General features: G+C 37.9%; 1 protein-coding gene and 1 non-coding gene across 2 annotated transcripts; both read left to right on the forward strand.

Annotated features, from left to right (window-relative positions):
• The first annotated feature begins 12,904 nt into the window (after window positions 1-12,904).
• LOC110914303 (protein FAR1-RELATED SEQUENCE 5-like) lies at window positions 12,905-59,745 on the forward strand. The gene is made up of 5 exons (XM_035980161.1): window positions 12,905-13,578; window positions 13,674-13,935; window positions 14,109-14,260; window positions 59,187-59,478; window positions 59,563-59,745. Exons 1-5 carry the CDS (start codon window positions 12,905-12,907, stop codon window positions 59,743-59,745), a joined length of 1,563 nt encoding a protein of 520 aa, XP_035836054.1.
• Window positions 56,239-56,348, forward strand: LOC118484472. Its single transcript, XR_004873583.1, has one exon. It is a non-coding gene; the product is annotated as a small nucleolar RNA R71 (small nucleolar RNA).
• Window positions 59,746-144,179: the final 84,434 nt, after the last annotated feature.

The following is a 144,179-nucleotide window of genomic DNA, read 5'->3' on the forward strand; positions in this document are numbered from 1 at the left end:
GGAGCGCTACAGAGGTTATCCTTAAGCCTCTGAAAAGCAGATTCCTGCGCTGCATTCCACTTGTAGGCGACGCCTTTCTGAGTGAGTGTTGTGAGAGGTTGTGCAATCTTGGAGAATCCCTGAATAAATCTGCGGTAGTAGCCTGCCAAACCCAAGAATTGGCGAACTTCCGTGGGAGTCTTAGGCGTAGGCCAGTTCTTTATCGATTCGATCTTAGCGGGGTCGACGTGAATTCCGTTCTTATTAACTACATGGCCGAGGAAATGGACTTCTCGAAGCCAGAAATCACATTTGGAGAATTTGGCGTACAGTTGCTCGTTGCGAAGGAGTTCCAGAATAAGACGTAGGTGCTGTTCATGCTCTTCTCGACTCTTCGAGTAAATCAAGATGTCGTCGATAAACACAATCACGAATTTATCGAGGTAAGGCTTACATACGCGGTTCATAAGATCCATGAACACTGCAGGTGCGTTGGTCATTCCAAAAGGCATGACGAGAAATTCATAGTGACCATAACGGGTCCTGAACGCAGTCTTAGAGATGTCTTCGTCACGTACTCTCAACTGATGGTAGCCTGATCGCAGGTCAATCTTAGAATAGTAACTCGATCCTTGCAATTGATCAAACAAATCGTCGATGCGCGGGAGAGGGTAACGATTCTTAATGGTAACCTTGTTCAACTCACGATAGTCGATGCACATTCGGAATGTGCCGTCCTTCTTCTTGACAAAGAGTACTGGGGCTCCCCAGGGTGATGAACTAGGACGGATAAACCCTTTATCCAATAGTTCTTGTAGTTGCGTAGAGAGTTCCTTCAGTTCTGCAGGGGCTAAACGGTACGGTGCACGAGCTATAGGTGCTGCTCCGGGAGCTAGCTCGATTTGGAATTCGACCTGACGGTGAGGAGGGAGTCCAGGTAGTTCCTCAGGAAATACCTCGGGATAATCGCGTACTACAGGAAAATCTTCAATCCTCTTTTCCTTTTCGGGAGTGTTGGTGACAAGTGCTAGGATAGCGGTGTGCCCTTTCTGTAAACACTTCTGGGCCTTTAAAAGCGAGATAATGCCTGTGACTTCTCCACCTTTGTTGCCTTTGACGATGAGGGGTTGACCAGAACGACGAGGTATACGGACTGCTTTCTCTTGAGAGAGAATCTCAGCGCGGTGTTTGGATAACCAATCCATACCAATGACGACGTCGAAGCTTCCAAGTTTGACAGGGAAAAGATCGATACTAAACGTGTGGCCAGACAATTCTAGGGTGCAGTCGTGGATCATGTGCGTGGCCTCGATGTTCTTACCATTAGCTATTTCGACGGTATGCTTAGAACTTAATGATGCAGGCGAGTGCTTAAGTTTCTTACTAATGCGAAGGGATACATAACTGGCATCGGCACCGGAATCAAATAACACAGAAACATAACGATCATCAAGTAGGAACTTACCCGCCACGACGTTGGGATCGTTCCTCGCTTCACCAGCTCCAATCACGAAAGCTCTGCCCCTCGCATTCCCAGCATTGTTGTTTTGCTCATTGTTCCCAGCTCCCTGATTGTTGTTGCGATTCTGATTCAGTTCAGGGCAATCTCTTCGCATGTGCCCTGTTGCCCCGCATTTAAAACATGCCCTGTTGTTTCCCTGCTGCTGTTGCTGTTGAGGTTGTTGCTGATTCTGTCTCGCCGGAAACTGACTTCTACAATCCTTTGCTTCGTGCCCCATCTTGTGACATCGCTGACACTGACCCTTGTTGCATGCCCCATTGTGGTGCCTGTTACACTTGTTGCACTTAGGGTAGTTTCCCCGGTAGCCACCCTGTTGCTGAGTGCCTTTGTTGTTGTCAGTCTTCCTTTGCTGAGCTGGGGCTTGAGTAGGGTTAGCATCCTTGCCCTGATTTCCATCCCACTTTCGTTTACCATCACTAGAACTTCCTTCCGCAGCACTGATCCTTTTGGGCAACCTGCCCTCTTCCACAGCCTGATCAGTGAGTTTGTGAGCAAGTCGTACGATCGGTTGAATGGTAGTGTGGTTGGCTGAAGTTACATGGCTTCGGATTTCTGGAGCCAGACCCTTGATGTACAGTTCGATCCTTCGATACATAGGTCGAGACATGTTTGGACAAAGAGCAGCATAGTCGTTGGACAGCTTGGTGTAGGTCTCAATCTCTGACCCAACCATCTTGAGTTCATAGTACTCATTTTCCAGCTTGTGGATGTCATCCCTGTGACAGTACTCTTCCTTGATCATATCCTTGAAATCTTCCCACGCAGTAGCGTTTGCAGTCTCCAAACCAAGCATTTGAATTTGCGCTTTCCACCATGAAAGTGCGCTTCCCTCCAGAGTACCAGTAGCAAACTTCACCCAATTAGCAGGGGGACACTCGCAGACAGCGAAAACAGCTTCGACCTTCTCGATCCAGTGCAGGAGTCCTATGGCACCCTCAGTGCCACTGAACGGAAGAGGCTTGCAATCCATGAAGGTCTTGAAGGTACAGACACGTGGTTGCACAGGTGCAGGCTGACCTATAGGGTGAGCTGCGAAAGCTGCAGCCACAGTGTTGAGCAGGCTAGTGAACTGAGCCTGAGTCATGTTGATGTTTCCTCGTCCGCGTCCACTCATTGTCTTCATAACCAGAAAACATAGTATGAGTGCGTGATAGCGAGAATAAGATAGGAGAGAGAAGGTGTATCTATCTAATCAGGCAAACTAGTACGTATAGCAAAACGGAAAGCATAAGACAGTTAAGCAAGTAATTATGGGTCCGAGCTATGAGGTCAGATAAGTCGAGCCTTGTACTTGGAGTGTAGTGTCGTCACGAGTCACGGGTTATAGTCTGGTTTTTCTCAAAAAGATTTTTTTTTCCCCTTTTTAAAACCAAGTTCACTATAACCAATGGCTCTGATACCAATCTGTCACACCCCCAAATTCCACCCGCGGATAACACCCGCTTCGAGGGCGTGACTGACCAGGATCCAGCCACCAATTATACTAAGCATTGGTTAATATTAAAGTAATACTTACTAACCATAAGATTAGCAAATATCAAGTTCAGAGTTTTAAGTTCAGAGTAAATGTAGCGGAAGCATAATTAACAGTTTTAAACATTGTTCACAAGGTAAGCATGATAAATGCCCAACACACGGGCAGACGACCACTACACATCCCAAGCAGCTGCTCCAGTCACTGGCCACCTGCAAAGCATGCAGTAAGGGGTCAACAATAATGCTGAGTGAGTTCACTAGTTGTCCAGTTTTAATTACCAAAAACTTGTTTCACCAGTTAATTTATCCGTTTATACATGCCATGGGGAGCTACCCCAAAAGTTAGCGACTAAACTGTTTTTTTTCCAATACCGAACACTAGGTAACCGAATGCGTTTCCGCAGGATGCCCCGATGTCAATGTTCTATCATCATTGACGGATGCCTGAGTACATTAGTTCACGACCGATCCCATACCATGGCACGGTGTGAGGCTGGTAAGACCTAAATAGCGCTATCAACTAATAACCCGTTCGCCTGGCACCGGCGACTAATCGGTATTATGTAGTAGGGACTTGAGTGATAGAGTTGCGTTTAGTGCCGTTAGTTGCATTCCGTATAAACAGTAATCAACTAAAAAGGGTTTCCCAATACTAGGGAAGATAAAGTAAGTTTGTTTCCCAATAACTAGGGAAGGAATGTAGACGGTATCCCCTTTACAAGGGGATAGGGTTGTTTCAGTCTCGTGTCCCAAACCACCGGGACGCATGCTTTTAAGTTGTGAACTCACCTTGGGTTGCTCGGTATGATACGTTACTTGGTTAAGTATGTTGGTCACCACGTCCTAGCATGGTTACCAAGTATGGGTCAAGTTGGGTACAAGTAAACACGTATAAAACACCCTTAACATAAATACAATTAACCACAGTAGCAGGTATATATATACAGCCCAGTCGACAGAAAGTCCGACACACAACAGTGGGGTTATTGGGCCTAAACAGTTACACAAGCAATCCAGATAGCAGACAATCCAACAAGTACATTGGCCCAATAACAGCCCAGTCGAGACAGAGGTGACTCGCAACCAAGGTTGCGACTCGCAACCGAGGTCTCGGTTCGTCATGCTTTGGTTGCGACTCGCAATCAGAGATTCCGACTCGCAACCGGCGGTTCCGACAAAGCAGCTGTGGTTACGACTCGCAATCGGATCGATACGCGTTGATTACGACTCGCAACCGGCGGTTCCGACAAATCCTGCTGTGGTTTCGAGTAGCAACCAAAGGTTGCGACTCGCAACCGTGATTACGTGTGCATGAAGACCTTCTAGAACCTGTCATTTTGTACGAACCAATAGAAATGCATTTTCATGAAAATTATGTACCATTTCCACTAAAACATGTTTGTTTGTCTGATCATTAGCCAAAACAGATCAAATATACTCATTTCAAAAATATTTCAAAGGCATTCAAAGTGTTCTTCATGTTCATCAAGCAATATTCAACTACATTCATTATCATCATTTAACAGAACATTCAAGCAATAAACTGAAAATCATTCAAACAAAGACATACTATTAAAAACCCAAAACCGTGCACTTAACACCTCATAATCAAGCCCTTGATATGATCATTCAAGCAATTAGCACATATCCGAAACATACATTTATAATGACCACAATCTATCTAAACTTCCTAACAAACTGAGATGCACACAAACCGGAATCACAATAATTTGCAAAACAACAAGCATCTAGCATTATCCGAATATCAAAACCATTTAACACAAAACCGGATTATTTTTCATTAAGACATATAATCATTTCGAGAGTCACTTTTATCATCAAACGAGTCTTTTATAGCAATAACATCAACAATCAAGCATTAACAAGCATAGAACCATAAATATCAATAACCATGAGCATATAAACACTAACCGGTTACTCGGGGTTGAGAGAAAAGGGGTGTTCGGGTGGTCTCTTGGTTCGGCCGATCTTCCTTGTTGATAGCTCACTTGATCCGAGAGATATGGAGGAATGGGGAGATGATTTTGGTTGCTAGAAATTTAGGGTTTAGTGAAGAAGATGAGAGGAGAGTGTGATGAGTGTGTAAAATGGATAAGGGAGGTGGGGTTGGGTTTATATAATGTACCGAGTTGGGCTAGGGGTTTCCGGGTTGGGTTTCTCGGCTACAAGGCCTTAACCGGCCCAAGTGCTTCACTGTTCACTCGAGACCGTGGTCTCGTGTCGGGTCTCGGGTTTGGTTCACATATATATAACACTTATATATATATATATACATACACATAAGTAAAACGGCACATAACACATAATAACAAATAGTTTTTCATAATAACACATAATTACTGTTAGTCGATTACGTACACGTTTGTTACATCGAAAGGTTATCCGGAAAGATCCGAGGTGTCACAAAAACAGTGAGGGGTATAAAACCGTGTCAAATAGCATCAATGTCATACCATCGCTAGCGACCACCAACATTGAATTTGCGACGAAAAATTAGACTGAAACGTAAAACATAGAAAATAATAACTAAGTGTATTTAGGACCCTCACGTTATGACGAACTTGTCAAACAGGAAAAAAATAGATGACGTAAAAACGTTGAACTACACACGTACATTGCATCTTATTAACTCGCAAAACTTAGAACGAAGCGTAAAACGGGACGTAAAAATGTTGAATCACACACGCACGTTACGCCGTGTTAACTTGCAAAATTTAGAATGAAACGTAAAATGAAAAATTTGCGGAATATGAAAAGTACAGGAGACCAGAGTTGAAAGTACAAAAGTTATTAAGCTAAACTGAAAAGATAAAAGTTTTGGGTTAAAAGATATAACCCAAATAGTTTTGGGTTAAAAATAATACATCAAATGCTTTTGGACTAAAAGTACAAAATCAACTTTTTTTTTTTTTTTTGAAAAACTCCCCAAACATGATGTACAACTCTTAATGCATAAAAAAGTTGATAATTTATGGTGTATAATACGCATGTCAATTCTCTCCTTAAATTACCAGACTAATAAGATATTGGAAAGTCATTGCATCCACAACTAGAGAATGTGTCTCTTTATAATCAAACATGGGTTTTTGTAAAATTCCTTGTGCCACCAATTTTGCCTTGTCTCATTTAATTTGATTTTCACAAGATTTGCATAAAAGACCCATTTGTATCCAACATACTTTACGAATTCAGTTGTATGGACTGTTCGTTCGAAAACTTTCCATTTCATTAGAGAATTCAACCCTCCCTTATTTGCGTCTTTTCACTTTTTGGCCAATCATTTCTCCTAGGCAGATCTTAAATTTTGATCCTCATCATTTCAAGCACTATATTATATACAAAAGTATGACGACGTCGATTTTGTTTTGATTCCATATATTTCATAGACATGATACTATATAATGAGATCTCTTTATTTTCAGGTACCTGAGGTTCTTCTAGAACCATCATGTCTAATGTCTCTTCAGGAGACCCTATTAATATAACCCCGACTTGACCATCTTAATTACTTGCTCCAACTTTCAAGGAATTTTATTATTGTAATCTATTAGTCTACCATGCATTAGACGTTCAATAGACCCATCACAAATATGTGGTTGTCCTTCTCGGACACATCTTAACTGGAGCATTAGGCAATTGGCATATGTGATATAAATCACCTCTTTAAGTTTAGTTAATATGTCTGGTAATAGATTCGCTAATCTTTGTAAATGAGTTATTATCTGAACTTCTGGTTCATACTTTTAGTTTTTGAGGATCAATGATAATTCATACCAACTCATTTCTTTACCAACTGCTTTCTATCTTCCCCTAATGTTGGGAATGTAAATCCATTGATATGGATATCAAATAATTGAGCCATAATTAAATATCCCGTTAATGGCTCTATTCATTATCATATATTCCCAACCACTTTTTAAGGTCTCATCTTTGTGCATAGTGGTGGATCAATTTCAATATATGTCGCACAACCAAATTCTTTGATGTGACATCTTCGGTTCCTGAAGAAAAATCAACGATACGGGGAGAAAGTATTATGACTTGTTGGCTTGATGTGAATTAATGTTGCATGTAAAATAACATGTCCATAACATATGAACTTCTACTCTCATGATCATAGGTTTTGTAACCAATCATAGACGTTTAGCGATCGACTCAACAAAACATGTATTCCAATAATGATTAATTAACATGGGAATCTAATTTACTATTACAACCAGAATAAATATGTCAATCTAGAATAATATATTTGTGCTCACATTAGCTAAGCCATAATCACACAAACTTTATGTTTGTGGATTTGATAACCATTTAGACGATGCATCGATTTAAAACACTAAATGGTATCAGGTTTGGATATACATATCCTTTAATCATTCCCGAATATTCAGGGATTCCCACCCTACTTTGGTTGGTAAATAACTAATTTCCATTGCGAGCGAACATGACATATTTAATTATTAGCTTGAAGAATCTTCTAGTTCTTCGTTATATTTCACATCATCATTGACTCAATGTGGTGTAACCGGTCATGCTAACCAATTAAATAATTATGATCCATAAACTACTGGTTTATGATCGTATATGTATTACTTGCATGTATGTAATACAAAACATAAGATATAGGATATTGTATTATAACTTCAAAGTTTAAACCATCATGGTATATAATCACAAGTTCAAAGTTCAAACCATCATGGTATATAATCACTCCTTTGTGTGTCACCTTTAGTGGTCCATCTTATGATCATCGTTGCATTTCTGATGGTCGATCTCGTTATTAATATGACCATCATTACAATTTTATCAAATGATGTCCATGATCACAATCATCAATACATATATTCACTTCATGGATCAGAGTTAAACCAAACAAGTTTTATGGTTTTTTTTGTTATTATTTTCTTGGACATACAAATATAGAGTCACTTCAAACCTTTCGTTTCCTTTAAATGACATTGCTAATTCGGGAACACATTTGAAGGTTGACAAATAAAGTTTGCATTATCCACTCTTCCCGTACAAATAAACTTCTCCTCACATAACAACAATTGAGGAGTAATTATATAGCAGAGCAATATAATATTACTGATCTAACATCTTACGACCTTTTATAACTTAGTAATGCGATGAGAGAGTATGACACTTCGAGTGCCTTATCTAAAAATATTTCTAGTCTTTCATGATAAGTGATAATACATAACTTTGTTTTAGTTGTTCTCTCAATATTATTCACGTGAATTAATTAATGATAACATGTAGAATGTAATGTATACCATACTAAAATTATAACATGTCACTAGATAAAGCAATTTATAATATAAACTCTGTAAAATAAGATATTCTTTTTATCCATTATAACCAAATATATATAGTATATGTATTAAGCTATTACGACATGACCAATTACATATACATCCTACATAAGATATTTTTCAGTCAAATTTGAAACTTTAACATGTATTTCCATCCTTTTCATATATCAAATATTAAATAAGTGTAGAAAGCTATTTAATCAACTTTAATTAATATGCAACCATATGTATGTACACAACATGTAGGTATACTGCAAAGACTAGACATGTGGTTATCACCAATTTACAAATGCATACCCTTATTGTAGTAGCACATAAACATATACAGAATAAACCACTTGACCACTTAATAATATTAGTATCATTTATATCACCTTCGGTTATAATGTTATAATGATTTGATTTCATATTGTGTAAACTAAAACGAATTTTTTTAGCATATCCTATTAAAGTAAGAGCTAAGAGAAACAAACCATCCATTGTTTTAATAATTAACAGGAACTAGAAATCAACAAATAGTTTTATTTTTCTTTGTGATGTTGTAATAAACAACCCTTCTCTTTTATTATAAACACAAAGGTTTAATTAGTATTTTCAAAGAAATCAATAAATTAAAAAAATATATAATTTTTAATCACAAAGTATGATATTCAAATTGAATATATACGATTAAATACATTAGATTTAAAATCAAAGTATAAAAAGGTTATTCAATGAAATAACGAACAAAAATATAAATTAATATAAATAGTTTTCATTTAAGTGGTTTTATTGGTTAGAATAAGTAAATAAATAATACCTATTCATTTATATATTGAGATAAAAATTTCTGTAATAAAAGGCTATTTAAGAATGAAAATAAAATTAAATAAAGGTTTGAATAAAGTAAGCATATCAATTTATATCCTAGTGTAACCGAATTTCAGAAATACCGTTTAGTCAACGATCAATTAAGTCATCATAGTAAACTCAACGTTTTTTTCATAGTTGCAAGTTACGACCCATGGACCGAACCACGCTAAATTTTTGTGTTGTTAATTACTTTTTTGAATGCGTGATTAATCGCTTGTGTGTGTTGATTTTCTTCCGCATACCGCTTTGATCCTAACAAATCATACCAAATTTGCTTATAAGTTTTGAAAATAAATATACATAGTTAAATTTCGTTAGTATGAGAGCATTAGAGCTGATTGTTTTATTTATCATAATATTAGCATAAGAATGGTGACTTTAGGGCTGATTGTTTTATTTATCGTAGCATAAGAATGGTGACTTATTTGGTGCTTTATTATGCCTGGTGCTACTGTTTGTATTTCATCTATGTGGTAGTAACATAATATCTTTCATATTGCTAGCAAACTATAGACGATTTATTGTGCTAATGATACACGACTTTTAATTTTTTTTTCATTTTCTTTACTTAGTTTCTAATTTAGATACTCTTCAATTATAGGAAACCAAAACATATTTATAAATCCATATCGAATAATCTATATAAAGTATATCTACATAGTGTGCATATTATTGACAAAAGAGGGTTAGGTTCTTTTTACCTCAATTGACTAAGACAGCTCGGACGGAAATAAAGTGACTTTAAAATTGGACACCTGTTGCCTTGGTGTTTCCGGTGGCTAATGTTCTAGTGGTTTTATGAAACCTCTTACATTGAGAAATCACAAAAGCAAGGAAGGGGATTAGGGGTTTTGGTGAGATAACTTTCGTGCTGATAACGTGTTGTAAAACTAGCCTAATAGCAAAGAATATAAGAGAACAATAGGGAGAAAGAAATTGATTTTATTGATTGGGGTGTCTAAAGAAGATGTACAAGAGGGTATATATAATATAGGAAAACTTGTGGAATAAGCCTAATCTATTTGAAGTGTTGATAACCATAATAATAATAAATATATTCATAACACTTATAGTATTTCTAATCATTTTTGTCGTGTTCTTCGGTCCGTACATGAAGGCCGAAATTATCAGTTGAAGCTGTTATGTAACAAAGATTACCCGGAGAAGCCTCCTACTCTCCATTTTCATTCTCGGGTCAACATGACTTTTGTCCGGTGGCGGATCCAGGATTTTTATCCACTGGGTTCACTTTTTTAGGTGCTCGAATTTCGGTCGACTCGACGTTAGAATTTTGGGTTGAGTCGGGTAGCTTTATCACCTTTTTTTTCTATGACGATTCGTAGCATTCCTATCCCAAATAACCTAAAGATGCGTTGTGCCAGATTCATTGTTTGTTAACATGCTAACTGAGCAACACACAAACAACACAAGCAAAGAATAAAACACGTTCGACTTCCGTATGACTGATGCCTGCTACTAACCCTAATTTCTCAAATCATTGTAATTATTAATTATTACCAATCATTAGTTCAAATAAGCACACACCCTCCTAAACATATCAAATTCAGTAACTTTAGTTCTACTTTAATTAAATAATAAGTGACAACTTGATCATGCAACCAAGCGAAAAAGAAAAACCCGATCTCACCTACATTCAACAAGATTCCATATCAACCACATTTGTCACCACAAACTATTAATGACCAAAAGGGGCATAACTAGCACACTTAAGTTCCTCTAACATAACCAACAATAACCTAACTTCCAAACAGATATGATTCACAAACATTCATCATCTAAAACACATTCAGGGTATTATTAAACCAAACAACACCATCAAAACCCCACCAACATACACCACTACTTACACGGTTAAACCCCCCATGCAAAAACCCCCATTACGAATAATCAAGATTCCTCAAATATCGACATGAAAAAACCAAAAGGGTATAAGAAAAATCAAATCTTTTTTTTTCTGATTAAAAACAGCAACTGGGCCAACAAGCAAATCATGGGTCTCGCGATCCTATCTATAGATGAATCTATAATCCATAAAAACAGAAAAAATCCTAACAATTGAGGTGTTTAACGCGGCAGTTACAATATCAAAAGAAAGACTTATCAGAGTGTAAAGTGTAGGAAACTGGAGGAGGACGGCTGTCGGTGGAGGACGGGATGAGGACGGCCGGAGCAAGCGGAGGTGGTCGCTGAAGGTGGAGTTGTTGTTTTTTTGTTATGGGTTTGTTTTGTTGTAACCCTAAATGGGTTTTACGTTAAAGAAAATAAAAATAAAAATAGAAATAAAAAACAGAACAAAAAGATTAATTAATAATTGCCTCATACGCGATTCGAACCCGGGTATCATGGGAAGAATAACGCGGATTAACCAGTGGAGAACCAATGTTTTTTTGTTTATGGGTTCCCTTTATATTTTACATATGGGTTTCTTTTCAGTTTGTTTTATATATATATATATATATATATATATATATATATATATATATATATATATATATATATATATATATATAGGATTAGGTTCAAACGTGAACATTTTCTCCAGCGTGAACTGCGTGAACTCTTTTGAACCATTGATTTCATATCCATTTGATAAGGGTAAGATTGTAACTTCATATAAATATTGATTTTTAATTATTAACTTATTAATTTCAAATTCATAATATCATTTCAGTTACAAATGTCCGTGAATAATGAAAATTATAGATTCTTAAAATTTTAAATTTTATTAAAGATTATCTTAACATATTTTATATTTATCAAAAATATATTTCATAATCTTTTGATATCATAATCTTCAGTTACGAGATTTCTTCCATAAAATATATCTTCACGATCAACGTTTCTACATGATAAATATCATCTACAATTCGAGATTTTTAGTATTTTGTGGCCGGACATCGTCTTCTTCAGTAAACTGAAATCGTGCCGGACATTAACCTTTTCAAGAACCTGAAAATATCGCCGGATTTTTTGATTTTTGCTGAGTAAGTCTTCTCTAATCGCTGGATATCGTCAGTAACATTCGTCTTTTTTTTTTTGCTTAATTCGCCGTCAGATGCCGGAAATCACTAATTATGCCGGAATAAATCTCCGGCGAATATGTTCCAATTACGTATTGAAATATTGACCGACAACTTGACTGTTTATTTATGTATTTCACTTGATGTCGTTTTGAAATAAATTGCTCAACGTATTCGCATTTTTTTCCGGCAGGTGCTGTTGTATCAAGATCATTCATGGCCGACCCAGAAATCGACAATATCAATTCTAACCAAAACGATGGCGATAATATATTTGTTACAACAATGGACCATCCAGGTAACAATATACTTGATGAACATATTTGAATCTTTTTCCCGCAGGTACTGGTATGTTTTATTTAATCCATAACGATAGTACAGATGTGCATAACACACGGTTCTTTCCATGTCAATAGTGTATAACATGATAGTACACATGTGTATAATACACGGTCTAGTGCATAATACATGGTATTTACATGTCGATAGTGTATGACATGAGCTCTTTGGGCTTGGAACCCCAAACCATTTGTTGTCTTTGTTTTTTTGAATTAATTTTTTTACTGTAATTTGGCAGAGTCGGTTGCTAGCAATGTTTACGAAACGCCAAATGGGACTAGGTACTGGACACCCATTGTCCCCCATGGAGCCAACCGTTTTTGAAAGCTAGATTTAATACGATTGAACAAGCAATTGCAATGTATGAGGCGTACGCACAACTTGCCGGATTTGGAACCCGTTTGGGTACTTCGAAAAAAGTAAAAATAGGCAACGAGATAATTACGACTCGGCGATACGTTTTATGCTCAAGGGCGCCAGTGAACAAACATAAACATAAAGAAACTAACCCTGATGATATTGACTCACCTTCACCATCGCGCCGTTCCAATGTTAAAGTTACAGATTGTAAGGCATGTGTGAAGTTTCGTCGTATTAAAAAGTCAACTGATTATGAAATCTATGGTTTTGTTGAACAACACAACCATGGGTTTACCTCTCCCGAGAATCTTGACTTATCACTAAAGCGAAGAAAGCTCGATTTTTCTACACAAGAGTTCATAGCTAAGTGCCGCAATGCTAATCTTGGCCCTACCAAATCCCACAAGTTACATGTTGCAATAAAAGGTGGTCACCATAATGTTCACGGTACTGTTGTGGACTACAAAAATTGTGGCCGTGACATTCGAGATTTTATTGGCGATAGAGACGCCCAAATGATAATTGACAAGTTCAAAGCTCGAAGCGAAAATAGAGTTAATTACAGTTTTGATACCCATATTGATGATATGGAACTTCAGTTAATATTTTGGTGCGATGGCGTTTCTAAACTAAACTACGAAGCGTTCGGTGATGTTTTGGCGTTCGACGCAACGTATCATACAAATATGTGAGTTTTAATAATTTCATTTATGAATTTCTAACACTTGATAGTTATCAGTTACAGTTGATAAGTTTTTTTCCAAACAGGTACGATATGATTTTTGTGCCTTTCACTGGAGTTGACCATCATAAAAAGTGCACAATTTTTGGGGCTGGGTTGTTACATAATGAGACTATTGAATCATACACATGGCTACTCCAAAAATTTCTTCAAGCACACAATGGAAAACAGCCACTCTTGATATTAACTGATCAGGATTGTGCTATGAAACAAGCTGTCGCCAACGTATTTGACAAGTCCATCCACAGACTATGTATGTGGCACATTATTCAAAAGTTGCCAGCAAAGGTATTCGCTACAAACATGTCTACAGCATAATGACCCTACTTTGTACACATAGTTTTAAATATGGCATTGTTAACTACATGTACACATGTGTATTATTAACTATAACTCTTATGTACACGTGTGTACATCGGATTTTTACAATACTGATATCTTTTTTTTCCTTCATTTTCTAGATCAAGGGTAACGACAAAAGGAATGCGGAAATCAAGAAAAAATTCCACAAACTAGTATGGAATGTTTACATCAAACCAGAAACATTTGAAAAGAGATGGCATTTACTTATTGCTGAGTACGGTTTGCAAGAGCATTCTTGGTTGACTGAGATGTATTTGATTCGTGAACAGTGGATCCCAGGATATTTTCGCGAAATACCTATGTGTACGTTAATGAAGACTACTTCTAGGTGCGAAAGCGCCAACCATTTGTTCAAATCAAACTCTAGTCCACACAATACGTTGGTACAGTTTATGTTGTGCTACGATACGTCCGTCGATGGGTTACGAAATGACCAACGTGAACTCTCTTATCAAACAGACACCACTAATCCAGAATACAAAACTAAATGGCCGATCGAACGTCATGCAAACGCAATTTATACTAGAAAAGTATTCTTTGATGTCCAAAAGGAAATTGTCAAGGGTAAGGAGAATAGTTACATTGCTGAACGATCAATCTATTCGTGAGATCTTTCAAAATATTTAAAACTTACGTCTTCTCATTGTTAAGTTTCGAACCTACAAATGTAAACACAAATGAAATTAATCATAATAAGGAACCAATGCACATAATAGGCAAAACATATCGCTTCTCAACTCATCTTTATATCATACCCTACAAATGTGTACACATTCATATAACTACACATGTGAACTATGAAATCTTACTACTACATAACTCAACAAACACACAAGCCTAAAATCACTTAAAAACATGGCACAAACCCCTATTTATGATAAACAAAACTATGTAGCCATCAAAATAAACAAACAAAACAGATATAACAATATAAACACTATGTACACCGGTGTACATCACGAAGTAAACAACATACACATGTGTACTTATCGTCTATATATACTGTTATACTCACCGGACCCTGAACTACACAAGTGTCGCAACAAAACTTTCATGCCCTAATTCCGATTAGTGTTCTTAGTTGAATAATAAAAGGATCTTAACATGCAACTACTTTTTGAAGCAATTAAAGATAAGGGATTTCAATATGTACCTTCGATTGTTGAAGACGAAGCTTACTTCCCGTCGATTATCGAAACTCCGGCGCCGATTACCTTTACCTTTTGTCGACGCCGTAGAATATAAAAAGTGAGGGAGAAAGATACGATGTTGATTATATTAAAATAGGGGATTAATTGATATTATTCCCATAACTAAATACTAGAAAATCTCGGGATTTCATATTTAATTAGGCAAATATCTTGCAAAATGACCAAATAATCTAATTACATAATTACCCTTTTGCTTTTCCTAAAATAATAAAAAGTAACCTATTAATTACAAACATGCCACTAACTAAGATTATCAAGATCATATTAATCAACGGTCTATATAAGTTCACGCAGTTCACGTCTGGGATGTTGTTCACGCTGGAACCTCACCCTATATATATATATATATATATATATATATATATATATATATATATATTTGCACTAAAAATTAAAAACCGAATGGGTTCCTGTGAACCCGATGTTTGTTTATAGGTCCACCCCTGCTTTTGTTAACCATGAGGCTTGAGTGGTACATGAATTTTTAAACTTGCAGCTTATTTCTTTTTTATTCTATGGGAATAATAACTATGTAGTCCACACTGTTTGCTGTTATCCTCAAAAATTCTTTCATGGGTTTTACGTTGCACCTGTTCCATGTTCGAGCGGTCCATAAAAGGATGATGTAGTCTTGATTGAATGTATAAATTGATCTAGTTGACCCTTGAGCCCATTCATCACTTCCTTTCGTTGCGGATGTATTGATGTATCCGGTGCTTTACCGTGTCGTCATTTTCACGATTTAGCGTCTCCTTTTGTTTTATGCCCCTCCTTGCCTTCGACTGAGCCTCCTTTGCCCTTTGCTCCATTGAACGAGGCAACCCGTGCAACTCGTTTGGGGTATCATTATCAACCCCGAGATTGACATTAAAACCCTGAATCTTGGTTAGGAGATCATTGTCATCCAAGTCAACCACATCGAAAACAAACAATGTATACACTCACAAAACCAATGTCTTTGACACCACTGGCAACGGTTCATGCCATTTAGGATCGTGAAAGTTTTTCACGATGTAAAAAAACATGCTCGTAGTTGAAATGAACTCCGTATTGGCTTTCATACTTTTCATTGCCCGATTCATGCACAGGTCAGTAACTGTTGTGGCTATTTATGTTTTTGTTGTAAATTCCACAAAAAAAAATATTTGTTGGAGTGCTCATATAATGTCAATGAGACTTCAAGTTATCACTCGTTGGGTTATGCATATTAGTGATTTCTTCAAAAAAATACTTACGGATACCCTCCCAATAGTCTGTACTGTTTTGGTTTTTTTCCGACTACCGCGCAAGTTGATACGTGAAGTAAGCTCGTGTAAGAGCTTCTTCTTCTTCGACCAACCATTTATGTATTATAACTCCCGGTCTCGAACTAACAACTTTTTTGCCTTTGTTTATTCGGCAAGTAGACGAAGATGGGATTGAACTCGACACCCGGTTGGGAATTCAGACTGTGAGGCAAAGCGTTGTCAAATTTGTACTTCAATTGTGAAGTTTTTATAAAACATAGAAAATTGTGAAATATTGTGTTTCTACCTATTTCTGATGCATATGTCTATCGCCTACGCCATGATGTAATAGGGCTAGATAGCGTCATATATGAGTTGTGTTTGTAAACCAAGCTCATCCGTATGGAAGTAGCACATCCGCACGGATGTAGCTCATCCTCACGGATAAGCTGGCTAGTTCGCATGAAGATGCATGTTAGGTTCGCACGAATGTAAGTGTGTAAGTCTGTACGAATGTAAGTCTTAGTCCGCACGGATGTAGAACGTCTAAAAATAGACATGCAGACCGAGTATTCGGTAACAAGTGTGACGGACTATGAGGCGAAGCGCTGTCACATTTGTACTAGAACTGTGAATTGTTTATAAAACATAGAAAATTGTCAAATCTTGTGTTTCTAACCATTTCTGATGGATTCGGCACATCAAACTTAGGTTTAGATTTGACCGTGACATAATCGAACGATCCATAACACGAACCTACAAGTGGTATCAGAGCAAGAGGCTGATACCTACTGAGACCAAGATTGAACAATTAGAACATACTTTATACACATTTTCTGGTTTTTTATAATTTTCATGGTTAAACTAGACTGATTTTTCCAGGATTGTGAAAAACTCAGTTTTGAACAACATATTGAAAAATCAGCTTAAAATTTAAACGTTTTCACGCCAAAATTCTCAAAAACGAGAAAAACCAAATTTTTCACCTCCATACGGAAGTACTCGTTCACACGGACTAGAGCTCGTCCGCACAAACAAGTACGTTCGCACGGAAGTAAAATTGTTTTCTGAAAATTTTCATTCGCACGAATCAATGACATTCGCACGAAAATTTTCATTCACATGAATCAATGCATATCTCTGTCGCCTACGTCTTGATGTAATATGGCTAGATAGCGTTATATATGAGTTGTGCTTGTAAACCAAACTTTTCCATACGGATCATGGATGAGATGGCTAGTGCCACGAAGATGTATGTTAGGTTCGCATGAATGTAAGTGCGTAAGTCCATACAAACGTAAGTCTTAGTCCCCACAGATGTAAAACGTGTATAAATAGAAGTGCGGACTGAGTGTTCGGTAACAGGTGTGACGGACTGTGAGGCGAAGCGTTGTCAAATTTGTACCAGAACTGTGAATTATTTATAAAACATAGAAAATTATGAAATCTTGTGTTTCTACCTATTTCTGATGGATTCCGCACATCAAACTTAGGTTTAGATATCACAGTGACATAATCGAACGATCCGTAACATGGACCTACAATAAAACATCCTTCTAGAAACTTTAAAGGTTATTTCTATATTCCCATCAATCATTTCATTCTTATAGGTACAATCTATGGTTTTTATAAGTACCTCTTATTAATTTATAGAACTTATGATCTACAAATCTCTTATCAGCTCCAAGTTTAAACAAGACTCTTGCAAAAACATTACCAACAGAAAGCACATTCATTATGACATTTGCACTTTTACCGCTTCCCTAGTGGTCAAATTAAAGTTCAGGCATTGCCCTTATTGGTGTTGCCGGCTTTGGTATTTTCATTAGTGGTGAGATTAGGATTACTGGTCCTGAAATGGCTAATATCTCTATGTTGAGAGCGATTTTTATTCTTAATCTTCTTACATTCGTGGGTCTTATGGCCAACTCTTTCTGCATATCACAACACTTTTTATAAAAGCATTTTCCCAAAATGCACTTTTTCCACAAACCTTACACTCTGGTTTGTCTTTACTGTGTCTTGAATGATTTTTCTAAAACCAGTTCTTCCACTTGGGCTCTAACTCAGCCCTAGCCTCTATTAACCAAATCTCATCCTCGGTTAGGGCAAAGGCCATATCTATTTCTGACCGGGAAGTCACGAGATTGGATAATTCCGTCATCTCTAAATTTCAGGTGTTAATCCCATATGCTTTGCAAATATTCCTAGACTTAAGGTAATCAGGAATGGTACTATCTCAGACATAGAATCTATGGTTGGAAGTATACTCCTTATAGTCTAAGTTATCATAACAACTCTCCGAAAAATCCTTAAAACACCCCTATATGTCCTAAAATACATCCCGTATACGAAAAGTGGGTCCGAAATACATTTATTTTTACAAAAAATAAATAAAAATGAAAATATATAGCTCTCGCGGGGCGCGACATAGACATACAAGTCTGTTGCGGGCCGCGACCCCATGACACCAGGTGCAACCCGGGGTTGCCACGTGTCCTAGTCGTGTCGAAGCTAGTCCTTGAGTCAGCAAGGCTAGGGCCTACTCTATAAGCCTCGCAAGCCGTGAAGCCTTGTCTTAATTCCCTCGCGGGGCGCGAAACGCCCTTGATCTGGTCCTATAAATTGAGAGTTCGAGCTTTCAGTTGAAATCTTTCAAATCTCGAATTTCTCTCTCGAATCTCTAATAGTAAAATAATTCTCGGGTATAATACCCACTAAAAAGCGAAGCTCTGCCTCGTTGTAAATATTATAACCCCCGGTTATGCATTAATTACTCTGCCCGATTGATCTAGAGCTCCGTAACGCATGTCAAGGCTCTGCCTGACTCAGCCGTTGGAGTTCTGTCTCGGGGGGAGGGTATAGCTAATGTAAATTGGATTATTATACTAACGAATTGTTTAATTTAATAGATTATAACCAGGAAGTCACCAGGAAATATCTAAAATAGCAATGTGAGTTTATCCTCTTTTTGTATACCTTTTGTGAGTTATTCCCCTTTTTGCAAACTGTCTTTACAAAACCTCAATTGTTTTAAGTTATATTTAACACTGATTGAGTATTTGTGATTCTACAATTACTGTCGGTATGTTGGGGTTTTGTATACATTACTTGTTACTACACTGTGAGTAGTAGCATGACCACAAGTCAGGATTGACAGTACCGTGGGTGGTAATTAAAGTTGATGTAAACAAATGTAATTGCTGGATTACCCTCAATACTGTAAAATGATAAAACTTGTTTTGATTAAACTGGGATTCACTCACCAGTATTTCTTTTCTTGCTGACAAAATTTTTTAAAAGCGTTTCAGGTAACAAAATGTGAAAGTCAAAAATAGAAGCTAGCTGGAGAGCACTGAAGGCTTGGAAAAGTGGCTATAAAAAGTACCTAAATAATGAAGAAGTTTTATTTCAATAAAATAGGGTTTATCCCTATAAACATGTTGTAATGGAAACTTGGATTTTTCCCATGTATTTATTATTATAAAAGTGTGGTGTTTTAACTCTGATAAACTATTTCCTAACTACGGTTCTGATGTAATTTCCGCTGCCAAATAAATAAACACCGATACCACTGATACTTGTTCGCGGTCGCGGTCGCCTGCTCCCGGAATAGGGGTCGGGGTTGCGCTAGAAGGTGGTATCCGAGTTACAATCACTGATATCAGCCACAGAAGTGTTCTACTTACACCATGATCAATCCTGTTAGGAAATAATCTATGTGATTATGTACACATCTGTATATTATTGTTTTGTGTTATTTGACAATCTGTTAGTTTACAGTATGAGTGATCAAGATTCTTCTGATGCCTATCATCACCTATCTAGCTCTCCTAAAGATGAAGGAACTTCCTCACAGCCTACTCCTTCGGGGTATTCTTCTGACACTGAAGAGGGAATCTTCATATTTAAGGCGCAATCCGAAGAACCATTCCCTACGAAAAAGTGAGGATGGTTCAGTCGGGGAGCACATGAGCGCAGGAAGCGAATGAGAAAACTTCAGCAACAAAGGACTTTAGGAGCAGCCAATAGGGATATGAATGCCCAAACCCAAGACATAGTCAATAGGCGATTGGCCAACTTTCACATACTAGCCACCACTGCAGTAGACTCAAACTTAGAATAGATAATTGCCCCACAACCACTGCCACTATTCCCAACTCAACCAATGGAAATAGAACCTAACCAAGAAGACCAGGTTCCCATACCCGCATTCGACCCAAACGAAATCCCTAGAACCCCAGCACCCAATCCTTTAGCATATGACCCTTGGAATGATGAACATAGGGATTATCGAGAACTCTATCCACATGAAGAACCAATACCAAACCCCATAGCACAATATACCAACCTTAACCCTCTAGACCCATATTGGGATGATGATCAGTATGTCCAGGAGATACTAAACAACACGTACCCATATGGACAACCTGTACCTCAGTACCCTGACCCAGTACCAGCCCCACTGCCAATCATGAACGAGGAAAATGTGCAGGAACTCCACACATATGGTGAGGAGTTAGTTGAGGAAGGAGAGAGGATAAAACAGATAGGGGAAACGCTCGTGTGGAAATACGACGAGCGAGAAATGCATTTCTGGAACAATCCCTACTGATAACAATAATAATAATATAGTGTATATATATATATATATAAATGCGTGTAGTTTGAAAAAAAAACAGTTAGCCTAATACCTAGTGATGCATAACTAGTGGTGTGTTTTAAATTCCAGTTACAGCTTGTAATATATATATATATATATATATATATATATATATATATATATATATATACGAGAAAGAGTATATGTCGCAATACTCGATGATTTTGATCAATGTGTTTGTTGTGTGATTGTTTACATTAAATTTCATTCTGTGATACTAATACCTGATAAATATTTATAATTCAGATGGAAAACGAAGTAAATAAGGAAAACCAGAATAATGAGAATAATGGAAACCAAATAGATAACACTGCCATCCAACATATCGTAGCACAAGGAATTATAGATGCTTTGCCTTATATCATCAAAACTGTTAAAGAAGTAGAAAATAATAAAAGTAATAGTGAAAGTAAACGACCACCTACTGAACCCAGTCACAGCGTGAATAATGGACCGCTACTTCAATTGCCTATTCCAAAAAGAAGAAGAACCATGTCATATGGTCTTCTTACAAAGAATTCTGGTCTTGCAAACCAATAGAATTCTCTGGCAATGAAGGAGCCATTGCAGCTCTACGTTGGATAGAAAAAACAGAGGTTGTCTTAAAAATAAGCAAATGTGCAGATGAGGATAAAATCATGTTTACTTCTAGTATTTTTAAGAATACAGCCTTAGAGTGGCGGAATACTATTCTCCAGTCTAGAGGAGTGATAAAGTCCATAATATGGAATGGACTGACTTTAAGAACATGGCTGAAAGAAAATTCCGTCCTCCCAATGAAAAGGAACAAATTGTTAATAAGTTCTTAAACCTTAGAATGACTGGAGTAGACTGCAAGGGTTACACTACCTTATTCTTCGAATATGCTAGAATAGTACCAACCCTAGCTTCACCAGAAGCAGTATTAATCTCCCGTCACATCTGGGGATTAATTAGTGAAATAAGACATGTAGTCAAGGCAGCTAGACCACCAACCATAGAAGAAGTTGTAGAACTAGCCAATACCTTGACTGATGAATTGGTACATACACAAGAAGAGAACCAGAGGAAGAACCTAGTCCAAAAACTTACCCGAGAATTTCGCTACGGTAATTCCAACTGTGGGAAAAATATAGGTTCTACTTCTGCACCTTACTGCAAGTACTGCAAGAAGAAGCATTAAGGAAGATGTTCCATATAATGGAACTTCTGCAAATACCGGGACACAAGGATGAAGACTGTAGGAAGAAACCCAGTAATGGAATATGCTTCAATTGTGGAGAAAAGGGGCATATCGAACCAAACTGTCCAAAACTAGCTCCAGCCATGAACAACAAAACTACTAAGAATGCTAGAGCATTTGTTCTGACTGCTGAAGAAGCCAAAATGATTCCGGACGTGATTGCCGATACATTTTTAGTTAATGATATCTTTGCTAAAGTATTATTTGACTCTGGTGCAAATCAAAGTTTTATTAATACTTCGTTCTGTAAACTTCTCAATCAACCATTAACTAAACTTCAACAAGAATGTCTGTTAGAAATGGAAAATGAAGAATCCATTAAGATCACTGAAATCTTGTAGGGAGCAAGAGTAGAAATTTAAACCATAATTTTATTGCTGACGTTTACCCAATGAATTTGGTTGGATTTGATATCGTATTAGGAATGGATGGGTTAGTAGCGAACCATGCCAGTATTCTATGTGATCAAAAGTCAATCCAAGTAAATTCACCAAAGGGTGAAAAGATCACAATTAAAGGCGATAAGCCAACCAGGTCCACAAAATTCATCTCTGTGATGAAAACAACAAGTTATGCAATGAAAAGATCATTAGTGTATATGATTTCTATAATCATTAACACTAAAGGAAAAGAATTGAAAGATATTCACGTAGTATCTCAATTCTCAGATGTTTTCCCAGAAAACATACCTGGATTAACGCCAGATAGAGAGGTTGAATTCAGAATTCACCTACTACCAGGGACAACACCGATTGCCAAGGCACCTTACCGTTTAGCACCAGCAGAGATGCAAGAACTGAAGAAACAGTTTGACGAACTTCTAGAGATAGGTTTCATACAGCCTAGTTCATCACCATGTGGAGCACCAATCTTGTTCGTCAAGAAGAAGGACGGATCAATGCGTATGTGCATTGATTACCGAGAATTAAACAAGGTCACGATTAAAAGTTGGTACCCACTACCGAGAATCGATGATCTGTTTAATCAACTTCAAGGAGCTCGATTCTTTTCTAAGATTGATTTACGCTCAGGATATCATCAACTGAGAGTACAGGAAGAGGATATTCCTAAAATTGCTTTCAGAACAAGGTATGGTCATTATGAATTTACAGTCATGCCATTTGGTTTAACCAATGCCCCAGTCGCATTTATAGACATGATGAACAGAATATGTAAACCATATCTGGATAAATTCATAATTGTCTTTATAGATGATATTCTCATTTACTCTAAGAGTAAAGAGGAACATGTAGCGCATCTGCATACACTTCAAAATTTGTTGAGAAAAGAAAAGCTTTATGCTAAATTTTCAAAATGCGAATTTTGGTTAGAGGAAGTGCAATTCCTTAGACATTTAGTTAATCATGAAGGAATTCATTTGGATCCCACAAAGATCGAGGCGATTACAAAATGGAAAGTCCCTGAATCACCAACGTAAGTGAGAAGTTTTCTAGGACTGGCATGTTATTATAGACGGTTTATTCGGGATTTTTATAAGATAGCCATCCCATTAACAAAGCTAACCTGTAAATCAGTTAAGTTTGAATGGAGACCAAAACAGGAAGAAGCCTTTAGAATTCTTAAGCAAAGATTAACCAACGCACCCATACTTGCGTTACCAGAAGGAACTGAAGACTTTGTAGTCTATTGTGATGCGTCTAAATTAGGTTATGGATGTGTGTTGATGCAACGTCAAAAGGTTATAGCCTATGCTTCTAGACAACTTAAGAATCATGAAGAGAATTAGACAACCCATGATCTAGAGTTAGGAGCCATAAATTTTGCCCTTAGAATTTGGAGGCATTATCTTTATGGTAGTAAGTTTACCATTTTCACCGATCATAAGAGTTTAAGATATGTTTTCGAGCAAAAAAGAGTTAAATATGAGACAGAGACGCTGGATGGAAATTCTTAGTGATTATGATTGTAATATCCAGTATCATGCAGGAAAGGCAATGTAGTAGGTGATGCTTTAAGTCGAAAGTGTCATGAAAACCCCAAACGGGTACGTTCTCTCAATTTAAATCTTTAGATAGATTTAAATGAGCAAATTAGAAAAATACATGAATTAGTAATCAAGGACGATACTGAAAAATTAAAAGGGATGATTAAGGAATTAGAACAAGGAACAAATGGAATTTGGAGATTCCATAAGAAAAGAATCAGGATACCCATACAAGGAAACCTACGCCACCAAATTCTATAAGAAGCCCATAAGTCTAAATATACGATACATCCTGGTAGTGATAAAATGTATCAAGACTTGAGAAACAATTTCTGGTGGATAGGAATGAAAAAGGATATAGCCACCTATGTTGCCATGTGTGTAACCTGTTCACAGGTTAAAGCTGAACATCAGAAACCCTCAGGTTTATTGCCGCAACTAGAAATGCCAATATGGAAATGAGAATTGATAACAACGGACATTGTTACCAAATTACCCAAGACAAGGAAAGAAAATGATACAATCTGGGTGATTGTAGACAGATTAACTAAGTCTGCTCATTTCTTACCGATGAAGGAAACTTTTAGTATGGAACAATTAGCCAAATTGTATGTAAATGAAATAGTTTCATTACATGGAATTCCTTTATCCATTGTTTCTGATAGAGATAGCCGTTTTACTTATCATTTTTAGACTAGTTTCCAAAAAGCAATGAGAACCAAGTTAAATCTAAGCATCGCTTATCATCCTCAAACGGACGGACAAAGCGAAAGGACGAATCAGACAATGGAGGATATGCTTAGAGCTTGTGTAATTGATTTCGGAGGAAATTGGGACAATCATTTACCATTAATAGAATTTTACTACAATAACTGCTATCATACCAGTATCAATGCTGCACCATTTGAAGCACTTTATGGACGAAAGTGCCGAACTCTAGTCTGTTGGGCAGAGATTGGAGAAAAGCAATTGTCTGGACCAGAGATAGTACAAGAAACAACAAACAAGATTATCCAAGTCAAGGAAAGACTAAAAGCAGCACGCGATCGTCAAAAGAGTTATGCTGATAACAGACGAAAGCCATTGGAATTTCAAGTAGGAGATAAAGTATTATTAAAAGTTTCTCCATGGAAAGGAATAGTTAGATTCATCAAAAGGGGAAAGCTAAGCCCCAGGTATGTTGGACCTTTTGAGATTATTAGAAGAATAGGACCACTAGCCTATCGGCTACAACTGCCAGAGGAAATGGCAGGAATACATGATGTATTTCATGTATGTAATCTCAAGAAATACTTAGCAGATGAATCATTAGTGGTACCTCTTAAGGACATAGAGGTAAATGAGAAACTTAAGTTTGTAGAGAAGCCGCTACAGATTGATGAAAGAAATATCAAGAATCTCAAACACAAGTAATTAGTTCTAGTTAAAGTAAAATGAGACTCCAAGAGAGAACGAGAATATACTTGGGAGCTTGAATCAGAGATGCAAAGAAAATATCCATACCTGTTCCAGTAGACCTCGAGGATGAGTTCTAAAACAAGGTGGGGAGGATATAACAACTCTCCTAAAAATCCTTAAAACACCCCTATATGTTCAAAAACACATCCCGTATACGAAAAGTGGGCCCGAAATACCTTTATTTTTACAAAAATTAAATAAAAATGAAAATATATAGCTCTCGCGGGGCGCGACACAGACAAACAAGTCTGTCGCGGGCTGCGACCCCATGACACCATGCGTAACTCGGGGTTGCCACATGTCCCAGTCGTGTCGAAGCTAGTCCTTGAGTCAGCAAGGCTAGGGCCTACTCTATAAGCCTCGCGGGCCGTGAAGCCCTGTCTTAATTCCCTCGCAGGGCGTGAGCCGCCCCTGATCTGCCCTAATAAATTGAGAGTTCGAGCTTTCAGTTGAAATCGTTCAAATCTCGAATTTTTCTCTTGAATCTCTAATAGTAAAAATAATTCTCGGGTATTATACCCACTAAAAAGCGAAGCTCTGCCTCGTTGTAAGTATTATAACCCCCGATTACGTATTAGTTACTCTGCCCGATTGATCTAGAGCTCCGTAACGCATGTCAAGGCTCTGCCTGACTCAGCCGTTGGAGTTCTGTCTCGGGGGAGGGTATAACTAATGTAAATTGGGTTATTATACTAACGCATTGTTTAATTTAATAGATTATAACTAGGAAGTCACAAGGAAATATCTAAAATAGCAATGTGAGTTTATCCTCTTTTTGTAAACCTTTTGTGAGTTATTCCTTTTTTTGCAAACTGTCTTTAGAAAACCTCAATTGTTTTAAATTAAATTTAACAACGATTGACTATTTGTGATTCTACAATTACTGTCAGTATGTTGGGGTTTTGTATACACTACTTGTTACTACACTATGAGTAGTAGCATGACCACAAGTCAGGATTGACAGTACCGTGGGTGGTAATTAAACTATATGTAAACAAATGTAATTGCTGGATTGCCCTCAATACTGTAAAATGATAAAACTTGTTTTGAGTAAACTGGGATTCACTCACCAGTATTTCTTGCTTGCTGATAAAATTTTTTAAAACGCGTTTCAGGTAACAAAATGTGAAAGCCAAATAGAAGCAAACTGGAGAGCACTGAAGGCTTGGAAAAGTGGCTATAAAAGTTACCTAAATAATGAAGAAGTTTTATTTCAATAAAATAGGGTTTATCCCTATAAACATGTTGTAATGGAAACTTGGGTTTTTCCCATGTATTTATTATTATAAAAGCGTGGTGTTTTAACTCTGATAAACTATTTCCTAACTACGGTCCTGATGTAATTTCCACTGCCATATAAATAAACACCGATACCACTGATACTGGTTCGCGGTCGCCTGCTTCCGGAATAGGGGTTGGGGGTTGCGGCAGTTATTCATGGTCAGTTCTAATAAGTCTGACTCTATTTTCTCAACCTCGTGAGGTGAGCAATAAATTTTCTTTCTTAATTCAATTAAACTTTCCCAGTCTTATATAATATAGGGTTACTCTCCTAATAGATTAAATCTTGGTCTTCCACCATATTAAAGCGTCCATTTAAACAGATTGCGACACATATTTGATCACGTCTCTATAATGATCTCCATATCATTGAGCCTTTCTATGGCATCAATGGATCCTTATTTTTCCCATGATGTTTTGGGGTTTATTTGAGACAATATGTTTAAACGAACACCTCTTCCTTAGGATTTTGAGGTTTCTTCCTAGTGACACGGTCTTACTTACTAGTCTTACGCCCACATGTGGATTTGTAAGAACTTAATGAAATACATAAGCTGATTAGATTCAAGGGCTTTGATTTATAATTGCCTATGCAATTTGTCAATGCTCTAGAGACGTTTATTTTGGCTTTTCTTGCATTTTCAAGTCATTAAAACAATTTTAAATATTATGGTGTGAGGGAGATTTTCCCATTCTCATCACCTTTTCAAATACTTCCATTGGTGGGAGTATGTGCTTTAGCCATAGTCTTTAACAAATTAAGTTAATGCCTAAATAATTAAAATTTATAAATTGGCATTTAATAAAAAAACATTCAGTTTTAAATCTTTAACATTTTTATTTGAAATTTATAAAGAAATGAAGTTTTACATAGTTTATTAAGTTTTAATATAAAGTTAAATAAGACATAAGTTAAATTCCAAATCCATTTTGTAAATAACTATAACTGTAGGGACCATTTGTGTGAATCACCAAAACTTGCAAAATAAAAAAATAAAAAAAAAGCCACTATTCTGTTTGTCTTCTTCGGCGGTTTGGTCGGAATTCCGGCAACCTCAGAAATCTCTTTAATCCACTCGTTTTAACCATTTTTTATGATAACACTTATCTCCATCTTCATCTTAACTAACATTCGAGTTTATTCCCATAAAACGCTAAGAATCATACTCAATCCAATAACCCATAACACCCGAAGAGGCATACTCCGGCCAAACCTCCAATCGCATCACTTCAAGGATGTTTGGTAAAATGTGCCCTTCCGAATCTCGAGCCCTAGCCAGTGGTCCTCCCCGCACACCCCCTGTCTCACCCCGATTTCTGGTGGGCCCGGTCAGTGTGTTGATGCGTGACGATTGATAACATTATCACAATTTGTAGTGGAAGATCGAATTATAAAATTTTAAATATAAAAGCTTGAAATTTATTTAATAAAATTATACAAGTTGTTCGATACAATTCCCACAAGGTAGTATCGGATATAAAATGAGCTTAGGACATCATATGCCTTTAAGCAGTGGGGTCCCAATTTCCAAAGCTTTTTCTTTGAACGGACCATTTCCAGCCTATGATCAAGGTTCGTTACCCGCGGTTTAATCTTTTGAAAATACGTCAGCTTTCGCTGATAAATACAATTAATCGACTCCTTTTAAAATCATTTTATAAATAATTTGATATATAAATCATAATAACCCTTGGGTTAATCATTTAATATTTCTTAGCATATATTTTTATTGTCACCAGTTGTACATGCTTGTCAATACAGTTGTGTACCAGAAATCTATGCTGGTATGTGATCATGGTACACACCATCTTTAATATAATGCCTTCCCGGTGTATGCCTACTACCCTGCGCGTATTTTATATGCTCATTCCTAATTGATGAGTTAGGACGTCCGGACACCGTACCATTAACCCCCCGAGTGTCTAATGTTATTCAAGCAATACGGATTAACCGGGTTCTTACATTTATGAAAACATTTTCCCATTTATACAATACCCGCTCTAAGTGGCTAATGTCATATCCCAAATTTTAAATAGGCTAAGAGTATTTACCTTTGCTTGGAAAATTAATTGTTAATTATGTTCTTTGAAGCAAAGCTGTAATTCAAGTTGTTATTCCTAGGCACGATCACCTAGAGGGTTTTATAGTCTTGAATGAAACAGATTTATAAATCTGTCAGAGTGTTCACAAGTCGTTAGTAAGTTCTATGACTTGACCATTTACTTAGAGTTTTGTTCGGTTTCGCTAGATTAAGCGTTAACTGGGTAGAATGTGGTTTAAAGCATTACGAGTGCGGAGTCTCGTTGGATATGGGTTATTTAACCAAACATTCTGATTTGGAATGATTTTGAAAGGTTTAAACCCAATTCTACTAGTTTATATATAAAAGTCTTATGCGTAATTATGACATCGGGTGGTCGAATAGTTCTATGATGAGTCCGTAATGTCAAAACACTTTTTAAAATATTGTATGATCAGTTTTGAGGTCAAATTATATGCCTCTTAGGTTTTAAAACCATTTTTATGCCATAAGGGCATTTTTGATATTTCTAAAAGTATATATTGTTAACTCATCAATTTACCCTTCAAATACTATGACCAGAAGGTATAACCTCTGAGGGTTATTTCTATAATATCATAGTCACATAACATGCCATGATTGGTTTCTAAGGTACACCAAATGGGTAAGAATCAAAAGTCAAAGCAAAATTTAACTGCTTGACTTCCGACATGGAATTGAAGGCTAAACTGAAAATTTCAAGTTGAACATGCCAAAATAAGTTTTATAATGTTATATAAACTGTTATGATGTCAAACTTATTTTATATACATAAAATGTGACAACCCAAACTTTCAAGGTCTTTCTTCGACATGTTACTTGTTTCACACCGGTGTCTTCATAAATTGTTTGCATTGTAATTGTTTGCTTTGTACTGTGCACGTTTGACATATGATTGACAAACTTGTTATTATTTGGTTAGTTTTAGAAACATTTGAATTGTTTAAGTGTATAAACTTGACCCCGAACCTCACTCGACGAAAATGGTCTTTCGTCATCACCATCACCCGACGAAAATAGTGTTTCATCATCACCTCCGTCTGACGAAACACTGGGTCTTCATCATGATTCGCCATGTGGATTTGTGGGCCAGGTCAGGCCCAAGTGGGAGTCGGTTATATTGACCTGGTAACTGCATGATTGCACGACAGAGTAATAACTTACAAACCCTAATTCTCTCTTAGTAAAACCGACGGCAACACTCTCCATCTTCCTTGAATCCTCTTGCACTGTTGTGAACACCCCATCATTCGGTTAGCGTTCTATCACACTTCACAGTTGTTTGATGTTTGTTTGTGATGCATGTAATCCATTGTGAATATAGGGTTTTGCTAGAAACTGTACATTCATATTGTGTTGATTAGGGTTCGAATGTTCATTGTTTAAGCATAGAGATGGTTTGCACTCTCATGATCACCACACGGTTCCGTAATTCTGATTTCTGAACTTTGTTATGCTATATGGTGTATTTGATAGTCGGAGTCTTCATATGTTTCTGTTAAATCAATAAGATTGGAATATGCATGATAGGATTTAGTGATTTGTATTCGTTTTATGTTCACCATACGGTTCGATAGTTGTACCGGTCGAGTTCATGTTATGTTACTTGTGATGAACGGATATTGGATGTTCAAGATTGTAGGATGATTAGCATGATAGTTAGGGTTGTTTATGAATAGAGAATATGGACATTAAGAAAACTGTGGTATGCTACGGTTACGGGACTATGATAAACATGAATGATAACTGATGAAATCATAACCTTTGATCCGTTTTGGGGTTGATTGAGCGTGTTTACGGGAATTTCGGTGAGTAGTTAAAGCCATTAATTAAAACTGTCAGCACCTCGATGAAACACTTACTGTTTCGTCACTTACATTCTCGGCGAAACTCTCAATGTTTCGTCACTCACAACCTCGGCGAAACTCTTAATTATTCGTCGCTCACATGGACGACGAAATACCTGATATTTCGTCATTAGCACACAATGGACTGTAGCTGGAAATGAATGACTTCTTGTTGATGAAACCCTATCAAATGCATGTCGAGAATGATTAATTATGATTGAGGAGATGCGATTTGATCGTATAGCACCCTTAACTATTAAGTACTGTTACGAAACATGTGAATTTCGGATTCGTACGCGTTGAATAACTGTTTATGTGTTACTTGGTGATCATTGCTTGAACACACACTATGATTGTAAATTATACGTGAACCATGCGAATGTAAACTAATCACGTAAACATGAATACCATAGGCTGTGACTGTTTAAGTGCGAGCAAGTAGCTAGTCATACCAAGCAAACCAAGGTGAGTTCACTTCTCTCAAAACAAGCATGCGTCCGGTGGGGACAATCAAACTGACAAAACTTGTAAATGGATTTTCGTAAACCTATATCCTTGTAGGGGATATGAGGCGGTTTTCAAATACCCACATCCTTGTAGGGGATGTGAGGCGGATTTCACAACCCTATCCTTGCAGGGGATATGCATCGGTTTTCAGTAAATGTTGATGTTGGATAATACACTCACTTCTATCACTTAAGTCCCATCATACTACCGGGTTGTTGCTTGTAGGGCAACATGGTTATTAGTTGATAGCGCTATTAGGTTTGGCACCCTCACGACGTACCTGGATAGGACGGGCGTGAACTAATAACTTTAAATCATGACCAATGTTTGATAGAGCATTGGGGAAGGGCAAAAAGGGTCGTCTGCGGTATCGAGTTATTATCAACATAACAGTCATAACAAATCATAATTCACTACTTGGTACTAAACGGTAAAGCAAACTGTGAACTCACCAGCCTGTCTGATACACTTTTTCTGCATGCTTGAAGGACCTTAGGTACACGGTTATGGAACTTGCTGTCTGGGAAGCTGGAGTGATCATGGGTCGTGGCATTTGGATAGCTTCTTAATCTTGCATTGTTAATCACGTTATTTAAACAAACTATTATGCTTCCGCTGAGCATGTTGGTTTTATCAAATGGTGTTTGAATGATACATTTACATTTAATGAAAGGTTTTATTTTATCTTATAAGTATATGGTTCAATGTGATACATGGCTAGATCCTGGTATGTCACACGCCTCCCAGGGGTTTCCGCTTGTGGTATTTTTGGGGGTGTGACAGTTTGGTATCAGAGCCACGGGTTATAGTGAACTACGTTTTAAAAACGTTTTCATAAAACTAGACTATAACCAAACAGTATCGAAAACGACCATGACACTCAGCTCCAGATTGCAAGGTTCGTCTTCTGTTTACTTTATGCATTACTTGTTTAGTAATCACACACTCACGACTTGCATGAAACTACATACTAGATACTACGACGTGATTAGCTGTGCGGCATGTTTTAGTGAAGCTCGATAGTGCGCCACTACTCTTCGACTTTTGTGATTTTAATCCTGCGATGCCTTTTGTTTTGCTATTTGAATGTGGGGGAAACTTTTAGCGCAAGTTAAGAGGCACTGAGATAAGCATGCAAATTGCCTTATTATTATGGGTGCACACATAATAATAATGTGGGGTGCATGTGAGTCCCAATGAGGCTTAACGAGTGTGAGAAGGGTTCCGCCCTGTTGTTTGGTGTAAACTTTGTAGTTGTAGGTGTCAACGTGAGATTTGATTCCTACCTTATCACGATTCTTAAATTTGTTCCCTCTCCTTATATAGAATCATGAGTGGACGAGGCCATGGACGTGGACACATCGCTATGACTCAGGCTGAGTTGACGAATCTGATTAACACCCGTGTAGCTGAGGCATTAGCAGCCTACCAAGCTGGTACGATATGTGCCAATTACTCTTTATTCTTGTGTCACGTGCACAACTCTTACCCGTGTGCTGTGTTTATTTTCTCCTTTAGGTCAGCAAGCTAAACCGAATCAAAAGAACCCGCCTGCGTGTACGTTTAAGACGTTCATGGACTATAAGCCACAGACCTTCAGTGGGACTGAAGGGGCTGTAGGACTCATGCGTTGGTTCGAGAAGGCAGAATCGGTGTTTGCGATGTGTAACTGTCCTGCTGGGGACAGAGTGAAGTATGCTACAGGCTTTCTCGAGGATGGTGCCCTGACATGGTGGAATGCCCATGTTCAGATGTTGGGCATTGAGATGGAAAATGCCACTACTTGGGATGATTTCAAAGAATTAATGCGGGAGGAGTACTGTCCTCGTGACGAGATTCAGAAACTGGAGAATGAGTATTAGATCTGAAGATGTTGGGTTCGGAGATTGAAGCTTTCACGAAACGATCTCATGAATTAGCAATTTTGTGCCCTTACCTGTCTCGACCTCCACATCGACGAATTGAGTTGTATCTCAAGGCCCTAGCACCAGCTGTAAAGGGTTATGTCACTGCTACAAACCTTAACAATCTGCCCTAGATCATCCGATTGGCACATAAGATTACTGACCAAGAGGTCAAACGTGGCTCATTGCCGCCACGTGTTTCTGCTACTACCTCTACCGCTACAGCTACCACACCTGCTAGTGATAACAAGCGTAAGTTGTAACAACTGTCACTAAAATCCATAATTAGGATGGTAATTAGCTATTAAGGAAACCCTAATTAAGAAACCCAAGTAATTCTGCACTAACCCTAAAATTTCCAGAACAATCGGAATCAGGATCAGGGCCCCTAAAACTCAGGGGGGGATAAACCCTAGCCAACGATTATCCTCATAACTAATTGTAAAATTCGAAAATTGAAAAACTGTCGACACAGCAAGCCTACATGCACGAAGGGCTACTCTATGAAAGTAGGGTGACCACTCGCGTAGCGCGACGCCTATAAGGGTACCCCCTCGCGCTACGCGACGGTGTCAAATTTTCAGTATAAATAGAGGGGGTTAGGACTTGAATTTTGGCACTTGAACGACGAAGAAACTCGCTGTATACGCTGAGTTATAGCAGAATTCGTTCAACACACACACAATTATCGAAACGCTGCCGCAATCAGGGTAATAACTCGATCGCTATTACGATTCAACGTCCGATCGATTATAACTATCCAACGATAGTCCAGGTGCTGCTCAATTGAGCTTGTACTTTGATTATTCGTCGTGATTTCGACTTGAATATTAGAGTGCTGTTCGAATTCGGACTATGCTCTGTTATTCGTTGTGAATCCGATTGAATTATCGAGTATTGCACTGATTAATCGTTGTGAAGGTTTAATCTCGTGAATTGACGTAATTGTTGTATTAGTTACTAACCTGTGTGTGTGCATTGTGTTAAATTAGGTTTAAGCAAGGCTAATCAGTAGGCTTATATCTATTGCTCGTTAATCTGCAATGTGAGTCATTCTTCTTTTTAAATTGTTTTCTCACAGTTTGTGAGTAAGTATTACAATACCTCAAATTATTTTCAAGGTTATAATTACAGGGATTAAGTCTTTGTAATCACCAAATTACAGCTGGTATGTGGGGTATTGTGCACATTACTGTTATCATCACTCTATGTGAGTGAATATTACTCTATGTGAGTTATTATTACTCTGTGTGAGTACACCGTCACTATTTGGGCAACGGGACCCAATAGTGGTATGACCACAGTCACAGAAATGAATCGAGTGACAAATACTCATTCTTGATAATTGGTTGATAGAAACATTGTAATCGCTCTTAATACTGTAAATTATAACTAACGGGTCATTTTAGAAAACAGAATGATTCACTCAGTATTTCCCCGCTGACAAAACCTTTTTCAAACATGTTTCAGGTGATCTGTGTGATCCAGAAAAAAAGTGCAGTAAAGCACTATCAAGCTCAGAGAAGTGGCTCAGTGTAAATAAACAAATAAAACGTGTTTTGAAAAATAAAGATTTCTGTGTGAAATCAACTTATTATAAATTATGGGATTTATCCCTTAAACTTTGTGTAATATATTAAACGAGCATTTTACGGTGAAAAGATCCTGTTGTAAAAAGACTTCCGCTGCCGCATAAATTAAATACCACGGGAACTGCCTCGCGGGCCCCGACTCTGTCCAGGGTGGGTCGGGGGCCGTGACAGCGAAGGTGGTATCAGAGCTAATAATTAAATTGAGCCACTGATCGAGCCACTGATTAAGCCTAAATTAAGTATTGTGTCCAAAATGCTTAATTTTATTAATTATTATTCGGTGATTATATGTTTTATTAACTGGCTATTTTTAGTTACAGTATGGGTAAACAAAAGCTGTCTGCTATCTACCACAAACTAGATGTGGCATCTTCTTCTAGAAACCCAGTAAACCTAGAAGAAGGAATCTTTGTCCGCAAGGCAAACTATGAGAATCCACTTTCTCCAGAGAAAAGGGATTCGATACTTAAAAAGAGTCAAGAGACAAAGAAACCCCGAACCAAGAGAGTTAGGTTTAACCCAGAAGTCCAAGAGTTGGGTAATAGTACACCTTGGGAAGATAAAATAGACGGGAAATGGGCAAATCTCTATATGCTAGCTACTGTAGCAGAAAATGCTAATCTCTAAATATCCGTTGGGTCTAGTAAGAGAAATCACAATCCCGTAAATAAATAAAGTCCTAAGTGTGTTTATTTCTGTTGTTCTTTGTATAAATTAGTATGCAATAAAACTTCAGTGTTTTGTTTGTTAAACTTTGTTCCAAAGTTTTAACATTGCATTTTGCATATATGCTATGCAGCATGAATGAGATGTCGGAAACATTCCAGAATCTCAACTTATATCCAGTGCCTATTGAAGTCTCTCACGACTTTACTGGTTACATTGCTGACATAGAAGAACCTGTGGAATTCAAAGCTCCACCGCTGGAAAAAGCCAAACCTAAAAAGAAGAGAAGATATGTAGGGTGGAGGAAAGTGCGCCGTAGGAAACCTGCCACTAGGAAACTCCCTAAAATAGAAAATCCTGTGAGTATGAGCAAGGGAAAGGAAATAGTAACTGGAGAAAGTTCAAAACCACCTGAAAAGGAAATAGGAATAGATCTGAAACAAAAGGGAATAGAGATTGGCGAAAGCTCTAAACAATCTGAGGAATTCACGTTCCAAGACGAAATAGATCGCCTACTGGAGAATTGTGATGTTTTAGAGCCTATCAACGATAATCTCTTTTCTTACCCGGCTACAGTTCAATTCCCACTAAACCTAGGACCAGCTATTCCAGACCCACTAGTTCATACCAGACCATTAGGCCAAATGGAGGAATGGTGGACCAATGACTGGCAATTCCAAAACATAGTTAACAGTCCTTATAGTTTCCTTCCACAATTTGACCCAGAACCACTCCCAAATCCTCCCATGAGTAATGAAAACCTAGCTGAACTCCGTCAGTTCGGTGAAGAACTGATAGGTACAGGCAATAGGATCAGGGAAATGGGGGAGCATCTAACTTGGAAGTACGATGAGAGGGAGCATCGTTACTAGAACCGTCAGTTAAACCACAGAAAGCCGTATTGTATGATAGTAACTTAAAATTCGGTAAAATGGGCAATAAAACTCTGTAAAATATGGTGTGTATGGATGCATATACAATTTACCATAACAAAGTAAAAGTCGAGAAATCGACAATTTTGGTTATATTCGTATGTTGTGATAATCTATGTGTATCTATGTGAATTTTGTCATTGATAAGTTAGACACTAATAATTTTACCAATTAGCAGATGGAAAACGCTAACAATGAACCAATTAATGAAGTAAATCAATCTGAGCAAGAACAGGAAGATCAATATATAACTCGACAAGATATCGAGCATTTTATCGCCCAAGGGATAGCTCATGCTATTCCAGAAATTGTAGCTGCTGTTCAAAAACCTGCCGAACCACAATTAATTCCTAGTAAACGTATTCCAGAAGATAACGGCAGTAACAGCATAAATGGAGGCGGTAATCATGACGATCATGATCCGCAACAGGCCCCACTCCCTAAAAGAATGAAAGCTGCAACGCCTGGTTGCACTTATAAAGAATTTCTTGCTTGCAAACCCGCTGAATTTGCAGGTAATGAAGGGGCAACTGCAACACTGCGTTGGTTAGAGAAAACCGAAGCAGTAATCGCAATAAGCAAATGTGCCAAAGAGGATCAGGTGATGTATGCATCAAATCTGTTCAAAGAAGGAGCACTCGAATGGTGGAACACGGTCCTCCAGGCAAAAGGAAGAAGGATAGCCTACGCCATAAGTTGGGAAGAATTTAAGAGTTTGGTAGAAAGAAAATTCTGTCCCGAATACGAGAAGGAACAAATGGCAAACAAGTTCCTAAGTCATCGTATGCTAGGAGTAGATTGTCGGGGATATACTTCGGCATTCTTTGAATACGCAAGGGTAGTGCCATCACTGGCTTTGCCAGAACCGGTACTTATCTTTCGTTACATCTGGGGGTTAATTAGTGAAATCCGAAACATCGTGAAAGCTGCGAGACCTCGTACTATTGACGATGCTGTAGAATTAGCTAATACCCTAACCGATGAATTGATACGCACAAGAGAGGAAGATCGCAAGAAGGAATTAGCTCACAAGATTACCCAAGGATTTCGTGTGGGTAATGCCAAGAAGAAAGGAACCGGACAATCCTCATCATCTCCTTTCAGTAAAATTTGCAAAAAGAAGCATTATGGACAATGCAACATGGTTTGCAATTTTTGCAAAATGAAAGGACATCGGGAAGAAGACTGCAGGAAGAAAACAAAAGTTTGTTATAATTGCAGAGAGAGGGGACACTTTCAATCTGAATGTCCTAAGTTAGCTAAACCTATAGTTAACCAAGCCAAACCCACGGAAGGAACAACCAAGAAAAATGCTCGTGCATTCCAGCTGACCACTCAAGAGGCCGAACTCATTCCAGATGTGATAGCTGGTACGTTCTTAGTTCACAACGTATTTGCAAAAGTATTATTTGACTCTGGTGCGAACCAAAGTTTTATAAATACTTTATTTTGCCAAGATCTTAAGTTACCATTAACCACTCTTAGGCAAAACTTCACCGTAGAAACCGCAGAAGGAAATTCTGTAAAAATAGATAAAATCTGGCAAGAAGGAAAAATAGAATTATTAGGCCATAAGTTTTCTGCAAATTTGTTACCAATGAATTTAGCAGGATTCGATGTAGTATTAGGAATGGATTGGTTAATAGCCAACCATGCACGGATCCTATGTGACAAAAATGCAGTAGAAATTCAAACACCTACAGGAGAAGTAATTTTAATTACCGGAGATAGACCTCGAAAACCACTAAAATTCATCTCAGTAATGAAGTTGGCTAGTTATTCAAGAAAACAGGAAATGGTGTATGTGATTTCAGTAATCATTAACACTAAGGATAAGGAACTTCAGGACATCCCGGTAGTGTCAGAATACCCAGACATTTTTCTAGAAGAATTACCTGGATTACCACCTGATAGAGAAGTAGAGTTTAGAATTCATTTAATTCCAGGTACTGCACCAATAGCTAAAGCACCATATAGATTAGCACCTACCGAAATGTTAGAATTGAAAAAGCAATTAGATGAATTATTAAGCAAAGGATTCATACAACCTAGTTCATCCCCTTGGGGTGCACCAGTATTGTTTGTGAAAAAGAAAGATGGATCGATGAGAATGTGTATCGATTATAGAGAATTGAATAAGGTTACGATTAAGAATCGATACCCACTACCTAGGATTGATGATCTTTTTGATCAATTGCAAGGAGCTAGGTATTTCTCTAAGATAGATTTAAGATCCGGATACCATCAGTTGAAAGTACAAGAAGAGGACATACCTAAAACTGCTTTCAGAACTAGGTATGGTCATTATGAGTTTACAGTCATGCCCTTTGGATTAACGAATGCCCCAGCAGCATTCATGGACATGATGAATCGAATCTGTAAACCATACTTGGATAAATTTGTGATCGTTTTCATCGACGATATACTTATTTACTCCAAAAGCCAAAAAGAACATTGTGAGCATTTACATGTTCTCTTAACTTTGTTAAGAAAAGAAAGGCTTTATGCCAAATTCTCGAAATGTGAATTTTGGCTACAAGAAGTACAATTCTTAGGTCATGTGGTAAATCACAAAGGTATCCATGTAGATCCTGCTAAGATAGACGCAATTACGAAGTGGAAAGTTCCACAAACAGCTATGGAGATAAGAAGTTTTCTAGGCTTAGCTGGATACTATAGACAATTTATCAAAGATTTTTCCAAGATAGTCGTACCATTAACTAAGTTAACCTGTAAAGCTACTAAGTTTGCATGGGGACCTAGACAAGAAGAAGCCTTTAAGATTTTAAAGCATAGGTTGACGAATGCGCCAATCTTAGCTTTACCCGAAGGAACAGAAGATTTTGAAGTATATTGTGATGCTTCAAAATTAGGATATGGATGTGTGTTAATGCAACGCAAGAAGGTAATTGCATATGCTTCTAGACAATTGAAAAAGCACGAAGAAAATTATACGACTCATGATCTAGAATTAGGAGCCATAATCTTTGCCCTTAAGATATGGAGACATTATCTGTATGGAAGTAAGTTTACTGTTTATACAGATCATAAAAGTTTAAGATATATATTTGGGCAAAAAGAATTAAACATGAGGCAAAGAAGATGGATGGAGATGCTAAGCGATTATGACTGTGATATCCAATATCACGAAGGAAAGGCAAATGTAGTTGCAGATGCCTTAAGTCGTAAGTACCATGAGAAACAGAAACGAGTCCGTGCTCTGAGGTTAAATCTACAAGTACATTTAATGGCACAAATTAAAGAAGTCCAGAAAACAGCAATCCAAGACGATGCTGAAGGAATGAAAGGTTACCTAAAAGAATTAGAACAAGGAAATGATGGAGTTTGGAAATTCCATAAGAAACTAATTTGGGTACCTAAGCAAGGAGAGTTAAGGAATAAGATTTTAGAAGAAGCTCATAAATCTAGGTATACCATACACCCAGGAAACAATAAGATGTACCAAGATTTAAGGAATAATTTCTGGTGGATAGGAATGAAAAAGGATATAGCCGAATACGTATCCAAGTGCTTAACTTGTTCACAAGTTAAAGCTGAACACCAGAAACCTTCAGGACTACTACAACAGTTAGAAATGCCTGTATGGAAATGGGAACTTATAACAATGGACTTTGTTACAAAGTTACCCAAAACCAAAAGAGGTAATGATGCAATTTGGGTAATCATAGACCGATTAACCAAATCAGCTCATTTCCTACCAATGAAAGAAACCTTTAGTATGGAAAGGTTAGCACAACTCTACGTGGACGAGGTAGTATCCCTACATGGAGTCCCGCTCTCCATTGTATCAGATAGAGATAGTCGATTTACTTCGCATTTCTGGAAAAGTTTTCAGAAAGCAATGGGAACTCGACTAAATCTAAGTACTTCTTATCATCCACAAACAGACGGACAGAGTGAAAGGACAATACAAACGCTAGAAGACATGCTCCGAGCATGTGTAATTGACTTTGGTGGTAATTGGGATAGCCATTTGCCATTAATTGAATTCTCCTATAACAATAGTTATCATTCAAGCATCGAAGCTGCACCATTTGAAGCACTGTATGGACGTAAGTGCAGAACTCCAGTATGTTGGGCAGAAATCGGAGAAAGTCAATTATCAGGTCCTGAAATTGTACAAGAAACTACTGACAAGATAACTCAGATCAAGGAAAGACTGAAAACAGCTCGAGATCGTCAGAAGAGCTATGCAGACAATCGTCGTAAGCCTTTAGAATTTCAAGTAGGAGATAAGGTACTTTTAAAAGTCTCTCCTTGGAAAGGAGTAGTACGATTCGGTAAGAAAGGAAAGCTAAGTCCAAGATACGTTGGACCATTCCCCGTGATTCAACGAATAGGACCAGTTGCTTATCGTCTACAACTACCAGAAGAATTGGCTGGAGTACATGATGTATTTCATGTATCCAATCTTAAGAAATGTTTAGCAGACGAATCCCTGGTAGTACCTCTTCAAGATGTAGAGGTGAACGAAAAGTTGAAGTTTATAGAGAACCCACTACAGATTGAAGATAGAAAAGTCAAGTTTCTCAAACACAAACGACTGGTGTTGGTCAAAGTCAAATGGAATTCAAGAAGAGGACCAGAATACACTTGGGAACTGGAATCGGAAATGAAGCAAAAGTACCCTCATCTATTCCAGTAAATCTCGAGGACGAGATTTTTCTTAAGGTGGGGAGGATGTAACAACTGTCACTAAAATCCATAATTAGGATGGTAATTAGCTATTAAGGAAACCCTAATTAAGAAACCCAAGTAATTCTGCACTAACCCTAAAATTTCCAGAACAATCGGAATCAGGATCAGGGCCCCTAAAACTCAGGGGGGATAAACCCTAGCCAACGATTATCCTCATAACTAATTGTAAAATTCGAAAATTGAAAAACTGTCGACACAGCAAGCCTACATGCACGAAGGGCTACTCTATGAAAGTAGGGTGACCACTCGCGTAGCGCGACGCCTATAAGGGTACCCCCTCCCGCTACGCGACGGTGTCAAATTTTCAGTATAAATAGAGGGGGTTAGGACTTGAATTTTGGCACTTGAACGACGAAGAAACTCGCTGTATACGCTGAGTTATAGCAGAATTCGTTCAACACACACACAATTATCGAAACGCTGCCGCAATCAGGGTAATAACTCGATCGCTATTACGATTCAACGTCCGATCGATTATAACTATCCAACGATAGTCCAGGTGCTGCTCAATTGAGCTTGTACTTTGATTATTCGTCGTGATTTTGACTTGAATATTAGAGTGCTGTTCGAATTCGGACTATGCTCTGTTATTCGTTGTGAATCCGATTGAATTATCGAGTATTGCACTGATTAATCGTTGTGAAGGTCTAATCTCGTGAATTGACGTAATTGTTGTATTAGTTACTAACCTGTGTGTATGCATTGTGTTAAATTAGGTTTAAGCAAGGCTAATCAGTTGGCTTATATCTATTGCTCGTTAATCTGCAATGTGAGTCATTCTTCTTTTTAAATTGTTTTCTCACAGTTTGTGAGTAAGTATTACAATACCTCAAATTATTTTCAAGGTTATAATTACAGGGATTAAGTCTTTGTAATTACCAAATTACAGCTGGTATGTGGGTATTGTGCACATTACTGTTATTATCACTCTATGTGAGTGAATATTACTCTATGTGAGTTATTATTACTCTGTGTGAGTACACCGTCACTATTTGGGCAACGGGACCCAATAGTGGTATGACCACTGTCACAGAAATGAATCGAGTGACAAATACCCATTCTTGATAATTGGTTGATAGAAACATTGTAATCGCTCTTAATACTGTAAATTATAACTAACGGGTCATTTTAGAAAACAAAATGATTCACTCAGTATTTCCCCGCTGACAAAACCTTTTTCAAACATGTTTCAGGTGATCTGTGTGATCCAGAAAAAAAGTGCAGTAAAGCACTATCAAGCTCAGAGAAGTGGCTCAGTGTAAATAAACAAATAAAACGTGTTTTGAAAAATAATGATTTCTGTGTGAAATCAACTTATTGTAAATTATGGGATTTATCCCTTAAACTTTGTGTAATATATTAAACGAGCATTTTACGGTGAAAAGATCCTGTTGTAAAAAGACTTCCGCTGCCGCATAAATTAAATACCACGGGAACTGCCTCGTGGGCCCCGACTCCGTCCAGGGTGGGTCGGGGGCCGTGACATAAGTGGAATGATGCTGACAAAGCAACCAGTGCAAATCAATCTCAGAAGAAGCCTGTGAACAACAACACCCGCAGTTTCAGCCAGTCGTCCTCTGTCAATCAGAATCAGAACCACAGCCAGACTTTCGGTTACGCAGGGAAACAGCCGAAGCGCAATAAGTGTGGTCACCATCACTATGGTCAGTGTAGTCGGGCATGTCAACGGTGTGACAAGCTGGGTCACATGGCGAAAGATCGTAGATCTCCACATCCTAAGCAACAACAGTAGCAATCTCAGCAACAGCAACAGAGGCAGCAACCCTAGCAGAATCGGGGTAATCATAGGGGATGCTATCAGTGCGGCAGTGAAGGGCATTTCAAGAAGGATTGCCCGCAACTGAATCAGAATGCCAACAATAACAATGGGGGTAATCGCCAGAACGACAACAACAATGCGGGAAACAACAACAATGGGAATAACGGTGGGAATGATGCGTGTGTGGTGTGATATCTTTTTATATATTTTTTTAGGCCTTTTTAACCACTTTAGTCAAGTTTTAAATTTATAAAACACGATATTTTACTAACACCAAACACACATATGGGCAAGTGCACCCATCGTGAGCGTAGTATAGTGTTGGTAACATACCGAGGTCATCCAAGGACACAAGAGCTTTTAATACCGGTTTATCCTCAACGTCTAATCCAATCAAAAGTTTAGAAAATGGTTTTAAACTAGAAAATAAAAACTAAAATGCTGAAAATAAAAATAAAAAAATAAAAATAAAAACAGATAGACAAGATGAAAAACTTGGATCTGACTCGCCTTTAGTGTAACCTTTGATCATTTCCGCACTTTTGCACTTTTTAAGAGATTATCTTAGTTATAGTAGTAGGCCCCTCTTTTGAAGGTGATGTTATCCTCAACCCAGTAGTTTGAGTTAGCAAGGATACAATCCTAAAGGGTTGGATTATTGAAAGATAACTAATTAAGTTATTAATGCGTAATGTGGTAGGCCCCTCTTTTGAAGGTGACGTTACCCTCGGCTAAGTAGTTTGAGTCAGCGGGGATACAATCCTAAGTAGCCGGGTTAATGTTTTAATAGTAGCTTACATATGAGGGGATCAAGAAATTCGAACCCCCGCCATCCAATACCAGTGGGTATTGAAGGAGGTCCTACTAAGCTTGACCCAGGTCCTTGCAGGATCTATATACTGAACAAGGCAAGACTCTTACCAAACCATTCCCTTAACCACCGACCGGGTAGCAAACATATCTCCATATTGACCGTGGAGATATGAATGGTGTAAATCTTTTATTTTATATAGACAGTAAAATATAGCCAAGACACCACAGACAAATGATAAGGAAGATTCACCTTCAATTTAAGAAACTAGTTGATAAAGTCATTAATACATGACCAAATTAAAAAGTGCAAAAAGATTAAAAATAAAAAGTATTACACTAAATGCTTATCTTCACCAAGTGATGTAAGAGACTTAGGCAAACATGGCCTTTGATTGTCAAGAACTCTTATTATCAATCTTGGATCCCGAGACTACTACACACACTCTATGATGGATGATGGTGGTGGATGTGGGTTGTGATGGTGGTGGTGGGTGGGTGAAGTGTGAAAGAGGTGGTTTGCCAAGGGATCATTTGCATGTAAGCCAAGCACCCCTATTTATAGCCTACATAGAAGCCCGGATACGGCCCCGTGTCCACTTATCTTCTCTTTCTTCATTAAATGCTGTTTGTCTGCATTAGTTGACCACGCCCCCTGTCCGCTGGGCACGACCCCGTGTGCAGAAGCATATCTGTACTATCAAGATTTGCCTAGATTCTGCGAATCTTATAGTTGACCACGGCCCCGTGTCCGCTGGGCACGCCCCCGTGGTGGGTGATAGAAGCTTCTACAACTTTGTCTTTTCTGCAGACACTTGGGCACGCCCCCGTGCTCATTGAGCACGGGGCGTGTTCAGCCTTCTGTTCTCTTGTTTTTGCTTGGGAGGATGCTGTCGAGGGGTCGGACATGCCACGTTTATTCCTTTTCTTGTATTCTTGTTAGATTTAACTGGCTTTTTGCTTCTTTTGTTCATTTGAGCTCATTTAATCCTGAAAATATAAAAGGAAACAAAAGCACACTTTTCCAAAATTAGTACTAAAAAAGGGTTAGTTTTATGCCACATTTGATGTAATTTATATGTTGCATTTTACGCACATCAAACACCCCCACACTTGAATCTTTGCTTGTCCTCAAGCAAAACTCTTTATAATGTGGCTTACACTCCCAAATGGTTTTTGGGCTTGTTCCAAGATTTTTATTAGGTTTTATTTTTATTTTATTTGCAATCCTATTCGTCATGATTTATTTAGAACATTACATAAAATAAATTACTTATTTGGGCATAACATGCCTCGTTAAAATTTCATTTATATACAACTTCACATACCTTACGGGAGATCACTCAACACTCGGCCGAAGATGTATTTTTGTGTAACACTCGAGAGCGGCATGGAACTTACTTCTACCATATGCTTGCCAAGCAATCAATTGTCCTCCTTTTTAACTATACACCTTTGTAAATATCAAGAGGACTTTTGTGGAAAGGGTAGGCTTGGGTTAAAGGTAGGTGGTTGGGTTAGTGGCTAGTAGAAAAGGGCGAAAGGCGTAAAAAGCGTCGGTTTTCGTAAGACTTTTTTTTTTAATGAAGTAATTCTTCAAACAAAGTTCTTTTTGATAAACTTGTTTGTTTATTTCTTGGCTTCATCATCATTTTTTTATAAAGAAGTCGCAAGAAAAACCGAGCTTTTTACTAAAATAAAGGGTTTAAAATAAAAAGGTTTTGGTGGGTGAAGGGTGTTTGTTTTGGGTTAAGAAATGAAAAGGTTTAGGCTCAAAGGGGTTAACTAGGGGGATTTTGGGTATGTGGTAAAAAAGAAGAAAAATAATGGTGTAGAAATAAAAAAAGTTAGTCCTAATGCCTCATTTACTTACTTGGGTTTAAGTTGGTAAGGACCGGGAATGTATTGTGACAACCCGTACTCCAGAACTATGTTACTTGAACGAATACATGATATGTTTTGTGTTACACGGTTGTGTGAGTGATTAAATGTTACATGTTACGTGATTTAATGTGATTGCATATGTTACTACTTGAACGATTAGTGAAACATTTATAAGAACCCACTCGGTCCATATGGTTGGACTCGAGACCATGAGGAAACCCAAGTGGGGGTTTCGGCCCACTTCCCTTCACACGCATATATACACACATTACCTCTAGGGTTTTAGTTTTACACAACTTAGCAATCAAGAACACACACAAACTCTCCCTCTCTTCTTCGCAAACCGAAGGCAGCCAAGGACTTTCCCCCATCGGAGATCATTGTCCACGGATCAATCCTACTCTCCTTTCAATCGGTTAGTGGTTTGTGTTTTCTTGGTTGAATGATGTATGTTGTATGCTTTCGGATTGATTGGTTGTGATGATATTATGTGATAACTAGGGTTCTTGCTATGATTATTAATGAAGGTTCTTGATGTCATAATATTCATACAATTCGGTTTGCATGATGTTAATCGGACACTATGTTCCTGTTATTGTTTTGATGCGTATATGAGTAATCGGTCCAAGTATATGTTAGCCGGCTAGGTTGCATGCTAGTTCAATAATATGATTCATGTTTCGGTTTAGGTCTGTTTGATGATCTGATTACGTGTTCTTGAGGCTGTCATGAATATGTTAATGATGCTAATTTGAAGATGCTATGAAACTGTTATTTTCGGTATTTGATCTGTTTCCGAAACTGCTGAATATGTTTGCTGAAATCACGGATTAGTTGTTATTGTTATTTAAGGAATTCAGGAAAAGCTGTTACACGCATGGTTGCGACTCAGATTGCGAGTCGGGAACCCACAGTCTCGACTCGAGACCACAACGACATCAGCCGCAATCATGGTTGCGAGTCCCGTTGCGACTCGTAACCGGACCATGATGAACCGAGACCAGCCATTGCGACTCGCAACCTACTGTTGCGACTCGTAATCTCCTGATGTGACTCGTAACCCGGTTGCGACTCGAGATCCCCGTTGCGACTCGAGACCGGCTATTACACATACACTGTTTTGGGCCTACTTTGTCACGGGCCCAATCGTACGACTGTTATGCTATTGGACTGCTTACCTGTTGGGCCGACATGCTATTTGGGTGAATACTATTGGGCCGGGTTATGGTTGGGACGAATACTTAGATTGTTTATCGATACGTATACGTGTTTACCATGAATCCTTGTATGCTTGCAACGTGGTAACTTATGTGATACATACGTGCGATACTTGAACCGAACCTGACTTACATAATAAACCATGATAGGACGTGGTTGATCATTTACTTGCTACCTGTACTCTTTGTGTATCTGCCGAGCAATCCAAGGTGAGTTCACACAGCCAAGGCATGGGGTTCCCAGGGTGGGAATGGGATTGAATAAACTATACGTACATACTTAGTTAACAGAACATAATGATATGAGTCCTCAGGGTGAGGGTGGTGAATGATAAGATACGGCTAGACTAGTATACCAATTGAACTGATCTTCGCATACACGCCAGGGGTTGGCCGCGATATTATGACTGATCTTCGCACACATGTCTTGGATAGGCCGCGAACTATATACTAAAACTTCGCACACATGCCAGGGTGGCCGCGATACAAATATACATAGTCTAGAATACTTGGGAACTTTCCCCAATCTTCGCATACATGCCGAAATGGCCCGCGATACGAATCAATACTATACATGAACAATGAACGAACTAATACGATGCATGACTAGATAAACAAACGAAATGTTTGCTATACTACTCCATTACTGAACTTATTTTCTGTGAACTCGCTCAACTAGTTTGTTGATTATTTGCTGCATGCCTTGCAGGACCTTAGGTACATTATGGAGCTTGCACAGGGAGGAGCAGGTCGTTGTGGGCAAAGGATCTTGAATGATGTTTCAACACTTATGTTAAATCAAACATACTATTGTTTGGATTACTTAAATGCTTCCGCTATACTTAATTATATTACATGTTCAATATGATTGGTGGTTAGGATCCTGGTCATGTCACGCCTCCAAGCGGTGATACTCCGCGTGTGGATTTTGGGGGTGTGACAGATTGGTATCAGAGCCATTGGTTATAGGGAACTAGGTTTTAATGTGGGAAAACGTTTTTATTAAAACCAGACTATAACCAGAACAGTGCTCTCAACGATCCACAACGACGCTTCGCTCCACGTGCAAGACTCGACATCTTAGGTAATAAGGTTTATGTTTATTGCCTGTTTGCTAGAACTGCTTAGAACTTTGCTCGCATTACGTTTAGATACACATGCTTTGATTACATGAGAACACCTATATGCCCATACTTTTCTGTCATCGCCCTACTCGCGAGCCACTCTTATTTACATTACTTATACTATGAAGATCATGTCTGGACGAATCAACATGACTCAAGCCCAGCTAGAGGCTCTCGTTCAAGCTCAAGTTGCTGCGGCAGTTGCAGCAGCTCAAGCAGGTCAACACGCGCAGCAGCCTGTCTGCACTTTCAAGAATTTCATGGACTGTCGTCCAAACTCTTTCAGCGGCACAGAAGGAGCGGTTGGACTCCTCCACTGGTTCGAGAAGCTAGAATCAGTATTCGAGATGTGCGAGTGCCCTGAGGCTCGCAAGGTCAAGTTTGCCACCGGCACCTTGGAGGGAATAGCACTAACTTGGTGGAACGCCCAAGTTCAAATCTTAGGGTTGGCAGCTGCTAACGCCACCCCATGGAACGATTTTAAGGAACTCATCAAGCGTGAGTATTGCACGCGTGAAGACATTCACAAGCTGGAAGACGAGCTGTATAATCTGAAAATGATTGGGTCGGAGATCGAAGCGTATACGAAACGGTCAAACGAGCTGGCAGTTCTGTGTCCTACTATGGTGGACCCTCCATACAAGCGCATTGAGTTGTATCTCAAGGGTTTGGCGCCAGAGATTCAGAGCCACGTGACGTCGGCTAACCTCGAAAACATCCAGGAAATCCAACGCCTCGCTCATCGCATCACCGACCAGGCAGTGGATCAGAATAAACTGCCTAAGCGTGTCAACGCTACTGCTACAGTCACTTCAGCTGCTACTACTGCTACACCCAGCGACAACAAACGGAAATGGGATGGGGATTCCGAACAGTCTCAAGCACAGCAGCGCAGGACGAATGACTACCAGAATCCGAGTCAGCAATCATCTGGCAGTCAGGAGCAGGGTGGATACAGGGGAGTACACCCACTATGTAACAAGTGTAACAAGCACCACAGTGGAAGGTGTCGCAAGGAACGTTGCCAGAGATGTTTCAAGATAGGACACGAAGCCAAAGATTGCAGGAGCTCACGACCTGCAAACCAGAATCAGCAACTTCCACCACCAGCTCCTCAGAACCCACAGCAGCAGCAGCCACAACGTGGAAATCGGGGATGTTTCCAGTGTGGGGCAGAAGGTCATTACAAGCGCGATTGCCCACAGTTGAACCAGAATCAGAACAACAACAATAACCAGGGCAATGGGAACAACAACAACAATAATGGCAACGAGGCAAGGGGTCGAGCTTTCATGCTAGGACAAGGAGACGCTGTTTGAACTTATAACTCGTTTTGGGATTTCCTTTATTATGTCTCTGTTACTCAAACAAAGTTTGGTTTGAACACGAATCGTACTGGGTTTTATGGACTATTTTAATTACTATACTTTATGTTTGATATGATGGATGGTTTGATATTATTTGAACACTCCTGCCGTATTTAAGGACCTTATGAACAGGGTGTGCAAACCCTACATAGACAAGTTCGTCATAGTATTCGTGAAGTTCACTTCTTAGGCCGCGTAGTGAACAGGGATGGGATCCATGTCGATCCATCCAAGGTAGACTCAACCAGAAACTGGCCTGCACCACGAGCTACAGACGGTTTACCAAGGATTTCTCGAAGATTGCTCAGCCACTTATGTTACTGACACAGAAGGGTGTCACCTATTGCTGGGAGAGCCCCAGGAGACTGCTTTTCAGCGCGACAAGGTTATCGCTTTCGCCTCTCGTCAACCCAAGATTCACGAGCACAACTACACAACGTACGATTTAGAGCTGGGAGCTGATGTGTTCGCGCTTAAGATATGGCGACACTACCTGTACGGTACCAGGTGCACGATTTACACCGATCACAGGAGTCTCGAGCATATTCTTGAGCAGAAGGATTTGAACATGCGTCAACGACGATGGGTTGAACTACTTAGCGACTACGAATGCGCCATCAAGTACCATTCAGGCAAGGCCAAGGTTGTGGCGGACGCCCTCAGTCGGAAGGACACCCTACCTCAGCGCGTGCGAGCGCTACAGCTTACGATCCAGACTAGCCTGCCAGCACAGATACGAACTGCTCAGATAGAAGCACGGAAGCCCGAAAACGTCAAGGCTGAATGCCTTACGCGGCTCACGACAACGATTAGGACAGAAGGCAGACGGCGCCTACTATGTAACGGGGCGTATTTAGGTCCCACTTTATGGCGGTCTACGCGAACTTGTGATGGATGAAGCTCACAAGCCTTACCACTCAGTACATCCAGGGTCGGATAGAACGTACTAAGACATCAGCACTACTTATTGGTGGCCTAGTAGGAAGGCCCACATTGCTACATACGTCGGAAAATGCTTGACCTGAGTGAGAGTCAAGGTTGAATACCAGAAACTAACAGGGCCTACTTCAGCAGCTTAAGATACCTCAGTGGAAATGGGAAGAAATTTCCATGGATTTCGTTACAGGCCTACCTCGATCCCAGCATGGGAACGATACCATATGGGTGATCGTGGATCGACTCACCAAGTCTGCACACTTCCTACCGATTAAGGAAACGGACAAGTTCTCCACTCTCGCAGACATCTATCTTAAAGAAGTTGTTTTGAGGCACGGGGTGCCCACGTCCATCATTGCGGGTCGCGATGCACGATTCACGTCAGAACTTTGGCAAGCAATGCACAAACCATCCGACTCACGATTAAACATGAGCGCAGTAGCATACAAGCCGCACCATTCGAGGCATTGTACGGGCGTAGATGCCGGTCACCTCTCTGTTGGGCAGAGGTGGGGAATAGTCAGATCACGGGTCCAGAGATTGTAATGGACGCCACAGAAAAGATTGCACAGATACGACAACGCATGGCGGCAGCACGCGACCGTCAGAAAGCCTACGCGGACAAGCGTAGAAAGCCATTGGAATTTCAGGTCGGGGACCATACGAGATCATAGAACGCATAGGCAGGGTAGCCTATAGATCGAACGTACCAGCTGAACTCGGGGCAGTTCACAATGTCTTTCATGTGTCGAACTTAAAGAAATGCCTATCAGATGAAACCCTCATCACTTCTTTTAAGAACTTACTATCGACGGGCGGTTGCAGTTCGTCGGGGAACCAGTTGAAATCACGGACCGGGATATGAAGGTCCTCAAACACAAGAAAATCCCTCTTGCTCGAGTTCGTTGGAACTCCAAACGTGGCCCAGAGTACACCTGGGAACGCGAAGACAGGATGACAGAAAAGTACCCCCAGTTATTCGAAACCAATGCTACCACTACTGAGGCTGAAGCTACTACTTCGGAATTTCGGGACGAAATTCCAGATCAACGGGGGGAGGATGTGACACCCCAGGAAAAACCAGTGAACGATTAAACTTACCTAGCTTCCTCAGTGAGTGCATACCAAATTTCGGGACGAAATTTCCAATTAGTTGGGGATAATGTGACAACCCGTACTCCAGAACTATGTTACTTGAACGAATACATGATATGTTTTGTGTTACACGGTTGTGTGAGTGATTAAATGTTACATGTTACGTGATTTAATGTGATTGCATATGTTACTACTTGAACGATTAGTGAAACATTTATAAGAACCCACTCGGTCCATATGGTTGGACTCGAGACCATGAGGAAACCCAAGTGGGGGTTTCGGCCCACTTCCCTTCACACGCATATATACACACATTACCTCTAGGGTTTTAGTTTTACACAACTTAGCAATCAAGAACACACACAAACTCTCCCTCTCTTCTTCGCAAACCGAAGGCAGCCAAGGACTTTCCCCCATCGGAGATCATTGTCCACGGATCAATCCTACTCTCCTTTCAATCGGTTAGTGGTTTGTGTTTTCTTGGTTGAATGATGTATGTTGTATGCTTTCGGATTGATTGGTTGTGATGATATTATGTGATAACTAGGGTTCTTGCTATGATTATTAATGAAGGTTCTTGATGTCATAATATTCATACAATTCGGTTTGCATGATGTTAATCGGACACTATGTTCCTGTTATTGTTTTGATGCGTATATGAGTAATCGGTCCAAGTATATGTTAGCCGGCTAGGTTGCATGCTAGTTCAATAATATGATTCATGTTTCGGTTTAGGTCTGTTTGATGATCTGATTACGTGTTCTTGAGGCTGTCATGAATATGTTAATGATGCTAATTTGAAGATGCTATGAAACTGTTATTTTCGGTATTTGATCTGTTTCCGAAACTGCTGAATATGTTTGCTGAAATCACGGATTAGTTGTTATTGTTATTTAAGGAATTCAGGAAAAGCTGTTACACGCATGGTTGCGACTCAGATTGCGAGTCGGGAACCCACAGTCTCGACTCGAGACCACAACGACATCAGCCGCAATCATGGTTGCGAGTCCCGTTGCGACTCGTAACCGGACCATGATGAACCGAGACCAGCCATTGCGACTCGCAACCTACTGTTGCGACTCGTAATCTCCTGATGTGACTCGTAACCCGGTTGCGACTCGAGATCCCCGTTGCGACTCGAGACCGGCTATTACACATACACTGTTTTGGGCCTACTTTGTCACGGGCCCAATCGTACGACTGTTATGCTATTGGACTGCTTACCTGTTGGGCCGACATGCTATTTGGGTGAATACTATTGGGCCGGGTTATGGTTGGGACGAATACTTAGATTGTTTATCGATACGTATACGTGTTTACCATGAATCCTTGTATGCTTGCAACGTGGTAACTTATGTGATACATACGTGCGATACTTGAACCGAACCTGACTTACATAATAAACCATGATAGGACGTGGTTGATCATTTACTTGCTACCTGTACTCTTTGTGTATCTGCCGAGCAATCCAAGGTGAGTTCACACAGCCAAGGCATGGGGTTCCCAGGGTGGGAATGGGATTGAATAAACTATACGTACATACTTAGTTAACAGAACATAATGATATGAGTCCTCAGGGTGAGGGTGGTGAATGATAAGATACGGCTAGACTAGTATACCAATTGAACTGATCTTCGCATACACGCCAGGGGTTGGCCGCGATATTATGACTGATCTTCGCACACATGTCTTGGATAGGCCGCGAACTATATACTAAAACTTCGCACACATGCCAGGGTGGCCGCGATACAAATATACATAGTCTAGAATACTTGGGAACTTTCCCCAATCTTCGCATACATGCCGAAATGGCCCGCGATACGAATCAATACTATACATGAACAATGAACGAACTAATACGATGCATGACTAGATAAACAAACGAAATGTTTGCTATACTACTCCATTACTGAACTTATTTTCTGTGAACTCGCTCAACTAGTTTGTTGATTATTTGCTGCATGCCTTGCAGGACCTTAGGTACATTATGGAGCTTGCACAGGGAGGAGCAGGTCGTTGTGGGCAAAGGATCTTGAATGATGTTTCAACACTTATGTTAAATCAAACATACTATTGTTTGGATTACTTAAATGCTTCCGCTATACTTAATTATATTACATGTTCAATATGATTGGTGGTTAGGATCCTGGTCATGTCACGCCTCCAAGCGGTGATACTCCGCGTGTGGATTTTGGGGGTGTGACATGTATCGTCGTGGCAAGTTCTAGAGTCATAAGAAACCAAGCGGATATTCACACAAGAAACGAGAAATGAGCATTTAGTTTAAAGATGTGTATTTGTATGCTCAATAAAGGCTCAACATTCACTTTTTTGTGGGAATAGGTTTTTATGTGACCAAGTATATATAATCAAATTTTAACTAGATTTGTCATGTCGTTTCATAATTTTCTTATGTTGGTTCTTTTTATCACGACGCTATATGTTGTAAATTTGTAAAAATATAACCTTTTTAAAACTTGTAATTCCCGAATTAAACGAAGACAAGTAAAAAAAATGAAAAAATTTTGGGGTGATTAGCGGTTCCAATAGAGTTCTGTGTAAGGCTTGTAATTAGGACTTGCAAAATTCAATGTTTTAGCATCCCCCCACACTTAAATTACACATTGTCCTCAATGTGTCCTAAGAAATAAGTTTTTAGGTCGATTGAATGTGTAAAAGGTGTGTTAAAAACAAATTTTAATGTTATTGGGCGTCTGGACACGGGACCGTGGTGTCCGGGCACGGCCCCGTGTTCAGATTGCCAGTAACAGAAGGCTGGGCACGGGGGCGTGTTCAGTGAACACGCCCCGTGTCTAGTTACCTAAACTGGGCATTTTTCTGCAGACTGTTCAGCACGGGGCGTGTTGGCAGAGCACGCCCCCGTGCTGAACTTGCTGTAGTGAAGAAAAATTATCAGGAGGCTCTGTTTTTGTGCATGGGGTGTTGGTTCAAGCTTCCCTTGGTATCCTTCACCATCTCGAGTGTGTTTTATTCCTGAAAACTAAAGCTAAACTAGAAAGCATAAAAAGTTAATCTAAACTAAACTAAGGATAGTTCCGTGGAATGCCTCCATGGTACGCCACGTTTATAAGGGTCCTTGGCTAGACCCAAAGCCAGTCATATGTTACCCAAGTGGGATTTTTTTTCATCCCATGTTGCACCGTCGGAGAGCATCATCCAAACTTGAGTCTATGACTTTCATGTAATTGACCGGGTCATCGTCTTCTACTCTCTTACCAACTTCGAACTTCATTTCCTTGTCCCCAACCCTCAATGTTAGTGTTCCACCGTTCATTTCTACCACTATGTGGGCTGTAGCTAGAATGGCCTCCCTAAGATGAGTGGTACTTCGGTATCTTCCTCCATATCTAGTATGACAAAATCGGCTTGGAAGACAAATTCGCCGACTTTGACCAATAGATTTTCAGCGACACCTTGTGGATATTTAATGGACCTATCGGCGAGTTGTATGCTCACTTTTGTAGGGCTTGTTTTCCCTAGGCCGAGTCGGTCGAACATTGCTACGGGCATGAGGTTGATGCAAGCCCCGAGGCCAGCTAGTGCATTGCGAATGGGAGATTCCCCAATCGAACAAGGGATTGTGAAGCTTCCAGGATCAATCTTCTTTTGCTGGAGTTTGTTGAGCAGCAAGGCGGGGCATTCTTCGCTTCAATTAACTAATTGCAGTCATTCAATTTTCCTTTTATGAGTGAGGAAGTCCCTCATAAAATTTTGAGTATTTAGGCATTTGGGTTAGGACATCTAGAAATGCAATATTAACATGCAATTGTTTTAGCAAATTTACAAACTTTGTGAATTGCTCATCGGTCTTTTGGCGAATTAACCGACCGGGGTGCGGAACCTGAGGATTCTTGGTGGGTTCTTGATTTGGTGGAAGAGCTGTCTCTTGTTGGGGGGTTGGTGGAGTTGCGGTTTGGCTAGATCGGCTCCTTTCAGTTGGAGGTAATGGAGCCTCCTCGGGACCCACGATACGGTTTCTCAATGTGATGAGATGTACTTGCGCCTTTGGGTTGGTTTCGGTATTACTTGGTAACGCGCCTTGTGGTCTCTCGGAGATATTTTGAGCTAGTTGATTTATTTGTTTTTCAATGTTTTGAATACTAGCTTGTTGATTTCTAAAATTCGATTCCAGTTGTTGAAATCGATCCGAGTTTTTCTTTTCGGTCCCGGAGATGAGGCGAGATACGGTATCTTTAAGCCTTTCTCGTCCCCCTTGTTGTTGAGAGAAATTTTGTGACTCGTTTCTTGGTTGTTGAAAGTTTGTTCGTTGGTTTAGATTTTTTTGGTTACTACTATTGCCGGGTTCTCTCCAACCAAGGTTAGGGTGGTTACGCCATCCTTGGTTGTAGGTACCCATTGGGGGACCTGACGGCCTAGGTCTATTATCAATGTAGTTTACCGATTCTGTTTGATTATCCATTTCTTTCATACAACTCCAATTTTCATGTGGCCCACCACACCCCTCGCAAGCCATAACCGAAGCCGTTTTTTGCCATTTCTAAATCTTTGATTTTTGAAGAAAGGGCTTCGATTTGGGCTTGCAAGGAAGTGCTCTCATCAACCTTATGGGCGCCCGGGGCAATAGATTTTGTGCCTCGGGGAGTGTGCCATTGAAAATTGGTTTGAGCAATTTCCTCAATTTGATTATAAATTTCATTTGGGCGGCGATTACCTAAAAGTCCCCCGGAGCTAGAGTCGAGTGTTTGTCTTGTGTGTGGCAACAACCCATTGTAGAAAGTGGATACTTGTTGCCACACCGCAAGACCATGATGAGGGCATTTTCTTAGTAGCTCTTTGAACCTTTCCCAAGTTTCATATAAGAATTCCCCGTCCTCTTGTGAGTATGTATTAATTTCAGTCATTATAAATTTAGCCATTTTAGCAGGAGGGAAATACTTATACAGAAACTTTTGGGCTAGTTCATCCCAGGTGTTTACCGAACCAACTGGGAGGGTGTTAAGCCAAGCCTTAGCTCGGTCTTTTAGTGAAAATGGAAACATTCGAAGGCGGATGGCGTCATTGATGCTCCATTGATCCGAAAAGTATCACATATTTCCAAGAAGTTAGTAATATGCAAATGGGGATCCTCGTCCGCAAGCCCGTGAAAGGTTACGGAGTTTTGGAGCATTTGTATCAAATTCGGCCGAAGTTCGAAGTTGTGGGCCTCGACATTCAGTGCATTTATAGCGGCGCCGAGATTACCTACGGTGGGCCATAGGTAATCCATGAGGGTACGTTGATCCGCCATTAGAAGTGGATCCCCCGAAACTTTCTCTTGGTTTTAGCTTTAAGTCTTTTTTCTTAGAAAGTGTTCGGGTTCGTCTAGAAGTTCTTTTATGTCTCTACTGGAACTGGAGCTCATACACTACGTAGAAAGATCAGGTGCGGCGCCTGGGTTCCAAGTCCTGCAATAAAACCACAAAAGAATGTTGGTCAGAAGTTTCACCACGGCCCCATGCTCAGATGAACACGGCCCGTGGTCGGAGATACATTAATTGTTTTCCGGATCCCTGTTACTGGGGAGCTCGGCACGGCCCCGTGTTGCACCGACACGGCCCCGTGTTCAACTCTCTGTAACTCGGAAAATAAAAACAGCCAGTAACAATGCTGAGCACGGCTCGTGTCCGACCAGGCACGACCAGTGATGAGCTCTGTAGAAGCTGAAAAATTAAGAAAAATCCTAAAAAAAATAAGAAAAAACGATTAGGCCGTTGATTCCGAACTTTCTTAAAATCCTTGTGTCCCCGGCAACGGCGCCAAAAACTTGATGCGTGTGTGGTGTGATATCTTTTTATATATTTTTAGCCCTTTTCAACCACTTAAGTCAAGTTTTAAATTTATAAAACACGATATTTTACAAACACCAAACACACATATGGGCAAGTGCACCCATCGTGAGTGTAGTATAGTGTTGGTAAGAGACCGAGGTCGTCCAAGGACACAAGAGCTTTTAATACCAATTTATCCTCAACGTCTAATCAAATCAAAAGTTTAGAAAATGGTTTTAAACTAGAAAATAAAAACTAAAATGCTGAAAATAAAATTAAAAAAATAAAAATAGAAACAGATAGACAAGATGAATCACTTGGATCTGACTTGCCTTTAGTGTAACCTTTGATTATTTCCGCACTTTTGCACTTTTTAAGAGATTATCTTAGTTATAGTAGTAGGCCCCTCTTTTGAAGGTGACGTTACCCTCAACCCAGTAGTTTGAGTCAGAAAGGATACAATACTAAAGGGTTGGATTATTGAAAGATAATTAATTAAGTTATTAGTGCGTAATGTGGTAAGCCCCTCTTTTGAAGGTGACGTTACCCTCGGCTAAGTAGTTTGAGTCAGCAGGGATATAATCCTAAGTAGCCGGGTTAATGTTTTAATAGTAGCTTACATATGAGGGGATCAAGAAATTCGAACCCTCGCCATCCAATACCAGTGGGTATTGAAGGAGGTCCTACTAAGCTTGACCCAGGTCCTTGCAGGATCTATACACTGAACAAGGCAAGGCTCTTACCAAACTATTCCCTTAACCCCCGACCAAGTAGCCAACATATCTCCATATAGACCGTGGAGATATGAATGGTGTAAATCTTTTATTTTATATTGACAGTAAAATAACGCTAAGACACCACAGACAAATGATAAGGAAGATTCACCTTCAACATAAGAAACTAGTTATTAAAGTCATTAATACATAACCAAATAAAAAGTGCCTAAAAATTAAAAATAAAAAGTATTACACTAAATGCTTGTCTTCACCAAGTGATGTAAGAGACTTAGGCAAACATGGCCTTTGATTGTCAAGAACTCTTACTATCAATCTTGGATCCCAAGACTACTACACACACTCTATGATGGATGATGGATGATGGATGATGGATGATGGATGATGGTGGTGGATGTGGGTTGTGATGGTGGTGGTGGTGGGTGGGTGAAGTGTGAGAGAGGTGGTTTGCCAAGGTATCATTTGCAAGTGATCCAAGCACCCCTATTTATAGCCTGCACAGAAGCCCGGACACGGCCCCGTGTCCATTGGGCATGGCCCTGTGCCTACCCATCTTCTCCTTTTTCATTAAATGTTGTTTATCTGCATTAGTTGACCACGCCCCCATGTCCGCTTGGCACGACCCCGTGTGCAGAAGCGTATCTATACTATCAAGATTTGCCAAGATTATGCGAATCTTATAGTTGACCACGGCCCCGTGTCCGCTGGGCACGCCCCCGTGGTAGGTGATAGAAGCTTCTACAACTTTGTCTTTTCTGCAGACACTTGGGCACGCCCCCATGCTCATTGAGCACGGGGCGTGTTCAGCCTTCTGTTCTCTTGTTTTTGCTTGGGAGGATGCTGTCGAGGGGTCGGGCATGCCACGTTTATTCCTTTTCTTGTATTCTTGTCGGATTTAGCTGGATTTTTGCTTCTTTTATTCATTTGAGGTCATTTAATCCTGAAAATACAAAAGGATGACAAAAGCACATTTTTTCCATCATTAGTACTAAAAAAAGGGTTAGTTTTATGCCACATTTGATGTAATTTATATGTTGCATTTGACGCACATCAGGAACAGCGCTCCCAGTAGGGCGTTCACTATTGGGGCAAGCGATACAAGGAACGATGGCAACGTCGTGACCGGTACGTTCTCTGTTAATGGTATTATAACTTCTGTGTTATTTGACTCTGGTGCCGACCGGAGTTATGTGTCTTTGGGGTTCAGTTATCAGCTAGGGTTGACTCCTGCGTCTCTTGTGAACAAGCATGTAGTGGAAATAGCTGATGGTAAGTCGATAGAAGCCACACATGTATACTTATGGTGTAAACTCGATCTTCTAGGTCAAGTGTTCGACATTGACCTTCTTCCCATCACTCTTGGTAGTTTTGATATAGTCATTGGTATGGACTGGTTTTCCAAACTCAGAGCGGAAATACTTTGCAAGGAGAAGATCGTGCGTGTGCCTCTCCCTAGCGGGGAATTATTATCTGTCCAGGGTCATCGAAGCGGTGCAACTGTCAACATCATTTCATCTATGAAAGCCTAGAAGTGTTTACGAAAGGGCTACCCTGCTATTCTGGCACTTGTTACTGATACTCAGCATGAAGAGAAGGAAATCGATGATATACCAGTCGTACAGGAGTTTCCTGACGTTTTTCCCGAGGAACTTCCAGGTTTACCTCCACATCGTCAGGTGGAGTTCCACATTGATCTTACCCCAGGAGCAGCTCCAATTCCTCGCGCACCATATCGTCTTGCACCAGGGGAGTTGCAAGAATTGTAGAATCAACTTCAGGAACTGTTGGATAAGGGCTTTATCCGACCCAGCTCTTCGCCTTGGGGAGCCCCAGTTTTGTTTGTGAAGAAGAAGGACGGGTCCTTTCGCATGTGCCAGACTATCGAGAACTCAACAAGGTGACTATCAAGAATCATTACCCTCTACCACGTATCGACGACTTATTTGACCATTTGCAAGGGTCTAGCTTCTACTCGAAGATCGACTTAAGATCGAGCTATCACCAGATGAGGGTCCGAGAGGAGGATGTTCCTAAAACAGCTTTTCGCATGCGGTATGGTCAATACGAGTTTCTGGTTATGCCATTCGGGTTAACCAACGCTCCAGCGGTATTCATGGATCTCATGAACCGAGTATGTAAACCGTATCTTAACGATTTTGTCATCGTGTTTATCTATGACATTCTGATCTATTCGAAGAACAAGGAAGATCACGAGCGGCACCTACGTCTTATCTTGGAGCTTCTGAGGAAGGAGCAGCTTTACGCGAAGTTTTCTAAGTGTGACTTGTGGATTCGAGAAGTACACTTCCTTGGTCATATTGTGAACGAATTGGGAATACACGTAGACCCTGCTAAGATCGATGCGGCAATTTCTTGGTCTCGTTGGGTACTATCGCAAATTTATTAAAGACTTCTTGAAGATTGCTCAACCTCTTACCTCGTTGACGCAGAAAGGCGTTGTATACTCCAGGGGAACGAAACAAGAAGAGGCTTTCCAGTTGTTAAAGCAGAAACTTTGTAGTGCACCGACTTTGTCTCTACCTGAAGGTACCGAGGATTTTGTGGTTTATTGTGATGCTTCCATTCAGGGTCTTGGTTTTGTGCTGATGCAACGCAACAATGTGATAGCCTATGCTTCGTGACAACTGAAAGTTCATGAGAAGAATTACATGACCCAAGACTTGGAGTTAGGGGCCGTGGTGTTTGCGTTGAAAATCTGGAGGCACTACCTGTACGATACCAAATGCACTATTTACACCGATTAAAAGAGCTTTCAGCATATTTTCGACCAGAAGGAATTGAATATGCAACAGCGTCGCTGGGTAGAACTACTGAATGACTACGATTGCGCCATCAAGTATCATCCGGGTAAGGCTAACGTTGTAGCTGATTCCCTTAGTCGGAAGGAAACGAAACCAAAGCGTGTTCGCGCCTTGCAGCTCACTATTCACTCAAACCTCCCTAACCAGATCCGTTCTGCTCAAAGCGAAGCATTGAAAGGGGAAAACATTGAAGCTGTGTATTTACGGGGCATGGAGAAACGACTTGTGGAGAGATCGGATGGTATCCTCTACTTCATGGAGCGAATATGGATTCCTTTGTATGGTAACCTTAGAGATCTTGTGATGGACGAAGTGCATAAGTCTCGATACTCTGTTCATCCAGGTTCGGATAAAATGTATCAGGATCTCAAGGTTTTGTACTGGTGGCCGAAGATGAAGGCCCACATCGCGAATTACATAAGTAAATGTTTGACTTGTTCGAAGGTCAAGGTGGAGTATCAGAAACCCTCAGGCCTACTTCAACAACCAGAGATACCCATGTGGAAATGGGAACAGATCACCATCGATTTTCTCACCGGGCTACCTAGAACTCAAAGCGGAAATGATACCATCTGGGTGATCGTCGACCGTCTCATGAAATCTGCACACTTCCTAGCAATCAAAGAAACTGACAAGTTCTCGCAGTTGGTTGGTATTTATCTAAAGGAAGTGGTTTCCAGGCATGGAGCGCCAACCTCCATTAACTCAGATCAAGATCCGCGTTTTATATCTGATTTGTGGCAAGCGATGTACAAATCATTTGGCTCACGTCTTGACATGAGCACTGCCTATCACCCTCAAACGGATAGTCAGAGTGAGCGAACCATCCAGACATTGGAAGACATGCTGCGAGCATGGGTTATTGATTTTGTTAAAGGTTGGGAGAGACACTTGCCCTTGGTGGAGTTTTCTTATAATAACAGTTACCATACCAGTATCCAGGCAACCCCGTTCGAGGCTTTGTATGGGCGAAAATGTCGATCTCCTCTCTGCTGGACTGAAGTGGGCGACAGCCAAGTCACAGGTCCAGAGCTTGTGCTCGAAACTTCTGAAAAGATAGTGCAAATCAGAAATCGTATGGCGGCGATGCGTGATCATCAGAAAAGCTACGCTGACAAGCGTAGGAAACCTTTGGAGTTTGATGTGGGCGATCGAGTAATGTTAAAGGTCTCACCCTGGAAGGGTGTGGTACGTTTTGGGAAACGGGGCAAGCTTAACCCGCATTATGTCAGGCCATTCAAAATTCTGGAATGGATCGGTAAGGTGGCATACAAGCTGGAGTTACCTGCTGAGTGGGGCAACGACCATGATGTTTTCCATGTGTCACAGTTGAAGAAGTGTTTATTCGATGAAACACTTGTAGTACCGTTCCAAGAGCTCAAAATGGACGACAAGTTGCAGTTTATCGAAGAACCAATTGAAATTATGGACCGGGAAGTCAAGGTTCGTAAGCACAGCCGTATTCTGATAGTGAGAGTTCGTTGGAACTCAAGACGTGTACCGGACTTCACGTGGGAACGTGATGTGTGTAAAATGTAACATATAAAACACATCAATTAAGGCATAAAACTAACCCTTTTTAAGTACTAATGTTGGAAAAAGAGTGTTTTTGTCTTCCTTTTGTATTTTCAGGATGAAATGAGCTCAAAATCACAAAAGAAGCAAAAAGACCACTAATTCTACCATAAATACAAGAAAAGGAACAAAAGTGGACTGCCCGGACCCTCAACGGCACCTCCCAAAACAAAGAGAAGAAAACAGAGTCTGAACACGCCCCGTGTCCAGCGAACACGGGGGCGTGCCCAGGAAGCAGCAGAAAAGACAAACCAGTAGAAGCTTCCATTGCTCACCACGGGGCCGTGCCCAGCGGGCACGGGGGCGTGTTGAAAGTACAGCAGGCGCATTAATTGTAATTCGCAATTACAATTAATGAAGAGAGAGAGTGTCAGACGGGCACGGGGCCGTGTCCAGTGGACACGGGGCCGTGTCCAGCGTTCTGTCCAGCCTATAAATAGAGGAGCTTGGTTTCATTCTCCCTCATCCCTTGGCACACCACCTCTCTCACACCTCATCCACCACCCACCACCACCATAACACCATCATCCACCACCATCATCCATTGTCCATCGTAGAGTGTGTGAGTCGTCTCGGGATCCAAGATTGATCGTAAGAGTTCTTGACAATCAAGGCCATGTTTGCCTAAGTCTCTTACATCACTTGGTGAAGACAAGTGTTTAGTATAATACTTTTTATTTTTAATCTTTTGCACTTTTTATTTGGTTTTGTATTAATGACTTTAATAACTAGTTACTTATGTTGAAGGTGATCTTTCCTTATCGTTTGTCCGTGGTGTCTTGGCATTATTTTACTGTCTATATAAAATAAAAGATTTTCATCATTCATATCTCCACGATCTATATGGAGGTATGTTGGCTACCTGGTCGGGGGTTAAGGGAACGGTTTGGTAAAGGTCTTGCCCTTGTTCAGCGTTTAGAGGTCCTGCTTGGGACCTGGGTCAAATTTAGTAGGATCTCCTTCAATGCCCATAGGTATTGGATGGCGGGGATCCAAACTCTTTGACCCCCTCATAAGTTAACTACTATTAATACTATAACCCGGCTATTTAGGACTGTATCTCTGCTGACTCAGACTACTTAGCCGAGGGTAACGTCACCGCCAAAAGCAGGGCCTACCATAATTTGCATTAATAACTTAATTCATTATCTTTCAATAATCCGACCCTTTAGGATTGTATCCTTGCTGACTCAAACTACTGGGTTGAGGGTAACGTCGCCTTCAAAAGAGGGGCCTACTACAATAACTAAGATAATCTCTTAAACAAGTGCAAAAGTGCGAAAATAATCAAAGGTTATACTAATACACGTGTCGGATCCAAGTGATTCATCTTGTCTATCTGTTTTTATTTTATTTTTCAACATTTAGTTAGTTTTTATTTTTCTTAGTTTAAATCATTTTTTTTCTAACCTTTTGATTTGATTAGACGTTGAGGATAAACCGGTATTAAAAGCTCTTGTGTCCTTGGACGACCTCGGTATCTTACCAACACTATACTACGTCCACGATGGGTGCACTTGCCCATATGTGTGTTTAGTGTTAGTAAATATCGTGTTTTATAAATTTAAAACTTGGCTAAAAGTGTAAAAAGGGCTTAAATATACATCTAAATTATATACACACCGACACGCATCAAGTTTTTGGCGCCGTTGCCGGGGACACAAGGATTTTAAGAAAGTTAGGAATCAACGGCCTAATCATCTTTTTATTTTTCTTTAATTTTTAGGATTTTTTTTAGATTTTTCAGCTTCTGCAGAGCTCAGCACGGGGCCGTGCCTGGTCGGACACGGGCCGTGCTCAGCCTCATTACTGGCAGTTTTTTTTTGTTTTTCAAGTTACAGAAGGCCGAACACGGGGCCGTGTCGGTGCAACACGGGGCCGTGTCCAACTTCCAGTAACTGGGATCTGAAAAACAATCACTGTAACTACGACCACGGGGCCGTGTTCGCTCGACACGGGGCCGTGGTGAACCTTCTGACCGATATTCTTTTCTGTTTTTATTGCAGGACTTGGAACCCGACGCCAACCTCGCGTAGTGTATGAGCTCCAGTTCCAATAAAGACATAAAGGAGCCATTAGAAGAACCCGAACGCTTTCTCAGAAAACGGTTAAAAGCCAAAAACCAAGAGAAGGTTTCGGGTGATCCAACCCCAATGGCGGACCAACGTACCCTCATGGATTACTTACGGCCCACCGTAGGTAATCTAGGCGCCGCTATCAATGCACCGAATGTCGAAGCCAATAACTTCGAACTTCGACCGCACTTGATACAAATGCTCCAAAACTCCGCGACCTTTCACGGGCTCGCGGACGAGGATCCCCATCTACATATAACTAATTTCTTAGAAATATGTGATACCTTTCGGATCAATGGAGCATCAAACGACGCCATCCGCCTTCGTATGTTTCCATTCTCACTAAAAGACCGGGCGAAAGCTTGGCTCAACACCCTCCCGGCTGGATCGGTAAACACCTGGGATGAACTAGCCCAAAAATTTCTGTATAAGTATTTCCCTCCTTCTAAAACTGCTAAATTAATGGCTGAAATTAACACATACTCACAAGAGGACGGGGAATCCTTATATGAAACTTGGGAAAGGTTCAAGGAGCTATTACGCAAGTGTCCCCATCACGGCCTCGCAATATGGCAACAAGTATCCACTTTCTACAATGGGTTGTTGCCACATACTAGGCAGACACTTGATTCTAGCTCCGGGGGACTTTTAGGTAATCGTCGCCCACACGAAATATATAATCAGATTGAGGAAATTGCTCAAACCAATTTTCAGTGGCACACTCCCCGGGGAAATAAATCTATCGCCCCGGGCGCCCATAAGGTAGACGAAAACACCTCTTTACAAGCCCAAATCGAGGCCCTTTCTTCAAAAATAAAAAAATTAGAAATGACCAAAACAGCCTCGGTCATGGCTTGTGAAGGGTGTGGTGGGTCACATGAAAATTGGAGTTGCATGAAAGAAACGGACGATCAACAAGAAATGGTAAACTACATTGATAATAGACCTAGGCCGTCGGGTCCTCCAACGGGGACCTACAACCAAGGATGGCGAAACCACCCAAACCTTGGTTGGAGGGAGCCCGGCAATAGTAGTAACCAACAACCGCAACGAACAAACTTTCAGCAATCAAGAAATGAGTCACAAAATTTCACTCAACAAAGTGGAAGAGAGAGGCTCGAAGATACCATATCTCGCCTTGTCTCCGACACTGATAAGAAAAATTCGAAAAGATTCCTACAATTAGAATCAAATTTTAGGAATCAACAAGCTAGCATTCAAAACATAGAAAAACAAATAAATCAACTAGCTCAAAATTTTTCCGAAAGACCACAAGGCGCATTACCTAGCAATACCGAAACCAACCCAAAGGCGCAAGTTCACCTCATCACACTACGAAACCGCACCGTAGGTCCTGCAGAAGTACCTCCAGCAACGGAAGAATCAACGCCAACACATCTGCAGGAGAAGGACACTCCCCCATCAACAGAGCCTACCAAGGCCTCTCGAGTTCCGTACCCCGGTAGGTTAATTCGTCAAAAAACCAATGAGCAATTCGCAAAATTCGAAAGTTTGCTAAAACAATTGCATGTCAATATTCCTTTTATCGAAGTCCTAACCCAAATGCCCAAATACTCTAAATTTATGAGGGACTTCCTTACACATAAAAAGAAAATTGAAAATTTGCAATTAGTTAATTTAGGCGAAGAATGCTCTGCCCTCGTACTCAATAAACTACCACAAAAGAAGATCGATCCCGGAAGTTTCACAATTCCATGCTCAATAGGGGAATCACCCGTTCGCAATGCCTTGGCCGACTTAGGAGCTAGCATTAACCTCATGCCCTCTTCAATGTTCAAAAGGCTTGGCTTGGGAACCACGAACCCCACAAAAATAAGCATACAACTCGCTGATCGATCGGTCAAATTCCCGCAAGGTGTCATCGAAAATGTCTTGGTAAGGGTAAGCAGATTTGTTTATCCTGTTGACTTTGTCATACTCGACATGGAAGAAGACACCGAGGTCCCCCTTATTCTAGGGAGACCCTTCCTTGCCACCGCACAAGCAGTGGTGGACATGAATGACGGGACACTAACTTTGAGATATGGGGACGATGAGGTAAAATTTGGAGTTGGGAAGAGAATAGAGGATGACGACCCGATCCACTACATGAAGGTTATTGATTCAAGCTTGGATGCCGCTCTCCGACGGTGTAACTTGGGAGGCAAGGCACCCCAATCAAAAGACGTGTGACCGGGAATCGGGTCTAGCCAAAGACCCTTATAAACGTGGCGCACCACGGAGGCATTCCGCGGACCTATCCTTAGTTTAGTTTAATCTTTTAGTTTTTGCAGAATAAAATGGACTCATGGTGGTAATGGATGAAAAAAGGGAACGAGAAAAAATGGAACCATGCAGAAGAACAGAACAAACCGACAAAAATCTCCATAACAGAAGGCTCCACACGGGCCGTGCCCAACCAACACGGCCCCGTGCTGAGCCCCTGCAGGAAATCACCCAGTTCAGGTAACTGGACACGGGCCGTGTTCAGCGGACACGCCCCCGTGTCCAGGCTTCTGTTTCACTTCTATAATTTTTGTTACTGGCACTTGACCATGGGGCCGTGCCCGGTCAACACGGGGCCGTGTCCAGAGTGCCAGTAACACAAATCTTTGTTTTTAAACACACTTTTACATATTCTAATCAACCAAAAACTTTATTTTTGGACACATTGAGGACAATGTGTAATTTAAGTGTGGGGGGGGATGCTAAAACCTTGAAATTTTGCAAAATCCTAAAACAAGCCTTACACAAAACTCTATTGGAACCGCTAAACACCCCAAATTTTTTTCAAAAAACTTTTTCAATTTTTTTTATTTACTTGTCTTAGTTTAAGTTGGGAATAACAAGTTATAAAAGGGTTATATATTTTTTTTTTATTTTACAACCGATAGCGTCGTGATAAAAAGAACTAACATAAGAAAATTACGAAACGGTATAACAAGTCTAGCTAAAATTCGATTATATATGCTTGGTCACATTAAAAACCCATTCCCACAAAAGTGAGTTTTGAGCCTTTATTGAGCATAAAAATATACATATTTAGATTAAATGCTCATTTTTCGTTTCTTGTGTGAATAGCCGCTCGGTCTTTACAAATCTAGAACTTGCCACGACGATACATTCCCGGTCCTTACCAACTTAAACCCAAGTAAGTAAATAATGGAGGCATTAGGACTAACTATTTTTCTTTCAAAACCATTATTTTTCATTTTTTTACCTACCCAAAATCCCCCTAGAAAAACCCCTTTGAGCCTAAACCTTTCATTTCATTACCCCCAAAACAATTTTTTTTTACCCACCAAAAACCTTTTTTATTTTTTTTTCACCCTTATTTTAGTAACAAGCTCGGTTTTTCATAAACATACCCTCTACGTGACGAAAAAAAAAAATATGAATAATGAAGTCAAAAACAAACAAAAGCTACAAAAGCTTGTTTGGAGAAATACTTCAAAAATAAATGTCACTAAAAATAAGGTATGAAAACCGACACTTGTTACGATTTTCGCCCTTTTTACTAACCACTAACCAACCACCCACCTTTAAACCCAAGCCTTCACCCCAAAAGTCCTCTTGATATTTACAAAGGTAAAAAGTTAAAAAGGAGGAGGATTGATCGCTTGGCAAGCCTATGGAAGACGTAAGTCCGTGCCGCTCTCGAGCGATTCACTTAAATATACACCTTCGGCCGAGTGTTGAGTGATCTCCCGTGAGGTATGTGAACTTGTATATAAATGGAATTTTAATAAGTCATGTTATACCAAAATAAGTAGTTTATCTTATGAAAAGTTCAAAATAAATCATGACGAATAGGATTGTAAATAAAATAAAAATAAAACCTATAAAAACCTTGGATTCCCGACACTCTAGGACAAGCTAAAAAATTTCTCTTCTACCTATTCCATTTGGGAGTGTAAGCCACATTAAAAGAGTTTTGCTTGAGGACAAGCAAAAGTTCAAGTGTGGGGGTATTTGATGTGTGTAAAATGCAACATATAAAACACATCAATTAAGGCATAAAACTAACCCTTTTTAAGTACTAATGTTGGAAAAAGAGTGTTTTTGTCTTCCTTTTGTATTTTCAGGATGAAATGAGCTCAAAATCACAAAAGAAGCAAAAAGACCACTAATTCTACCATAAATACAAGAAAAGGAACAAAAGTGGACTGCCCGGACCCTCAACGGCACCTCCCAAAACAAAGAGAAGAAAACAGAGTCTGAACACGCCCCGTGTCCAGCGAACACGGGGGCGTGCCCAGGAAGCAGCAGAAAAGACAAACCAGTAGAAGCTTCCATTGCTCACCACGGGGCCGTGCCCAGCGGGCACGGGGGCGTGTTGAAAGTACAGCAGGCGCATTAATTGTAATTCGCAATTACAATTAATGAAGAGAGAGAGTGTCAGACGGGCACGGGGCCGTGTCCAGTGGACACGGGGCCGTGTCCAGCGTTCTGTCCAGCCTATAAATAGAGGAGCTTGGTTTCATTCTCCCTCATCCCTTGGCACACCACCTCTCTCACACCTCATCCACCACCCACCACCACCATAACACCATCATCCACCACCATCATCCATTGTCCATCGTAGAGTGTGTGAGTCGTCTCGGGATCCAAGATTGATCGTAAGAGTTCTTGACAATCAAGGCCATGTTTGCCTAAGTCTCTTACATCACTTGGTGAAGACAAGTGTTTAGTATAATACTTTTTATTTTTAATCTTTTGCACTTTTTATTTGGTTTTGTATTAATGACTTTAATAACTAGTTACTTATGTTGAAGGTGATCTTTCCTTATCGTTTGTCCGTGGTGTCTTGGCATTATTTTACTGTCTATATAAAATAAAAGATTTTCATCATTCATATCTCCACGGTCTATATGGAGGTATGTTGGCTACCTGGTCGGGGGTTAAGGGAACGGTTTGGTAAAGGTCTTGCCCTTGTTCAGCGTTTAGAGGTCCTGCTTGGGACCTGGGTCAAATTTAGTAGGATCTCCTTCAATGCCCATAGGTATTGGATGGCGGGGATCCAAACTCTTTGACCCCCTCATAAGTTAACTACTATTAATACTATAACCCGGCTATTTAGGACTGTATCCCTGCTGACTCAGACTACTTAGCCGAGGGTAACGTCACCGCCAAAAGCGGGGCCTACCATAATTTGCATTAATAACTTAATTCATTATCTTTCAATAATCCGACCCTTTAGGATTGTATCCTTGCTGACTCAAACTACTGGGTTGAGGGTAACGTCGCCTTCAAAAGAGGGGCCTACTACAATAACTAAGATAATCTCTTAAACAAGTGCAAAAGTGCGAAAATAATCAAAGGTTATACTAATACACGTGTCGGATCCAAGTGATTCATCTTGTCTATCTGTTTTTATTTTATTTTTCAACATTTAGTTAGTTTTTATTTTTCTTAGTTTAAATCATTTTTTTCTAACCTTTTGATTTGATTAGACGTTGAGGATAAACCGGTATTAAAAGCTCTTGTGTCCTTGGACGACCTCGGTATCTTACCAACACTATACTACGTCCACGATGGGTGCACTTGCCCATATGTGTGTTTAGTGTTAGTAAATATCGTGTTTTATAAATTTAAAACTTGGCTAAAAGTGTAAAAAGGGCTTAAATATACATCTAAATTATATACACACCGACACGCATCAGAACGCGAGGATCAGATGAAGCTCAAGTATCCTCACCTTTTCCCAAAGAAGCAATCTAAACCTGATGCAACTAATGAATTTCGGGATGAAATTCCCCTTCAAGTTGGGGATGATGTGGCACCTGGGGAGAATCCACAGTCATCCTGATTTGACACTTTGCCGCTTTCGGGGTACTTATCAAATTTCGGGACAAAATTTCTTTCAAGTTGGGAATGATGTGACAACCCGAACTTTCAAGGTCTTTCTTCGACACGTTACTTGTTTCACATCGGTGTCTTCATAAATTGTTTGCATTATAATTGTTTGCATTGTAATTGTTTGCTTTGTACTGTGCACGTTTGACATATGATTGATACACTTGTTATTATTTGGTTAGTGTTAGAAACATTTGAATTGTTTAAGTGTATAAACTTGACCCCAAACCTCACTCAACGAAAATGGTGTTTCGTCATCACCTCCATCCGACGAAACACTGGGTCTTCATCATGATTCGCCGTATGGACTTGTGGACCAGGTAAGGCCCAAGTGGGAGTCGGTTATATTGACCTTGTAACCGTATGATTGCACGACAGAGTAAAAACTTACAAACCCTAATTCTGTCTCAGTAAAACCGACGGCAACACTCTCCATCTTCCTTGAATCCTCTTGCACTGTTGTGAACACCCCATCATTAGGTTAGCGTTCTATCACACTTCACAGTTGTTTGATGTTTGTTTGTGATGCATGTAATCCATTGTGAATAAAGGGTTTTGCTAGAAACTGTACATTCATATTGTGTTGATTAGGGTTCGAATGTTCATTGTTTAAGCATAGAGATGGTTTGCACTCTTATGATCACCACACGGTTCCGTAATTCTGACTTCTAAACTTTGTTATGCTATATGTTATATTTGATAGTCGGGGTCTTCATATGTTTATGTTAAATCAATAAGATTGGAATATTGTCACAACCCCCATTCCTTAACAACCCAGGAGCGGGCGGCAGTGAGCCAGTTTCAGTGGTATCGGTGTTTATTAATTTGGCAGCGGAAAATTTCATCAGGACCGTAGTTTGGAAATATTTTATCAGAGTTAACACCAAAAATATTTAAAATAAAGAAATGGGATAAAACCCAAGTTTCTCTGGTAATACATTTATAAGTAGGACAAAACCCGATTTTTTTCATTTTGATACATTTATAGGGAATAATCCCAATTATTTGAAAATAATTCTCCTTTTTAATAAGGTAACTTTTATTGCCACTTTTCTAAGCCTTCAGTGCTCTCCAGCTAGCTTGTATGGGCTTCATACTAAGTTACCTGAAACACGTGTTTAAAACATTTTATCAGAAGGAAATACTGGTGAGTGAATCCCAGTTTAATCAAAACAGGTTTTATCATTTCACAGAATTGAGAGCGATTACGATGTTTATATCTACACAATTACTCATTCAGTACTTGCCACTCGACCGGATCTGTGGCTATGGTCATATCACACATTGGCTAACTCTTCGTCCAATTGTGAAGATTATCAAGTAATGTATACAAAACCCCATAATACCGGCAGTAATTGAAGAATTACAAAGACTCAATCACTGCTAAATTGCATTATAAAACATTTAAGATTTTGTAAAAACTGTTTACAAAAAGAAGATTACTCACAAAAAGGTTTACACAAAAAGAAGGATTACTCACATTGCTATTATAGGGCTTTCCTTTGTGATTCCCTGGTTATAATCTAGTTAAATAAACAATGCACACGTGTTAGTATAATAACCCATTTTAACATTAGAAATACCCTCCCCGAGACGGCATTCCAACGACTACGTCGGGCAGAACCACGACAGCTGTTACGAAACCGTAGATCAATCGGGCAGAGTATCTAATACGTATCTAGGGGTTATGATACTTACAACGAGGCAGAGCTTGGATAATTAGGGGGTATAATGCGCGGGTATAGAGCCTACACTATAGAAATTGAGAGAGAAAATTGAATTCTGAACGAATTGGACTGAAGGCTCGACGATCCAATTTATAGGGCTGATCTTGGACCTTGTCGCGCCCCGCGTAGGACGAGGTGAAGTTTTACACAGCCCGCGAGGACCCATAGGGCGGCATACGGTTGCTGAGTCATCGACACGTGGCAGCTTGTGGTATCAACTGATCTATTAGCTATCGCGGCTCGCGTAGAAGACGAATAAGGTCTTCGCGGCCCACGAGCGACCCCAGATTATTATTTTTAATTAATTTTAATAAAATAAAGGTATTTGGGGCCGGTTTTCGTTTACGGGGTACATTTTAGGACATATAGGGGCATTCTAAATATTTTGGGAGTGTCGAAAATATTTTAGGAGGGTTGATATATCTGGGTATAATTCCTGGATTATTTAATAATATATTTTCCACTCACATTAAGTATAGTAACCCAATTCCACTTTATCCCTACGTTACGAGACAGAACCCCAACGAATTTAGGCAGAGCCTTGACATAAGTTACGGGGCCCTACGTCAGTCGGACAGGGTATAAGTGATCAAGGGTTAAAACACTTAAAACGGGGTAGGGCTTTATGATTATTATCATGGGGTGAATAAGAAAAATAATATATATGAAAGAAAGAGGGGCGACGGAGATGCTGAAGGGATTGAGCGATTTCTGAAATGCTTTCCTTCATCTCCTATTTATAGGTGAATTGAAGATTCCTTTGATCATACATTCTCAACACGTGTACCTTACCATTAAATTCCAAGGACACCTGACATTTGTTCATTAATGTAGAATTTCATTAATTTAATTTATTATTTTTATTTCTTCCTTTAAAGGCCACGTACATCTTAAATGTGAAGGTTTACATTTTATTATTATAATATATAATATAAAACGTATATATGTAAGGTTTTTATTTAATTATTATTTTATTATATATATTATAACCGCTTCACTTATTTGGCGCTTATAACTTCTAAAATACGATGTTTTATAACAGAATGAATATGTCTTTAGAACGAGGATAATGTTATCTACAGCTTGAACCAAGTTTCATAAAAATGGAGTAGGTCCAAATATAATATATTTAATTATTAAATGGTTTCTACGTTTGCCAAAACACCTTATATTTCTATTGGTCAGCTTACCCATGACCTATTCGTGTAATAACTTTATTTTAAATTTAGAAACTTTGGGAATGTTACATCCTCCCCACCTTGTTTTAAATCTCGTCCTCGAGATTTGGGCTATGATATTTTCTTGGGGTTACGTCATGTCTTTTTAGTTGGTTATCAAGGTGTCTAGGCTAGAATCAAAAGATAAGGATATCATAGGATAATTGGAATTCAATTATTTCAAGACTTAGGGGCTGTTTGGTAGCCTCTTAATGACCATTCAGATGCTAACTCTTAATGGTTTAATACCTCTGAATGAATAAGAGGTAACCTCAAGTCTGAATGGTTAAGAGGTAACCTCTAAATGGTAAATCATCACATGTCACATTCTTCTACCTTCTCATTGGTAAAATTCTTAATGGTTCTATTAAGAGGTAGCCTCTTAATAACCATTCAGAGGCTACCAAACAGCCCCTTAGTTTTAGGAATTGATGTTAACCAAATGAGATGAAGTAATACCATTAACAAGGTGACTAAATTTCATGAATGGAATTTGAAATACAATGACTTGTAGAAACAATAAGATTCAATGCCAGAAAAGAACTTACTTTGATCATCAATTGAGGGAGATTCTGAATCAATAATCTCAAATTGAGTATGAAAAATGATTTGTCAATGATCAACCTAGAAATCAGTAACGTTTAGTTAAATAGAAAGGATACACTGGACAATATGGTCTGAATACATAATTGTTTCAAGACTACTTGAATGATGAATCGAACGAATGATGTATGAATAGGATTTATTATTAGCACAGGCTACAAATTTATACAGACACCGCAAGGTGTTGTAGTGACTGAAAGAATTCAATAATTATGATGACCGAACGAATTCACCGTTTTTGAAATTTCAAGGTAGCGAATCTGGATATTTCAAAAGATAGGATATTTCAATTGAAGAAATAATGTGGAATCAATTCAAAGATGAAAGAATTACTGGAGGTACATTGCATTAAGACTGGTTTAGGATAATGAATCAATAAATGAATTCGTACCTCTGGTGTAAAATGAGATGAGTCTAAGTTTCAAATAACGTAATTACCTTGAATATGATGATCTCGATTCATCATATAGGATTTTGAAATTGAATATATATATGAGCAAGTTCAAACAATTGAGCTTGGTTTGGACATATTCCAACAATGGATATATGTATTGACAAGAAATGGTTTCAATGAAAATCTAGTAACTCTGAAAAGAAGAGGAGTTTTCCAAGAAATCGGTTGACTCGATTATCAAAAGTCAATATTAGGCAGTCATATAGATTACCAGAGTGAGTATAACGAAATATGCATTAAAACCCGTGAATAATTGAGCGTTTGAAATGAATTCACATGTATGATAGGCAATGTATAACATAGGAATTTGTCAAGAGATGAGGCAAATAAGAGTTGACTCTATAAAAGAAAAACAAAGACCTTTTATTGATGAAGTTTTATTCGGAATCAAAAGTCAACTAATACTTAAGTGCAGACAAAACATAAAGGTGTTTATTTTAAAAGTTATTATGGTTTCTGGTGTTTATGCGTTCTTCTTAGCTTCATCTGGGTTTCTGTTCTCGTTGTCGCGAGCCTTAGATAGTTTTGGGCAGTAGCGACGGAAGTGGCCTGGATCTCCACATTTGTAACATACGTTGTTTTCCCTTCTCCTTATGCATTCTTCTTCTGCATGACCAGCTTTCTTGCAGTAGTTACAATGAAGTGACTTCTTAGAATGACGTTTTCTTGCGTGCTTTTTGCTGTTGCTGGTAGACTGTGTGGTTTCTGGTTTCATTCCTTTGTCCTTGGAGGATTTGTTAGAGTAGAATTCCTTATAGGAGTAGCCGTAGGTTGTGGTTTTCTTTCGTTTGGAAGATAGAGTTTTGATACGAATATCATGACTTCTGTTAATACTAGGGCTAGGTATGAAGTGATGGGTATGCTTACAGTGTATAGTAGGATTTTCGTTTACAGCACAGAAATTTTAATAGCTTCAATGATCGAAGGTATGGCATTCGATATTCCTTGAGCTATTATATTTTCTATAGTATTTCTATCCAAAGAGTTTTCATTACTAGCCTGAATTTCTTGGTCATATGACATCTGAATTACAAACATGTTCAGATATAATTATCACAGAACTAATCAATTATACAGGCATATTTTGTTTAGCATCATCCTAATCATAACTATTAGTATTAAGGTAACACATACATGTTATATCTTAACTTTTTCTTTTATTATATATCTTATCAGATTATAAGGAAAATATAATCTTATATGTTTTGTTTCTTCCTTTGGTGAAATAGATTTTATATTGCCTTAATTTAATTTCCAGGGCTTATAAGGTAAAAGCTTTATATTGACTTATTATTTTTCAAGAGGTGGTGCTAATACAAATATTCTTAAGGTGTCTTTTGAATTAAAGTTGGGTAACAAAATAGATCTTAAGTAAACATATTGGTTGGTTTCTTCTGTTATATAAAAGCTTGTCCTTCTACAGAAGACATTTGATTCTTATATTATTATTAAGAAAATTGTGTCTTGCATATACGTACGTATAAAGTTTTAAAATTTTCTGTACAATATCAAAAATTCAGTTACATAATTAATTGTATTAGCTATCCTGTTTATTTTCATAACTTTGATATTAACCGAATAAATTTCTATCAAATTTATTGAAGATAAGATTTTAGAACAAAAAGGGAATTCATCAGAAAGAATAAATTTAATAGGGATATAATTTCTGGATTCTTTTTAGAGCAATTTTAATCTTCACAGGTTGACTCAATTTTTGTTATAACATATTAAAATTTAAATTTTAAATTCTTAATCTATTATATCTATGTAATTAAGATTCGTATAAGAATACAAAGTCTGGTGTTTCTAAATTTGATCCTTAATATAAAAAAAAATATTAAGAATGAATTACTATTCCTATATCATGATATATATATATATATATATATATATATATATATATATATATATATATATATATATATATATATACGATTTAAATATAATTTAAGAAATAAATCGGATTTATCAAATGGCAAAAAAAAATGTTTCCTTTGGAAATATATGTATATATATTTTAAACCATATTGTTATGTTGTACTAAATATTTTTGTACATATTTTACTTCATGGATGAAATATTATTTATAATATTGATACAAATCGTATTTATAAAATATACATACATTTGACTTATAAATAAGTTTTAAGTTATTTCCTGTTGACACATAGGTATTATATATTAAAATCACAGTATCAAGTTGTTGTATGTATTATGGTTTCATAAATACTATTTTATAAAATATTTTGCATTTTCTGTGGTATACGTATATGTGTTTAAATTTTAAAATCGTCGAACTGTAATAATTCGTGTTCATTATTAAATTTAAGGATTACATTTTATAAAATCCTCTCTAGTGTAACTTTATTCAAGAGCCAAATATTTTATCCTTTTAAAGATATTATTACTATTATTCGTTTATTTTAAAACAAAATTGAAATGATAATAACAATATCTCTTAAAGACTTTTCTATAGAGAGCGTGTATATAAAGATTTTAATTATTATTAATATTGACCATACATATAATCCCTGAAGATTACTTAATTTATCAAATTTTGATAATTAATATTTAATATTTAATGATAAAGAATTATATAGTGATTAACAAAATATTTTAATTATCGTATCTAAATAATGCTAAAACATTATATTTTAACAAAATCAATATAATTGTATGTTTTATCAAAATTTTGACAAATACATATCTTTCAATTCGAGAAAAACTATATTATAAATCATAAAATATACTGCTTCCATTAATGATATTTTAGAAATATCATACCTAAGGGCATTATTTTATATTTAAGATATTAATGCCAGTATCATAATATTATTATAATTTATTTTGAATTGTATTCACATGAATATGTGGATACAGAAATAAATATTATATTATGAACATATTCTTCTAAAATATTGTAAGATACAATAGGAGTTATGTGACACCTCAGGAAAACCAGCAAACGATATAACTTACTTAGCTTTAACTTATCTAGCTTTCTCAGTGAGTGCGTACCAAATTTCGGGACGAAATTTCTTTTTAGTTGGGGATACTGTGACAACTCGTATTTTGAACCTAACTTAGTATAACTCGTTTGAAACTTATGTGATTATTTGAACCTTATATGATTGTGTGAACTTAAACGGCTACTTGAACACTATATGATTTTATGATTTAGTGACGTTGTGTATCGAATATAAACAAACCGAACTTTAACCCGATTACACAAGCCCATTCGGGCCACACATCTTGGACTCGAGACCATGAGGGCAACCCATGAGAGGGTTCGGCCCACTCCCCCTTGTGTGCGTAAAACATACCTATTATGGGACTTGTTTCTCATAACTTGAAAACATAAGAAACACACAAAAAAACCTAATCTCTCCTTCTCTCTCGGGTTCGACGGCAACCACCCCATCTCCCTCGAAGCTCTTGTACTTAGATCGATCCTCTCAACAGGTTAGTGTTTTTGATGTTATTTGTTTTGATAGATGATGTTGTGGTTGTGTGTGATTATTAGGGATCATGCTAGCAAACATGTTAATAACTATGATAATCATGATTTGAATTTAAGTGCTTGATCTCGGCGGTACGTATATATGATGGAATATGATCGAATCAATGAGGTTGAGTTGTTGTTGAATTACGAAGTTCAATGCTTGATTAATCGATTGATAGGAACTATGTTCAAATGATTGTTGTGATTGGCAGAATGCATATTGAAAATCAAGTTCATGAGCCGTGTGATGTATGATAGATGTTTATGTTTGAGTGTGTTGATGATTATCATGATATGAATCGGTTTGATGTAAATGTTAATCTATTGTGATGTTCTATAATTCGGATTGTGGTGAATGGGGTTGGGTTGACAAAATTGGATACATGTTCATGTGAATCACTAGATTATTGTTCATGCTTTATTTAGGGTTCTTATGGATCAATTGATAATTTGCCTGTTTGATCGATGTGTTGCTAAGTGTATAGTTGAAAGCCTGTTAATTGATAGAATGTAAAGTAGGAAACTGATTAAACAGATTGTAACCGATATGCAAGAAATCACGGAATGATGGTTGCTGATAATTAAGGAAGTCTGTTACATACTTAGTCTCGACACAGGTTGCGAGTCGAGAACCCTCAGTCTCGACTCGAGACCACATCGCCAACACACAGCAAGCACAACTCGAGACCATGGTTGCGGGTCCGGTTGCGACTCGAGACCGTGTAGTCTCGACAAGCACATGACAACTCGAGATCACCTTGTTGCGACTCGAGACTTGGAAACCAGTACAACACGAGACCACTTAGTCTCGACTCGAGAGCTTAGTCTCGACTCGAGACCATACATACGTACACTCTGCTATTGGGCCTGCACACTGTTACGAGCCCAACTGATTGGGCCGGATACTTGGACTCTGCTTGTTTATGTTCTGCTGATACCTATACGTGAATATGATGACCAATGCTTGTACACAACTTGTTACTATAGGTGTGGAACATACGTGCAATACTTGAATACAAACCTGACTTGTATGATAAACCTGCTAGGACGTGGTTGATCACATTGTAGCTTAACTGAACCTTTTCGTGTATCATACCGAGCAACCCCAGGTGAGTTCATTGCATTTTCTCAAGCATGCGTCCCGGTGGTTTGGGACAACTGGTAAACATTTGGAAGGGAAACCTTGGGTAAACAACTTAATCGGTTTTGGTTATTGAACATGGAATCTATCATCGGATTGCCTGGAGGGCAATGGGGTAATTAGTTGATAGCGCTATTAGGTGGGAAACCTCACACCGGGCCGTAAGGACGGGCGTGAACTAATTATCTGGGTATCGCTATGGTTGTTAAGAGGCACACTCCTCGGATACATATGGGCACACTCCCTAGGGTATCTAGCGTGAGCAACATAGCATCGGTCGTTAAGGGGTACACACTCCCCGGATACATATGGGCACACTCCCTAGGGTATCTAACGTGAACGACATCGTATCACAACATTGAATCGCATTAACATACATCTGGTAACAAAACACGTTAACAAAACCTTGAACTCACCAGCGTAGTCTGACACACTTGTTTGCATGCTTGTAGGTCGTTAACCTTGGAACATGGACTTGCTATCTGGGAGTGCTGGAGTGGTCATGGATCGAGACTCTTGGATTCACTTATAAACGATACATTGACTTTGATTATTATTATGAAACGATTGCTAAACGATTACATGCTTCCGCTACACAACATTTGAGAATTGATATCGTGTTGACATTTTATTTTAGTAACTAATGCCATGACTTACTTACATACTTAACATTGGTTCAATGTGATTGGTGGCTCAAACTCTGATGCGTAACACGCCTCGCGGGGTTTCCGCAGGTGGAATTTTGGGGGTGTTACAGTTGGTATCAGAGCCACTGGTTATGGTGAACTAGGTTTTAAAACGTTTTTGTAAAACCAGACTATAACCGAACACCTTCGAAAATCGATCATGACACTCAGCTCCAAATTGCAAGGTTCGTCTTTCGTATACTCATTGTACTACGTAACTAGTGGACACTTACATATGAAATTGCATGCTGGTGCACGTTAAACATGATAGTATGAACTTACGTATCCCTTGCACGTGTTATATGACTGATAGGGTGGTAATTCCCTAAACATTCGTGACTTATGTTATGTGACGCTCTTTGTTTACTATTCGAGTTGGGGGAACCATTCGACATGAGTTAGGAGGAGCTGAGATGAGCACGCAAATCACAATATTATTGTGGGTGCACACATAATAATAATGTGGGGTGCATGCGAGTCCCAGTGAGGCTTAACAAGTGAAGGAGGGGTTCCGCTCTGTTAATTGATCAGTGTGAAACGTAACAAACTAATAGGAGTCATAACAGTGATCGTCTCCTACTCAAATGTGACTTTCTCACCTCTCTTTGAATCCTTTTGAATTCGCAATGCTATCGAGTATTACTTGAACGTCCCTTTGAACGCCTAGCGAACTAAGTAGAATGCTAGGTGCTTGTACGAACGTCCCTGAGTGGATGTTGCAGCGTCCATGATTGGTTTATACCCCTTTTCTTTCCCCTCACTCCTCTTTGTTGTTGGAACTCAATATACTCACATCTCAGACCCTGAAGGGCGGTCACACCTGCAACACTCTGGAAACCTACCGTGTTTTACCCAGTCAACTTGTAAGAACGATAGGCATAAGGGTAATATAGTACTCTACCGACTTCAGCATTTGAACGACTCCAATTATTGACAATGAACATCAACGATTCGACTCCAAACGAATCCTTAAATCTAGTCAGCAACTTATGGGAGCCGACTTTTATGAATCAATCGAAACGTAAACGATGACAATCGACCAGGATGTGGACTGTGTAACTTCCAACACAACGGGTAGCACCCTGGAACTTAGCACGAAATATGAAGAGATTGACATCGTTGGTGAAGGATCGTAGAGTCCTGTTTCGAGCACCAACATTAGAAGCAACAACTATCGTGACATCAAGGTACTTGTAATAGTAGCTTACAGTATGGAAATGAAGGTGCCTACGGCATGTAATGGCAGTTGATAATTCAAGACGACAACAACCAAGGGAGCGATGACAGTATGGTAGAAATCCGTGTGATTGTAACAATAACACCGGCAGTGGTGCTCGCGAAAGGGTATTTAGGATTGACGTGGGCGACGACAGGACAATAACAACATGGTAGTTTGGATGGATAGCAAATCGCTTCGACTCGATTCCGTTTAACCCTGATGCTTCTTGAAACCAAACCTGTTATGAAACCGGCTGATGGCAGGTCAGCGGAAACCGCATATGTTAGTTGGGATGCAAACTCGATATTGCGGGTAACAGACATTCGACACCGGTGTTACCTCTACTATCCTTGGTAGTTACGACGCGGTAGCTAGTGTTGGTGGGTTATCAGGATATATCGCCCGAACGTACCCTGTGAGAAGAAATTTAGCGTCACTATATGCTCTAAAGTACCAGAGTGGTGAAAAGATTAGCATCATGTCAGTAATGACAGCCTCGAAAGCGCCTATGGAAGGAGGACCTCACTGTATTAGCAACTATATCTAATGATCAGACTAAGTAAGATAGGATCGAGGACCCACCGATTGTTGTGACTCATCTCAAAGTGCAGTTGGAGGAGCTTTCAGGTCTACTACCACAACTATTAGTCAGAAACTCAGTGATCTCACGATTAGAGGGAGCTCCGAATACTCATACTCTTACCGTCTTACACCAGGAGGGTTGCAAGAACTGTGTAATCTACTACGAGAATTGTTGCACAAGAGTTTGTTGGACCTAATTCTTACTTTGGGAAGCCCCAGTTATATCCGTGAAGATAAGCCTTTTTGTGTGTACGTACCAATTATCGAGCACCCATCGAGACGACAGTTGAGAACCGTTTGCCGCGGCCATGGAAATCCAAGGGAAGAAAGTTCTTAAAGAAGCTTACCAGACGCAATTCGGCCATACAACTTTGTACTCCGTGACCTTTAGAATGATCATCACACCAGCAGCCTCATGGATCATGCGAAACCGACCATGCTATTGGGTGACATTTTGAACCCTTTTCAGGAGAAAAGAACATCATGGACAACTTTGTATCTTATTTGAGAGCTCCTGAGGGAGGAGCCACACCGCGCGAAATCTTGATAAAAGTAACTTCTGAATGCGAGATGTACCCTTTTTGGGTCATATAACCAACGAAGTGGGAATGCACGTGAATCTCGCCAAGATACATCCTGTTAGAAACTGACCGACACCAAAGGTTCCTTCGGGGATGCAGCAACTACTTGGCCTTGCTAGATACTATCGCAGCTTACTCACCGGATATTCGAAGGTTCCACAGCTTAAATCTCTTTAGTGCAGCAGGGTGTTGCATTTGGGAAAGACAAAACAGCAAGGCGTCCTTTCAGCTTTTGAATTCCAACCCTACAACTCACTGAGCATCATCTTTACCCGAGGGTGCGGGTGATTCAGTGGTATACCACGATGGTCCGAATCAGAGTCCCAGTTACACGCCGACACAACACGAGAGAATAACGACTTACGTAATGAAATTACAAAGAAGAACTGCATGACACACAACTGGTGGTGGAAACCGTGGTCTTTGGAGTTACACGGAGGCATTACTTGGACGGTACCAAATGCGTTACTTAGACCGATCACAAGGGCCTTCCGTGTACTCTGGTTTCGAAAGAGCTAAATCAGTAAATGGCATCGTTGGATGGAACTTCTGGGTGGATTACGACTGTGGAACCTGAACGTGTATGGACTTTGCAGCTCGCCATCGACTCTAACCCACCTGACCCAACTCGTTCTGTACAAACTAGGGAACTAACGGGAGAGAATTTTCAAGTTGAGTCCAGGCGGGGCATGGAAGAGCAACCTTGGTGAAACGAACGATATTCATTAACTCATAGAACGACTATAAATCTCATTTCACAGCAACGGTAGGGAAGTTATGGTTAGCAAAACACACCGGCTTCGAAAATTCTATTCAACGGGATTTTAAAGAAAGATGTTTGGACATGTAAATCTTGTACTGATGATTGGGCATGAAAACCCGTCTAACAATGTATGGGTATGACTTTTGACTTTGGGAAAAGTCAAGGCGAAGTATAAGAAACTGGCAACACCTATGTGGAAGATGGGAGCAGACTGCTATGAATGCTGCCACTAGTCTATTTACAACTCGAAATGGAAACACAAACAGTAACAATCGTTGATCGCTGAATGTGACCAGCATACCTCCTTGCAGTCAAGGGAACTGATGAGTCTTCTCAGCTTGTGAACATTTCTCTGGAAGAGACGGATTATAGGCATGAGGTGCCAACTCCTATTACCTATTGGACTATACCTAATTCAAGGCGGGCATGGCGCACACCTTTGACTCACGTCTTGACATGAACATTGCTTATTACTGTAGGGCAATCGAGCAAAGTGATGAACCATCTGGGCACACGAAGGCATGTTGTAAGTATGTGCATAACTGACTTTAGTAAACGTTTGGGAAGGACACTTATCTTGGGGAGAAGCTCTAATGCAGCTGCACCATGATAGTATGCATACAGCCCATGCTGAGGCATAACCTGGACAATAACTCTAATCTCCTTGTTGGACTAATGTAGTTGACAACGTAATCGCAGGTCCAGGATTTGAGCTCAAAACTCTCGAACATTGCTTAGATCGGAAATTGTTTGATGGCAGCGCATGAGCGCTAGGAAAGCTGATTAGCTTAGGAAACACTGGGAGTTTGTTGTAGGCAAACGTGTCATAATCGAAAGCATCACCCTGGGGGGGTGCGGTATGCTATAGAAAACATGGCAAGCTTACTTTACGACGCGTGAGACATTCGGATTACTGGAACAAACGGTGACTTGGCTCACAAACTCAGGCTAATTGATGAAACGGGATAACTATCGTAATGGTATGTATGCCTTAGGTTTAAGGAAGTGGTTGCCCGATGAAACCCTGGTGATACCCTTACCGGAATTTGAGGTCATCGGATCAGTTGTATATATCAGGGAATCTATCGAAAGCATGGGCTAAGAAGTCAAGGTTCGCTAGCATGAGTCATATGACAATCGTGAGGGCTTGTTAAACTTCAATACGTGGACTGAAGTTCACATAGGAACGGATGCATATGTTAAAACTTCAATGTTCTCAATTGTTCAAGGGATTGAACCAACTCTTGATATCACTGGTGAATTTCGGGACGAAATTTCTTTCAAGTTGGGGAGGATGTGACACCCCAGGAAAACCAGCAAACGATATAACTTACTTAGCTTTAACTTATCTAGCTTTCTCAGTGAGTGCGTACCAAATTTCGGGACGAAATTTCTTTTTAGTTGGGGATACTGTGACAACTCGTATTTTGAACCTAACTTAGTATAACTCGTTTGAAACTTATGTGATTATTTGAACCTTATATGATTGTGTGAACTTAAACGGCTACTTGAACACTATATGATTATGATTTAGTGACGTTGTGTATCGAATATAAACAAACCGAACTTTAACCGGATTACACAAGCCCATTCGGGCCACACATCTTGGACTCGAGACCATGAGGGCAACCCATGAGAGGGTTCGGCCCACTCCCCCTTGTGTGCATAAAACATACCTATTATGGGACGTGTTTCTCATAACTTGAAAACATAAGAAACACACAAAAAAACCTAATCTCTCCTTCTCTCTCGGGTTCGACGGCAACCACCCCATCTCCCTCGAAGCTCTTGTACTTAGATCGATCCTCTCAACCGGTTAGTGTTTTTGATGTTATTTGTTTTGATAGATGATGTTGTGGTTGTGTGTGATTATTAGGGATCATGCTAGCAAACATGTTAATAACTATGATAATCATGATTTGAATTTAAGTGCTTGATCTCGGCGGTACGTATATATGATGGAATATGATCGAATCAATGAGGTTGAGTTGTTGTTGAATTACGAAGTTCAATGCTTGATTAATCGATTGATAGGAACTATGTTCAAATGATTGTTGTGATTGGCAGAATGCATATTGAAAATCAAGTTCATGAGCCGTGTGATGTATGATAGATGTTTATGTTTGAGTGTGTTGATGATTATCATGATATGAATCGGTTTGATGTAGATGTTAATCTATTGTGATGTTCTATAATTCGGATTGTGGTGAATGGGGTTAGGTTGACAAAATTGGATACATGTTCATGTGAATCACTAGATTATTGTTCATGCTTTATTTAGGGTTCTTATGGATCAATTGATAATTTGCCTGTTTGATCGATGTGTTGCTAAGTGTATAGTTGAAAGCCTGTTAATTGATAGAATGTAAAGTAGGAAACTGATTAAACAGATTGTAACCGATATGCAAGAAATCACGGAATGATGGTTGCTGATAATTAAGGAAGTCTGTTACATACTTAGTCTCGACACAGGTTGCGAGTCGAGAACCCTCAGTCTCGACTCGAGACCACATCACCAACACACAGCAAGCACAACTCGAGACCATGGTTGCAGGTCCGGTTGCGACTCGAGACCGTGTAGTCTCGACAAGCACATGACAACTCGAGATCACCTTGTTGCGACTCGAGACTTGGAAACCAGTACAACACGAGACCACTTAGTCTCGACTCGAGAGCTTAGTCTCGACTCGAGACCATACATACGTACACTCTGCTATTGGGCCTGCACACTGTTACGAGCCCAACTGATTGGGCCGGATACTTGGACTCTGCTTGTTTATGTTCTGCTGATACCTATACGTGAATATGATGACCAATGCTTGTACACAACTTGTTACTATAGGTGTGGAACATACGTGCAATACTTGAATACAAACCTGACTTGTATGATAAACCTGCTAGGACGTGGTTGATCACATTATAGCTTAACTGAACCTTTTCGTGTATCATACCGAGCAACCCCAGGTGAGTTCATTGCATTTTCTCAAGCATGCGTCCCGGTGGTTTGGGACAACTGGTAAACATTTGGAAGGGAAACCTTGGGTAAACAACTTAATCGGTTTTGGTTACTGAACATGGAATCTATCATCGGATTGCCTGGAGGGCAATGGGGTAATTAGTTGATAGCGCTATTAGGTGGGAAACCTCACACCGGGCCGTAAGGACGGGCGTGAACTAATTATCTGGGTATCGCTATGGTTGTTAAGAGGCACACTCCTCGGATACATATGGGCACACTCCCTAGGGTATCTAGCGTGAGCAACATAGCATCGGTCGTTAAGGGGTACACACTCCCCGGATACATATGGGCACACTCCCTAGGGTATCTAACGTGAACGACATCGTATCACAACATTGAATCGCATTAACATACATCTGGTAACAAAACACGTTAACAAAACCTTGAACTCACCAGCGTAGTCTGACACACTTGTTTGCATGCTTGTAGGTCGTTAACCTTGGAACATGGACTTGCTATCTGGGAGTGCTGGAGTGGTCATGGATCGAGACTCTTGGATTCACTTATAAACGATACATTGACTTTGATTATTATTATGAAACGATTGCTAAACGATTACATGCTTCCGCTACACAACATTTGAGAATTGATATCGTGTTGACATTTTATTTTAGTAACTAATGCCATGACTTACTTACATACTTAACATTGGTTCAATGTGATTGGTGGCTCAAACTCTGATGCGTAACACGCCTCGCGGGGTTTCCGCAGGTGGAATTTTGGGGGTGTTACAAGTTACATATTCGGAGAATTTAAATGATATAAAATCATTTAGGTAAAATACATATTTTCTAAATATTTATATTATGACATTTTCAAAGTATCCTATTTAAATTGCATTTATCTTTTATTAATATTAAAATACTAATATTAATATTCTATTATTGTTATAAAAATTATATTGCATTATATTCTCATATATACATATGGATATAGTAGATATATAAGATATCAAAAAGTTTACTAAGACATGATATTATTAATATATATATATATATATATATATATATATATATCATTTATATATATATATATATATATATATATATATATATATATACTATAGCATAAGTGTCAAATACAGATATAGGTAACACATATTGGGAATTTTTAAACTTCGTTAAATGGCATAAAAATCATAATAAACACATTTTATGTTCACAGGGTAACACATAAGATATTAGTTTCCTAACACGAATGGCTAAGGATTTAGGTATTAGAAGAACACCTAAAGGGCTTAAACCAGTGGCATAGCTCTGATACCACCTTCTGTCACAACCTCCGTTCCCTAACAACCCAGGAGCGGGCGGCCGTGAGCCAGTTTCAAAGGTATCGGTGTTTATTAATTTGGCAGCGGAAAATTTCATCAGGACCGTAGTTAGGAAATATTTTATCAGAGTTAATCACCAAAAATATTTAAAATAAAGAAATGGGATAAAACCCAAGTTTCTCTCGTAACACATTTATAAGTGGGACAAAACCCGATTTTTTTTTTCATTTTGATACATTTATAGGGAATAATCCCAATTATTTGAAAATAATTCTCCTTTTTAATTAGGTAACTTTTATTGCCACTTTTCTAAGCCTCCAGTGCTCTCCACCTAGCTTGTATGTGCTTCACACTAAGTTACCTGAAACACGTGTTTAGAACATTTTATCAGCAGGAAATACTGGTGAGTGAATCCCAGTTTAATCAAAACAAGTATTATCATTTCACAGTATTGAGAGCGATTACGATGTTTATATCTACACAATTACTCATTCAATACTTGCCTCTCGGCCGGATCTGTGGCTATGGTCATATCACACATTGGCTAACTCTTCGTCCAATTGTGAATATTATCAAGTAATGTAAACAAAACCCCATAATACCGGCAACAATTGAAGAATTACAAAGACTCAATCACTGCTAAATTGCATTATAAAACATTTAAGGATTTGTAAAAACTATTTACAAAAAGGAGATTACTCACAAAAAGGTTTACACAAAAAGAAGGATTACTCACACTGCTATTATAGGGCTTTCCTTTGCGATTCCCTGGTTATAATCTAGTTAAATAAACAATGCACACGTGTTAGTATAATAACCCATGTTAACATTAGAAATACCCTCCCCGAGACGACATTCCAACGACTACGTCGGGCAGAACCACGACAGCCGTTACGGAACCCTAGATCAATCGGGCAGAGTATCTAATACGTATCCAGGGGTTATGATACTTACAACGAGGCAGAGCTTCACTAATTAGGGGGGTATAATGCCCGGGTATAGAGCCTACACTATAGAAATTGAGAGAGAAAATTGAATTCTGAACGAATTGGACTGAAGGCTCGTGTTGGTGCATACTCTGTGACAACAGCTTAGATTTGGTCTTTGGATATCTTGTAATTAGTTAAACGAAAAACAGTTAGCGGGTTTAGCTTTGTAATAGGTAGTTGTAATGTTTGGGCTAACTAAACCCAACGAATTGGGTGTTTGGGGGCGAATTGGGCTTGTCCAATTCGCAGCCCAAGAGTGTTTGACCTAGCCCAGTTCCAACCTTGTGTTATATAAACAAGGTTAGGGTTTAGGTTAATCAGCCAAAAACAGTTGTGTGTGAGATTTCGTGAGAGGCTATAGGCTTGGACGAAATTAGGGTTTGTTAGGGTTTGGATTGATTGTAATTCCTTGTGATTGATAATCAATAGAAACCCAGTTTGAAAGTGAATTGCTATTTCTGTTTCTACACGTTTTCTGCTTATTCTGATCAAGAGGATTCCACACTCTTGATTGGATTGACAATTCTGTGAAGATCCATAAGACTCAAGGGGACCTACAATTAGTATCAGAGCATTAGGCTCTTGAAGGCTCGGTTCAGAATTGTTGGCTGCTGAAACAGGATGATTTTCGAAATTTTAAAAACCTGAAAAATTAGGGTTTCGAAATTTTTGTGTATTTGATCTAAATTTTCGAAATTGTTGGCTGTTTTGATATTCTGGTTTGTTTGTTTGGTGTTTTGTAGGTTTTCTGGAAAGATTTTATTGATTCTGGAAAAGTTGTTGGCTGAAAGACTTGAAGATTCGAAGACTGTTCTTTGTGTCCTTCGTGTTTTTAGATCAGTTCTTGATAATTTTCGAAATTATTGTGCTGATTTGGTGTTTTGATTTTGCAGATTTGTGTTAAAGAATCAGAAAAATCATGAGAATTTCAATCAGATCAAGTTTCCAAATTTAACTGGCGAATTTGATTAATTTCGCTGACTGACCAGCGAAATTAACACACCAGCGAATTTGTGACTAAATTACTCGGTGACCGGCAAAATTAAATCCAAAGGCGACTTTGGTAACCGTATAATTTTCCACAGCGAAATTATCACGGTTTCAGCGATTTTACCAGTCGTTGTAATAGCGAACTGGTTACCCGGCGAAATTAATCTCAGCGAAATTGGCAGCGAATTTGACCAGCAAATTTAACATATCAGCGAAATTGACCAGCAAATTTAACTGATTTACCAGCGAAATTAACAGAGGATTTAAATCCAGCAAATTTAAAAAGGGTGGAATTTCAATTAGCAAGCGTCGAAAAAATTTCAGTGTTTTGCAAATAGAAATTGATTCGTAGCTCGTTTGACAGAACCGTCTGTACCGTTGAATTCCTTGGATTTTTAGGACAAAAAAAAAAAGAACCGTCTGCACCGTTGAATTCCTGGAAAATCCCGAATTCGGTTTTTGACATTATATATCATTGGACTTGTCTTTTTAAGACTATTCTAAAGGTGTAATTTGGTAACCACTGTTTTCGGAGATATTTTGTACGGTTTTATCAGTCTGTTACGTTAAAAATGTCGAACATGAAGACTTTGAATGCTCCTAAGATGATGAAGGTGGAGAATTATCTTACATGGAAGGCCAACTTCAAATCCTTCATTGAATCTCAGGATGCACGCATGTGGATATGTATTGAAGATGGGTACATAAATCGAGTACATGATTTTGAGGGCAGACCACGTAGAACAGACTATGTGAACATGCAAGAGGCTGATAAGAAAATGTATGAAGCTGAAAAGAGAGCCTTGGCTGCAATAAAGATTTCCTTACCTGATAGCATTAAGCATACCTTCAAAAAGTACACAAATTCAAAGGATATGTGGGATGCATTAGAAAAGAGGTATCAAGGAAATGAAGATGTCAAAAGGAATAAAGCTGCGAGCTCTACATCACAAGAAGGTTCAAATGATTGTAATGTTCAGCTGGAAGATAATAAGAATGCCACTCATGCATTCATGGCAGAGATAGTGCAACTTGATGAGGCTGAAACTATTGTGAGTGATGCTGAATCTGAAGTGAAAAATGTTGAAGCAAAAGTGGATGCTGAAGTAGAGAAAGAGAGTGAAGCTGAACAGGTTGTTGCTGATGAAACTTCAGAAGTTCATGAGGAAGAGGTACAATCTAATTCTGTGTGTTTAAGATGTCGTGAACTACAGGGTGAGGTTGACAGATTGTCAACACAAAATCAAAGTCTGGTAAGCGAGATGTCGAGCATAAAAGAGTCAAACTTTTTTGCTAAAAGAAACGAATCTATATACTTGAAGAAGATAAGAGGTTATGAAAGTGAAATTGAAGCTTTAACCTGCACACTAAACAAGAAACTTTAAGTCATAGACTTAGCTCATGACATGATGGCTGAGAAAACAAAAGAGATTTCTGAAAAATGCAAAGAGTTGTCAGATGCACAACTCAAAATTGTTGAACTTGAAAAGAAATTAGGTCAATTCAGGGATTCTACTTTTTTTATGAAACACATGATGGGTGGGTTAAAGAAGAGTAATGAAAAGACTAGTTTGGGCTTCCAGGGCTTTAATGAAGTCCCACCTCCTCTTAGTCATGACTATTCTTTCCTGCCTAATGAAGATGAGCTAGCAGACTTTATGTCAACCGCACCAAGTAGTTTCGCATCCACATCAAGTCAAGGTGAGGGGTCTGAGAGTGATGATGCTAAGAAGAACAATAACAGGTAACCTTTGAAAAAGAAAAATTCACCTCCTAAGAGCAAAAATCAAATTTTTGTTAAAAAGATTAGTTTTGTTCAAGGTAGTGATATGAACAACGAAACTACTGTTATTGAAAATGAATCAAATGTAGAGTTTGCTAAAAATAAAAACAAATAAATATCTGAATCCAAGCAAACTACACCAAATTCTTCCAAGGCATCATCACCATCTGATAAGGGATCTACCTTAGAGACTCCAGCTAAGAAGTCTTTGAAAAGGAGATCGTGCTTCAGGTGTCACATAAAGGGACATGTAGCTAAATGTTGTCCTAACAAAAAGAGTGAAGCACAAATTAGTGACAAACAAAGAGGGAAATCACCAGAGAAGAAAGGTGATAGTGAGGAGAAAGGCTCAAATTCTCCAAAGAAATCTGCTCCTAAGCAACCACAGAATGTTGCTGTTGGTGTTGATAAGGCTGAAAATGGAACTCCACAAGTTCCACGTTTTCAAAGAAATCAACCAAGATTTCAGCCTAGATCTCCACCATGCAGATATCAGAGACCTAGAAGCAGTTCACCTAGAATGAACAATTATAATTCAAATAATTTCAGAAGTCAAGGTCAATATCAAAATCGATACCAAAATAATGGTGGTCGAACTTTTTATAACAATGGCTTTAGAAATTACAACAATAATGCTTCTTGGAATCAAAATTCAAGGTTTCAAAACCAAAATTTCCAAAGGTCAAATAGTCCAAATGTATATAGGAACCCTCAGGACCAAAGACCTAGTGGAAATCAAAATCAAATTCCATCAACAAGTCTGAGATCCAAGACTCCAGTTAGGATTAATGGATATTGGATGGATGTTCCAGTGGTTGGTGAATTTGGACGACCCAAGACCATTAAGGCTTGGGTCCCCCAATCTAACTAATTTCTTAAGTTAGTGTGTGCAGGAGCTGCTAAGGAGGATTATCAACTTATGTTGATAGTGGCTGCTTTAGGTACATGATGGGGGATGTGAGATTGTTGATATGTATATATATTAAATGATTTAAATTGAAGTTCAAAGTGCTGAGTCGATATAGAAGATAACATGGCAGATCTTTATACTAAAGCATTTGACAGGGCTCGCTTTGAACACTTAGTCGAACTCAACGGGATGAGGAATCCTGAATAACTGGTTTTTCATAAGAATTTTGTAAATAGTTTACTGTTTTTCTTAAAAATAAAAATACAAAAAAAAATTGAAAAATCGAAAACATAAAAAAATAGAAAATCAAAAATTGAGTTATCACTGTGTGAAAAAGAAGAAATGATAGTACATCAGCAAGTTAGACTGTCACACTGAAATTGAACCAAAATTGCTTAAGTGTGATAGCAGCTTCATCATATGATGTACCAGTAGGCAAAAAGCATGAAATAATCAACTTACCAATGTGATATAAACCTAAATGAACTGAATATGAGTGCGGAACACATCAGTGGTGTATGGTTTAATGACCTTAAATCTTGCGTTGATAGATTGCCAAAATCTGAAGTTTTGGGTCTTTATACTGTTATTTCATCTGGGGATATCAGGGGTGTCCTTCTGCTGCATCCAGATACATGCTGACCTAGACACACCCAGGATATCTTAAAAGAGCTAAAAATGCCAAAACCTTGAAAATGAAGAAGCTCTCATAGAGAGTCATTCAAATGTGCAAAAAGCATAAATCGTACCAAAAATGGTATTTGTCATAGCCCTCGATAAGATATTTTGGTCTCTCTGCTGTACGGAAGTACTGACCTGTTCACCAATTATCTATCGTTGAAAAATAAAACGGATGAATTCAGTATACTCACCTACTACGATGAATCTTTGTGCATACCTTGATCGCGGGGGTATATCCTGAAGTGGGACACACTAGTATATCAGTATTAAAATTACCTTAACGTATCATACGGTAATGGTACTTGAAATGTTCATGCATTTTGTTTAAGTGGACAAACATACTGGTAATCGTCTTGAACTGCTTTTCACAAAAAATTAAATAAAGAATTATCTAATTGTGTGAAACAGTTTGATTGTGCTGATATGATCTTCTTACCAGTGATTCTCACAAAAATAGAGTGTTTATTTCTTTTGTTATTTACTTGCTTTCAGAAAATATAAAAATCCAAAAATAGTGTCTTTTTCTGTTTAAAATTCTTAACGTACGGAAAACTGTTATTCTTGGAGGAATTTTTACTGATAGGGGAGACGGTGTTAGAAAGTGAGTTCAAAATTTTTAAATCATGCAGGTTCTTGTGTGTTGAACAAAAAGTTTTGCGTGTTGGTGATGAAATTGAAAAGGCTTAATCTGTGATACAGTTTAACTGTCTCTTGAAAAATAATAATGTATTTAACTATGTTGAAGAATTCTTATGGTTTCTCAAGATGTTTGTTTTATAGTATAAAGATTGAAGCAGTTTGTTGCTGAGAAGTTGCTGTGACGTGTGAAGATGAGAGTTTGATTGGATGGATGGTAGAACCTCCTTTCTATATTGAAGACAAGATTGAAGAGTGTGAAGATTGCTGTGCAAATGCTAAACTGGAGTTTACTCAAGTGCTAACGTGTTGAAGATTTGGTGATTGGATGCATCAGCTTAGGGGGAGTCTGTTGCTGACAGAAGCTATTGAAGCTGAAGCTATCCAAAGACCAAAGATAGTGGAAGATTACATGAAGATTGCAAGAAGACTGAAGACAAAGTTTTTATGAAGCTATTGTCAAGGGGGAGTTTGTTGGTGCATATTCTGTGACAACAACTTAGATTTGTTCTTTGGATATCTTGTAATTAGTTAAACGATAAACAGTTAGCGGGTTTAACTTTGTAATAGTTAGTTGTAATGTTTGGGCTAACTAAACTCAACGAATTGGGTGTATGGGGGCAAATTGGGCTTGTCCAATTCGCAGCCCAAGAGTGTTTGACCTAGCCCAGTTGCAACCTTGTGTTATATAAACAAGGTTAGGCTTTAGGGTTTAGGTTAATCAGCCAAAAACAGTTGTGTGTGAGATTTCGTGAGAGGCTATAGACTTGGACGAAATTAGGGTTTGTTAGGGTTTGGATTGATTGTAATTCTTTGTGATTGATAATCAATAGAAACCCAGTTTGAAAGTGAATTGCTATTTCTGTTCCTACACGTTTTCTGCTTATTCTGATCAAGAGGATTCCACACTCTTGATTGGATTGACAATTCTGTGAAGATCCATAAGACTCAAGGGGACCTACAGCACGATGATCCAATTTATAGGGCTGATCTTAGACCTTGTCGCGCCCCGCGTAGGACGAGGTGAGGTTTTACGCCGCCCGCAAGGACCCATAGGGCGGCATACGGTTGCTGAGTCATCGACACGTGGCAGCTTGTGGTATCAGCTGATCTATTAGCTGTCGCAGCCCGCGTAGAAGATGAATAAGATCTTCGCGGCCCGCGAGCGACCCCAGATTATTATTTTTAATTAATTTTAATAAAATAAAGGTATTCGGGGTCGGTTTTCATATACGGGGTACATTTTAAGACATATAGGGGCATTCTAAATATTTTGGGAGTGTTGGAAATATTTTAGGTGGGTTGATATATCTGGGTTTAATTCCTGGATTATTTAATAATATATTTTGCACTCATATTAAGTTAGTAACCCAATTCCACTTTATTCCTACGTCACGAGACAGAACCCCAACGAATTTAGGCAGAGCCTTGACATAAGTTACGGGGCCCTACGTCAATCGGACAGGGTATCAGTGATCAAGGGTTAAAACACTTAAAACGGGGTAGGGCTTTATTATTATTATTATTATTATCATGGGGTGAATAAGAAAAATAATATATATGAAAGAAAGAGGGGCGACGGAGATGATGAAGGGATTGAGCGATTTCTGAAATGCTTTCCTTCATCTCCTATTTATAGGTGAATTGAAGATTCCTTTGATCATACATTCTCAACACGTGTACCTTACCATTAAATTCCAAGGACACCTGATATTTGTTCATTAATGTAGAATTTCATTAATTTAATTTATTATTATTATTTCTTCCTTTAAAGGCCACGTACACCTTAAATGTGAAGGTTTACATTTTATTATTATTATTATTATTATTATAATATATAATATAAAACGTATATATGTAAGGTTTTTATTTAATTATTATTTTATTATATATATCATAACTGCTTCACTTATTTGGCGCTTATAACTTCTAAAATACGATGTTTTATAACAGAATGAATATGTCTTTAGAATGAGGATAATGTTATCTACATCTTGAAGTAAGTTTCATAAAAATGGAGTAGGTCCAAATATAATGTATTTAATTATTAAATGGTTTCTACATTTTCCAAAACACCTTATATTTCTATTGGTCAACTTACCCATGACCTATTCGTGTAATAACTTTATTTTAAATTTAGAAACTTTGGGAATGCTACAAATATGCATGATAGGATTTAGGGATTTGTATTCGTTTTATGTTCACCATACGGTTTGATAGATGTACCGGTTGAGTTCATGTTATGTTACTTGTGATGAATGGATATTGGATGCTCAAGATTGTATGATGATTAGCATGATAGTTAGGGTTGTTTACGAATAGTGAATATGGACATTAAGAAAACTGTGGTACGCTACGGTTACGGGACTATGATGAACATGATAACTGATGAAATCATAACCTTTGATCCGTTTTGGGGTTGATTGAGCGTGTTTACGGGAATTTCGGTGAGTAGTTAAAGCCATTAAATGATACTATCAGCACCTCGATGAAACACTTACTGTTTCTTCACTTACATTCTCGGTGAAACTCTCAATGTTTCGTCACTCACAACCTCGGCGAAACTCTTAATATTTCGTCGCTCACATGGACGACGAAACACCTGATATTTCGTCGTTAGCACACAATGGACTGTAGCTGGAAATGAATGACTTCTTGTTGATGAAACCCTATCAAATGCGTGGCGACAATGATTAATTATGATTGAGGAGACGCGATTTGATCGTATAGCACCCTTAACTATTAAGTACTGTTACGAAACATGTGAATTTCAGATTCGTACGCGTTGAATAACTGTTTATGTGTTACTTGGTGATCATTGCTTGAACACACACTATGATTGTAAATTATACGTGAACCATGCGAATGTAAACTAATCACGTAAACATGAATACCATAGGCTGTGATTGTTTAAGTGTGAGCAAGTAGCTAGTCATACCGAGCAAACCAAGGTAGTTCACTTCTCTCAAAACAAGCATGCGTCCGGTGGGGACAATCAAACTAACAAAACTTGTCGGGGATATGAGGCAGTTTTCAAATACCCACATCCTTGTAGGGGATGTGAGGCGGATTTCACAACGCTATCCTTGCAGGGGATATGCATTGGTTTTCAGTAAATGTTGATGTTGGATAATACACTCACTTCTATCACTTAAGTCCCATCATACTACCAGGTTGTTGCTTGTAGGGCGACGGGGTTATTAGTTGATAGCACTATTAGGTTTGGCACCCTCACGACGTACCTGGATAGGACGGGCGTGAACTAATAACTTTAAATCATGACCAATGTTTGATAGAGCATTGGGAAAGGGCAAAAAGGGTCGTCTGCGGTATCAAGTTATTATCAACATAACAGTCATAACAAATCATAATTCACTACTTGGTACTAAACGGTTAAAGCAAACTGTGAACTCACCAACCTGTCTGATACACTTTTTCTGCATGCTTGCAGGACCTTAGGTACACGGTTATGGAACTTGCTGTCTGGGAAGCTGGAGTGATCATGGGTCGTGGCATTTGGAAAGCTTCTCAATCTTGCATTGTTAATCACCTTATTTAAACAAACTATTATGCTTCTGCTGAACATTTTGGTTTTATCAAATGGTGTTTGAATGATACATTTACATTTAATGAAAAGTTTTATTTTATCTTATAAGTATATGGTTCAATGTGATTAGTGGCTAGATCCTGGTACGTCACACGCCTCGCGGGGGTTTCCGCTTGTGGTATTTTTGGGGGTGTGTCATAAAACATCATTCATCGTAAAATGCAAAGTTTGTGTGTGTGTTTTTTTAATTTTTTTTAATACATGTTTGACTCATCATTTTGCCTACTAAACGTGATGATCAGAGGGTATAATCATAGGGGGTTAATACCCTCATTATCATGATCACGTTGCAAAGTTCAATTTAACTTTGACTTGAGAAAAATGGTTAGAACCGAAAGTCAAAGCAAAGAACACTTACTAGTGTTAGAATGGAAGCTTAGAACTAGAGAGAGGAGGCTTCTAAGCAGAAGCAAGCTCCATAAGAAGTTTTAGAGTATGAATGAGAATGGTGTGATGAACTTTGTAAAACTTAGGCCTATTCATAGTTGATAAAATGTGATTAGAGTGTGCCTGGTGTTACTAAGAGAGCTAAGGAGCTGATAAGTGGAATAAGAGGTGTCAACATATGGTTAAGTGTGGCAAGGATTTGAATTAGGTGTTAAGATATGCAGCAAGGCTGCTGTCCAACAAGATACTTGCTCTCAGCGTACCCCTTATGGACCATAAGGGGTATGCCTTACGGCCCGTAAGGGACCCTGGCGGGCAAACCTTTTGAACATCCTTACGGACCGTAATAGGATGTTTTTTTGGTTCGTAAGGGACCTCAGAATCTTATAAAAATTGCCTTTTTGGCTGATATAGCCCCTTAACTTTAAATTTATAATATTTTTTTTATGTTTTTAACCCTTCCTTTCAACATTGTGAAATTTGTGGAAGGTTTCTAGACACGTGTCATGCTGGGATTCGATCCATAATTATCGGGGTGTTAGACCCACGGAGCCGCCCTAATCATATATTTGAGTGTCCACAGTGAAAGTTTACTTCTCAGGGACGTTTTACGAGGAATGCTTCATGCGAGTGCTTTTCTCGATGATACTACATAATTTGGATGAATAGTTTGTTTCTAAGGAATACGGATGTCACACCCCGACCGCGTAAAACAACAAATTGCGGCGGAAACGTCGGGGAGTGTTGTAACAGAATCATTGTTTCACAACCATGAATTAAAAAGTTTCGTTTTACTAAATTATTGAACTTATTGTTTTATTACAAATCAGATAAATACAAACAATTTTCTCTTAAGTTTTAAAGTCGCTAAGGCATAAGTCCATCCTATGTGTAGCATGCATCAACAATCATCACATAGCAGCACCTGAAACATATGCGAAAATAGGTACGTCAGCATAAAAATGCCTGTGAGTAACATAGGATTTGTGAATTAGATTCATGGCTTTGGATAACACAAGAAAATAGTTTTATGTTTTCAAAAATAGCCATGAATCCTTGTAAAAGTTTTTGTTTCTAAAATGCGTTGTTTTGGTAAAATGTTTATAGTATATACAAAAATATACTTTGGTTTGAGATAAGCGGATGAGTAGTATATCAAATACACTTTAGTTTTGAAATAATAGATTTGGTAGTACATCACAAGTATACTTTGGTTTAAGAATGCAAGCATCGATAGTATATCAAATACACTTTTGTTCTGTAAATAACATATCAGTTATGTTTTGGTTTGAAAATAGCATATCAACTATGCTTTGGTAGTATATCAACACATACTTTAGTTTATGAAATAACAAGGTCGGTAGTTTATCAAGTATACTTTAGTAAATAATATCATGTTGGTAGTATGTCAGAACATACCTAAATCGTGGTTTGTTAGTATATCAAATTATACTTTAGTAAACAATAGCATATCAACTATGCTTTAGCAAAACGGTATCACGTTGGTAGTATATCGAAATATACCATAAATCACGATTTAGCAATACATTCAAACCTTAGTGCATCAAACTACACTTTAGAGACTATAGAAATACCACAAAGGCAAATTCTATTTGGTTAAAATTTGGTTTCTGACATTCCATACAACATGAATGGGGTGTCTAGTCCTATAGCACTATATCGTACTACCAATCGGCTTGATCATTGTTAATGAATGTATAAGTAACATATGAATAGACAAATAGTCGTACAAACTTGAAAATCAGTGTTTAAGTCATGGACAATAGTTCAATTCATCAAAAGATAAGTACTATGCATGTGTAATCATATAGTCGAAATCATGAAAATAGCGTATCGGCACATATGTATCACCCCAAAATATTTGAAAACGTAAAAGAGGGGATTATGTACTCACTTGATATTGTAAGTATCCTCGATTAGGTGTCCCAAGAAAGCTCGGAAATCAAGGAATCAAGTGCCACAAAAGGTCCAAGCAAGTAAGATTTGATTCAAATTGCTCAGGTATGAAGTATAGAACTCCAACTTAGAGCAGATTTTTGAATCAAGTGTGAGGAATGTATGAGAAAACCCATTTCTATTTATAGGAAGTTAGGATCAAGGAGATCATTCTATGTGTTTAGAAGTTTTAATCTTGACCCTACACTTGTGGGACATAGTTTAGAATACAATGGGAGCCTAAAACCAGCTCAAGGTATTGAGAAAATTGCATAAATAACCCTGGAAATCAAGCTGGTTGCTGAAAATAAAATGCTAAGTTTTGGTCCATGTAGCGTGGCGCACCAGGAGTCATTGGGCTTGGCACGTAAAGCAGGGGAGCTCGATTCCAAGTTTCCCAAATTGGCAGAACAGGTCCCTGCATGCTTAAAACATGACTTTCAACATGTTTAAGCCCCGTTAACCCCATTTAAGGCTCCACAATGAAGTTAAAGCATAGGGAACATGAAATATGCTTAAAAAATCTCGGATGTCGGTTCGTTTGGTCGTACGGTTACGTTATTCGGTTAATTACGACGAAAACCCGAACGGACGCGAAATCGATCCAAATTACACGGCGGATGGTATTTTTGCATTCCAATCATTAAAATAAAATATTTGAATGATTACAAAAATTTTTGGATGTCCGGATATGTTCACAACGTAAGATATGCGCGTAAATGCAAACTTATGCACTTTTTAACGCTTTTAGTCCCTGTTGATCAAATAAGTTTACTTTCGCATATCGAACCCCTTAAAGCCTATTTCTAAGCTATGTAAAGGATGTTTATGGTATGTTTAGCTTATGATCAAGTTCCGGAATGTTCGTTACTGTACGAATCGGCATACTTTCGTAGTTTAACGCAAATAGTCCCTACGATCGAATAAACTTGTTTTCGACACACCAAACCCTCTAAAACTTATTTCTAAGTTATGTAAAGGTTATTTAAGGTATTTTAAGCCTATGTCACTATTCTGGAGTGTTTGTCGTGTTAAACTGATTACGTTTACGCATCAGTTCGCGTATAACTTTCTAGAAAGCGATTTAGAGCTCGTAATTGAACGAGAATTAATATATGCAAAAGTCACATGAAATTGTACAAATTACTAGAATGAAACACCAGATTTCATTGGATTTGCATTTGTATGATGGTTGTAGAGACACAGGTGTCACAACAGAAGCTGACAAATGGATTTTGATGCCAGCATGGTATAGCCCAGTTGGTTAGGGGTTTTCTACTAAGTGGTTTCCTCCTGATGGGTCTCAAGTTCAAATCCAACAAGTATATGCAAATAACCCGAGAAAACACCACTATTTCCGGATTCAAACATGGGTAAGGTTCCGGCATGTATAGCCATGTCGTTTTGCAAACTAATTATACTTATGTCGGTAAAAAAAGACAGATGGATTTTGATAGATTTTAACCTTTTCTAATAAATGCACCAAAATGACTTTTGTTTTTCAAAATAAAATACACAAAGATATTAGATAGTGGTTTCTTTTCATATCTTTATAGGTTATCCAATGGATCATTACTTTTCTATACCCTTGTTTGGTTACCATGTAGGACTGGAATGAATCATTAACTTGCGTTGTTTGGTAGGCATGAAAAGAAGAAGGAATAAAATCAGCAATAGGTGACGGATGTGGGTGCTGGAGATGGTCGATGGCTGAAGTAGGTGGCGACAGTCGGTGGGAGCAGCAGCGGATGGTGGTGGTAGTGGTGGATGGTGGTGATGGTCTGTGATGGTGGCGGTAGCTGCGGTTGGTGGTGGTGCAAGTGTTCGGTGGCGTACGGTGGCGGCGACGGTGGGTTGTGGTTGCGGATAACGGTGGTGCTTAGTGGTCTGTGGGGAGGCGGCGATGACGCCGGTGTTCGGTGGCAGAGGGTGCCAGTGGAAGGTGGTGGTGGCAGTGGTGGGTAGCTAGTAGTGGAGGTGGTGGTGATGAATGTGAGAGAGGAAATAGATTGGAAATAAAACAAGGGGTGTTGATGGAATGAATTTGGGGGAATGAAATGTAACACCCTAATAACAGGTTTGGTAATTAAACCCCGTTAATATTAAAGAACTGGTAAAATACCATCAGTTGTAAAAGATTTACCAGATAATCGTTAGGATCTTAAATAATCAAAGCTACCACCGGTTAAAGAGAAAAATACTTTGTAGTAAGTAAAAGTTTATAAATGGCTCGGGTGAGTTGGACTTAAATAGAATCGGGTTGTAACACCCCAAATTTAAGTAATTTAACTAGAAATATCTAAACCTAGTTATAATAATGGTAAATTGTTAGTAAGTGTTATATGGGGGTTTAAACAAAAACTAAACTTGAGGGACCTAAGATGTCAAAAAGGAAACTTAAGTTTTAAAACAAAGAAATTAGACATAACACACACTTAGTGTGTGTGTGTGTGTCGATCTTCAGGAGAAAAGAAAAAGGGTGCAACCCTAGTTCAACTCAAATCATCAAATTGAAGGTCAAATTCAGATCTTCAAATCGAGCATGAACTCAATTATCAATCACTTAGACTAGAGGATTATAAGGTATGTCAAGAATCTCGATTTGGTGATATCATGATTGAAGGTAGAATTCATGGATTTCAATCCATGTATGAATATGAGAAATTAAAGTGAGATAAGAGATGTATACTTGCTAAGAAACAAAATCCTAAGTGAAAATTATACATATATTGTCCTGATTTGGGTGTTTGGATGATTTACCACACTTAATTAACTGAGTTTTGATAATATGATGAAGTTGATGATATACTAGTGTTTAGAATCATCATACATGATAGTAATAGGAACATACTTGAATAATCTATGGGTTCGAGTACATGTTCATACTTACCATGGAATGGGTTTTGTATGATATGATAGAATGAATGTTATATTCATGTTAAATGATGTTTGAAATCATCATATGTTTATGGATGTTTATAGTATTTGACTAAGTTTGATGTTTGGGTAGATTCCATTTATATGATGCAATGGGTTGTTTTATAGTGATGAAACAATTCAAAGTTCTTGTATGTGATTGATAGATTAGCATACAATGATTGAAATCATGTTAAATTGATGTTAACAATTGTATGGACTTAGTAGAGAAATTTAGTTAAAACGATGGCCTAGAAGTAACGCCTATCAGGAAATTGATGGAACGCCTAAATGAGTTTATTAAACTTAATTGTGTACTTCATATGCTAAAAGGCAGTTGACTTTTAAAAGTCAAATTGACCTTTAATAAGATCGAATAATAATTTCGATATAAAATCCGTAAGGTGGAATAGTCGTGATTAATAATGACTAATCTAACCATCTTGTGAATTATAATGATAGTTTGACGCTTGACAAGCTAGGTTGAAGCTTAGGAAAGAAGCGGGTCAAATAGATCAAGTATCAAGTATGGGGAAAAACATAATTTGGATGCAATGTAAGTAAAGCTTATAACCTTTTAGTAGAATACCTACTTATTGTATTTGTTATGAATAAGGTAAATTAGTATTTGAAATATGATGTGGCGACGCGAAATGATACGGGTCGGAACAAGTGAAAATGCTGAGAAACCATATTTGATGGTAAAAAGGGGTAAAAGGTAATTCGGTCATGGGATGACGAATAAACAATGAGTTTTGATTAAGTTACCTTATGGTGTAACCTATAATGGGTAAAAAGGGTAACATGGTAATTTGGGTACGAGTTAACGGATAAACATTAGTTAGTTTTTGAACAAGACACTCTATGGTGTTAGCCATGACAGGTCAAAAGAGTTAAGAAATGATTTTTAAGTAGTATGATCATAGGGTGTAAACCAAAACGGGCTACATGAATGAGATGGCAAATAGATACTATCTCACAATGATAAAATGGTCCTTTAGAGCAAACGGGTCAAAAGATGATGTTATCACCATTTAACAATAATGACTAATGGTCGTTTGTCGAGTTTTGTGCTCACAGGGAAAGTAGTGTATGACTTGCATTGCTATTAAATTAGCAATTAATAGTGCAAGGTAGTGAAACAAACGGGTCAATGTATGACCCGAGCCAGTTATGTGTAATGGGTCAAACTTTCAATAAGGACTTAAGGTCCGATGAGAGTTAAACATGTCATGGGTGGACATTGGGTTACCTAAAGTAAAGTATATCTAATGATTTGAATTGTATATATTATGTTCTTAGGAACATAATGATTTTTAATTAGAATATTGATTAGAGGTGCTCACTTGGTCAAAATATGCTTGTTTAAAGTCCTCCATCATAGAAAGGACTAAAGTTGACCAAAATGCCCTCTAATTTGCAAACCGGGCAAACGACCCTTAAGGGTAGTTTAAAAATAAGTTTTATGATTAAGTAAATTCTTTTGATAAATGTAAAAGTGAAAGGTATAAGCGTTTTAGGTCTAATGCCTCGTAATGGGTCTTTTTTAGTAAATTGTCAAACCGAAGGGTACAATTCGGAAAATAGGATTTAACCATATCAAGTCCACCACAAATATAATTGTGATGGAAGATAAAAGTAGTCTTAGTGTGGAAATAGGAGGTAAGAAAAGAAGGAGCGAGATTTAAGCTCAAATGCTTAAATCCCTTAACGGGTCAAAATGAATTATGCACATAAATCAGGTAATGGTTGCTTAATTCATAAAAGTTATGAATCTGGGTTGAGGTTGTCTACTTAAATATGTAAGTAAAAAATTTACAGACAAGTAGAAACAAGTTACTAGTTAAACGGATGAAAATTGAATAAGTTACCGAAGTTTTCGTAACAAAAACGGTAAATTGGAAAATTCTACAGCAACCTACCGTAAGCTACGGTGTCCTACTGTAGCTTAAGATAGGCAGTTGTTGCTCGCAACAGAACCCACAGACCGTAAGCTACGGTCCGGAGCCGTAGCTTACGGCGGGTATTGACAAAATCTTAATTGTTTAATGTTTTGTCATTTTTGGCATTCGGGCTTAATTAGACATGTTATATACTTGTTATGACTATGTATTTCATGCTATATGAAATACAGATGATGATTCGAAGTACTGGATGAAGATCAAGCTCAATGAAGAACCGAACACGATCAAGTTAAAGCTTTCGCATTATGTCTAGTAATTTAAGAAACTATTCATCGTTAATATGTTGAAATACTTTTTTTGAAGTTTAAGAAGTTTTATGAAACTCGTAATCTTAATGGATGTGTATTTGCATAAATACATTTATGGATCAAAATTTTTATGAGATTTTCAACTTATTAGGTAAGGGTCTTACAAGTTGGTAATCAGAGCTCAAGGTTAAAGAGTAAATATGTTCGGTTCAAGGCTTGATCAATTCATCCGGTAAGCTATTATGAATATTATCGGTCTACAAGAGTTAAAAGTGTTGTAAACAACACATAGAGCTATCGTGTGATCACACGTTACCTCAAATAAATTGGTAAAAGACCGGTATAAATAGTGAATTACTTGTGTTGACAAGTATTGTAGAAAACCTTGCATTCTAGTACGGATGCTTATTAATTTAAATGTTACTAATGTTTATGAACGTTTTAGTTAAAGGACGCTCGCATCTGAAGATGACGAGAGTTTAATGAAGTACGGATATGATGATGGAACGACCCAAAGTATGACAAGTAGAGTATGCTCACCAAGGACTTAAATCGTGTAACGATAGTGAATAAAGTTCAAACGGCAATGAAAGCCCATTAGGGCGAGTATCGACCAGGTGCATGTTATAAGTTTATTGTACAAATAGTAATATGCAACAAATACGTAGTGAATGACTGTTGCATACGGAATACAAAACTTGGAAAACCTTGATAGGATACCTATCGAGGATGATCTTTCTAAGAGAAAATTTTAGTAGAAATACGTGTTATTCACAATCATGAATAACAAAACAATAAAAGAATTCAGTTATATAGAAACTTGGATGAGGGTGATCATCCAAGTGGATATTCCCAATATGAATCCTATTGAGAAAAACTAACGGTCACATGTGATTGCACAAAAGTTTTATAAAAAGGAAAACATTCTATATGTTTTGAGATAAAAGGGTAAAAACTAATAATTTTTAAATAATACAAGGTTTTACCAAATAAAATCAGAAATTGGACATAAACTGTGGATTTACTTACATGGGGTGTAATGTGATAGTCATAATAAGGTCACGCATACCATGTGTTGATCGCTTACTCTGGCCAAGTAAGTAGTAAAAACATGATACCATGAACTTCTTATTATGACCAAATCTACGCCCGATGTAGTATAGGCGAGGCTAATGGGATGAGTTAAAAAGGAGTCATTCGGGTTAAATAAAGAATAAGGTTTGAGTGTTCATAAGTGATGGATTTCACACGAACGAGTCAAACGAGTCAAATGAAGTGTAATGATTAAACATAAAATATAAATGCAAACCGGATAACGGGAGCGTTAAAACAAAAGGATAATGAGCCCGGTAATGGGACGTGATTAAATATAAATGTAGACGCAAACTGAATTATGGGAGCGCGAAATATTAATGAACCCATGTAATGGGTCGTGAATGAATATAAAAGAAAACGCAAACCAGGTAATGGGAGCGTTAAAACATTTAGATAAAGAACCCGGGTAATGGGTTGTAAAGAAATATAGGCGTAAACTTGATAATGGTAAGCGTGAGACAAACTGACACGTAAATGACGTATAAAGTCATACAGTCGGAAGGATTGTCCGAACGGAAAACGATCTAGTCATAGACTACGATCACGCGGGCGCGCGCAGATACCATCAGACGGTGTCTGATCTGTGTATGAGAATGAGTGTTTTAGGAAACATACACAAAATGTTGTGGTTGCCACTAAAGATGGTAGTTGTGCTCGGTGGTGATGAGTGGTCAATGCCATTTAACCCTCAGGCCTGGCATAGATGCAAGTGATCTTCACCCAATTGGGATAAAATGACTAATAGATCCGGCAAGCGAATGCGACACATAAATGACTCAAGGGGTCATAGAAACGCAAACATTGCCAATACAGATCAAACATGGCCTAAGGGCCATAGTAGGAATAGAAATAAATTTGCCTTCATGGTCAAAAGGGCCATGATCGGCGTATAAAAGAAAAGACAAGGTAAATGATAGTCTGACTTCTTTTAACCATAAATGAGTTTGTTAACACCAAAGACAATTAAAGAATGACACGGGTAAAGGGATGATCTAAGGGATCTCCATGAACTTCGGGTTATAAATAGTGTATAGGTCTACGAGACAAAAATGATCTTTGGGTCATGAATCGAGAGGAATGAACCTTAGAGGTCCCGCCTTAGAAAGGTGAAGGCCTAAAGAGATAGCCTACGAGACTAAGCAAAAAAAAAAAAAAAGCCTTACGGGTTACTTAGGCAAAGCGAGGGAACCGCTTACGGTTCCCCGCGTAAAATAAGAATAGTAAAAGAAGAAACGCTAAGTTGCCAATTCCGTGATGTGAGTAATTGACACAACTTAAAGAGAAAACGTTGAATTAAAATTCGGTTTAGTTAGAAACAACGTTTAACAAATATAAATAATATGAGACAGATTGGAAAACGGTTAATATTAAAAGGAACAGGTCTTCACCAATAGGTGCAAGACAATAAATTAAAAAAGGAAAATTTTCGAAAACAAAAAGTTGATATAAACCTAACCACGACGTGATGCGATCACGAACAAGAAAGTAACATGATACATGATAATTATTTTTTTGTATAAGCTATCAGACTAGGGTCATGAATGCTTGTAACCCTTGGAAAGGCAATGTTGGTATACTTGAGCAATGGGGTACAAATTAAACGGTGACTGATAAGTCTAACCGGTAAGACCGGTTAAGGTCAAATTAAATTTAAAACTTGTTAAATGTGCTTGCCATTAAAGGATTAGCTTGGAATAAGCATGTTGACAGACTCGTATGAACTGAGCGGCCACATTGTTGCTCAATTTAGTAAACGACAGAGATGAGGAATACAAGATGAAAGTAACGGCCCATGTGGCCTTACTCATAAAAGGCGCATACGATATGGCCTATGGTAATGCTTAACTAGGGAGACAAAGATGTCAACCAAGAAAAAGAGCAAGAAGGGAGTCAAACACTATTTGGGGGTCCGAAAGAAATTATCACACCTTCCTGGTAAGATTAATAAATTATTAAAAATGTGAGCAATCCTTAAGTGATCACAGAAACTGAGTTCATTAGGTTTAACCCAATGAACTACGTAAGAAAGGTTTCGGGGACGAAACCTCTTTAAGGGGGTAGACTTGTAACACCCTAAAAACTGGTTTGGTAATTAAACCCCATTAATATTGATACCATCAGTGGTAATTGATATCGTTAGGATTTTAAATAATCAAAGCTAACACCAGTTAAAGTGAACAAATACTTTGTAGTAAGTAAAAGTTTATAAAAGGATCGGGTGAGTGGGACTTAAAATGAATTGGGTTGTAACACCTCAAATTTAAGTAATTTGACTAGCAATATCTAAATCTAGTTATAATAAAGGTTAATTGTTAGTAAGTGTTATATGGGGGTTTAAACAAAAACTAAACTTGAGGGATCTAAGATATTAAAAAGGAAACTTGAGTTTTAAAACAAAGAAATTAGACATAACATACACTTAGTTTGTGTGTGTCGATCTTCAGGAGAAAAGAAAAAGGGTGCAACCCTAGTTCAGCTAAAATCATCAAATTGAAGATCAAAGTCGGATCTTCAAATTGTGTATGAACTCAATTATTAATCACCTAGACTAAAGGATTATAAGGTATGTCAAAAATCTCGATTTGGTGATATTATGATTGAAGGTAGTATTCATGGATTCCAATCCATGTATGAATATGAGAAATTGAAGTGAGATAAGAGAGGTATACTTGCTTAGGAACAAAACCCAAAGTGAAATTATTCATATATTGCAATGATTTGGCTGTTTGGATGATTTACCACACGTAGTTAGGTGGGTTTTGATAATATGATGAAGTTGATGATATACTAGTGTTTAGAATCATCATACATGATAGTAATAGGAAGATACTTGAATAATCTATGGGTTCGAGTACATGTTCATACATGCCATGGAATGGGTTTTGTATGATATGATAGAATGAATGATATATTCATGTTAAATGATGTTTGAAATCATCATATGTTTATATGTTTATGAATGTTTGAAGTATTTGACTAATTTTGATGTTTGGATAGATTCCATCTATATGATGCAATGAGTTGTTTTATAGTGATGAAACAATTCCAAGTTCTTGTATGTGATTGATAGATTAGCATACAATGATTGAAATCATGTTACATTGATGTTAACAATTATATGTACTTAGTAGAGAAATTTCGTTAAAATGGTGGCCTATAAATAACACCTACCAGGAAATTGATGGAACACCTAAATGAGTTTGTTAAACTTAATTGTGTATTTCATATGTTAAAAGGCAGTTGACTTTTAAAAGTCAAATTGACCTATAATAAGAGCGAATAATAATTTCAATATAAAATCCATAAGGTGGAATAGTCGTGATTAATAATGACTATTCTAACCATCTTGCAAATTATAAATGATAGTTTGACGCTTGACAAACTAGGTGGAAGCTTGGGAAAGAAGCGGGTCAAACAGATCAATTACAAGGGAAAAACATAATTTGGGTGCAAGGTAAGTAAAGCTTACACCCTTTTAGTAGAATACCTACTTATTGTATTGGTTATGAATAAGATAAATTAGTATTCGAAATATGATGGTTCGACGCGAAATGGTACGGGTCAGAACAAGTGAAAATGGTGTGAAACCATATTTGATGGTAAAAAGGGGTATGGCTTAGGGCTTTTTGGCTGGAACAAGTGTAAATAGGGTTAAAAAGTGATGTTATCACCATTTGACAATAATGACTAATGGTCGTTTGTCGAGTTTTGTGCTCACAGGAAAAATAGCATATGTATTGCATCACTATTAAATTAGCAATTAATAGTGCAAGGTAATAAAACAAGCGGGTCAGTGCTATGACTCAAGACATTTATGTGTAATAGGTCAAACTTTCAATAAGGACTTTAGGTCCGATGAGAGTTAAACATGTTATGGGTGGACATTGGGTTACCTAAAGTAAAGTATATCTAATGATTTGAATCGTAGATATTATGTTTTAATTAGAATATTGATTAGAGGTGCTCACTTGGTCAAAATATGCTTGTAAAAGTCCTTAGTCGTAGAAAGAACTAAAGTTGACCAAAATGCCCTCTAATTTGAAAATCGGGCAAACGACCCTTAAGGGTAGTTTAAAAATAAGTTTTATGATTGAGTAAATTCTTTTGATAAATGTAAAAGTGAAAGGCATAAGCCTTTTTGATCTAATGTCTTGTAATGGGTCTTTTCGTAAACTGTCAAAGAGAAGGGTACAATTCGGAAAATAGGATTTTACCATATGAAATCAACCACAAATATAGTTATGGTGTAAGATAAAAAGAAGTGTTAGTGTGGAAATAAGAGGTAAGGAAAGAAGTGGCGAGATTTAAGCTCAAATGCTTAAATCCCTTAACAGGTCAAAATGAATTATGCGCGTAAACCGGGTAACGGTTACGTAATTCATAAAAGTTATGACTCTGGGTTGAGGTTTTCTAGTTAAATATGTAAGTAAACATTTTACGGACATTTAGAAACAAGTTTCGAGTGAAACGGATGATAATTGAATAAGTTGTGGAATTTTTCGTAACAAAAACGGCAAATTGGAAAATTCTGCAACAGCCCACCATAAGCTACGGTCTGGAACCGTAGCTTACGACGATATTGAAAAAATCTTATTTGTTTGATGTTTTGTCATTTTTTTGGCATCCGGGCTTAATTGGACATGTTATATACTTGTTATAACTAATATATTTCATGTTTTATGAAATACTGATGTTGATTCAAAGTACTGGATGAAGATCAAGCTCAATGAAAACTGAACACCATGAAGTTAAAGCTTCCGCATTATGTCTAGTACTTTAAGAAACTATTCATCGTTAATATGTTTAAATACTTTTTTTAACTTTAAGTAGTTTTATGAAACTCGTTGTTAGGAAACTTTATTTGTAAGTATTGAAGAAAATCATAATCAACTGGATCTATGAAGAGATAACAGTCCTGAAGTTCACAACAAGAAGAAGAAGATCAGATAGGACAACTGAAATGCACAACATCTACTTCAAAGAATCACAAGTTGATCAAGAGCTGATTTGGATTATCAGAGAAGGTCATTTCTGATGGATCTGATGATATTTCTAATATATCATCAGTTTCTGAGGATTCTAATCATCAGATTTTTTTCTGATGATTTGTTCACCAGAATTTCTGATGAAGTGGTTTATCAGAAATTCTGATGAATACCCCACTTGTCTAAAACCAAGCTCTATCCTGCCACCATGACCGAAACAACTTGACATTATTGGATATCATGATTACAAAGGCAACTTGAATGTTGGATTCAATGAATATGTCAAATTGCTATTTTTTGCAGGACTTGTTGCATGAATAAACTATTGTTTATTCATGTACCCATCCTTCTATAAATGAAGGCTCAACCAGCAGAAGACAATTGAGTTTGAAGCTTAGCATTCATATACCACACACAAACTCCATTGCCCTTCTCACCCACAGAATTCAAGATTCATTTGTATTAGATAATAATCTTACAATCACCTTGTAAACTATTTTGTTTCAAAGTGATATAAACTTGATAATTCTGTAGGTCTTGTTTCTGAAAGTCTGATTTCCATTTCTGCACATCTTTTTCACATCTACTAAAATCATTTGCCATATTACGTGAAAAGAAGTTGTTTAGGCCATACTGGGTCCAACAATTGGTATCAGAGCAGATTGAATAAACTATTTTCAAACGATCAATCGCTCATCTTCTTTTCTCTAAATATGGCCAGCTTTCAATCCTGGAAAAATGCTTTTAATAATGGTTCTATGTCTAAACCTCCGACTCTGGTCAGAGAGGAATACCCCCAATGGAAAATCAGGATGGTCAATTTCCTAAATGGTCATGACCGAGCTCTGTTTCAATCCGTTGAAAGGGGTCCACATATACCTATGACTGATATACCAGCAGTTCCAGCAACTGACCAAACACCAGGAATCCCTGCCTCCCGTGCTCCCAAAAGTGAAATAAACTGGAGCGTGGAAGACAAGGATCTGGTTGCTGGGGATGAAAGGGCAAAGTCACTCTTAATAATGGCCATCCCCAATGACATTATTTCACAAGTTGATGCATGTGCATCAGCTAAGGAAATATGGGATCAGTTGGAAAATCTTTGTGAAGGAGGAAAAAGGATGAGAAGAAACAAGAGAACAAACAATGTTTCCTCATATGAGATGTTGAAATGTTTACCAAATGAAAGATTAAATGATACATATCAAAGATTTACAAAACTTTTAAACGAGCTAAAGAAATTTGGAATAACAAAGTCAAATGATGAAAGAAACATAAAATTTCTTGATGCTTTACCTAGAGAATGGAGAAGTCTGACCATGACTTTGTCCTTAACCCTAGAACTAGGAAACATGAGTCTTCATGACTTATACAGCATTTTGATCCCCGGAGAGGAAGAAATATTTGAAGAAACCTTTCAAATAGGGAGATCTTTAGCTCTTATCTCAAACTCACAAAGACCAACACCTTCCAATGATCCACAACCTTCAAACAGCCAAAGTTTTGAAATTTCTGATACTTCATTTGATTTTTCAGCTTTTGCTGAAGCAATAGCACTGCTCACCAAAACATTTGAGCAGAGGTTGAGGGGAGGAGGCCAGAGATACTAGAGAAGTGACAGAGGGAGGATGGATGGAAGATCTAAGGAAGAAGTTAGATCTAAAGATAAAGGGAAGGCTGAGGTTGTGTGTTACAAGTGCAAGCAAAGAGGTCATTATGCATCAGAATGCAAGACCAAGAAGCTAAAAGATGTTGCTTACTATGAGAAGAAGCTTGAAGAAGCTAAGAAGCAGCAGCAGCAAGTCAGCTTAATTGCAGGGACAGATACATGGCTATCTGATGACTCTTCTGATGAAGAAGAAGAAGAAATGGCCAACTTCTGCCTCATGGCACTTTCTGATGACATACCAGAAACTTCAGGACAACAGGTAAATTTAGACAATCTTGATCTTGAACACAAGCTAAATGAGCTCATGTCAGATTTTCTAAATCTTTAAGTTAAACATCAATCAGATATTGAATAATCTGATGAGTTGCAAAGGACCATGAATAAAATTATTCTTGAAAACCAATTACTCATAGAAGAAAGTTTAGATCAAAGAGCTAAAATTGAGTTCAATGAAAATAAAAGAAAAGATCTTTACAAGAAAATCAATGATAAAGAAATTAATGTAAGAGGCTTTCAATAAGCCAACGAATTTATAAACTTCATTGAGTCCACACCAAAGAACAAAGGAGAGGGTTTAGACTATGTAAGAACAAGAGAATCTGATTCTGATAAATTTTCATCAGAATCTGATTCTGAAACTTGCAAGTCAACCTGTTCTGAATACTCTTTTGATAAACCCAACTCTGAACCAAAAAGAAGTGAATGCAAACAAGAGGCTGAAAAAACTCCAGAAGTAGTTCACTCATTTTTTCAAGATTATCCCATCATTCCATCACAAGAAAGAATATTAGAAAATTCTGATAAATCTTGTATGTGTGTTGACATACTGAAGCTTGTTCAACACCATATCCAAAAGAAAAATGCAAAATCTGTTAATGGCTCAGCATATAACAGAATTTCTGATGAAAAGAAAACAAAAGAAAAAATTCTGTTAAAAATTTCATCAAAAAGAGTACCCAAGCATGCCTGGGTACCAAAAACCCTCTAATCATTCTATTTCAGGACCATCATGTGCAGCAGATCTCGTACTGCGATTCAGGAAGCTCCAAGCACATGACTGGGGATAGGAGCTTACTCAGCAACTTTGTTCCAAAGCTGGGTAAATTGGAAAATTATGGAAATGGAGTGAAAGGGAGGATCATGGGATACGGATGTATAAGGTATGGATGCTTGACCATAGAGAAAGTAGCCTACGTTGAAGGCTTAAAGTATAATTTGCTAAGTTGTGATCAATTCTGTCACAAAGGTTTTCAGGTAATCTTTTTACCAGAAAAATGCTTGCTAATAGGTATGGATGATAACAAAATCTATTTAAGTGGCAAAAGAAAAGACAATCAATATACTATTTTGATTTCAAAGAAGAAAATGAACATCCAAAATTATGTTTATTTTCAAAAATCAACAAAGGAAGTAGTTGGTTGTGGCATAAAAGGTTCGCTCACTTAAATTTCAAAAACCTAAGCAAACTAGCAAGAAAGGGTCTGGTAAAAGGATTACCTTTTATATCCTCAAAGAAGGATACAATTTGTGATGCTTGTGAGATGGGAAAATCCAAAAGAAGCTCACACAAATCAATTTCTGAGTCTTCTATGACACAAAATTTGGAACTTTTACACATGGATTTATGTGGACTCATAAGTACAGAAAGTTTTTCTGGAAAGAAATACATACTAGTAATAGTTGATGATTTTTCCAGATATACATGGATCGAATTTTTAAGGAAGAAAAGTGAAACACTTGATCTGATCATTAATTTTATCAAGAAAATTGAAAATCTGTTAAAATTAACAGTCAGAAGGATCAGATCAGACAATGGGACAGAGTTTAAAAACTCAAAAATTGAGAGCTTTCTTGTAAGTAAAGGAATATCTCATGATTTTTCTGCTCCCAGAACCCCTCAACAGAATGGGGTTGTAGAAAGAAAGAATAGAACCTTAGTAGAAGCTGCTAGAACAATGCTTGCTTATGCTAAAATGCCCACTCACTTTTGGGCAGAAGCAATAACAAATGCATGTTTTACTCAAAACAGAACCCTAATCAACAAAAGGCTAAACAAAACACCTTACAACATTATTAATGGAAGGATTCTAAGTGTAAAATTTTTACACACATTTGGTTGTAGATGTTTTGTTTTCAATGATTTTGAAAGCCTTGAAAAATTGACAGAAAAGCAGAAAAGGGTATTTTTCTTGGATATTCTTTGTCCTCAAAAGCTTATAGAATTTTCAAAAGGACAATCAGAGAAAGTTTGTATGTTTCATTTGATGACTCATCAGAAACAGAGGTTTCTGATGAATACATGAAAGAAATAATTTTTTCTGACAAACAAGAAAATTATGAACATCTCTTTGAAATGATATCTGAAGATTTCCTAGAACATGATAAATCTCTCATATACAAATCAACAGATATTTCATGTACTAACCCTGCAGAACAAGTGAGTAGTGCATAAGAAAATCAAAATTCTGGTACACTACCCACAACTGAGTCAAATGTTCAGGGGGAAACTTTAAATTCATCAGAACAAACAACTTTTCACAACAAGTTAAGGTGGATCGAAGGACATGTTCAGTCTGATATCATTGGCAATCCAGCTGATGGTGTGAGAACAAGATCTGCAACTTCACATGAGTGTGCATATGTTGGGTTCTTAAGCAAGATAGAACCCAAGTCTGTTAAAGAAGCTCTGAATGACTCAGACCGGATTCAAGCTATGCAAGAAGAGCTTGATCAGTTTGAAAAGAGCAAGGTATGGGATCTGGTACCCAAGCCTAAGGACAAATCTGTCATAGGCTCCAAAGGGTATTCAGGAATAAATCTGATGAGAATGGCATAATCACCGGAAACAAAGCAAGGTTAGTGGTCAAAGGTTACTGTCAACAAGAAGGTATTGATTATGATGAAACTTTTGCACCAGTAGCTAGATTAGAAGCTGTAAGAATTTTTCTTGCTTATGCTGAATCCAAGGATTTCAAAGTTTATCAAATGGATGTAAAATCAGCTTTCCTGAATGGTAAAATTGAGGAAGTAGTTTATATGCAGCAACCAGAAGGCTTGTTGATCCAAAATTTCAAAATCATGTTTATAGATTAAACAAAGCCTTGTATGGGTTGAAGCAAGCTCCTAGAGCCTGGTATGAAACCTTGTCAAACTTTTTACTCAATTCTGGGTTTACTAAAGGTACTATTGACACCACACTTTTCCTCAAATCACACAAAGGTCATACTTTGTTGGTCCAGATATATGTTGATGACATTATATTTGGATCAACAAATGAAAAATTTTGTAAAAAGTTTCAAAAGTTGATGACCAGCCACTTTGAAATGAGTATGATGGGTGAGTTGACCTTTTTCTTAGGGTTACAAGTTAAACAAAGAATTGATGGAATATTTTTGAGTCAATCAAAATATGTGAAAACAATTCTACAAAAATACTCACTTGAAAACTGTTATGTTTCAAAAACTCCCCTGGCAATATGGAACAAATTAGATTCTGATAAAGATGGAATTAGTGTAGATATTAAAACCTATAGGGGGATGATAGGATCATTGCTATATTTGACTGCAAGCAGACCAGATATCATGTTTGCAACATGCTTTCTGGCCAGATATCAATGTGATCCTAAAGAATCCCACTTAAAAGTTGTAAAAAGGGTTTTCAAATATCTAAAAGGCAAATCAGAACTTGGTCTCTGGTATCCAAAGGATACAAACCTTGAATTAATTGCATATATAGATGCAGATTATGCAGGGTGCAAGATTGACAGAAAAAGCACGTCTGGTGCTTGTCGGATCTTGGGAGAAAAATTGGTATGTTGGGCAAGCAAGAAGCAAAACTGTGTTGCCACATCAACAACAGAATTAGAATATGTAGGAGCAGCAAGTTGCTGTTCACAAGTGCTGTGGATGCAAACTCAACTGAAGGACTATGGAGTAAATCTGACAAAAATACCAATCCTATGTAATACAAAGAGTGCAATTGCAATAACAGAAAATCCAGTTCATCACTCAAGAACCAAACACATAGATGTCAGATATCACTTCATAAAAGATCATGTGGAGCAAGGTAACATAGAAATGTATTTTGTTCCAACTGAAAACCAAATTGCTGATATCTTTACAAAGCCTCTTGATGAACAGAGACAAAATTTTTTAATCAGCAAACTTGGCATGGTAAATATAAAAGATGAAAATTTTTTAGAAAACAAAAAGACACAGATTGAAAACCAAATTGATGATCATCAAAATCCTGATAATCAAAGATTAATTAAACAGAGTTCTGATAAAGAAATCCATCAATCTGATGGAACATCAGAAGGTCTGATAAATCATCAATGAATGTAATGATTTATCAGAAAATCTGAAGAGGTATCAGAAAATCTGATGAAATCATCAGAAATTCTGATACAACATCAGAAACTTTGTTTAAACATCAGGATGATCATTAATCATCAAGAATTCCTATCTTCATGCATATCCCATATGTATAAATTCATAGTTGTGCATAGTCTATTTTTGTATTTTTTTTTATTTTATTAAAAAAACAAAAAGGGGGAAAAGTAACATGCATTAAGATAAAATTCAACACAGCAGAGAAAAATCAACCGTCACAAGAAAATTTTTGCAGAAAATTGAATTTATTCTTACAATACCAATGCATGCAACGTCATTTTTTCATAAGAAGTTTAAGAGACACGTAGGCACTAAAATGATTAGGAGCTATGAAAGTAGCCACCTAGCTATTTAATGCTTACTCATACATGGGGCTTAGTAGACTGTCATATTCACTGCAACAGATATCGTCTTAATTGAAGAGATGAAAGTAAAAACCTTTTGTTGTTAATATCATTTATGAGGAACTATCACTTTCAATCTATAAATATTAACAACCTGAAAAGGACTTTCTTCACACCAAAATCATCTCTTCAAAAGCCATTCATCAGAAACTTCTTATTTCAAAATGGGTCGCCCAAAATCAATGAAAGTTACACAATTCCCTCTCCCTCTTCACAAACATCATAATCTTAGGCTAAGATCTAACTTGGAAGGACCTGCATGGGAGGACTGCAGGTATGTATATAATCGATCATGCGAAGTCCCTTGGGCTTTGCTGTATCAACACATGTCACCATATATCCAGAACTTCTTCAAGAATTCTGGTGGAATGCTCAAATCGTTTTAAGTGGCATTTCCATGTGGATTGATAGCAAGGTTATGGGGGTAAAAAACACCCTAAAGGAGGAGACACTCAGAGATGTCCTCCGGTTGGGTGTTGATCAAGAAAACACCTTCCTGGATAAGGCAGATGTGCTAAAAACTTTGACAAAAATGGGCTATCATTCAAACAACATGTCAAGGCAGGTTAGCAAATTTGGTTTTATACCACCTTTCTAGTATCTGGTGACACAGCTAAGTGTATGCTTTTCTAAAAAGATTGGGCACTTCAATGAGCTGTCCCACAGGATGATGGAAGTGATTCATGCCCGTCAACCTTTTCTGATCTACCCTAAGATTGTACAGGAAAAACCTTACAACTACACTAAGTTTCTCATGAGAGACCTAGAAGCAAACATTCATGACCGTCAACCTTTTCTGAACTACCCTCGATTCGTAACCAAGGTGATCACCAGTCAGCTAGACTTTGGAGGAGTGAGAAGCTGGTATCCAAGGGAAGAGCTGGCACTTCAAGAAAACATAAGAGATCCCACCCTGGTTCCATCAACGAATCACACTGGACGAATAACCAGTCTCTGGTTATATGTGAAGTGCATATACAACGTGCTGGATGAGGAGGAGGAGTAGTTGGTGTTTGCTTGTTTTGTTTGTTTTTGTGTGTTTAATGGTTTTTTTTTGTTATATATTAAGTTTGCCTTATTTTTTTTCTCTACTTAAAAAAAACAACAAAAACTTGTCAATTGATCTAGGGGGAACTTAGACAATATGTCTGATGAAAACAAGGAAAATCAGAAATTCAAATGAAATCTGATAAGATTTAGTGAAACACAGAAAATCTGATGATTAATCAGAAAATATGGTAATTTTTCAGAAAACCCATTAAGTCATCAGAATATGTTCGTACACCAGAAAATTCTCAAGATAAACTGAAAATCTGATAATATATCAGATAATCAAATATTTATCAGAAAAATATCTTGACTACCAGGAAGTTTGACAAGTCAACAAAAAGAAGCATCAGAAAATACTATCTTTAACCAGATTCAAGGAAACTTATGACCATCTAAATTTTTGAAATAAGTTTCTTTCAAAATATTTTTTTCTGAGGACTGGAACAAGCTATATGACAAATACTTCCTGAAAATCAGAACAAAGGTGTGGAGTTCAAAACAGCAATCTAAGTAAAAATCTCCGAACTCTACTTATTTCCTCTCATCTCAAAAAAAAATGCTGATTCAATTTCTATAAATGAATCAAATGCATTCTGATGATATATAAAGGAAATTCAATTCTCAAATGCATTACTCAAAGATTTTCTGATATATATCATCAAGAGGAAAACTTGGGAAGATACATAATCGCAGAAAAGGTTTTTATTGGACCTTTTTGAAACAAAAGGGGTCCCACATGAAGAAAAGGTGCAAGTTGGACATTAGTGTTTATCTGCTAAATCCTTGGTATCTCTAATTTTCATTAAAAGATTTAAATTAAATTAGAGATAAACCAAAGGTTTTTCAAAAACGGTTGTTTCCTAAATGGATTAAAACATCATTAAGGTGTCATTAACCACCTTGAATACAAACAACCCACGAAAAACACTCAAAAATCTCTGTCCCTATTCACTATAAATACATCATTCGAAAACAGAGACTTCCATCTTCAACCTTCAAAACTCAAAACCCTAAAACCCTTTTCCGAAACAAAAACCCAAATTCTCAAATGGCAGCTACCAACATCAACATACCACCAATCGAACACTCTATTCTGATCATCACTGAAGCTGAATTTCTTCCATTAAAGAACAACAATGAAGCAATGAATGATAACATTGAAGAATATGATATAAAGTGTCAAATTCTTATTGAATTTCTGATCAGAATCCCGATAGCTCAAGCTCTTACAAAGGCCAGAGAGGTGCCAGAAAAACTCATACAACAAGCTGTAAAAACTCTCAAAGTCTCAAATCAAACAGAGCTAATAGCACATGTCTAGGGAGATATTTTAGTTACAATCTCACTGGAGAAAATAAGGGAATGTTTGGAACTACCCTTAAGCCAAAGCTATGAAGAAGTACCAGAAAAAGAAGATATGTTTTCACTACTTGATGCTGTAATGGGTCACAAGACAAAGGTTTCAAAAATCAATGAATTCAAGAGAAACAAGCTACCTGCCTTCTGACAAGTGCTAATGGAGATTCTGAACAAGTGTTTATCATAAAAAATTGGAGGTACAGATCAGATAAATATGAATGTTCTGACAATCATGTTCAGTCTCATTAGTGGATTGAATATTGATTTTGGAACTGAAATATTTAATCTGATCAGAAGATCAATTCTGACTAAAACTGGAAGGCTAGATTCACATCTACCCTTTCCCAGATTTCTGTCAATCATAATTTCTGATGCATTTTCTGAAAGGAACCTAGAAATTCCAGCATCAGAAAATATGTGGAAAACAGAAATCATGAGACCTTGGACTGCTGTAGGGTCTTGGAAGTCATATTTTGATGTACCTATTCTGTCAGAAAGAATGGTGTATCTGGTACCAGAAGATTCACCATATAGAGCAGAATACTTGAAGATGTTAAGCAAAAAGCCAGAAAACAAAGAAGGTTTTGAAAATGTGTCCCCCATGGAGTAGTAGGGTGAATCTGATCCTCATTCAGCTGATGAAGATGTGAATATGTAGGATCGTTTGTGTGACCTTAATGAGTCTATCAGAAGAGTTCTTAGACAGAATCAGAGGCGGAATTCATTGATTTAGTCTTCGTTCATCTTGTAATGCACTAGATTCACATTAATCTGTCAAGTTTATTGATATCACAACGATTTACAGGCAAGTGACACTTTGACAGCACCTCAGCGTCGGAATCAGAAGTCTACAAGAGAAATGACATCACAGGTATATATAGGCAGTTGATTTCGTACGAAATGGTCATGTGTCATTTCGTGCAAAATGACCTTTCTATTTTCGTGCGAAATCACCAGTTTCACCTAAAAACCTATTTTCTCGTACAACGTGCCCTGGTCTATCATTTCTAAGTACAAGATTCGATAGAAGACGAAGTCGACAGACATATGCATCAACAGACTCCCCCTTGGATGTTGATGAAGTCTTCGGTACGAGTCTTCATAATCTCTTCAATTTCGACTACTTTTTCAACTTCAAACACATTTTCAGCAACATTAACTTCTTCATTTTGCACATGCTTCTCTTCTTGAGCTACATTCTCACAGTTGACTTTTTTCTGAATCTTTGCTGCTCGCTTCTCCTTTAGTTCTCCACTTTATCTGCAAAATAAAATTGAAAACTTTCAGGAGATAAACTAGTTTTGCCAATGTTTATTTGTATTTCTTCATCATCATCACTACCGTCAGTTGATAATTGATCAAAGACCATTGTCTTTTCCGAACTTTCTTTTGAAGAAAAAGATTCTTTATCTTGATTTTTCTCATCACTATCAAACACTTTCATCCATTCCTTCATCAAATCTGGTTTTTGAACTATTTATGCAATAAATGCTCCTAACTTTGAATCAGGTGGAACGTATTTGTCCCAGCTAAAACCTTTTGCCACTTTTTCATCATCTTGGTCTATTATACCATAATAAGCTCTCTTTGTTGACTCTTCAATTGCCTTCTTCTTTCCATCTTCAATCTGTTTAGCATTTGTTGATGATGGTTATTGAGCAATTTGTTGATATATAGCTTTTCGATAATAATCATTATTCCCGAACGGATTCTGTGCTCCTCCTGGTTCTTGATTGGTACATTCCCTCTTGAAATGTCCTTTTTCTCTGCATCGAAAACAACTAACTTTAAATTTATCAAAACCCAAAGTAGAAACATTAGCATCAAGAAAATCATCTCTTCCAGTAATTATTTTAAATTTCTTAGCTCTCCTCAACACACTCGCTAGACACCACTTAATATCCATAAGCTCCATCTCTTCAGCATCGTTCTGATCGTAATCCTCTTTTGTCAACATAGGATTTCCGAATCTTGATGGCAACCAAACCCTCATATGATTCTAATACTGTAGCTAGTAATGCCATGTGATCTTTAGCTACTTCTTCAGAAAAACTTTGACCATTCGGAAGATTCAATACAATGTTGCATTGTATCACATAACCATTTCCATTTTTTGAGCTTTGAGACTGATAACTTGAGGTTGAAACATTTGGACTAACATTCGAATATGAAGAAAAACCACTGTTGCTACTTGGACTTTTACTAGCTGAACCAGATGAATTTTCTACACTGAAAGCAGTTTGAACCTTAGGACTTGCTTTAACATTCTGAACACCACCCTTGAAGTACATCTTTACGTCCTGTTGTCCACTAGGATTGTTCATTCTTGAAATCTTTTGTTGTTCAAGATCTTGACCTTCAAGCTTTTTAATAAACTGTGAGATTGTTAATTTGTCATATTCTCCTGTGTTCTTTAAGATCATCAGATATGTACCCCATTCTTTCTGAGGTAAAGCATCAGCTAATTTGTCAACCCATTCTTCACGATCTTTGTTTATATCCAACAGAGACATTGATCGTACTAAATGACAATATCTTTCAATCAGCATTTTTGTAGTTTCACCCGGTAAGCTTGAAAACAAGTCAAATTCCTTTTTTAACAATGATTTTTTACTCCTGATCATCTTCTCACTACCCTCAAACTTAATTCGAAGTGCTTCCCAAATCAAACGTGAAGTATTATCATGTTGAAGTAATATGAAGATGTCCTCTTTCACATCTTGCTGTAACAAACTAATCATCATCTTTTCTACTTTGTGCATGTCTCTCTCGTTGTCCGTCAGTTCAGAAATCGTTTTGTTAACTCCCACATCTGTACGAGGTTTAACATATTTTTTCTCAATACATTCCCATGATCTCAAATGATTTGCTTGAACCCAATTTTCAAACCTATCTTTCCAACTATAATATTCTTCAATTCCCATTAGCTTCGGGGGTTTTTGCAAAGTTCCTGTTTCATTTTCCATGTTCACACTCTGAGCAATGGTACCAGGAGTACTCAGGGCGGTAGCAAACGCGTTGTAAAACTCTTCTTCCATGCTTCGGTTTCAAAATTTCACAAATACAGTCTTCAAACGAAATAACAACTCAAACGAAATGCCTTCTGAAGCGAAATACACTACTTCAAGCGAAATGCCCTGTTCAAACGAAATAACCTGCAAGATGATTTCGTACGAAATGACTTACACGAAATAGATGATTTCGTGCGAAATGAACTAAATTTCAAGCGAAATGAAAGCTTTGGTACGAAATAGGTGATTTCATACGGAATGACAATGTTTTCACACGATATGAGTTATTTCGTGCGAAATGGAAGCTGCTGATCCAAGCGAAATGACAATATAGGGTGATTTCGTGCGAAATGTAAATCTCAATTCGTACGAAATGCTGCTGATGTCATCATCTCGGCCATGATTTTGTCAAATTGATCAGGTTTAAGATTGATTATAGGTCTGATTCTTTCAAGGCTTTGTTAAAACGGTGTTTCGCTGATAATGTGAGAAATTCAAGCCATTTTAACCGTGAAATTTTGTTAATTTTGAAAAACAAGGTGTAGAAATCATAAATTCAAAGAAATCAAGCTGAATTCTATAAGAACTCTTCCTCCTGAGCTCTGATACCACATGTAGGATCGTTTGTGCGACCTTAACGAGTCTATCAGAAGAGTTCTTAGATAGAATCAGAGGCGAAATTCTTTGATTCAGTCTTCGTTCAGCTTGTATTGCACTAGATTCACATTAATCTATCAAGTTTATTGATATCACAACGATTTACAGGCTAGTGACACTTTAACAGCACCTCAGCGTCGGAATCAGAAGTCTACAAACGAAATGACATCACAGGTATATATAGGCAGTTGATTTCGTACGAAATGGTCATGTGTCATTTCGTGTGAAATGACCTTTCTCATTTCGTGCGAAATCACCAGTTTCACCTAAAAACCTATTTTCTCGTACAACGTGCCGTGGTCTATCATTTCTAAGTAAAAGACTCGATAGAAGACGAAGTCGACAAACATATGCACCAACAGAATACGAGTCCTGTGGTAGAAGAACATCATGCTGAAATCTCATATATGGGAGAAACAGGTGCACAACACTCTAAATTCAATATATTTCATAATTCTGAGAGTGATTCTGATGAGTCAATTCAAGGAAAGTATGAAATTTTACATAGAGGCACTGTTTCTACAAAACAAAATGTGAGTGAAACCAAAGACCCATTTTCTGAATCAGATTCTGAGGAAGAAAATGTGGTGGCAACAGGTGGAGATCAGTCTATTGATCAAGGAAACCTGGATGAGAAAACTAAGAGTTTCTCAACAACTCATGGAGAACCTGAAAGGGTTCAAGGATATGAGGAAAACCAGGGCTTGAATATTTTCCAGTTTTCTGGTGAGGGAACAGAGAATATGGAATACTTCCATCCTCTTAACCTCAGAACAGCAGAGAATGTGTTTTCTGCTGGAGTTAGAGGTGGAACATCTGTTGTTCCTCCTATTTACCAAGGACATCAATCTATGTCCACTGAACAACTTCATGAGGAGCTTGAAGATACAACTGCCACTGAGAAAATAGCTACAGAAAGAAAACTTTATCTGATACTGGAAGAAATCAGAAATCAAAAATTAGATATCAATGTTTTATCAGAAACTGTCAAAGTTGTGCAGAAGCAGACAGAAGACAACACTGCAGCTCTCAACAAACTACAAGAGTCCTCATAAAACAGAGAGAGCTCATCAAAATTCAAGAAAGCTCTCAATGAACTACAAGATATCAAGAAACAGATGGCTGGAGTTGCAACTGCAGGAGAAAGCTCAAGTTCAGGAAGAATTCTTGAAGAAATACAGTTCCTCAGAGCCAACAGCAGCAGCATGGCTGAGGCTTTTAAGAAACTATTGATGGAATTGACTACACAAAGAAATCAAGAAACCCAGGAGTTTTAGAAAATGAAGAAACAAGAAGAAACAAATACTCAAACTCTGGCTAATGTTCATTTGTTAGTAAAGAGATTACAGTATAATGTTGCCAGACTAGCAAAAGTTGATCTTCATGAACTAAAAGCCCCAATTCCACAAGAAAGAAAAGAAAGAGGATCAGAAACTCCTCAACAACAACCAGAAACCATTTAACAAGATCAAACCAAACAAACAGAAACTCCAACAGCTCAAAAACAGAAGCAACCCATGGATCCACCTCCAGATAAACAAAAGCTACTCATGGGTCCTTCACCAAACGTCCCAAAGCTAGACACTTCAAAGGTCCAACAGAAAGAACATGGTCCAGTTCAGTCATCTTCTACAGCCATCACAGGAGAAACAGAGTTTAGCATAAGGATGGATACAAAAGAGAAGAGAAGAATGGAAGATGAAGTGACCTCCTCAAAAAGGCCAAGAAAAGTAATGAGAGAAGATTCAGAAGGAAACATCAAAGAAGTAGAAGTGCTGAAAGGTGATTTACACACAATTATGTATCCTGAAGAACATCTAAAGCACTACTATTGGAAAGGTCCAGAAGACAACCTAAAAAGGCCACTATCCCAATTGAGTAAAGGCATTGTTGATATGAGAAACAATGGAGGTTGGCAAATTCTGCACAAACATATGACCAATCCAATAGTATCAATTGAAAGAATCGATACTTTGACCACTGGAGGAGGCATATTAGGTAATGAAGGACAAAACAAGTATACCTTGATCAGAAAAGATAAAAGTAAACAAAAGGTTACTGATGCAAATCTGGCTGATGATATTCATCCAATGGGCATAGTCAAAATAAAGAATATCATTGATAAAGAGAAAGGGAATGCAGTTGTGATCCCGAAGAGCCCTTGACAGCCTAAAAAGTGCAAGAGAAAAGTTATACAAAAGAGCTGCACTGGCAGACTTTGATCTATGTATCAATTTTGAGTATAGCAACAAAGGGCTAATACCTCCTCCCAACACCACAATTCCAGCTGAAATTCCTTCTAAACTGGTGAGAACTGGAGGAATCTTTGTCAAACCAAAAATGTGTCTAGTCTTCAAAGATGCTAATGATGAGAAAGCTCTGTTCAGAATCAGTGAAATATGCAGGTATTCAAATCAAACTCTGAAATATATAAGAAACTGCATGAATGAGAAACAAGAGCAGCTCAAAAAGAAGGGAAAGCACAATGAACAACTGAGAAAAACAATTGAAGAGTGCATTGAAAACTGGATGGAGTCAAGAGGATGGTACAAAGAAATATACAAGGAATCTCGAAATGCAGTTGATCACAAGAAAAGGCTGAAACCAGGGGATAAATACAGAAGTGGAGTAAAGATCAATTAATGAATTGATAAGATTAAATTTCTGTTTTTGAACAATATTTTATTTTTGTCTGTTTTGAACAATGGTTGGTTTGATTATGTTTTATGTTTCTGAACTTAGTTGCTTGATTTTTTCTTTTCAAGGATTAGTTAAAAGTTGTTTATTTTGACATAGATAGTTCATTTTCTTACAATACTTAGGGAGAAACTGTTAGGAAACCTTATTTGTAAGTATTGAAGAAAATCACAATCAACTGGATCTACGAAGAGATAACAGTCCTGAAGTTCACAACAACAAGAAGAAGATCAGATAGGACAACAGAAATGCACAGCATCTACTTCAAAGAATCACAAGTTGATCAAGAGCTGATTTGGATTATCAGAGAAGGTCATTTCTGATGGATCTGATGATATTTCTGATGAAATATCATCAGTTTCTGACGATTCTGATCATCAGATTTTCTGATGATTTGTTCACCAGAATTTATGATGAAGTAGTTTATTAGAAATTCTGATGAATACCCCACTTGTCTAAAACCAAGCTCTATCATGCCACCATAACCGAAGCAACTTGACATTATTGGATATCATGATTACAAAGGCAACTTGAATATTTGATTCAATAAATATGTCAAATTGCTACTTTTTACAGGACTTATTGCATGAATAAACTATTTGTTTATTCATGTACCCAGCCTTCTATAAATAGAAGGCTCAACCAGCAGAAGACAATTGAGTTTGAAGCTTAGCATTCATATACAACACACAAACTCCATTGCGCTTCTCACCCACAGAATTCAAGATTCATTTGTATTAGATAATAATCTTACAATCACCTTGTAAACTATTTTGTTTCAAAGTGATGTAAACTTGATAATTCTGTAGGTCTTGTTTCTGAAAGTCTGATTTCCATTTCCGCACATCTTTTTCACATCTACTGAAATCACTTGCCATATTACGTGATAAGAAGTTGTTTAGGCCATACTGGGTCCAACACTCGTAATATTATTGGATGTATATTTGCATAAATATATTTATGGAGCAAAATTTTTATGAGATTTTCAAATTATTAAGTAAGGGTCTTACATGAAATACCCTATATAATGGGTGATTTTATTACCTTGAACAACAAAACACATTGCTATGGTCGGCTCTTATATTAATAGAAACATTTACTTTAGACCCAAATATTTTAAATCCAAGAAAACGCTTTTATCTTTACCAACATTAATATTTTTTTAAATGCCTATAAAATATTTATTAATCATCTACACAATCCATAAGTTGATGGTCTCTTGGCCTAGCGATATTAGATTTTTATCGCAACAAAGTGATACCGCTTCAAATCCTATAAAATAAACTATATATGAATTTTAGAAGTGAAATTTTCGAAGACGAATGTGTTTCTTGCTCAAATAACATATATAACTAATAGTTAAGACCCACGCGTTGTGGGTGAGACCGTTATACCGAATCAAAAAATAGACACAAACACGTTGAACCGCAAAATTTATACCAAAACGTAAAATGAAAAAAAATCCACGCATTATAGCAAAGACGTTGACAGTACCTGAAATCTTATGTAAAAAGGTGTAGCGCGTTGCGGCGATACCGTTAAACTGAACAAAATTTGTATGTAAAAACGTTGAACAACGCACTCGCGTTGCAACGTGTTAACTCGCAACATGCCCGAGCTTAGTTAAAAGCTAGAACGAACCAAGCTTTAACGAGCTTGAGCCCGAGCTCGAGCTTGTAATAGAGCTCGTTTAGTTACCGAGCCTGGGCTCGAGCCTGAGATACAAAACTCGTTTAGGCTCGCGAGCCTAAACGAGTCCAAATAAAATTTTACTTTTTCCTATATAATATAATAATGATGATAACATTTGTGAGTCGAGCTCAAGCCGATCTTTGGCTCGTTTAACCAATAATGAAGCGAGCTAGAGCCGAGCTTTTAGCTTGTCTGGGGTTGTTCTCAAAATAGCTCGAGTCGAGACGAGCTCGAGCTTTGAGTTTAACTCGTGAGCCGAGCTCGAGCTCAAATAAGTAGGCTCGAACCAAGCTGAGCACGAGCTTCATAAAAATATAACGAGTCGAGCTTGAGCCTAATCGGGCTCGGCCCGGCTCGTTTACACCTCGCAAGTCAATCAGATTTGAATTTATAAAATAATACTACTAAAAATAATAATTAAATAAATTTATAAAGTATAGGGTTTATTAAAACTAAAAGTACACCATAAGGGCAATATGGTACTTATACTAATACTCTAAGGTAACTTTTTTTATTTTTGAAATAGTCAAAGGGAAGAAAACATAAATATTCATATGCAATAGATATTTGTACATAGGCTGGGGTTCTAGAGTGAACACTAGTGTATTTGCGAACTGAGTGAACAAATCCTGGTCATTGATTTACACACGTGTATAGCTAGGATTTCATTATTAAATCATAAAATACACTAGTATATTTCATTATCAAATCTTGACCATTGATTTAGATACATGTATCGCCAAGATTAATTCGCTCAATTCGCAAATACCCTTGTGTTCACTCTTGAACCTAATCCTTTATACACATAGATTTAAGACTTGTATGTATAGATAAAAAAATAAAGAAAATAAAATAGTGGATTTCAAATGACATCCACTCATTAGCCTGCAAATTCTAACAACCAATCAAAACACTTAAAATTGAATTGTGAAACTAACTCTCAGACAATTTTTTATAAATTATAAAGAGGATATTCAGATAATTTATAAAGAGGAAATGTATATAACTTATTTTTTTTTATTCTTAAAATATGCGATATATAGCCATTTAATGCTATATATTCTAACAACCAATCAAAACACATAAAATTGAATAGTGAAATCAACTCGCATATAAATTTTGATAAATTATAGAGAAGAAATTTTGATAAGTAATGAAGAGTAATGTATATAACCTACTTTTTTTGAATTATTAAAATATGCGATATATAGCCATTTAATGCTATATATTTACTGTTTTTTACACCTAATATAAAATTAATCTTTTTCTCTATTTAATACGATACGTAAATTATAGAAGTAGAATTTAATGCAAGAATTTACGCCTTTTAACCGACAGGAAAAACAAATACAATTTAAAAAAAAAAACTATGACACAACTTATTTATTGTTTATGCTACACACATGTAAGATATATTGTGCACACATGGACAATTTGTGTATACAAAATAAACATATAAGCAATTTATATAAACATGAGGATAAAAAAATATACGGGCCGTGACCACATACGAAACAAAAGAACACGTAAAAAACCACGTGTGTTCTGGTTTTAGGTTATTTAAGACAAAAATTCTCAGTTTTGCACGAAGTTGGCATGTTGAGGAGCTTTTATGTGCAAAAAAAATTGTTTAGTGACTTTTGTGAGAAAAACCAAAAATAGTGTTTATTTATGTAGAAAAAAAATTAAGTGACTTTTGTGAGAAAATAGAAATTATATTGTTTTTTTATGATATTTGCCCTTGATGTTCAAACTAGTTTGTATGTTTATAAAAATAAGATTATTATACTTATCTATAAATTATAATAAATCAAAACCATCTTAGGTCATATGACTTTCTCTTAAACATCTACCTGTCACGTATCAATGTATTGTGAGCAATGTTTTAAAAACCGGTAAATACCGGCCGGTTATACCGGTATTACCGTTTTCAGATGTAAATTCGGTACGAAACACCCCGGTAAATAAGTGAAACGGCATAAGGTTTGTACCGGCGGTAAAATCCGGTATACCGGTTTGAAATGTAATACCGGTACTGGCCCAGGGTTATTTTAGTTTGGGTTGTTACTTGTTTTTATTATATATGTTACTTATCTTATGTAATTTTTATATATTATGATTATTCGTACTAAAAGTTCTTATTTAATATTGTATGAAACGAAAATAGTTATCCTCTAGTTGATGAGGATGACGACAATAGTGAATTTCATCTTTTATGCGATCGTGAACTTGATGTGTTCAACACTCAAATTGCTTAAACATATCGTACACTTTCATTCAAAACAGCTTGTTGGAAAAGTGAATGATTTTCTGTCTTTTGGATAAATTTTTTATTATGGATCTACATTTGGATCATCTTTGAATATGTAATCATGCATTTTTGGATTAACTTTTGAGTTGATGTTGTAATTTATTAAATTATAGAGTTAGGTAGTCAACCCGGTTGAACCGCTCGGTACAAACTGGTTCAACCGGTTGAACCATTTTTTAGCCTAATCCGGTTTGATTTAAAAACCGGTTTTTAAAACATTGATTGTGAGGCATTTACTGAATTTGAGCGGTAAAGAAAACAATGGTTTTTAGAACTTTTTCTCTCCCCTGCTATTCAATCCCGTAACATCAATTCTTCCAAATAAATTCGAGTTTCCTAAATTACTAATCTGTTTCCTTTCAGTCTTCTTTAAACCTTAAATCCAATTACATGTTTGTTAACGTTCAAATAATTGTGGTCAATGTTTGTTAACATTCAAAAAAATGTGTTAACATTCAAATTTCAAATTCCATTAATTTTGGCTACATTTAATATTTTATAAAAATTCTGAATGAATTTTGTTAAAATAATAAATGTATATTTTGTAGATAGTTTTTTTATTTGAGAAAAATTAAGGTTATCATTAATTTTAATTAAACAAAGTTCCTTCTTGATTTTAAAAAAATAATAATTCGATGTAACTATATTATTTTGTTTTGTGTAAGTATATTATTGTTTTGTTTTACTTAACAAGTTAATATATGTCGTTTGTTATATATAAAAAATAAAAATAAATAAATATATTATTCCGAGTTTTAACTTCTTAAGATAGGGTAGATCTTCCACAAAATTATACCGAAGCCGGAAAAGTATGTCTTTATCACGCAGCTCCATGAGGACGTTTTCGTCGAAAACTAACTTGGCGGACGCATCTCTTATGTGGACATGTGATATTGCATGGTCATGGCTGTCGTCCTTCAAGATCATAGAACGTAATTCCAATTATAAGAAGTATTTTCTTTATACAACCCGTGTAACACACAAGAACGTAAACTAGTGTTTACATCTACAACTTTAAATACATTAAAACAACTTAAAATACAAAATAGCCACATATTTGGTACAGATTTGCCATCATTTAATACACTATCTTTATGTGAAGAAAGAACGTCTAATAACTTGCGGAAAAAGCTTTTTTACAACCAAACTTTATATAAAAAAATTAAAAAAAAAGCAACGACGCAGATACCTCTGCTAATTGTATACTAATAATAGATAAACTGAATGAACAGTAGATTTGTTTTAAAGGTTTTTAATATGTGTTATTTAGTATTATTTATTGGTTTTTTGCATGTGTTATGTGGTTCTTTTATATATCGTTGACCGTGGGGTATGGTAGGCCGGGGGTTTGGGGCATTGGTTGACACGTGGACTTCGAGCCCCCCCCCCCCCCACTGGTGAGTGACGTGTTGGGTCGGTATGGCGGGGCGTGGCTAGCCCGCGTGGGTTGGCCAGCTTTAATAAAATTAAAAAAAAAAAGCCTAAAAAACGATTATTTTTTAAATTTTAAACATAGCCGCTATGACCTAGCCAACCAGCCAATGAGAGCTGGCCACGGAGGACCGCCAGGCATCCCCAACGCCCGGGCTGAAACCCCCGCCCAAGGGGCCACGCCGAAACCCAAGCCCACCCGGGGTGGTGACTTGGGCGTTTGTACCCAACCCACGCCCCAACCCCCGCCCCATACCCCATAGTCTTACGTAACTTGCGTTTGTTTTTTATTGATGTAATTCACGTGTCAGTATTTTTTGTTCATATAAAGATTTTTTTCCTCTATGGGTTGTTGTAACGAGTGAGGTGACGTAACAAAACAAACCGATACCGATCAAATTCCCGCCGTGTTGGTATATTTTTGGTCATATCATGATTTTGTTTCTCTATTGGTTGCTATAACAAGTGTCAGTACCGTAGATAAACGAACTAATACCCACCCACCGCGCAACGCGCGGATTTAATAACACTAGTTTTGTTAATTTTAAAGTTTATCAAATTATAAGAAAAGTGACCACACGAGGAAGTTTCCAACAATTAATGATTTAATTCATTTCCTGCTCCTCACTTAACATATGATTTGCTATATATACATGGACATTGAGGCTTCATACCAACAACCACATCTCTCTCTCTCTCTATTTCCCTCTTCCTTTATATTTGTCTAGAGACTTATATTTGAAGGTAATTAAGCATACTATCATGATTGTTGATAACATAAGCATCTAATGATCAAACCTTTTTATTTATTTTTTAACAGCAATTTCTAGATTTTCAAACATTTTGCTTGAGGCTTCAAACATAATGCAGTAGTAGGATTTGAATTCCCAACATTTTGGTTGCGGAGTACACCACTTACCACCATGGCGTCCTCTTGGGGACGATCAAACCTTTTAAATGATTTAACTTGTATCTGTTTTAATTTGCAGGAAAGTTAACTTGAAGTTGCATCTTTCACCACCAAGAGCAAATATGAGTAGAAGAAATAGTGGTGGTGGTAGAGAGGCAAAGCTTGACTTGGAGTTGCATCTTTCACCACCAAGAGCTCAAAGGCCAATGGTAGAATCACCAAACCAGTCTCCTACAAGTTCTTGTCTGTCTTCCGAGCACAGCTTTGATGAAACCAGTATCCGGTTCTCATCGAGCCCAGATGCGACGTCTATGATATTGGCAGGGTGTCTTCGGTGCCTTATGTATGTCATGTTTGATGAGAAGTACCAACCTAAGTGCCCTAAATGAAAAAGCACGGTTCTACTGGATGTTCTCAATGGTGGTAATATCAAGACAACAAAAAAAGAGTTCGAATGAACAAGACAAAAGGGTTTAAAATCAGTAGGAGATTATGTTTTCTTTTTATTTTCTTGTATTTTATTTTATTTTAGTTTTTTTATATTTTATTGTAATGGGTACTTCATGTTTCATTTATTAGAAGTCAAACATAATTCAACTCTTATTTTTTTCAAATCTGTCTTTTACAGGGCTCGAACTCTTGACCTTAAAAGGAAGCAACATTTTAACTCTAACAACTTTACGAATTGGACCAAACCCCACCCTAGTTAAAGTCTTATTTATTTGAACATTACAAATATATAAAAGTCATTTAGTTGCCCTCACATGCTTTGAACACCGAACAATAGTAGTAAACTACAAGTTACGGGCATTCTCAAGCTTTTAGAGCATTCTCATCCAATCTATCAAATTATACATACATTCCACTAAAAAACAACTCCTATATCAATATATTTTCACTAAAAACAAATATTTTTTCTCTCTCCATTTCAATTAAATAATATTATCATTAAATTTTTCTCTCTCCTTCACTTACAACCACTTTCAATATATATTAAAAAAATTATACTGGGTGAACAGTGTCCCTCCAAATATACAGATGAGCAGTAACACTTTCTCTCTCCTTCACTCACAACCATTTTTTATACCCTTTATAATATAAAAACTACCACTCACATATTTTGATGGTTTGGATGAGAATGCTCTTAGAAAACTTAAACCGAATAATAAAAAGAATAATTTTATATATCTCCCTACAAACTTATTAAATTTAATATATATCTAGGGTGAGGATCAAATAGCAAGTTTATTTTGGCTAGGAAGGATAGGAAGCAATAAGATTAGAACATGTGGCAAAATTTAAAATAAAGAGTAAGGGTATTTTAGTCAATCTTATCCTTTTCTTTTTCCTTCTTTTTCCCAGTAACATCAAAACCCATCATTTTCAAAACTCACCATCTTCAACCATTTTTTCATTTTCTATCTCAATAATCACTATATTATAGTGCAATTTTCGTCACCAATTAATGATTCAAGCACCCGATCAACCTGTTCTTCAACTTTTTTTTTTAAGAAAACCCAGTTTAATTTCATTTAAAATCTCGTTTTTTCCGTGTGGTTTTGAAGATAATCACTCGAACCGTTCGATTCGATCGCTGATAAGTGTTTCTATCATTCAAATTTCGTCAATCGTTGAAGAAATCGGCTTCGATCTATGTAAGAAATTCTTTAATTTCATTTTTACGATTTGGGTTTTCTGGCCTGTGCGCTTTATAAATAAGACATTTCTTTGTGTTTTTGGTGCATTGCGTTTTACGTAAAACACATTTTTATGTGTTTTCAGTCCATTGCGTTTTAGAAAACAGATATTTTAAGTGTTTCTGGCCATTGCGTTTTAGGAATAAGACATTTGTTTGTGTTTTTGGTGCAATACGTTTTAGGTAAAACACATTTTTATGTGTTTTCAGTCCATTGCGTTTTAGAAAGTACTTTTTTTTGTGTTTTTAGGCTATTGCGTTTTAGAAATAAGACATTTCTTTGTGTTTTCTGGCTATTGCGTTTTACAAATAAGACATTTCTTTGAGTTTTTGGTGCATTGCGTTTTACAAAAATGTCATTTTTTAGGTTTTTCTTTCATTGCGTTTTATGCAACTGGGTTTTTTCTACTGCGTTTTACGCAACTGGGTTTTCAAAAAAAAAATCGTAAATATGGCAATAGTATACTCGTTTTAAAGATAAAAAAAACGCTCGTTTTTTTGTGTGCAATTTTTATTAAAAAATAATGTCGTATGAAAGAGTTATTAACGTTTAAAAAATGGGGGGAATTGGAGGGGAGAGAAACTATTGCCTTGGATTGACTAGAATGCCCCTAAACAAACTCACGCGCCTCTTTTTTTTTTCCTTTATTTTTACTCATTTAATCTTAGCCCTTAATTAAATAAATGGTTGATCAAGATTACTTCCTAGGCTTCCTACCTAAATAAACATCCTATTATATCCTAACCCTATATACCTAATCAAAAATTAAGATTTCATATATACCCTTTTTCCTTAATCAATTTTCATTTAATTAACATGCATACCATTTAATATAACAATTGGTCAGGGTGGAGATATAATAGGAAGTTTATTTGGCTAGGAAGGCTAGGAAGTGATCTTGACCATCCATTTACTTAATCAAGGGCTAAGATTAAATCAGGGAAATTGAAAGTAAAAAAAGAGGCGCGTGACTTTTTTCAGGGGCAATCTAGTCAATCCAAGCCAATAGTTTCTCTCTCCTCCAATTCCCCCCATTTTTTAAACGTTAATAACTCTTTCATACGACATTATTTTTTTATAAAAATTGCACCAAAAAAACGAGTGTTTTTTTATCTTTAAAACGAGTATACTATTGCTATATTTTGAAAAAAAAAAATTTAAAACCCAGTTGCGTAAAACGCAATAGAAAAAACCCCAGTATCGTAAAACGCAATGAAAAAAAAACCCTAAAAAATGACATTTTTCTAAAACGCAATGCACAAAAAACACAAAGAAATGACTTTTTTGTAAAACGCAATGGCCAGAAAACACATAAAAATGTGTTTTACCTAAAACGCAATGCACCAAAAACACAAAAAAATGACTTATTTGTAAAACGCAATGGCCAGAATACACTTAAAATGTCTGTTTTCTAAAACGCAATGGACTGAAAACACATAAAAAAGTGTTTTACCTAAAACGCAATGCACCAAAAACACAAAGAAATGTCTTATATGTAAAACGCAATGGCCAGAAAACACTTAAAAATGACTCATTCTAAAACGCAATGGACTGAAAACACCTAAAAAATGTGTTTTACCTAAAACACAATGACTAAAAACACTTAAAAATGTGTTTTTTTCTAAAACGCAATAGCTGTCTGTCACTGTGAACTGTCTGTCACTGTGAACTGTCTTATTTCTAAAACGCAATGGACACATAAAACTGTCTGTCACTATGAACTGTCTGAATTGTCTACGAATTACTGTCTTCGAAATGAGCCAATTTATGGAAATTTAATTTTTCTGATGCGTTTTTAGTACAGCAATTTAATTTTTCTCTGCCCCTTGGACCCCGCCAGGGGCTGCCGCCCCTGGGACCCCGCTACCGGGGGCTGCCGCCCCCGGACCCCCGCAAAGATCGTAAAACGCAATGACTAAATAAAAAACCCAGATCATGAAAATGAAATTAAAGAATTTCTTACATGGATCGAAGCCGATTTCTTCATCAATTGACGGAATTTGAATGATAGAAACACTTATCAACGCTCGAATCGAACGAATCGAGTGATTATCTCCAAAATCACCGGAAAAAACGAGATTTTTTTATGAAATTAAACTGGGTTTTCTTCAAAAAAAAGCTGAAGAACACGTTGATCGGGTTCTGAATCATTGATTTGTGATGAAAATCGCACTATAATGTAGTGATTATTGAGATATAAAGTGAAGAAATAGTTGAAGATGGTGGATTTTGAAAATGATGGGTTTTTGAATTTACTGGGTTTTGAAAAAGGAAGAAGAAAGAGTTGGATTGACTAAAATACCCTTTCTCTTTATTTTAAAATTTGCCACATGTCATAATCCTATGGCTTCCTATCCTTCCTAGAGAAAATTAACTTCCTATTTGATCTTTACCCCAACTGGTCATTACTCCTCTTTTTTTTTTTAACTATATTACCCCTCTTCTTCGTTTCTAAAAGGCTAAATTGCAATTTTCGTCTTTTATGTTTCAGGGTTTTTTTTGCAGGCGCTGTTCTTTAAGTTTAAAAATTACACTCTATGTCCTTTATGTTTGCAACCTATAACAGGCGGTGTCCTTTCTCATAAACCCAGTTAACTTTTTTATGTTAAAACCCCTCACCTTAACAGCAGTGACCATATGTGTAACTTTGTGAACATAAGGGACCTGTGCAACAAAACATAGATGAAAGCAGTGCCCTCACCTTCACCCTCTCTCTCTCGCGACAACTGCTCCGGCGACGGAGCCGGAGGTGCCGGCCATTGTCGGCTGTTCTTGTTCCAACCATACCCGACGAGACACCCACGCCCCCCCTCGCTTTCTGTTGGGTCACCGGAGCCCGTAAATCCGGCGATTGCACCCACTCAACAACCTGCAACCCACTTCGACCCTCTCGTTTCTCTGACAACCGCACCCCAGCCCCTCGGTCTCCCCCTCACCAGTCGGGACTGATCGTTTTCCCGGCGAATCTCGCCGGTGGTTATGAAGATAACGATGATGATGATTGTGCACAGGGTGAAGGTGGACATGGGTGGGGAATATCAGCGGCAACAATGGCGGTTCAGGGAATGATGACGGAAAAAAAAACGAAGCCGCCACGCGGCGGTAGCCGGCGGCGGCAGTGGTGGTGCGGCTATGGTGGTGTCAGCGACAGCAACAAGCAACGAAACCCCTCCGTTTCCCGACAAGATCCGGTGAGCGTTCCTTGTTCTGTTTTTGGGTAAACATGTTAATGTTTTGGGTTTTAACATTAAAGGTCCCTTATGTATACAAAGTTACACATATGGTCCCTGCTGTTAAGGTGAGGGGTTTTAACATAAAAAAGTTAACTGGGTTTATGAGAAAGGACACCGCCTGTTATAGGTTGCAAACATAAAGGACATAGAGTGTAATTTTTAAAATTAAAGGACAGCGCCTGCAAAAACCCTGAAACATAAAGGACGAAAAGTGCAATTTAACCTTTCTAAAATCACGCGACTTTACCCATTGGTATTCTCGAGTTGTGTTCCAAAATATGTGACGGTTTTATGAGCTTTTCAATGATTGTTTTTCTATTACTATAAAGTGAAATTAATAGTGATTTTAATATTATATATAGTTTTTTAATACTTTTATTATTTTAATATTGTAAAAATAGTTATTTTCTTTACTTTTTAACTTTAATCCTTTTTTTAATATCAAGGGTTGGTATAAGCTTGATGTCAACCGATATCGAACCAGTACTGGTATCGAAAATACTGGTATGGTCCTGTTCGGTATTACTACATGAAGGTAAAAACCGGCACTAATACAGAAAACGACAAAAGTTGGTGCCGAATTGATATTGGAAATCTTTTGGTTCGGGAAATTCAGTGCGGCTACCCGGTACTATTTGATCATCCCTGATCACGGTTACCGTACGAACAACGGTATCATACAACCTTTTTTGTTGATTTTCTTCAACTTTTAATTTTTTTTTAGTTTCAGGGGTAAGGATAAGCTAGGTGCCAACTGATACAGAATCGGTGCTGATACCGAAATCGGTTACGTTACCGGTATATGAATGTAAAAAATGGTAGCGAACCGGTACCAGGAACGCCAAAAGTCGGTACCGAATTGGTACTTAAGATCTTTCGGTTCGGAAAATTTGGTACCGGTACCCAGAACAATTTGCTCATCTCTGACCATGGGTTTCATATGAACAACATCGTTACCAAACAACTTTTGTGGTTGATTTTCTTTCGGTTATCATTTAGTGTTTTTTTCTACATTTTCTTTTTATTCTTGTCAGTAGTTCTGTTCGCAACACGCTCGTAGTGATTTCAAAACACATGTAAACGCAGACTAAATACCAAAAGAAATTCGCCGCAACGCGGCGAACTTCTTTAAACCTAGTTTGCAACAACATTGATGGTTTGCTTCACATAATACAAGAAAATCACTAGAGGGGAAGAGAGAAACATGTAGAAATTGCCACCTAGTATCAATTTCATCCATTAGGGTTTTTCTGTTTTTTTAAGATCTGTTATTATTCTTGCTTGCAATTCCAAATTCCAATAGAGTTTCTCGTTTTTTATGAAAAGATTTAGTGCAAAATTAGGAAGATTATTCGTTACCACAATATGTTGAAGACTGAGTACCAAGAATTTATAAGTCCCTCCAAGTGTGACACGTTAAATGAGTTAATTAACTGGGCAAGAGGTAGGGAAATCGAGCTCAAAAGACAAATTAAACGAGGGGAGAAAAGAATGATGGAGAAGCCTACAAATCCAAACCCGTCAAAGAAGTCTAGGTTTCAAGATCAAGCTAAGAAAGGGAAGTCAAATAGTGGGATCCCGACCTGTAAGACTTACGGGAAACACCACTCGGGTGAATGCTTACTTGGAAAGAAAGGATGTTATAAATGTGGGCAAGAGGGACACCCGCACTACAAGTGTCTCAACAATCCAAAGACGTGCTATAATTGCTATCAAAAGGGGCATATTAAGGCGGAATGTCCAAAACTCCAACAAGCGACGAAGAAAGAAGGAAAGAAAGAAGAGCCATCTAAGGCTCGTGGAAGGATGTTCCAGGTAACATCAGAAGAAGCTAAAACTCACCCGGATGTGGTTTTAGGTATAATTTTAGTAAATTCCATGCCTATGAGTGTCTTATTTGATTCCGGGGCTAGTAGGTCATTTGTTTCAAATGAACTATTATATCATCCATCATTTAAGCTTGAAAAGATGTTAATGCCCTTAGAAGTGGAAGTAGCCGATAGTAAGAGTTACTTGTTGCATGATATATGTAGAAACTGTAAGATTTTAATTGAAGATGAGGAATTTAGTATAGATGTTATTCCGATGTGTATAGGGGAATTTAAGGTAGTCGTAGGAATGGATTGGCTAGCCCAATGTGAGAAGAAAGTTATTCATGTAGTAACCTCGGGTGGGGGGGGGGACCGGGTAAGTATTCAAGGGGATAGGGTCGTCGAGTCAGAGTTTTGTTCTATGTTTGAAGCTGTCAAGTATGTAAGGAACGGGGGTAGGGTGTATCTATCTTACGTCATAGATACCAATCGAGTTGTCCCAAAGCTTTAAGATGTCAATGTAGTGAATGAATATCCAGATGTGTTTCCAGAAGATTTACCGGGGCTTCCGCCCGAACGTGAAGTGGAGTTTAGAATAAAGTTTAACCCGGGCGCCAAACCGGTAGCTAAGGCTCCTTATCGGTTGGCCCTAACCGAAATGAAAGAATTAATGACGCAACTCCAAGAGCTGCTCGATAAAGGTTTTATACGAGCGAGTGTTTCGCCGTGGGGAGCACCCGTGTTATTTATGAGGAAGAAGGATGGTTCGATGCGAATGTGCATCCACTATTGGGAGTTGAATAAGTTAATGGTGAAAAATCGTTACCCGTTGCCCAGAATTGACGACCTATTTGATTAACTCCAAGGGGCAAGTTGGTTCTCAAAAATCGATCTACGATCGGGATATCATCAACTACAAGTACGAGAGGAGGATGTGTCCAAAACTGCGTTTTGGACTCGATACAGACATTACGAGCTCTTAGTGATGTCCTTCGGTTTAACGAACGCACCGGCTGCGTTTATGGACCTAATGAATTGGGTGTGTCGGCCTATGCTTGATAAGTATGAAAGCGTTTTTATTGATGATATATTAGTGTACTCCCGAAGTGAAACAGAGCATATTTCACACTTACGTGATGTACTAGAAACGCTCCGCAAGGAAAAGCTATATGCAAAGTTCTCGATGTGTGCCTTTTGGATTAGGGAGGTACAATTTCTGGGCCACGTAATCAATGCGGACGATGTCAATGTGGACCCGTCCAAGGTAGATGCAGTAATGAATTGGGTGCCCCCGAAGAATCCAAGCGAAGTAAGAAGTTTCCTGGGCTTGGTTGGTTATTATAGGAGATTTATCCAGGATTTCTCTAAGATCGCCTCGCCTATAACGAAATTAACAAAAAAGAATGAAAAGTTTTTATGGGGCGAAGAACAAGAAAAAGCATTTCAGACGTTGAAAGAAAAGTTTTCAAGCTCTCCGGTGTTGACATTACCGGATGGAACGGATGACTTGGTAGTGTATACCGATGTCTCCCGCCAAGTTTTAGGATGTGTATTAATGCAAAGGGGTAAAGTTGTTGCATATACTTTGAGACAACTCAAGCAACATGAAAACAATTACCCAACTCATGATCTAGAGTTGGCGGCGGTCGTATTCGCCTTGAAGATATGGAGGCATTACCTGTATGGGGTGAAATGTACGATCTTTTCGGATCATAAGCGCCTCAAATACTTCATTGAACAGAAGGATTTAAATATGAGGCAACGAAGATGGTTAGAGCTTATAAAAGATTATAATTATGATATACACTATCACCCCGGGAAGACTAACCTAGTGGCGGATGCCTTGAGCTGAAAAGATTATCCGCCCCCGATTCGGGTGAAATTGATAAAGTTAGTCATAACGTCCAACATTCTCGAAAGAATACGGGAAGCTCAATTAAGTCCTTTAAACTCCGAAGACCCGAAGAAAGAAAGAACGAAGGGATTTATTTCTAAACTGGAGGAGAATGCAAACGCTATGAAAACAAGGTACAGCCGAATCTGGATACCTTGGAAGTGTGATGTGAAGGACATGCTCTTAGACGAAGCTCATAAATCTCGGTATTCTATTCACCCAGGAGCCACTAAGATGTATAGAGACTTAAGAAGAAATTATTGGTGGCCCGGAATGAAACGAGACATTGTCAAATATGTCGCGAAGTGTATGACTTGTGCCCAAGTGAAAGCGGAACACCAAAAACCTTATGGGAAGTTACAACTTCTGGATATTCCGGTATGGAAATTGGAAGACATCACGATGGACCTAGTGACTAAACTCCCCCAAGATGAGAAAGGGTCATGATGCTATCAGGGTGGTCGTGGACCGCCTCACCAAAAGTACCCATTTCCTACCCATCCGTGAAGCCTATGCTTCTTAAAGAATGGCAGAAGTCTAGGTAAATGAAATCATAGCTTGGCATGGGGTTCCCGTATCCATAGTGTCCGATCGCGACACCCGTTTCACCTCCCGTTTCTGGAGGAAATTTCATGAAGAAATGGGAACCCAACTACATATGAGCACCGCCTACCATCCTCAAATGGATTATCAAACAGAAAGGATGATTCAAACGCTAATAGACATGTTACGAGCTTGCGTATTAGATTTCGACGGAAATTGGGATGATCACTTACCTTTGGTGGAATTCGCATATAATAATCGCTATCATAGTAGCATCAACATGGCCCCATATGAAATGCTTTATGGACGGAAATGTAGAACCCCAGTTTGTTGGGGGGTGGGAGTGGGCCAACACGAACTCGTGTCAAAAGTTGTGGTGGTAAAAACCAATGAGAAGGTTGACATTCTTCGAGCAAGATTGAAAGCGGCACAAGATAGACAAAAATCATATGCGGATCATCAAAGACGCCCGATCGAGTTTCAAGTGGGTGACTATGTATTACTAAAGGTTTCTCCGTGGAAGGGTATTATTCGGTTTCGAAAGCGAGGAAAGCTAGGTCCCCGTTATATCAGACCTTTTAAAATTTTAGCTTGGGTTGGGACAGTGGCGTATCGGTTAGAATTGCCACCGGCACTGGATGAAATTCATAACACCTTTCACGTATCGCAATTGCGAAAGTGTGTAGCGGATGAAATGGCGTACATGCCATTGGATGATATTGAAGTAGATGAATGGCTAAACTATGTTGAAAGACCCGTGGCAATTAAAGATTTCAAGACGAAGCACCTTCGTAACAAAGCCATTAGACAAGTTTTAGTCCAATGGCAACATTGGAAGTGATCGGATCTTACATGGGAGGCGGAGGAAGATATGCGAGAACACTACCCGGAACTATTTGGTACGTATAGGTTTCGGGGATGAAACCTTCTTTAAGGGGGGTAGACTTGTAACACCCCAAATTTCTTATGTCATATTATAAAATTTTAATCACAATATTTTGACAAAAAGGAAATGGTAAATATAAATTTTTTACCATTTTTAAAGTTTTATAAGTTTTAGTAAAACTAAATCTTATGTATACATGAAAGTTAACTAGGTTAGTAAGTAAATATGAGGAAAGTGGGATGTTCTAAAAGAATGAGGGGGTGAAAATGAAAAATGTGGAACTAAAACACTTAACAAAAAAATTGGTCAGTATGTGAGTGTGGGTGTGCGTACGATCGAGAGAGAGAGAGAGCCAGGGAAGAACCAAAACCCTAACAACATAAAATCCATCAAATTAAAAGGGAAATTGAAGGCTATTTGAATGCATGAACTAGGAATGTTGATCACTTAAGTATCTCCAACATCAAGTAAGTCGAAATTGGTGTTTTAGTGATGTTTGATTTAGTGGGTTTTGTGTAATTCGTGAATGTAATGTAAAATTAAACATGAATGTTGGTTGTTATGAATATGTATATATTAAGAAATTTTTAATTTTGACTATGGTGATGAATTGGGGTAAAACCCACTTATATGCCAAAGAATGATTAGAAATTTGTGAAGCTCTATATGCTAATTAATCTAGTGTTAGATGGTATTTTAATGAGTAGTTGATTTAGAACAATGCGTACATGGTTAAGGTGGAAATTTGTGAAGTTGGAAATTTCTATTCTAATCATTGCATGAATTGTGAAACATGTGCTTAAGATACTTGTACTATATGCTTCATAAACAATATGTCCACCATGTGTTTGATGAAATGCCTAAGTTGGCTTAGTTGTGATTTTTCATGTATATTTTCTAAATTGATGTAATATGTTTATGGCAAAAACGTATATGATTAAGTGACATCATAATGTACGATAAAGAATGTGAAAGTAATGAAAGCTAACTGTATTAAGTTGTGATGTATAGGAGCAAAGAGTCAATCCAAGGGACTAGGAACGCAAGACCACGGAAAGTTCATATGAACTTCATTTACCTTTTATGTAGATTTACAAACGGTAATTTTCGAATTAAAGCCTTAGTGTAAAGTTGTATGGTTGTTCATGTTAAAATTGTGATATGTTAAGTATTGAAAGATGAATAGATATGTAATATCAATGGTCATGTAATGACCCTCTCTATGTGGGTCGAAATGTTGAGAAGTATAATGTCGAATTGGTTTATGTAAATACTCATTGATAACGGGTCGAATTGACAAAAGTGTGTTAAAGATATGGTGTAGGTATCGACCCATTATGTATGGATCGAAAAGTTTATATGTTGAATGTTTCAAAAAGGAGTGTAGTTGAGCATAAAGAAATTTATGCAAAATGAAAAGAATGATTTACAATAAGGAAGTTGACAAAATGATGAACTTTGTAAACGGGTCGAATAATGATAAGTAAACGAAAGTCTTAAATTTTGTTAGTAAATCGAACTAATAAATGTTTTGGTGTTATGAGTGATTGGTAAATCCCATTTTTGATGATGGCGACCTTGGAACGAACATACTACACCATGTGCCCACAAATGCGCTTCCGAATATGTTTTGTTGGTGTCAAATAGGCCAAAACTTTATTTTGGTTGTAAATGTTAACTAAATATTTAGGATTTTTTCGTAAGTAAATCTAGGAACTAGTACTTTGTTAAAGTTGCTCGGGTTAATACTTGTGATAGCCTTGATGAATGTTCTTACTCGAACCAAAGTTATCGTCTCTTTGGTAAAAATGTAAGTGGCGAAATGAAATTTTCAAATTGAACGTTTTTCCTCATGTTGTTTTGACTCTATAAATTTTTGGGCGTTACAAGGAGGGGCCGAAATGTTAAGTCAAGGGGTCATGTGCATGACTCTGCTAGTGGTTTAAGGACCTGCCCTTCCAAATTTTCCACGAATGTAAAGAGGGCAAACCGGGGTTTGGGGGATTTTTCCGCCTGCTTGAACACATGCAAAGCACCCACCTCAAGACTGGAAACTGAAGGCTATCTTTGAAGGAGGCTATCTCCAATGTCGCAACCCCCGTCCCCTATCTACCCGGGAACGGGCAGTCGCGGCCAGTATCAGTGGTATCGGTGTTTATCATTAATTGGCAGCGGAAATTTCATCAGGATCGTGGTTAGGAAATATTTTATCAGAGTAAAACACCACACTTTATATTAATAACTATATTGGGATAAACCCAAGTTTACAAACATGTTTATAGGGATAAACCCTATTTTATTGAAATAAACATCTT

Source organism: Helianthus annuus, chromosome 11 (assembly GCF_002127325.2).
Source record: "Helianthus annuus cultivar XRQ/B chromosome 11, HanXRQr2.0-SUNRISE, whole genome shotgun sequence".
NCBI classification, from domain to species: domain Eukaryota; kingdom Viridiplantae; phylum Streptophyta; class Magnoliopsida; order Asterales; family Asteraceae; genus Helianthus; species Helianthus annuus.

What these genes read in the sequence shown, in the direction of transcription:
- LOC110914303 (XM_035980161.1), top strand. Translation starts at nt 12,905, where the DNA reads ATGTATGAGGCGTACGCACAACTTGCCGGATTTGGAACCCGTTTGGGT. An exon ending in GTTTTGGCGTTCGACGCAAC is followed by an intron (nt 13,579 to 13,673) that starts GTATCATACAAA and finishes TTTTCCAAACAG; the next exon opens with GTACGATATGATTTTTGTGC. An exon ending in TTCAAAAGTTGCCAGCAAAG is followed by an intron (nt 13,936 to 14,108) that starts GTATTCGCTACA and finishes TTCATTTTCTAG; the next exon opens with ATCAAGGGTAACGACAAAAG.